This window comes from Balaenoptera musculus, chromosome 1 (genome assembly GCF_009873245.2).
Source record: "Balaenoptera musculus isolate JJ_BM4_2016_0621 chromosome 1, mBalMus1.pri.v3, whole genome shotgun sequence".
Lineage (NCBI taxonomy): Eukaryota > Metazoa > Chordata > Mammalia > Artiodactyla > Balaenopteridae > Balaenoptera > Balaenoptera musculus.
Window position 1 is genome coordinate 73,018,958 of NC_045785.1, and position 144,179 is coordinate 73,163,136.

Below are 144,179 nucleotides of genomic sequence, written 5' to 3' on the forward strand. Positions count from 1 at the left end.
TCTCTAGCAGGCGGGTCCTTCCTTCTCTGTGGTCTGTTTCACCAGGCATGGAACATTCCTCTATTTGATGGTCTATTTCCCCAACTGGGCTAGAGACATCTCTAAGACAAGGATTTTGATCTCCTTGTATTAGCATCCTCAGCACATAGTACAGCTTCTGGAACAAAGTGAACAGTATAAGGACTTTAGAGAATAAGTCAATGATGGTAAGAACAAACTCCAAGCAAAATAAGGAATGCCACCTTCCTTAACTCTGAGAGTTTTAAACATGTGAAAACGCCTCAGATACATAAAAGCCCACCCAATTATTGATAAACAAGTGCATATTGTGTGCCAACATAAACTAAGCATAAAATATGCGGTGTTAGATACAGCCAAGGTTATGTGGTGCGTGCTTCTTGTGACTTTATTAAAAGGCTTTCCATAGAATAAAATAATCCTGTCTCCTCATTTTAAATATATTTCCCAGTAGATTTCAAGTTCCCTGAAATTCCTATTAAATAATTCCATTTATCCTAGTAATATAATATGTGTCAAACATCACAACATCTATGAGAGATTAATAAGTTTGTCAACACTCGAAGTGAAAAGACTGATGAAACAAATCTCTGGAAAGAGATTTTGATGTCAAATGAAGATTTCAAGGTAAATTGATACAGAGAAACTTCAGAATAGGCATGTTGCCCTATGAAATGCTTTACAGGCGCTGCCTCTTACACACAGTGTGGTCTAGATTCATCTCATGAATGGTCCTGGCCCCTCAGCACCTCAATTCTGACTTGGGCTCCTGTACTATCTCCTCACATCACAAGGTCTGTCTTGCTCCCAATTCTCTAGGCTTTTAAATATACTCTTCGTTTCCATTTTTGCTTATACTTCTGACAGTTGGGTTTTGAGTCATATCTTCTTTACAGCAGTTCTAATTTTGTTCAGACTAGTTTTCCTCAGGCTACTTTAGGTAAATCCCTTGATTGGGACCCTCTGCCCTCAGGATTTATCTTTTGCTCATTTGGAACCTGGAAACTTATGAAATGTGACGTATGGTGTCATCATAGTGCCCGCAGCTCTGAGCCCATTGCTGGCATGTTGAGGGCACTCAACAAATACATGCTAAATATGTAAATTGCATATTCATTTCTTACATAAGTACTGTCACACTGAGCCAGAAACAATGAGAAAATCAATGGAATGAGGTTTTAAGCCAGGATAAAAAACACCAAAAAAAGAAAAAGCTAGAATGAAGTATAGGTGCAAATCACTGGTGAAGTGTGGAGCAAGAAAGGAAAAAGGAACAACAGTAAAGATAAGAAGCAGATTTGGGGGAAAGCTAATGAAAATTAAATCTCAGGGCTCCTCATGTGCATAGGCTCTCCCAAGGCCTGTACCTAATTTTACGTTTATAATTTTATATTCTATTTCTTAAAGAGGGCACTAAACATTATGTAACCTTAAAGTCCCACAAAAGTGAGACCTGCCCCAGTGAAGGAAAATTATAGTGATAATTATTGATGCTGTCACTCAGCAAACTGTTATTGAGAGTTAGGTCCTTTGCTAGTCACTGGAGACTCACTGTCAAATATGACCCAATGTCTAGCAAGTATGTTATTAACAATTTTATTTGTATCTCAAATTTGCATATTACTTTCACGTATACAGATTATATATACCTCATCAATTGATCCTCACTACAAGTCAGTAAGTGGACCTTCCCAACAATATAAGTGAGAGATATTAGTTCCATTGCACAGATGAAAAATTTGAAGCAGAGAGAGGCAAAAATCATTGTGACAGGCAGAACGATTTCCTCCCTTGACATCAGGTTCTAAGCCCCAAAACCTGTGAATATTACCTTATATGGCAAAAGGGATTCTGCAGATGTGATAAAGGTTACAGATTCTGAACTGGGAAAATTCTTCTGGATTTTCCAGGTGAGTCCAATCTAGTCCTTTGAGCCCTTTAAAAGTGGAGAATCTTAAAAGTAGAGGGTTAGAGAGATGAAACAGAAGAGGAAACAGGAGAAATTAGAAGCATAGGAGGAATTAAACCCACAGTTGTTGGTATTAAAGATGGGTAAAAAGGGACAACAACTCAAGGAATGCAAGTAGTCTCTAAATGTGGGGGGTCACTCTCAGCTAACAGCCAGCAACAAAATGGGATCTCTGTCCTACAACCATAAGGAACTGAATTCTGCCAACAACTCAAAAGAGCATGGAATTGGATCCTCCCCAAGAGCCTCCTGAAAGGAATGCAGCCTTGTTAACACCTTGATATTAGCCCAGTAAGACCAGTAAGAAGCCAGACTTCTGACATACAGAACTATAAAATAATAAATTTCTGTTGTTTTAAGCTGCTAAGTTTGTGGAAACTTATTACACCAGTAGTAGAAAACTAATACAATTATATCTAGACCTAAGACCATTATACTGAGCAGAGGTAAGACTAGAACTCTGAGCTCTTGACTATTAGTCCACCTTGGATGAAGGGGTGACTCAAAAGAGATAAGAAATCTAAAGCAAAGGAAGCCCCCAAACATGGAGGTTTTGATAAATCAAAGCTAGACAAGCAATTCAGAATAAAAGTTGAAGAAAAATCAGTGACTAAATGACTAAAGCAACAGAGAACCAGCAACTAGAGTCAAAGCCTGTGCCAGACAAGTACACCCTTCTACCTGTGTTTCCTCCTGTAGCAAAAAACACAGGCAGACAGCCTAGAACATAACCAGCAGATAGCAAACATTAAAAGCAATGTTCAGTGGAGCTTTATAGCATTGTTTTATTAAAAAATGAATAAAAATTAATAATTTAATGGTCTAACTTCAGAAGGAAGTTAGAGGAAAAAAGAATAAAATAAACCCCAATAAAGTAGAATTAAAGATATAATAAACAGAGGAGCAAAATTATTAAACTAAAACAGAAAACAAAGATAATATAGAGAGAATCAACAAAAACCAAAACTGGTTGTTTGAAAAAAAAAAAAAAAATGAACTACAAAAGCAGATATACAGGTTGCAAATAAGTTTATGAAAAGATAATCTACATCATATGTCATCAGTGAAATGTAAATTAAAACAACAATGAGATGCCTCTACATACCTATTAGGATGGCCCAAATCTAGAACGCTGACAACATCAAATACTGAAGAGTATGTGGAGCAATAGGAACTCTCATACATTGCTGGTAGGAATGTAAATTGGTACAGCCATTTTGGAAGACAGTCTGGTGGTCTGAAGCCCGTGCTCCGCCAACAAGAGAGGCCGTGACAGTGAAAGGCCAGCACACCGCGATGAAGGGTGGCCCCCGCTCGCCGCAACTGGAGAAAGCCCTCGCACAGAAACGAAGACCCAACACAGCCAAAAATAAATAAATAAATAAATAAATTAATTAATTATTATTATTTTTTTTTTAAAAAAAGTCCTTTTGCATAAGGTATAACAGATGTAGACTGTGTCCAGGCTCTAGCCTATTATTTAGACATAAAGGTCACGCCACTTCCTCTAGGAAGATTCCCTTGCTTACACCCGTGACTAATGCCCCCATTCCTGACTAGGTGTCTGCTTTCTCTGCTGGCAAAAAAACCTAAATTGTTTCTTCTCATGTCACTTATGACACTGTATTATAATTGCCTGTGTAGTTACCTGTAACTCCCACCAGACAATCATTTCCATTAAGTAGAGACTATGTCTTGTTCATCATTGTATCCTCAGCATTTATTACCTAGCATATAATAGGAACTATGTAAATATTTGTTATATTATCGAAGTACCAGACCAAAAACCAGAGATAAGAATGAGCAAGACTTAGTTCCTACAGAAAAAGCGTATTGCAGAGTGTGGCCAAGGGAAGACATGAGAGTAGCAAAAATGTGTCAACAAATCCTTGCAGGGGCAAATCTGAATCTAAAGTTCCTTGCTGAGTGAAAGTCAACAGGAGGAAGACAAAAATGACAAAGCCAAGTGCAAGATGGGAACTTGGCAGTCTGAATCCATCCCCATAGGCCCAGTCACTTGGGCTAAGGGTTGTTTCAGAGGAATAGACACCCTTCTGCCCAGGTGAAAAGCACAGTTCTATGAGCCTGCCACCTACAAGAGACTGCATGATGGTTTTTTGATCTAAGACTTATTTGGTAGAGGATGCCCTTTCACTAGCTAGCATACACACTTTGAAATATGTATTTTTTTCTTAACCCTAATGTTCTGGGCACAAAGACATTTCATGATGAATTAGACCAATGAGTATAATAAATCCTGAGAAAGCAAGCAATAGCTTTTTTCACCGCCTTTCCTGCCACCTATCTGAGACAAGCATTGTATATAATTAGAGTATTTCTTTGTGTGAAAAGCTTCCCTTTATACATCATGTGTGAATCCAAATATTTTGAGCTATGCCCCAACATGAATACATAAATAGCATAATTAAAAAGGAATTTAATGTTCATGTAGCCAAGAATCATGGTACACACACTTATGTCATTAACAAAAAAGTGTATGTTCCAATCTTGGCCATAAGTAAAATAAACTAATTTCTCCTCATTTTCCCTGGGTGCCTCCCACAGTCTGTAAGAAACAGGCTTCATAGCCATAGACAGTGCCATATGCAAGGTTAATTTGCTTGGGGCTGTGGTGATATTTATGCAATGAAAAATGTTATTTGTATATCTGGGCAAGGTGGACTTGAATGAAGCAGCCCACAATAGGGTGTCTCTGAGTGACGTGGAGCTGTGCTTGGCTGACATGTAAGAATGTACATGAGCCCCTTCTCCTTAGAGTGGCAGATTCCAGGTCAAAGTTGAAGACTCCATGGACTTGTTTACATAGGATTACTGGATGCTGAGGTTTGACTCTTCTGGTTGTTGAAAATAACAGCTTGAATGATAATTTTTTTGTTTGTTTTTGCTTTCTATCCTTCTACTCTATTGATCTGTTTGACCCAAATGTATAGGTTATATGGATGTCTTATTAACCCGCTTATACCATTTTCAAAACAGCAAAGGACTTGAGCCTGTTTAGCCTAGGTTCAGATGTAAAATAAGAGGGAGTAAATTTACCAATTTACCATCTAATGCGAGACTTACCCCTCTCTCCTTGTGCAGACAAATGCGATGCTGATAGAAAAAGTGGCTTCAGGAGGAATTATTTGGCTCAAATGGAAGGGACATCTAAGCAGTCAGAAGACCTACAGCCTCTCCTGGCTCTGCTGTGGTAATGCCTCCTGCTGCTGGCCATAAAGTATAGTGGGTCTCTAAGAAAAGCAAGCCCCAGACACTTTTAAACTTTAAGTATCTGGATTAGAAAAGCTGTGATTTTGCATTTCTATTGGTGCCTTGTGCTACTATATGTTTGCACTACAAATATAAAAATAACGTCACAGAGCCTCTGTAAATTGAACTGCAAGGTGGCAGAGAGGTGGCTACTGGAACACAGGAAGAATAAATTATCTTAGTTTATTTATTAAAAATATGTACAGCCATGTGGAAAACTTACTTTTCTCTCCACCCCAGTGGGCCTTTTCATCTCAGGTTCACTTGCTACATGAGAGAGGCACTTTCAACTTCATTTTTTACAAAATTTAGCTACTTCCCTCACATATTACCATTTTGAACATTTTTTTGAAACAATAGATGGTGTTGGCTCCTAACAAGACAACAGCTTTTGGCTCCAAACTAGATATTTTTTCCCCCAATTTAAAGTTCTTCTTGTTACTGGTGACCTCCATTTCAAACATGCTCATTACCTTGACTATACTGAGGCATGTAGTACATCACAATACTGAGATTACCTTTCTTTGCTGTTAAAAAAAGGCTTACAGAAACCAAAAGGAGTCAGTGATTTCATATTTTAGAGACTTGGAGTACACAAGGTGGTCCTGTCCCAGTGCCAGAATAAAAGCCTTGTAAAGCATTTAAGAAGTTTATTCTTCCCAAGACATAAAAACATAACCCACCTTAGCTTTCATTTGAGTTATGCACACACAGTGAATGGAAGGTAAACCTCTCCCAAGTGAATAAATCTCTTTGAAAGGGGGATATTGGCTTGCCTAAATGCATACACTGTACATAAAAATATAAAACATATACTTGTGGAGTTTAAGGCAGGTGAGAGGAATTGAGGGGTGGCCAAGATTCTGAATAAGAGATGTACAACGTGTGAAGAACATATGGTAATGTGTGAAAATGTAAGCCTGTATATGGAAGACCTGATCTATGTGTTTATGATGTGCTCAAAAGGTCATTTATTTCTATTTCAATAGCTTTTTAATCCATATCAAGGGGCCCCTTGTGACAAGGTTTTGCAAAAGGGAAACTCAATCTCATGAGTGAGTTCTATACTGAGTAAAACCAATCGAAGTTCTTCATACTAGGTGGATATATTGAGGGCCACTAATGAATGTTGCTAATTCATTATTAGTATTACAAAACAATTATCAATATGTAAGATCAAGAAGTTCATCTTTCAAGATTCAGGCCCAGTTTATGCATTTGTTCCTATAGGTTAAGTTACAACTCATTTCAAACTATTAACCCACTGCCCACACACCCCATCCCATCTCTTCTGACCACATGAGGTTCTCATGTATATTATGTCAAACCTGAGTACGATCTTCTTAAAGAGAACCTCAGTTCATGCTTCCAAAAATCCATCAAGACAGGTTGTCTGCCATGTTGTGTGGCTGGAAACCTACTTGTTGCTATAATCTACACAGAGAGTGCAAGAGTGTTGTAGAGTGCTGAATCATTCATGCTAAACCTGTCCCAAGGAAAGAGGAGATGTGAAACTGAAGTAAGACCTAAAGAGAAGTGATTTGGACAAATCTAAAAGAGTCCTCCAAACAAGAACTCATCCAAGAAAATGCTACTTTTGTTCTCATAATCATAAAGGGATATTAATTCTACCTACTACAAAGAAGGCTTCCAGAAACATTCACAAAATGTATAGGAGAGTCAGGCTCTCTGAACATAAATTTTTACCGTAACAAAAGGCAAAATATTTATAACAATATTATAAATTCATTTACTGAAGTGAGACTTCCAGGGAATATACACAGTGAAAAGAGAAGCTCTGGGCAAGAACCCCAAGAAATATCAATGCAGCATCAAACCAGACAGAGAAAAAGTGTTCCACAAGGGAGAATGAGAAAAGATATCCACAGGAAAATCAGGAGAATGTATAGTTACAAAAGTCTAGGCAAGAGAACTCTTTAAGAAGACAGGTCAAACGACACTGAGAAGTCAAGGAACCTAGGGACAGGAAAGAGTCCACTGGACTTAGCAATTAGGAGGTCAAAGGAGGGAGACCTTGGGGAAAGCAAAGTCATGGCCACAAGGAAGGAAGTGAAGATGTGGAGACTGTGAGTAGAAAGTTTGGCTCTGGAGGGAAGTAAAGAGATGTAGATGAGAGATCGGAAGGTTTGATTATCTACCTGTTCACTTGTTGTTTTAAGGTGAAAGATTCCTTGAGCATGTTTTAATGTTGATGTTTTCCAATCAAGTAGCAATTGGAGAGTATTAATGTTAGAAAAGAATAAAAATAGGAAGAGGAGAGTTGAGTGTGTTCAATTTAGTTAGTTTGGTGGAAGAAAACTGAGACAGTTCCCATATATGACTTCTGTCTTCTGGGTACTGTTGAAGGCAAAGTCATTTCCCAAGAGTAGGGAAAGATGACAGGGTCAGAAGTCTGAGCAGAGTAGAAAAGTTCTGAAGTCACTGCTGAGAATGGGAAAGAGATGAATGGGAGAAACTTAGAAGGACTGTCACCAGGTGTGAACATCCACTGAGCCTGGACAGAAAGAGTTAATGTTTTCAAGTCTTCTAGTCTCATATTTGGCAGAGTGTGTGCCTGGTAAAGATGAGTTTTGTTGTCTCCTTTGTCATTGGAGATCCTTGGACAAAAGTTGTTATCATCAATAGCATTATACAAATTTTCAGACACAGTAGCCCAGCACAATTTTTTTAAATCTCTGTTGAATTACTCCCAATGTAAGTTTAGAGTATGCCAGATTGAAGAAGAAAATGGTTTGTACAAAATTATTTGGGGGAGATAAATGGAAGAGAGGGTCTTCTATATTTATAGAAAACAATCACTATCATTTCCCAGCATTCTTATGGAATGTTAACAAATAGTCTGTTTCTGTTTCAAGCTTGTGTGCCCTCAGCAGCCCTACTTCAGATTGTGTGTTTTCAGCCATCTGCCTCCTGTCTTTCTTCCATTACTACAGAAAAGGGCTTGAAAATTCCTGGGTGAGAAAATACTTACAAATCAAATTTGTTGGGGTAAACTTAATACAATTTGAGTATATCTAAAAACAATAATTGCATTTAACAGATGCTCTTTTTAAGGGCCAGTGTGTTAACTACTAAAACTGTGTAAGAGAACATGAAAGAAACATGCCTAAGTGAGCTTTAGGCAGCAATCAGCTTGTTTTAGGCTATGTCTTGAGAGCGTAAGCACAAGAATGTTTTCTCATTAACCATTATTTATGTTATCCTATTGCCTAGACTTATTGCAGTCTCTCTTGTTTACTTTTTTCTTTTAATCTCACCCCATCAGCATTGCCAAAGGCTGAGATGTTGTAGCAGAGGAGTTTGTAACAGCTATGAAGTATCTCTGTTAAGTTTAAGTGAAGTGACATGGTATAAAAACTGAAGAGGGGAGTTATGTTATTGGATCTTGTGTTTTGCCATTTAAGTGCCATGCAAAGTTTTGAGCCTGAACTAAGTATTTGATGAGGACTTCGATTTTTACTTAGAGTAAGGTAACAGCGCTACTTCTGATAGAGAATAGCACAGTAGGCAAGTGTGTTATCCAGGAAAGCAGTCAAGATGCATTACAATAGTCCAGGGAGGGAACAATGGTTGGATTGGGTTGGTAGTGGTGGAGGTGATGATAAATGGGAAGAGATGATAAAATTCTGTATTTTGAAGGTAGAGACAATGGAATTTTTTGATAGATTAAATGAGGGTATGAGAAAAAATTGAGATTCAAGGTTGAATGTGAAGTGATGAGCCTGAGAACCCAGAAATGGGGAGTTACAATTAACTTAATAGAAAACACAGTGAGAGAACCACTTGTGCAAGAGAGATCAGGAGTTCGGTTTAAGGTTTGTTTAGTTGCGATTGCTATTAGACAATCAAATGGAAAAAGTTGAGTTGGCAGCTAGAGAGATAAGTCTGAAGTTCAAGGGAGAAGTCCAGGTCCAGAATATAAATGTGAGAATTGTGAGGATATAAACAGTATTTAAAATCATGAGACCAGATGAGTTTACAATGAAATAAGTAAAACTAGAGAAGAGAAGAATTCTGGCAACTGTACCCTAGGGCATCCCAATCTTTAAATATTGGAATGATGAGAAGTAATTAACAAAGGGGATTGAAAACAAGTTAAAGGAATAGAAGGAAAACTAGAAGCTTGTGAGGAAACGGAAGCTGAGGGGAGAATGTTGATGTAGGAGTAGGGAATAAGCTGCTGCGAATGCTCCTGCTGCCAATAGGTCAAGTTAGGGGAAGGCAAGATTCACTAGTGGGTTAAGCCACAGGGAGGTCCTAGGTATTCTTGAAAAGAGCAGTTCCAGTGGACAGTAGGGATGAAAGTCTTATTGGATCAAATTCAAGAAAGGACAAAGGGAAATGAATTCAAGACAATGAGTATAGATAATTCTTTTAAGGAATTTCTGTGAAGAAAATAGAGAAATTGGATGATAGCTAGAGTGGAATGTGGTATCAAAAGATGATCTTTTAAGGATAGGAGATTTTTTTTAACCTTTTATTTTATATTGGAGTATAGTCAATTAACAATGTTGTGATAGTTTCAGGTGCACAGAAGGATAGGAGATTTTAAAGCATTTTTATATAATCATAGGAATAATTTTAGTAATGAGAAAAAAAAATCTATGATAAAAGCTGAATTACCCATCTTAGGGAGACTAGAGCCTTTGGCAGAGAGGAAATTCATGTGCCAATTGTTGAAGTGCAGGAATTATTTGAGTGTATTATGAACCCCATTTAACAAATTATTACTTTAGAATGGTAGAGTACCAGAATTTTTCTGAAAACCACATTCTCAGGAATATAAAGGCCACAGGATGTTGGCAAATAATTTGAATACACCTACTGATGATATGATTGATGGAAAGACACCAATGACGCAGTTAGAGGGTATAAAGTTTCAATAATAATAATAAGCACTTACTATGTGCCAGGAACTTTCTTAAGTGTTTTATGTATATTAATGCACTTAATCATCATCACAGCAACCTATGAAGATTGTTACTAATATCTCCATTTTATATGTAGTATCCCCAAGGAATAGAGAATTTCAATAACTTGCTAGTTAGTGTAGTATCTGGAAACCAAGCCTCACAGTCTGGATACAGTACAGAATAACCAGTAGCCTATACACAAAGCAAGAGACAAATAGTTGGACTTCTGATGGAAGTAAGGACTTTGCAGATCCCCATCCCCATGGGTGTCTACCTACCGATGGTGCCACGTTCACAGAAGAACATCCTCCAGTAGTGGGAAACATTTGGATTCATTTCAGCCTACTTTCTCCCAAAATTAGGTTTACTCATTTAATCTCACAACATATATATATCACTATTACCATCCCCACCAACAGCAACTTCCAGATATTTTTCTCCACTGTTTTTATTTCCTCCTCTTTGATTGAACACATATTAAGTCTTCTTCATTTAGTGGGAAGCAAAAGCCTTTTTCTTGACCTTGTCATATTCTGTTGCCAAACACTCTTCTTACTTCTATGGAAAAAAGTCTCAAAAAGAAAAAAGTCTCAAAGTTGTATGACCATACCTCAAACTCAGCTTTATTTTAACTCATTCTCTATTTAACCTCCTTCAATCTGTCCCCTCACCACTGTATTGAAAAAACATGCTTTCAAAATGTACTGGTGGCTTTTGAATCACCATCACCTTTTTGACTCTCATTCATTTCTTTGCAGCCTTTGGCATAATCAAGAAAGAGAGGAGACAAAAGCTACATGAGTTTCATGTATAACTGGTCAAAAAGAGAAAATCATAATCCAAACTTATCCTCTCTCCTCCAATATCTAGCACAGCACCTTGTATATAAAAAGCAAATATTTGATGAATGAGTGAATGAAGGAATGATATTACATATATGGCATGTGGCCCATTTTAGCTCCACTGAAGAGATTTTGGGTTTCTTTTGGTATTCCCAGAGTCCATCACAGAATGACTGCTTTCTAAAGCATCATATTTGGAATAATGACCTCCCATAATGTATAAATTGGTGAGAAATTTCAGGTGAATAGTATGCTTAATTTTCATAGCATAGACCTAAGAGGTTTAAGATCAGCTATAAATCATTAGTCTGAAATGATTAGTAGTTTTTTTTTATGCTGAGCCATCATTGGAGACTACTCACTTTGCATTTGCAAAAGAAAAAGTATTTTGTCTTTCATGTTTAGAAACTAACAACAGTTAGTGTATACACACACACACACGCACTAGTTTAAGGTAACAGCTAAATTTATTTTTTCTTATTTCTTTTTTCAAAATGAACTTTTAGAGCTAAGAATATGTCCAAGAGTTGAAAACGATATGAAATAGCAAAGAGCATCTGAATATTCCTCTAAAAGTTTAGTAATCTTACCTTATATTTCTGTTAATTCATTTCCTGGTAAAGAACATAGATGTGGGTGTATAATGCAGTTATTGGGTATTGGCATTGACTTTGCCATAAATTTTGTAAAACAAATCCTAAAGATGATACAGCACTATTTCTAAAGGAATAATGGATTATTTACCTTTACAGATTGAATAAAGAAAAATCCCTTTTAACAGCCACTGAAGAGCCTTTGGCTTTTTTTGTTTGTTTTTATTTTTAGTTTCATGCTTTTAACCGAGATCTCAAGAGCTGGATTTCTTTCTAAAACATCATATGGAACCCTTGCCTTGCTTCGTGTTGTCTGGGAGAGAGGGGTGGGTACTTCCAACCTCTTGTTTTTCATTATTTCTCCACTGACTCATCCAAACAGTCTCCTTTAAAGACAAAACAACAACAACAAAAACCAACTGAAGTCATGCAAGGAGGAAAAAGGGGAAAAAAAAAGTCTTCTATATTAATTAAAAAAAAAAACATATTCTGTCCAAGTGCTAAGCACTGGAATAATAAAATAAGCATAATTCTATTTCTGGTTTGTTGCTTTTCCTCTTCTTAACTTGAACAAATCATAAAGTTATTAAGGGGGATAATATTTTAAGGGGGATAAATTTGCTTCTTAAGATATAACCTAGAGATCATTTTGCATGAGAATGTTTACTGGACTACATCAAGAGATTTGTTGAAGTTCCTTTCAAAGTGGAGAAAAAATAATCTAGATTTATAACAGTAAATGGAAATAAACTTTTAAATGCAAGGAAAAGGGGACAGCATAATGTCTCCCAAGCCGTCACCCAATCAGCTAAGCATAAAGAAACTGGGAATTCAAACATTATGCTTTCAGAAAATAATGTTTAAATAAGCCGTATGAATATCCTCAAGGCACAAAAAAAATGTTATCTTTTTAACAGCATGCCCCTGGAGATTTACATCTTGACTTTCTGTAGAAATAGAAATGTATATTCCATCTTTTAAAAGTTTATGAAATTATTTCATCATCATTACTACAAATGCCTGAGATGTTTATTCACTTATTCATATAACAGTCATTTTTCTAGGGTGACTCTAAAAAAAATTCATTTGGCTATTGTTTGATTAACATGTTGAATAACTCAGCAACACTTCATTCCTTTTGGTGTGTAAAAATTTTCTTATCAAATAAAATCATCCATTCACCTATTTTCTACACGCAAGAGTCCCTGATGCCCTTTCAATGAACATCCTTGCAGAAATCTTACAACAATTATATAATAAATTCTTTATCAGATGATTCAACAGGAGAGAATTTACAAGCCAGTGTGCAGAATACACTCAATAACCAGTGAGGTAGCACAGCTCATAGACCATGGATTTCTTGCATACTAGAAGAACATTTACCACAGGAGTGATGTGGCTGAAGTTCTCTCATAGAGATCACCACATGGGGCTTATCCAGTCAAGGATTAATAATATTCAACCAACATGGGCTTGATGTTGGGCAACATTTCAAAATGGAGATCTATCAGTGAATGGAATAGTCTCCCAAGGGAACTAATGGGAGTATAATTGCCTTTCTCATTTAGAACTGAGCCAGACAAAGCCTTCCTGGAAAGAACCATGACATTATGCCAGGGTGATGGACTGCACAACTCATGAGGTCTCTTCTATCTCTAATTTTATGACATGAAAAATAAAGAAACACATTAAAATTCAGGCATTTTAGCACATATCCATCTATCACCCCAAAATAATTCATAGCTGAAAGAAAGGAACAAATAACAATTTCTAAAATCCATTACTAATCATAGGATAGCACTAGTCATCGGAAATACTCTTTCAAGAAGAGCCACCACCTGTAGTGACTATAGTTAATAATACTGTATTATATACTCGAAACTTGGTAAGAAAATAGACCTTAAGTATTCTTTTTTTTTTTTTTTTTTTTTTTTTATAAATTTATTTATTTATTTATTTATTTATTTATTTCCGTGTTGGGTCTTCGTTTCTGTGCAAGGGCTTTCTCTAGTTGCAGCGAGCGGGGGCCACTCTTCATCGCGGTGCGCGGGCCTCTCACTATCGCGGCCTCTCTTGCTGCGGAGCACAAGCTCCTAGACGCGCAGGCTCAGTAGTTGTGGCTCACAGGCCCAGTTGCTCCACGGCATGTGGGATCTTCCCAGACCAGGGCTCGAACCCGTGTCCCCTGCATTGGCAGGCAGATTCTCAACCACTGCGCCACCAGGGAAGCCCGACCTTAAGTATTCTTACCACACATACAAAAAGAGGTAACTATGTGAGATGATGGAATGTTAACTAGTTTGATTGTGGTGATCATTTTGTGATGTATAGGTATATCAAAACTTCAAGTTGTGTTGTGTACCTTAAATATATGTAATCTCTATTTGTCAATTATACCCTAATAAAGCTGAAAAAAAAATAAAAACAACCACCACCCAACTTTTGGCATATGTGGTTAGCATTTGGGGAAACTGTCAGACAGCAAATCCACAGCTGGTATATCCTATAAGATTCTATATCATAACGTAGTTAATGTTCTTTTAGAAGAAAAGAAACTTCAGCTTTTCACAAGGTCTCTGCTATTGTTGTTACTTCACCTTTTGTTATCCTAAAATATTTCATACAAAACATGACTCAGGGGCTTCCCTGGTGGTGCAGTGGTTGAGAATCTGCCTGCCAATGCAGGGAACACGGGTTCGAGCACTGGTCTGGGAAGATCCCGCATGCCGCGGAGCAACTAGGCCCGTGAGCCACAACTACTGAGCCTGCGCGTCTGGAGCCTGTGCTCCGCAACAAGAGAGGCCGCGATAGTGAGAGGCCCACGCACTGCGATGAAGAGTGGCCCCCGTTTGCCGCAACTAGAGAAAGCGCTCACACAGAAACGAAGACCCAACACAGCCAAAAATAAATAAATAATTAAAATAAAAAGAAAAACATGACTCAGATATTGTTGGATATAAAGTATGTTCAGTGGTTTTCTAAGTGTAGTCCAGCAACTCCTGAGAGTCCCAAGACGATTTCAGGGTGTCCCTGAGGTCAAAATTATTTTCATAAAGATACAAAGACATTATTTGCATTTTTTTACTCTCAGTCTCTAAGGATAGGTTACATGATATCCTCACAATAATCAGAAAAGCCTATTAAAATGCATATCTGTATGACGTCTGACTTTCTTCATATGCTTAACCGAAACAACAAATCGCAATAGATTGAATGCAGAGGCAGATATGAGAATCCATCTTTTTTCTATTAAACCAAACATTAAAGAGATTTGCAAAATTGCATAAAAACTTGGCTTACTTTTTTTTGCTTTGAAAAATATAGTTATTTTTCATTAAAATTATGTTATTATGTTAACATGTGATAGCATATTATTATTATTTGAGTAAATTAATAAATATGTTAAATAATTTCTACATTTTAATTTTTAACACAGTAAATATCAATCACTATAACATATTATATATTATTATATTTAAAGGCATTCTAGTATAGCACAGGGAACTCCACTTTGCTGTACAGTAGAAACTAATACAACATTGTAAAACAACTATACCTCAATAAATAAATAAACAAACAAACAAATAAATTAGCATATCTATCAAAAACAAAAAAGCATTCTAAAACCAGAAAGTTTAAGAACCACTGACCTAGAAGTTTCAAAAACTCTAGATTGATTCCATGTCCCTCAGTAGGTACTATACTATTTCTTCACTTTGCTTTTTTTAAGCAAAGTTTCTAGAATTCTGTCTATAATTGGTGGCTCCACCTCCTTGCTCCAAATCTTTCTTTAATTTACTCCAGTCAGGGTTTTTTCCCTCAAAATTTCCCAAACCACTCTTACAAGGCTGCCAATGACCTCCATTTTACCCGTTTAGAGGTCAATTCTCACTCCTAATTATAATCAGCCTGTCAGTACCATTTAAGAGCTGACCTCTCTTCTTTTTTACTTAACTTCCAATTCACCACACTCCCTTGGTTTTCCTTCTGCCCCAGAGGCCATTTTACTGATCCCAGACCTTTGCACGGCTTCTTAAAAATCATTCATATTCCAACTCATGTGTCTTTAAAGAGGTCTTCTCTGACCACCCTACCAAAAATATCACCTATTACTTTATCCCCTTATCCTGCTTTATTTTCTTCATAATTCTTATCACTATCTGAAAGTGCACATTTATCTATTTCCTTATTTATTGTCTTTCTAAATCAAAAGAGGACAGAGACTTTGGTTTCTTCATCACTTTTTCCTTAGGCCAGAACCAGAGCCTAATTCATAGCGGGCATGCCATAAATCACAATGATGACGATGATGATGATGATGATGATGATGGAACACATCTCCTTCAAAAAAATGTAAGCTTCTTCATGGCAAAACTGTGTCTTGCTCATATTTTTATAGGCGGCATTGAACACTATGCCTGGAATATAATATATATTAAATAAGAGATGAATAAAAGAAATAACAAATGTTAACATTGCAATGCTTAATGTTTACAAAATACTTTTAAATCCACTATCCTAGCTGAAAATCACAATAACTCCAAACAATAGATAAAGTTACAGATAAATGCTTTAAAAATTAAAAAAATAAATAAAAAATAAGCAAATCGAGCTGAAAATGTGTTTTTCTATTAATTATCTAGTCTTCTACATTCTGGAAAGAAAAGAATTTTTTATACCAATTGACTATACTTCTAGGATTACTGAATTGTAAAAAAGAAATGGAGAAAAGTGCCAAAATTGAGAAACAAATAATTTTAAACTTTGCTAAGTTTATATTCATCACTCAGAGGGCTCACATGGTCTAATTGAGAAAATTAATATTATTAAAATTATTAATTATCTTCCATGAGATGTGGATTGCTTAAAGTCTAATTGAGTCATGAAGGGCTTCATAGAATCTGTGCAAAAACAACCAGGCATTTTTCAAGTCTATGCAGAATCTGAAATATCTGAAAAGGCAGAATCTTAAAAATCAATTTAGTTTCTCTTACAGATAACCTCTCTTACCGATAGTTTTGCCAATGATGGAATCAAGGCGTCACCCCTGTTGGAGGGTGGTGGCATTTGGCTTTGCTTGTATCAAAGGAGGCATATGTGGATGATCTAGCAGATATAGGAGCCTTCCTGCCAACTACGCATCCAGGAAATCGTGACCTGGGATTGAGCCTGAGACAGCGTTACTACGCTAAGTGTATTGTTATGATTTTTGCATCTCTCTGCCTCTCTCTCTCTCTCTCTCTTTGTGACAACTTCCCAAAAACCCAGATTTAGTTCCAGCGTGTTCACTGTTTTGGAAATGGAGTTAAGATTAAATCTCTTGGGCCTGGCTTCATGCAACATGGAGAAACTTCTGGTTTGAGTTTTACTGTAGCATTTGTACTTTGAGCTAAGGAATCCTAAAGCATTTGGTACACTTAAATCAAACAACAGTAAATAATTGGAGTTCATTTTCCTGTTACTTAGATTCTTTAATAGGAAGCCTATGGTTTTTAAAGCAAAAGCATTAGTGTTCAAATTTAAGAGATGGTATGCATCTCCATAGTCTCAGAAATAAGATTTGGAAAGATTATGGAGATCATTCATGTGCTTTCCTTTATGTCTCGGGAGTGCCCAAGAAGAGAAACAGAAACAGGATATTATTCCCTTCCACAGTGTGGAATAGATTACATTTTTATGTAATATTTTTATAAATTTTAATTTGAAAATGACCCGTGAATCCAGCTTACTCCTTATAACAAGTTTTCAGAAGATACTTACAATTAGTAAGACACTGCTGCAAAACACCAAGCGGAATTGGGAAGACAGGAATCTCTGACTTCAAAGCTCTCCACTTCCCTTCCCCTAACCCTCAACTCCACCCAAAAGCATGTCTCTTTTTAACCTCTGAAATTTCATGCAAGCCTGCAGTCTGGCTCTGACTACAAGGCAGGAAACAGCCCATATGCAGCATCCAGAGAAGAAAGGCAAAAAGCAAAAAAAAAAAAAAAAAAAAAATCACAAAAGTTTTTCTTTTTTTTTTCAATCTGATACTTTACAAAGTTTATTTAGAGGAAGGGTTGGATAGTGTTTTTGTTTGTTTTGTTTTAAAACTGTCTGTTCCCAAGTGAACAATGAGCATTGAGTTGAGGTGAGGACACGCTGGCTTTCAGCCTGCAGGCTCTTCCTTGTTACACCCAAAGGGAGTTTTAGAAGGATTTGGAATTCTTCAGATCTTTAGTTTAGAGACCATGGGTGGAGCCCAGACACACAGCATTCAGCTGATGGTTGATAAATAAACGCTTGCCTAGTGACCTCAACTGGCCAGACTATTTCACAGGGGAGGAAACAATACCCCGTGAGATAAATGGGGGGAAAGAGGGATGTCTGGAAAAGCTTGCTGGAAACCAGAAATGCTGGCATGGAGCATATATCTCTGAAAGAGAGGAGGTTAGCCAACTTGGAAATCTGGGTCAAAGAAAGCATCCTTTAAGTCTACCCATAGTAAAGGGACAGAATTGAGAAGAATACTAAAATAGTTCTACTAAATTAATGAAGCACAGTCAAGCAAATAAAGTCAAACTATTGAGATTTTTACTTGGTAGTTAACAAAAATTTTCAGACTGATGAGTTTGATTTTATTTTCGTTTAGATTGTAAATGTTAGTTCTAATCTCTCCATAGTTAGGGGAAACATAATCCCTGTTTAGCTGCCTCCATTCCCATTTAAATCGGAGTAATTATTAATAATAGCACCCCCTTACGCTCTCAAAAGACAATTTGGATGATAAATTTTATATATATGTAGTCACTCTGTGACAAGACTTGCAAGGCTTCAGATTATTGCTAGTAATATATTATAGTGTGATAATTAGGGAGTAGTCACTGACAATCTTAGTAAGCTTAATTGTATCACAAACTTCTTAAAAGGACAACCAGAGTGAAGAATCCAACAGTGCTTTGGCAATTAGCCTTAGTTAAGTACAAATTCAAAACAAATTAACTCTGTCATGAGGCTGCCAAAACAAGTTAATAAGTTATCTTAAATGGCATAAATTGAAGTCTCATGTCCAGAACCAGGGAAGGTATTAGTATTTCTTTCTGTGCTTTCAGATTGCATCTCAAGAGTAGTAATTGTTTCTAAGCACACTTCTTGAGATGGATTAATAAACTGAAGCACCTTCAGAAAACAGCAACCAGGATAGATACATTTTGAAAGCTTTGACATACGTGGTATGGTTAAAAGAACTAACAAAATGTACCCGAAGGGAAAGAAGGTTGTCAGTTCCTGCTAGACATCCTCAAATATGTTAACATATATCATATGGAGGAACGAGTTGTCTTGTTCTGTAAATCTTTAGGTTGTATAGTAGGTTAAATTCAGCAGCAATAAAAATCTGTTCAGTGTGAGGGAAAACCTTCTAACTAACAAGATCTTCCCCAAACAGAATGAGATACCTTTGGAAATAATGAAAGTTGATCGAGGTATTCAAGGAAAAGCTAAATCATATATTCATAGGGATATAAGAGGGTAAATTAATGTACCACATGGAAGTTAGGACTAAAACATCCTAAACTCATTTAAACTTTATACACTATCATTCTAATGCAATAGTGGGTAGACAATTCAGGAAAATCCTCTACCACAGCATTAAACACCGTCACCCTGCCCATGTTTTGAAGGGTCTTTGAATCAGTCATACTGTCCTTTCTTTATAGTCAGTATGACAGTTTGGTGCATTTATTCTTTCCCCGTGTACCATGGTCTAGATCTGGGGACATCATTAGAAATGAGCTGATCTGGCCAGCCTCCAAGTATACTTCACCAAAATCTCTTGGACTATGCCTAGGAAGCTACAGGAAATACGTATTCTGGAATGATCTACAACCTGAATCTGTCACCCTACTAGCATTTACCACTCACTGGAAACCTTGGAAACATTCTTGTCATTTTTATCTTTGAAAGTTAGAAACAAATAACCCTCTCTCAAACACTATTATTATATTACTTGTTGGAAAATTGTATTAGGATACTTTAGAATGCATATGACAGAAAATGTAACCAAAAAAGGAAAATTATTGGCTCAAAAAACTAGAAAGTTGAGAAGATGGTGTTGGATTCAAACATGATTCAGGAAGTTGGCCATCATCAGAGCCCTGTTTCTTATTCCTCTCCTCTAGTTGTTTCATTCTGCTTGACTCCTTTCCCCAAATGGCTCTCTTTATGTAACAGCAAGATGGCCACCATATTCTTACAGCTCAAATTCACTGAAAAAAAGCGAGCATCGTTTTTTTTTTTTTTTACCAAAAGCTCAGAGAAGTCCCAGGGAGGATTCTGATTGACTGGCCCTGGGTCATGCACCCACCCCTGGAAACACAGGGATGAGGGCACCAGTCCCATTCTGCAGAAATATTATGGCAGGATGACTTCGCAACCATGTATCTACTACAAAGGGTAATAAACTAAACTAAAGAATAGAAGGAATCCACAATAATATTCTATTTTATTCTCCAACAAGATGGCTATTTCATGATAATACTTGATAGCAACCATCCCCAACTATGGTGACATGCTATAAATTTATAGTCTCTGCCAGAAACTATCACAATACATTAGGAAAATCCACACTCTGTGAATATAATCCACTAGGTTTCTATGGATTTGTATTATAGGAATGTGACTATACAGTATGTATAACTCATCACTGGATCATACTACCTATTACCCTAACATGGAAAGTTCCTGGTAGGAGGGTCTCTTCATCCTGCACAATTCTGGGCTCTCCTCCAAGTGGTATGTTAATGTGGTTGAATTTCTGATCTAGATTAAAACGTTTCTTCTATAAAAGACAACAAAAGGAGTCTATAGACAGTACAAATATTAACGTATGAATCACACATAATTGAAGTGAAAAGGACTTTTCTAACCCTTAAGGTTTGGGATTTAATTCCCTGGTAGAAAGCCAACAGGAGCTGAGTACAAAATTCTTTATTATAAAATCCTCAAAAACTAAGGTCAGATTCAATTCAAATGAAATTATCACTTCTTAGAAGTTCAGTAGATTTGATTTAATTCACTTTCTTGATTTCCACAAAACTGATTAATTTCCTTTTCAGTTGCTTTTCTGGTTCCCCATGCCTGCCACCTTTTTATAAATTCCTTTGATTGGTTCATTAAGTTAACAGCTAGTTCTTGCCCCGAACATCAGACTCTTAGGAGAACCCTGGTTACCTTTTCCCTCAACTACTTAATTGGAGACAAGGGAATTTTGAGCTACTCTGGTTTCAGGGACCTTTAAAAACCCCAAAGGAAAGAGATTTTAAAGGGCTTAACTATCTGCTATCAAAGAGAAGTTAGATACCTCTGTCCCTCATAAGAGGAATACCACAAATGTGTGTAAACTTCCACACATCCACTCCAGAGCAGAGTAGTTTGTCATTAACAAACTAGAGAACAGAAAGATGACTTTATTCTGCAGAGGAATAAGGAAATGGAGAGAAAAAGAGGGAAGGAAGGAAATTGTCAAAGTGAAGTAATGAATATTTTCAAGATAAATGCTCAAAAATGGAATATTTGGCAATATGATTATAGTCAGCAGAAATAATTAGCAGGAGAATTTATACTGTTATATGCTGTATAATCAGAAAGCCTTCCATCAGGTTTTCATGGAATACCTTACCATAATCACCTAAATAGAAAGTAATAAATTATCTCACCATACAACTTAATAAAAGCTATGTAACCCTTTGATATCACTAATGGATTTGCCAAATAATTATTCTTCCTAGATAATTGATCTTGTTGGAAAATTTTGGAGCTGCCTGGGGAAATGGTTTCCTGTGTATGTAGAATGTAATACTAATATCTTTTCCCTGCTGCCACCTGCAGTTCCCAAGGGATCAGGCTTCCAAAGAGAATTCTTTTATGCAGGTTGTGAATATTTTTTTTCTTTAATTTTTTTGGAAAGGGTCAAAGTCAAGAAGGGGTCTTTTTTCCCATTGACATTTCCTGTATTTAATTATTTGACACAGTTGACTCATGACTGTGTAATTATCTCTTGGAGTATTTAACATTAATGTAAAATGGTACTGTATTTCCAAGCCAAATGGAATTTTTAGGAGGCCATACAACCCTTCTTGGCTTTACTTTTTGTTTAATGGTCATGCTGTAGCAAACAGCACTGTGCAATATGAACAGTTAAACTATTCTCTTAATTATTGCATCTGTTTTACCATATCCTGCCCATCTAGTATGTTTTAACTGAAAGGCAGAAAAAATCTCTGGTTGATCATTGATGGTTTTAAATTGGCACATAATGATAATACTGAGTTCTGGAGGGAGTTCTTCCTGAATCTCAGCATATGTCTTTATGTTAAACAATTAAACCACATCTGGAAAGAGAAAGCAGATCAGTACATTCCTCAGTGGACTCTATGAGAAAACTGATTCAGTGGGCTGAATACTTGTTACCAAAAAAAAAGAGAGACAGAGAGAAAGATAACCTTGAATTAGAGAGAATTTGCTCAGTTTTTTAAAAAAGGAACAGGTGTTTGAAGGAAAATTCCCACAATGAAATAAATAGTTTTATATCGGCAAGGGCATTTAAGCAATAACGAGGAGATTTCATGCATTACATGCAAGGGCACCGGGAGAATTAGTAACAGAAGAATATAAAGATCTTATTTCAAGAAAGTATGTTATTATTAGGATTTGCGAAGTTTCTTGTACAAGGTAGCTGAACAAGGACTTACTTAGCATTTAAAAGAGAATTCAGAATATGTTTAGAAAGGGTTAATATGCTGTTCACATTGCCTGAGGCAAATCAAATTAAAAGTTATACTTGGGCACACATTTCCAGGTGAGATTTAAGAGGACTTTTCATGGACCCCTATCTCCTCCTTGGTAGACCAGGGCCGATGGTGCCAATCTCCCAGTCTCCCGTCTCTCACCTCGAATTCCTTCTCACACACTCTTCTCGGAAGCCAAAAGAGAAGTCTTCCCCAAACAGGCTTTTATCACATTACTTTTCTGCTGAAAAGCGATCAATGCCTTGTCATCTTTTGCCTTTAAGAAGAAATCCAAATTAACGTATCTGACAGTCAAATTCTTCATACTCTGTCTCTACACTATTTTCCTCAGCTTATTTTTCGACAGCTCTCCATAGGAATCCTCTATTCTAGCTTACCTGTTTACTCTTATTCCCCAAACATCTTTTGTACTTTTTGATTTTAGTGACAAAATTTCCCTTGCCTAGCACATCTTCTCTTAGCTCTTATCTAAAATCTCTTCTGATTTTGAGACCCAACTAAAGTGGCATCTCTCTAGCAAAAACGTTCCAACCTTTCCAGTTTAAAGTAATACTCCCCACTTCCTGGCCATCCCCAGAATACCCACATTGGTGCTATTTATTCACCACTTCTCGATTTCGGGGTCTATTTTTTATGTGCAGACAGCTTAAGTACACAAATTGACTGTAAACATCATGCATTCCGGAATCTTTTCTTGTATGTGGGAATACCCACTTTCCCAGAACTACTCCATATTCTTTCACATAATAGATGCATGTTTTAAGTAATTAGCAATTCCAAAAAACCCTGAAATTAAAGTCCAGTTCTGAGGTGAGCAATCAATGCAAGTTGTATCCTATGTTAGTTAGCTTGGACGGCCATAACAAAATACCACAGACTAGGTGACTTAAACAGAAATTTATTTTCTCACAGCTCTGGAAGCTGGAAGTCCAAGTGTTGGTTTCTTCTAAGGTCTCTCTCCTTGGCTTGCTGATGGCTGCCTCTTCCCTGTGTCCTCACATAATCTTTTCTTTATTCATGCACATCCCTGAAGTCTCTTTGTGTGTCACAATTTCCTTTTCTTATAAGGACACTAGTCAGATTGAATTAGGGTCTAAGGGCCTCATTTTAACTTAACTACCTCTTTAAAGACTCTACCTCCAGGGACTTCCCTAGTGGTGCAGTGGTTAAGAATCCACCTGCCGATGCAGGAGACATGGGGTTTGAGCCCTGGTCCAGGAAGATCCCACATGCCGCGGAGAAACTAAACCCATGTGCCACAACTACTGAGCCCATGTGCCACAACTACTGAGCCCATGTGCCACAACTACTGAGCCCATGCACGACAACTACTGAAGCCTGCATGCCTAGAACCTGTGCTCTGCAACAAGAGAAGCCACCGCAATGAGAAGCCCGTGGACCGCAATGAAGAGTAGCCCCCGCTCGCCGCAACTAGAGAAAGCCCGCACGCAGCAACAAAGACCCAAAGCAGCCAAAAATAAATAAATAAATAAATAAGACTCTACCTCCAAATACAGTCACTTTCTGAGACACAGAGGTTTAGAGCTTCAACCTATGAATTTGGGAGGACACAATTCAGCCTAAAATATACATATATATTTTACACATATATATATGCTATACAACACTCTTTATTTTTTATTCTATTATGTCTCCTGCTACATTTCCAAATAGTTGCACTTGTCAGAAATTACAACTAGAAAGATTAAATTTAATGAGTTCCAGCACAAAATTAAAAACCTTAGACTTTGAGTTTTAAATCTAAATTTCTAGGGTTTTCATTCTCTCCCCCTTTCTCCTCACTGGATTTATTTCCATGTTTGCTCACACATTCATTACCATCATGCTTTTTCCTTCAATTTCAGAACATCAAATCTTACTTTCAGAAAAGAACCAATGAAAATTAGAATGTAAATAATCAATGTCAACTAAGAGTCCTTCAGATACAATCAACAGCAATCCAAACTAAACTTTCTTCAATATCAGGAGAATTTTTGGATTCACATAATTTAAAAATAAAAAAGATAGTGGAACATTAGGTTTGGATCAATCCAGGAGTTCATAGAGCACTAGGACCTGGTTTCTCTCTTTCCTCCTGCAGCTTGCTTCCTCTGAGTTCATTTCATTCTCTGATATATCTCATCTTGTACTAAAAAAACATACTCCATTGAATTTGCGGGGAGATCCCAATGGATACGAAATGAAAGTGCTTGGCTCAGGGTCCGGCCCATAATGAACGCTCAATGCAACAAGCTACCTAATGGTAGCCTGATTCATTGTGACTTGTTGCTTGTGTCATTTGTCCTGGTGTGAAAGAGGTTGGATGGTTGGGCCATCTCGCCACCAGATGAAAAACGGTTCTAGTACCTCAGCATATGTCTTTTCAAGTTCAATTTTCTTTCCTCATAGCAGTTTCCAAGAGTTTTTCTTACTAGGAGAGCTCAGGATGTGTCCAAAGACAGGACTTGCATCACATGTGCCACCCCTGGAGATGAGTATCGAGCAGCCCCCCACACCCACTGATGCACACAAATTAAACATGGGAAAAGGAGTAATTCTCCAAAAGGAAATTAGAGTTTTGTTTATAAAAGGAGGGGGGATAGAAACAGGCAATCAAATTTAGCAAAATCTCACAGCAACATATAACTTCAATCTACCACCACTTTTGATAGTGGGGATATGATAGTAGCAGAGAAACAAGGACTCATTAAACCATGAAGGCAATGAACATTTTAAAATTAAGTCCCTCCATTGTAGCCCTAAAGTTATACCACATAGTAGTCAGCCCTGTTTGACTGCCCCTGATTTGGCCCACTTATAGGAACAAATTTACTCTCTGGTGCCCCAGTTTTCTCAATATGTCTCTAAAAGCCAGAGTCAGGATTAGGTCTGGAATTTAAGTTATTGAGGATTGCCTAATAAAAGGACAAGGCAATTTGGAAATGGAAAGCCACATTCAAACTCTTATTAATAATAATTGTGTGTCTGCTGAGCACATGTAGAGACAGATAATTAGATTCACATAAAGAGTGCTCTGTAATTGGATCCAGATGTGAAGAAGTCTACAGACATCCACTAAAGGGAAACTGTACAAAATAACCAAGAAACAAATGGAATTGCAATGCGGAAGTTTATGAAGAACGTTCGGCTAAATGACTACAAAGGCTTTCAGGCGGCTTTTAGTCACACACTTGAATAAATTTATTGTTGCACTGAGCATTATTATACAGCAGCATTGTCAAAAACCATCAAAAACCAATGGTGTTCCTTGCAGATAGAATACAATATAGGACGCAGAGTCCTCAGGAAGGGCATTATAAAGATTTTAACTCTTCTAGAGATGCCACTCTTTTTATTCATCAGCTGTATTTAATATTAATTCCACATATTAGAAACTAAATGCCATCATTTTTGGATCTCCAGTTTATGCCTGTGCTAAGTGGGGAGACTCTATAAACACTGCTAAAAAGCTAACTTGTCTCCACTTAATAGAGGAAATCTAACTAGATGTTTGTCCCACTAGGGTCCAAAAGGGGGTATTCAATCCACAAGTAACCATAACCAGGTGTTAGAAGGAGACAACAGTCAGCATCAAAACCACCCACATATGATATTAGGATCAATAAATGCAAATACATACACTCCTTCCATTTGAGGTAAAAAGGAATTATGTAGGTCTTGTGGAACACTTAAAATCTGAAATCTATCGTCTCCATAGGCAGTTAATAGCCATTTTGTGTGTAGGAGAAAGAACACGCCAAACAGAGAAAACAGTATACTCAAAGTCCCCGAGCCAGGAAAGATTTTGTATGAGGAAGTGGGAATAAGCAAGGATGGTTGGATTATAAAGAGAAATGGGAGAGTGATGGACTGGGGACCAGACAGAGCCATAATTATAAAATTATGGATATGATTTTCTGGCTTGCTTAGTGAAATATAGTATAATTTTCTAGGATAGAAATGACTGGGAAAGAGAGAAAGCATAGATTTTATAGTTAAAGGGATTTAGGACATGTCAGGTTTGAGATGTCTGTGAACCACCCAACTAAAATGTTGAGTAGGATATGAAAGTCTAGAGATCAGAAGAAAAGTCCAGGCTAAAAACATATATTTAAGAATCACCATTATAAAGATGGCATTTAAATGCAGAGAAATTGATGCCATCTCTTGAGAGAGTGCATAAACAGAGAAGACGGTTCAAGGTGAGGTAGAAATCACAAAGGCTGTGAGATGGAGTGGCCTGTGGGGTGGAAGAAAGGGCAGAAGACTGTGACAACAGAAGCCAAAAGAAGAAGTAAAAAAAAAAGTTGGGGGAGATGGGAAAATGCTATCTTTATGATGATAAAGATGAAACCAAAGAATTGTACCCTGGATTTAGCAACATGGGAGTCACTGACCAGAGCCATTATGATGGAGCAATAAGTCCACCACAGGGAGTCAATGAAGAAAGTGGATATGAAGGACTGAGAAGAGTGATACTCTGACACACAAGCTCTGTGACGGCAGGGACTTTATATTTGGTGATTTGGGGTTCTCCAATGTCTAAAATATTACCTGGCATAGATAAAATAGGGGCTGAATAAACAATTGTTCACTGTTGAAAGAAAAGTAAGTTATAAATTTAAATGTAAAATGTTCCATTCAGTTGTGAAATTTTTCTAGGAAGGCTAAACTTCTCATATATTGGCTTTGAGGCAGCTGATGGATGAGTTCATCCAGTGTTAGACTTTTTAGGAGAAGAATGAGAGGAAGAAGATGGGAAGTGCATAGAGAGCATTTTCTGTGAGCAATCATAGTGAAGGGATATGGAAACTGTGCAGAGCAAGGAGGAGACTGATGAGTAGAAAAAAATGATGGGTGACTACAGATTGAACATCTCAATTTTGCCAAAGAATAGTGTCATTAGGAGAAGTTAAAATGTCATGGGGAAAATAAAAAGTTTATCAGAGGCTGGGGTGTTTGAAATCAACATTTCAAAAGTGAAATACTTTCAACGTGGCCCTGGGTAGCTGGGGTGAGACGACGTGTGAGCAGATCAAAGGACAGAGATTATTAGGTAGATTATCTATATGGATGCTCAAGTCACCAAGAATAATCACAGGATCTGGAGAAGAGAAAAATATTTTGAGCCAGAAACTAAGACTTTTGATAACTGAAGTGAATGGGGGTCAATAGATAAAAGCAATGAGTCTGGGAAGAATATGGTATAACTAAATGATATGCACCGCAGTGGAGCAATGTGTGTGTGTGTGTGTGTGTGTGTGTGTGTGTGAGAGAGAGAGAGAGAGAAAGACAGAGAGACAGAGCGAGACAGAGATAGAGAGACAGAGACAGAGACAGGCCATAGTGGTCTGAAAATTGTGATGGGGAGTAAGTTAAACACTATTCTCACTTCCTGTCCCAGAGATATTTGAGCCTGAGCAATAAAGCCTTGCCACCAGGAGGCTACAGGAAAGTAGGGGCCTCAAGAGCAAGCAAGACTTCAGTTATAGCAAAGTGACAAAGCAAGGTTGTTCAAAGAAAATTTGGAGGATAGAGAAGAATTGAACAAGAAGCAAAGGTCCAAGAAAGCAGATTAGTAGGGTTTGGAAAGGAGGAGAGAACAAGGTGGTTGGATCAAAGCAGGACAGGGGTGTGATTCTACTAATGACGGGTGACCAGGGAAGACAGACACACAGCAGTGACTGAGAAATAAGGATGAACGGCAATATCCCAATCATCTCTGAAGGGAAGTGTGAGTTGTGGTTCCATTTGTTTTTTTCTGCCTTTAATACAGGTCAAATGCCCCATGAGAACTGTCAGGGACTTCCAAGGCAGCTGGGTACAATGATGTGGCATTGCAGGGCAACAGTTTTCCTTTGGAGTAAAGTTTTGGTAACACTTCATGAAGTTGTGCTTTATGGTTTCTGTAAGTAAGGAATCCAGGAGGGGTTTCGTTGGGTGGTTCTGGTTCAGAGCATCTTCTGAGACGGCAAACAAGCTTCCAGTCAGGGCTGCTGTCATGTGACATCTAGACTGGAGGATGACCTGCTTCCAAGTTCATGTGTGGTTGATGGGAGGTATCAGTTCCTTGGTGGTTATTGGCCAGATGCTCAGTTCCTAATCATGTGGGCCTCTCTATAGCCTGCCTGAATGTCCTCCCGAACATCTCCATGGCAGATGGTATCCCCCAGAGAGTGATCCAAGAGACAAAATAGAGACAGAAATCATAGTCTTTTATTACCTAATGTCAGAAGTGACACACCATCACTTCTGCTCTATTCTATTGGTCACACAGACCAACCCTGGTACAATGTGGGAGGGAATTATCCAAAAGCATGTGTACCTGGATGCAGGGAGTATTAGGGGTTTGGGGGGAAGCTGGCTACCCCTAAAATCATAGTTCACTCTCTGTCCCTCACTCATTCACATCCTTTCCACATGCAAAATATAGTCGGTTACTCCCAAAGCCCCCAAAAGTCTTATCCCATTACAACATCAGGTCAAAGTCCAGAATTTCTTTATCTAAATCAGATACAGGGAATGATGAGGCTTGACAGCTTTGGTTCCTTAGTACAGCTCCTCAAGTATATTTCCCCTTATCTATAATTGTTTTTTTAAATTTTAAAACAAAATTTTTCTTTTAAAACAAAAAAAGCTATTATACTATTATATAATGGTGGGACTGGAATAAGGTAACCACTATATTCAAAATGGGGAAAATAAGAAACACACAGGAGTCACTGATCCATAACAGTCCTGAATCAGAAGCAAGTCTTAGACATTCCTCCACCAGGACTCAGTACTACATCTTCCCAGGAATGATTCTCCATGGTCCTTGGTTCAGCAAGATGGCTTCCTTCTGTTTCCTAGGTACAATGGAGCTCGCAGCCTAGTACAACACACACACACACACACACACACACACAAAAACCTCCTGATGAGATTCCCTCTACTCCTTAGCCACCTCTCCTCAGTTTCCGTCCCTTCTTCCCCACTGACATGTTACTTGAGGTGGTTACCTTGTTGCACAGGAAGAAAAATGAAATGGATGGAGAGAGATTTAGAACTTTGTTTTAATTTCTGAGCTCATAAAATGTTTGCAAAAATCTTGTCTTTGGGTGAGATTTATCCTGGGACATGGCCTGACTCCCATGATATGGAGAATGCCATAAAGACAAGAAAATCTCCTAAGAGTCACAACCAGTATTCCCTGTCCTAACTTAGCATAACCCAAGAGCTACAACTACAAGGTAGGAGAATGAGTTCATTTGTTAGCTATAAGAAAGAAAAAAACAAATGCCAAATCGGACAGCCTGAGATGAAGCAGTTAGATGACAATTATATAGATTCAACTCCACTGACTCGCATGGGCATTCTTTAGATACTGCTTACTCAACAGCCCATTTTCACACTTCCAGGACACATGAGAATCCACTGTAAAAACAAAACCAAAAAACAAAAAATGTAATAAAAAGCTACAGAAATTATTTCGCATCACCCTAGAATAGTTACTACCTCCAGAGCCTTAGGCAAAATTACGAGGTCTGGCTTTGGTTCTCCAACACTTCAGAGACCTTTCGTACTCAAATCACTGTGATCCTCTTCCTAACTCTTAGCTCTTCTTTATACCTCAAGAAAATGTTTTCCATTTATATCTGCAGGTGTCCAAACTCTCCTCCCAGTTTTCATTATTTCATCCCACCCACTGATCTCTCTCAGTTTTCGCTGTTTGTCCCTTTCAGTGGATTTTTTGTTTGTGTTTGTTTAATGCTAAATTTAATAAACTCATTTATCTAATTAATATAATATTGAAGCTCATCCTTCTTTGACTTTTAAACAAGTTACAAATTTATTAATAATTTATCTTGATTTTAACTTCTATTATATATGTGGTTAATTCTTTCGAATATTGCAAACACTTGAAATAACAAATAAAATATATACAAATATAACAATTACATAGCCACTTAATTAAAGTCAACATCATGGGTCTATTTCATTATTATTTCTTTACTTTTATTTTTATACCTATCTAGAATAATCACTATATTTATTTTGATTTACTTCCAGGGTTGTAGACCCCAAAATTAAAAGAATACCATCTTTGACCAGTTGATTAAGGTACTTTGGTTACTGATGAATTGATTGTTGGGCAGGGCTGGATTTAGACTGCTATTTCTAAAGCAAATTAAACTTAGACTACTGGTAATCAAATTAAATTGTTTTGATAAGTAAATTTTATTTGTTACATCAATAAGACTTTTAAAGTCCTTACCCTTCACATAGACTTTAGTTACTCCACCTAAAATATTACATTTTCAAGTCTTGTTTGGTGAACATTCATAACCTATTTATTTTGTTTAAATAAAATACCTCTTTAGACCTGTCATTATGAAATACTGACTTGATCTGTTAGAACTATTTTTAAAAATATGTTTGCCTTATTAGTATTTACTTGAAATGATCAGAGCCACATAGAAGGTTTATCTACAAGAAATGAGAGATTGAATCCACAAAGTTACATCTTCTCTTGAAGACATTTGATTAATGTATTTTCTGTCAACATACTATTGAGCCTCCTTCCCCTCCTCTATATTTTTTTCTTTTCAAATTAATTTTTAAAATTTATTTACAGTAAATTTTATTCCTTTTGGTTCCTAAAGTTATATTACCCCAAAACTACCACAAATTGCCACTTTGTAACTAACCCCTCCTCCTACTCCCGTCTCTGAAAATCACTGATCTGTTTTCTGATCCAGGATGTCACATAAATGGATTCATGCAGTACATAGCTTTTGAGTTCTGACTTTTTTTAATGAAATGTAATACATTAAAGATCCATGTATTAGTAATGTGTTCCTTTTTATTGATCACAGAATTCCAACCTACGGATGTACACAGCTTGTGTGTCCATTCACCAGTTGAAAAACATTTGGGTGGTTTCCATTTTTTGACAATTATGAATAAAGCCTTTATAATTTTATATAGGTTTTTGTGGGAATTTAAATTTCTGTTTCACTTGGGTAAATACCTAGGGTTGGGCTTGATGGGTCGTATATCAAGTATATGTTTAACTTAAAAAAAAAATTGCTATGCCCTTTGTCAAAGTGGCTGTACTATCCTGCATTCTCACCAACAATGTTTGAGAGTTCTAGTTGCTCCAGCACTTTTCATTTTCAGTGTTTTATTAGTAGTAGTAGCAGTAGTAGTATTTTAACCATTCTAGTAGGTATGTAGTGCTAGGTCATTATCATTTAATTTGCATTTCCTTAATGACTAAGGATATTTAGTATCTTTTCATGTGAGCCCATTGATTTTATGCTCCAGTAGCACAGAGTTTGCATGTTAATGCTAACCATTGAATCCTCAGCCCTTAGTGTTCAGCATATATTGATTTTCAGTAAGGGCTTGTTAAACAAAAGAATATGTTCAAAAGTTAGAGAACCCAGTCTTTATTTCAGGTCTTGCTAGTTAAGCCTCCATTAAAGTTGGAGAAAATAAAAAGACAGGAAATAAAAAGAATGCCTAAAGTATGTGCATAGTTTCCTTGCTTCAAGGTAGAGTCAGGACAAGAATGGAAGCTTGGAGGCAGTCCATGGTCACTGTTGCCACACCAGAATACACCAGTCTGAGCTGGAGATAGGCTGAAAGACTCAGCATCCCAAGCAAGAAGGTACACATGACAACAAATCTCGTTTTAGCAACAGCAATATAACTCTCTCAAAGACCAATCAAGTACAAAGCCCTCCTCCTCCTCCATTTCCTCCTTCTTCTCTTTCTCATCATCATCACATTTATTGAGCAATTACAGTGTGCCAGCACTGTTCCCTAAGTACTTTGCATAGAGTATGTCATGAAGTCCTCACAACTCTAAGAACACGTGCTATTATTATTCTAATTGTGCAAATAATGAATTAATTCTTACAGCCTGCCCAAGGTCAGAACTGACGTTCACAACTTGTTTCACACCTAAGCCTCAAAGTCTGCTCTGTCAAACACCGAACCCCTGCTACTTAACTCTATACAGCCACCTGCTCAGTGAGATTTCTTTGCTGGTCTCGTCTAACACATTTCATTCTACTGTAATCTATTTCTGGTTTGCCTGTTTCCTTGGACATGAAGACCTAAGGCTAGCCTACTGCATAGATCAATCAGGTAATACAATTTCAGGGACACTGGGAAGGCCCAGATGTCCTAAATTCTCTCTGACACAAAGATTGATACATATTTCATTCTTTAACTTAAGATTTGGGATTGCATTGTTGCCAAAGAAAGGTAACATCTTAGTTGCTTATAAAGTTAGTATGGGTGAAAAAAAACCTGAAAGTTTTGATGGTAGTAGGGGAAAAAGAAACATGAGAACAGTGGGTAATAGAGAAGATAAAGATATAGGAGAAAAGGTACAGAATAGAAAGATGAGAGTCTCCAAAGATATAGTGTTTGATATGTATTTAGTGAATAAATAATAAAAGATATCCTTGAGCCACTTCTCAAGTTCAGCCCACTGGGAACTCTGGCTTCTTTTTTGCTCAACATTCTTCCTTGCAGAGTGACAGGCTAAGGAGCCTCCCTGCCATCAGCACTGTCCTTCAACTTAATCAACTGGGAAACATTGATGAATGGTGACTCTTATCCAGTATGAAAGCTAAGGAAATAATTGCCAGGTGATCCCCTACTTGCATCAACTCTGATTTCACTAAGTTGAACATCACACTGCTCAAAGAGATCATCAAATGATTTCTGAGTAGCTTGAGGTACAATAAAGTGCAACACATTTTTCCTCCGGCACTTTCTGCTTAGTTTTTGTGATCAAACATGCCAAAGTAAAACTCATTTGTGGACCTTATTAAAACAGAGAGATGAAGATGGCTGGATCCAATTCCTCGCCCACCACAGTTCTAAGGGTTTGAGGCTCTTGAGGGTCAAGCCCAGATACCAGGAGGCAAGGACATATAGTCTATAATGTGGAGACTGTGATAACAGTGGGTCATGGATGTGATCAGGAATAAGAGCAGGAAAGCTTGGGAATGGATTAGAGACAAAGTAGGAGCACCCACATCTCCTACTCCTAATTCCTTCTACACTAAAATTTAAAACCTACTCATCTAGACTCTTTTTCATGCAGGTTATTATGTCCACTTCTTGTATTTACAGGAACAAATAGTATAACCAGGAAGTGGTAATGCAATTAAGCAAGAGTAGGAACTGAAGGGTGAAGGTTGGAGAAGAAAATGAGTTTTGCATATGTATGATATGAATTTCTGGTAGAGTAGTCACATGAAGATGTCCACTGGAGACATAGTCTAGAAATTTTTAAAATGTGCTTGGGGCTGGACATAGAGATTTGAGAGTTATCAGCATATAGATTGTAATCAAAATCACTCTGGTATAGCTCTGACTCAGGGACCAGTCATCCTTGCTGAATTTGCCAGACATTGGACTTGATTATGCTCCAATTCCTGTATCTGGATCCCTGCCCTATTCATGGTTCCTCAGCATTTCTTTGGGTCCCTTACCTCATTATTCTAAGACTGTGATAGCCTCCCATGTTCCTTCTACCCCTTCCCAAATGCCCCCTAACGCAGCCCTATGTAAGATCAAAATTGATCCTCAATCCTGTGCCTAGTATCTCTGTCCATTACTACAGTCTGGGCCTTGCCTGCTGTTCCAGAGGAGAGTTTCACTGGTTGCCACACCTCATGCATAGGTCACATTGTCCATCTGGGCATCATTGCCATAGACACTTGTGAGACCATCTTGAAGACCCATCCCTATAGCTGTCTGACCTCTAATTCTACATTTGCCAAGCTGCCATATAAGGAACACATTGATTATCTTATGAAGACTTATCCCACAGTATCTCACCCATCTATGACCATCCTATAACCAAATAATGTGGTAATACAGTCTCAGCCCCTCTGATCCATCTCCTCCAGTTTTTAAAAAAATTTTTTCTGCCTCTCTAAATGACACACCTTAGCATCCACACAAATGCATCGATTCTCATTGCCTTTTCTGCAAATCTGCCTCCCCCCGTCCTCTGTAACTGTAAAGCTGCTTCTTTTCCTTGGGGCTTCTGATAAACCTCCTTAGTTCTTTTGTGTATGGCTACAACTTTAGGTTGGAATTCTCAGGAAACAGACTCTCAGCTGGAGATAGGCAGGCCGGAGTTTTATTGGGAGCACACTATAGAACAGCACTTGTAAGGAAATGAGGGGCATAGGATTGGCTGAGCAGAGGGAGAAGCTGAACTGAGTTGCTTTTGCACCAGGGGCATCAGCTAACCATGCAGGAACCCTGAAGAGGGATGGCACATCCAAGTTATCTTGAATTGGAGCCAAAGGACCAAGACTTTAAGACCTTTCCATTAACAAGTCATTGGACAGAGGCTACTTCCAGAAATGGGGAAACACCTTGGGCAAAGCAGTTCCTTTCACCTAAGAGCCAGTGCAGGGAGAGGAACTCTCTATCGCCAGAAAGAGGTACTGGCACCTGGGGAATGTGTGCTCAGTCCCGGAGAGGGATCTGGATGCATGACCCCATCCATCACATCTGTCACTGATCTGATGAATCCATCCCCATTCCTCATTTGTTTGAAACAAGTCCAGACTAACTTCATGCTAAAAGTAAAAACCTTCCCTGCCTCTCCTTCCTCCTCAAGTACTGCCCTACTCCAATGTGCAGATGTTACCAGCTGTATGCGGTGGACCTCATGACCATTGTGTGCAAAACAAGACCTACAGTACCAAGTGAATTCCATGTATATAAAATCAATAAACTATTAAACTGTTATGGCAACTTTATTCTAAACCATTCTAGTCCACTGGGAACTCCAGGTGCTATTAACATACAGGCTATCACAGATACGTTGAATCCATTACATACATTTTTCTTACATGGTTAATATACCTTATTAAAAAGAAAAAAAACTTTAGGGAACTTGAAACTCTACTTGCTAAATACCTGTGCATTAAAATTTTTAACTAACTTTTAAGATATGGCATGCATATATATATATATATATATATGTGTGTGTGTGTGTGTGTGTGTGTGTATATATATATATATATATATACATATATAAATGGAATATCACTCAGCTATTAAAAAGAATGAAATAACACCATTTGCAGCAACATGGATAGACCTAGATATTATCAAACTAAGTGAAGTAAGGCAGACAGAGAAAGACAAATACCATATGATATCACTTATATGTGGAATCTAAAATATGACACAAATGAACAGATGTATGAAACAAAACAGACTCACAGATATAGAGAACAGACTTGTAGTTGCCAAGGGGGAGGGGGTTAGAGGAGAGATGAATTGGGAGTTTGGGATTAGCAGATGCAAACTATTATATATAGGATGGATAAACAACAAGGTCCTTCTGTATAGCACAGGTAACTATATTCAATATCCTGTGATAAACCATAATAGAAAAGAATATGAAAAAGAATATATATATGTATAACTCAGTCACTTTACTGTAGAGTAGAAGTTAATACAACATTGTAAATCAACCATACTTCAATAAAATTTTTAAAAATTTAACTTTTCAATATGAAAAAATGGTTATGTTCTCTATGAAACAGCTACTTATCCAACTTTTTGAATAAGAAACAGTGTTCCTTAAATACACACTATGGTTACCAGGAAAAAATGTACTAGATTTATCATCAAGAAACCTAGATTTGAGATCAAACTAAGCATACTTAGTAGTTGTGTGATCTTGTATAAAGTAAAACCCATTTTGAACCTAAATTTTTCTCATCTGTAAAATGGTAGTCATAATAATAATGAAATCTACCTCATAAAGTTAGCCAAATAATTGAATAGCATTAACAATAACAAAAACTAATATTGATTAATTACTTCTTGCTAATCATTCTTCTAATTACATTACATGTATTTTTATATTTTAAGCCTCAGTATAACTCTAAGAAGTATGTACTGTTTTTCTTTGTACTTTAAGGAATAATTGAATTGAAAATGGAAAAGATTAAATAGCTTCCCCAAGCCCACACAGCTAGTAACCATCAGGTCTGTCCAACTCCAGAGACCATGATTTAATTCTCTTCTACATTTCCTCAGTAAAATATACCTGAAAGTATTTTAAAGCTGGTAAAGCCTCATTTTAGATGCTCCTTTGTGTTGTCCTTTGTCTTTGTTGAGTTTCTTTTGTCCTGGGGCTTGTCTCTGTGGTGAGAAGGTAGCTAGTGTAAGTTCTATGTGGTCCATCACCTTGTCTGGACAGTTCATCTGGTGCTTTAGCCTGGTAAGAGGCAAGAGGCAGTGACAGCATTCACTGGCACCGAAAGGACATGAAAGTTGAACTCACACTTCCTGGCAATATCTGATGGCAAAGTCATTCCCAAAGCCCAATGAATCAACTGCAAACATAGCAATTCTTGCAAGACTGAGGACACATTGCATATTTTAAGTGATACTTCCCACTGATATATTCCTACATTGTTGAACATCCAATGATATTAACATCTTACCCTTTTTTGTAAATTCAGACAAGCACCACTCTCTAAATATACTTTATTATTCCAGTGATGTAATGGGTAAGCTCAGCCTAGTTCCTTTTTTAATTACTCTATTTCACCATGCCAAAAAAAAAAAAATCTGTTTCAAAATATATCAGAACTCAGTCCAAAATATAAGCTATTCACCTGTAAAAATAGGGTTGGGGGATTTTAGAAAAATGCAATTACATTTTTTTAAGACACAAAAATACTTTAATTGCTCACTTTATTTTTCCAAGGTCTCTGAAAACTCAAAAGAGGGGCTAAACAGATTCTAGACTTTAAAAAAGAAATTAACTTCCCAGATTAATATACTGTTTGCCAAGTTTCAGTTTAGAGTGAATTTTTACAACCAAGTTATAAAACTCCTGAAAAGACCGTGGGGACTAAGAATGGAAAAGCTCAGAGAACTCCAATATATCTGATGATAACTTAAGAGCCAAAAACACATGGTGAGATTGCTATCCCAAATGGTAAAAAAGGGGCAGAGTCAGTTCATATGGTAAAATAAATGATATATTTTATGGCCTTCATATATTTTGAAAGGCATGCCATAGTGTATTCTGTGAAACTTTATTTGGATCTGTGGGAGACTGAATGACTCATTGGCTGGTAATGGGATACTGAGCTCTCTGCTTTGGGGCCACTGATACAAATCTTCCCTGGGAAGAGAGTGATATAAAATTGTTACAACAGATCAACTTACGTTTAATCCCCACTCACCACCCACCCCTGCACTCTGCACTCTCCATGCCTTCCCCAGGCCTCCAATCTTGAAGCTGAAAGATCTCATTTATAATTGAAAGATATATACATGTTTAATAAAGTAAAAATTGATTATTCTCATTCATTTTATCTCTAAGTCAGTCAATAAATAATTTGTGGAAACTTTAACAAAGACATCAAGAAACTAGTATTACATAGCACAACTTATTAGCAAATGTTCAATGGACCTCCTTGGTGCTTAAAAAAATCAGCACAAAATACAAGAAAGTATCTATCTAATGAAAATGTATGCAAAGAACTGAGAATTTAAGAAGTAGAGGAACAGGAAACACATTCATTGGGCACTTCCTATGGCTTGAGCATCACTTATACTTCCATTTTTACAACATTTAATTCTCGTGATCCTCTGAGATAGATATGTTTTATTTACATGTTGACAGATCAGGAAACTGAAGCTTAAAGAAATTAAGTTGCTCAAAATGACACAGCTTGGAAGAGATAGGACTTAGACTCAAACACAGATCTCTATGATGCCAAAGCCTGTCTCTCGTTTTAGCCTTCAGCCTCTGGGAGTATGCTCAAGACATAAAACTCACTGTCCTCTGTCCCCAGCAAATTAAAACAACTGTGTTGCCAATGAATCTCCACTATTTAGTTTTCCAAACACAAGTAACCTATTCTTCTGGGGCATCTCTCCACCAAAAATCTTTAGCAACCTGATTCTAAATCTTCCATCGGAGCACACCTCATAATGACAAAAATGTATATCTCCATTCCATTAACAGAAATGCTTCACCTAGTGGCAAATCTAGCCTGTGACACTCAGAGCAGATCATTTTTAACATACCCTCCTCTCTAAGACAAAATTATTTTCAGAGATAATTAAGAAATGAAACAAATAATAATAATGAACAGAAAAGAATTGCAGGCAAAGTTTTCTTTTATTGAAAATCATATATATATATAAATTATGTAGGTAACTGTTCCTAATTACTAAGTAGATTCTAATAAAACTGAAACATCTACAAAAAGTACAATTTAGCACTAATGTAACATTGTATTTTTTATTTGTTCTTTAGTTTTAAAATGATATAAAAAGACATTAAGTTGAATTTTAAAGCTATTATTCAATTGCAGTAAAATATTTCACATACGAACAATTTGCACTTCCAGTGAAGAACTTTGTAGTTCACGTTTTATATTTCAAACACCGATTTAAAATCCAAATGGTCACATAGGATGATAGAATTGAAGTAACTCAAGTTCTAGTTCTCCTTTTTTACAAACGCTTTATGACCATTTATTTCAAATCTACTGCTTAAAACACAGGAACATGTAGTGCCCTAGGAGTTTAAGACACAAATAGTCCCTGAACAGTCGAATCCTTAACTAACTTCTCAAAACAAGCGCTTATAGCTGAGTCCATATGTGTTGGGGAACCAGCTGTATCACTGGGAGTTCTTCAAATTAACTTCCACATAGAAAACAGTGTTTATTACAGGCCACACAACAAAGATGTGTTAATTTGAAGCTTACATATATATTATTCAAATTCATCATTGTAATTGTTTAGAACTTAAGCCAACAAACATTTTTTTGAGAGAGAAGTATTTTGTTAATGACTATCTAGAATTCCCAGCATGTGGTTATAATAAAAACCAACCTACTTTCAGTGAGTCTTATTACTGTTAAATTTCCTCCTGTTCTGCACCCAGGTCAGATCAATCACTGCCACTCGCTGAGGTTCGACACTGACTTACCAAAGATGTCTGCAATGGGATAATATCTCCTGTAAGGCATGGGTTATTTAACTCTTCCACCACGAAGTACAATTAAACTCTGTGGGAATCTTTCTTCATGGGGGAAATATCATTTTTTCTGACACTATGTGGCACTTCCCTCAAGTGCCCATTTGAAACTACATGCCCTCAATCACCACCCCCAATAACAAAAGATGGAAACACTTGGCTGCTTTGGGGTTTTTGGTCATCTTAGTGCTATGTCCAAATTGCAACCGAGAGAATATGGCTACTTAACAGCATGAATAGGGTAATCAATATCAGATGACCGGCTTAATTATGTGACATAAGAACAGCTCAAGCAATTGTCCATCCAGAAAAGGCTGATAGAAGTCCAAGTCTTTGTATTAATATTAACATTTCACTTTAAATAAAGTTTATACTTTAATGTGGACCTATTTGTCAGCTATTCTGCAGGAAATCATGTCCAGCATAATTAAAAATAGATTGGGGGGGATATACAAAGTCTGTCATTTAAATCAACAAATAAACAAAGATGAATTCCATAATCTGTAAAACATAGTTGATCACAAAGATCAACCCTGAAGATGGCTAGAAGGTGGAAAGACACGACAGAGATGGTATAGAAAATTATAAAGTGGAAACCAATGATTAGGAAACAGGAGATGGAAAATTAGCAAAAGTCAGTGAAAAACAAAACCCAACTAAATTTGTCCAAAAAATGCATTTTTTACAATTAGCTTTAAAACTCTACACATGAATTGACTTTTGTCCCAGTACATAAGAAAAGCACAACTTTGTGCCTAAACTTGTGTATGAAATAATCCTATATAATACACTACCTGCAAAACACACACACACAAGAGCAGCAACAGTAAAAACCACAACATGAGTTAAAAAGTACTTGAGTCCGTCAAAACTTCTCTGCAATATAATCTGGTGATATTTGTGACAATAATTTGATTGTAAATTAAGCTAAGTATTAGGAGTTTTGTTTTGGGTTTTTTTAAACATCTTTATTGGAGTATAATTGCTTTACAATGGTGTTTTAGTTTCTGCTGTATAACAAAGTGAATCAGCTATACATATACATATAACTCCAAACTCCTCCCTCTTGCATCTCCCTCCCATCCTCCCTATCTCACCCCTCTAGGTGGTCACAAAGCACTGAGCTGATCTCCCTGTGCTATGCAGCTCCTTCCCACTAGCTATCTATTTTACATTTGGTAGTATATATATGTACTTGCCACTCTCTCACTTCATCCCAGCTTACCCTTCCCCCTTCCTGTGTCTTCAAGTCCATTCTCTAGGTCTGTGTCTTTATACCTGTCCTGCCTCTAGGTTCTTCAGAACAATTTTTTATTATTTTTTTTAGATTCCATATATATGTGTTAGCAAAGGGTATTTGTTTTTCTCTTTCTGACTTACTTCACTCCGTATGACAGTCTCTAGGTACATCCACCTCACTACAAATAACTCAATTTCGTTTTTTTTATGGCTGAGTAATATTCCATTGTATATATGTGCCACATCTTCTTTATCCATTCATCTGTCAGTGGACACTTAGGTTGCTTCCATGTCCTGGCTATTGTAAATAGAGCTGCAATGAACACTGTGGTACATGATTCTTTTTGAATTATGGTTTTCTCAGGGTATATGCCCAGTAGTGGGATTGCTGGGTCATATGGTAGTTCTATTTTTAGTTTTCTAAGGAACCTCCATACTGTTCTCCATAGTGGCTGTATCAATTTACATTCCCACCAACAGTGCAAGAGGATTCCCTTTTCTCCACACCCTCTCCAGCATTTATTGTTTCTAGATTTTTTGATGATGGCCATTCTGACTGGTGTGAGATGATATCTCATTGTAGTTTTGATTTGCATTTCTCTAATGATTAGTGATGTTGAGCATCCTTTCATGTGTTTACTGGCAATCTGTATATCTTCTTTGGAGAAATGTCTATTTAGGTCTTCTGCCCATTTTTGGATTGGGTTGTTTGTTTTTTTGATATTGAGCTGCATGAGCTGCTTGTAAATTTTAGAGATTAATCCTTTGTCAGTTGCTTCATTTGCAAATATTTTCTCCCATTCAGAGGGCTGTCTTTTCGTCTTGTTTATTGTTTCCTTTGATGTGCAAAAGATTTTAAGTTTCATTAGGTCCCATTTGTTTATTTTTGGTTTTATTTCCATTTCTCTAGGAGGTAGGTCAAAAAGGATCTTGCTGTGATGTATGTCATAGAGTGTTCTGCCTATGTTTCCCTCTGAAAGTTTTATAGTGTCTGGCCTTACATTTAGGTCTTTAATACATTTTGAGTTTATTTTTGTGTATGGTGTTAGAGAGTGTTCTAATTTCATTCTTTTACATGTAGCTGTCCAGTTTTCCCAGCACCACTTATTGAAGAGGCTGTCTTTTCTCCATTGTATATTCTTGCCTCCTTTATGAAAAATAAGGTGACTATATGTGCATGGGTTTATCTCTGGGCTTTCTATCCTGTTTCATTGATCTATATTTCTGTTTTTGTGCCAATACTATACTGTCTTGATTACTGTAGCTTTGTAGTATAGTCTGAAGTCTGGGAGCCTGATTCCTCCAGCTCCGTTTTTCTTTCTCAAGATTGCTTTGGCTATTCAGGGTATTTTGTGTTTCCATACAAACTGGGAAATTTTTTGTTCTAGTTGTCGGGACTTTTTGAACCATTCTTAGCTAAATCCCTTAATGATTCTTTATTCTGGACCTGGATTCTTTATTTAGTTTTCATACACTGCAATGTTATAAGAATAAATGCCTCTCCATAAACGCTTCTCTGAATGTTGCCTTCATCTTCACCTTCTTACACTAACTGAAATCTGAATCCCTGGAGGACATTGCTACCTTTGCGGCACTTTTAAGGGTGGCCCTTTTTCCTCTTCCACGCCACTCCCCATTAAGCCTGAAAATGGCATATATACTTAGTGCTCTTCATTTCTTTTCGCAGTCGTTATTTCCTCCACATCCCTAAAAGTGCCCTGCTCCTTTGAAGCACTTGGACTCTATTCCCCTGCCATGTTGCAGTCATCTACCATCCTTCTGGACCCAGTCTTGTGGTCACTCTTTCTCCTTCAGTGAATATTTGATTACCAGTTTACTGCCCATTTCTCTACCACTGCTCTTGTCATCTTTCTCTGAAAACCACTAACTCAATGGAAACTCACTTCCTGGAAATTCACTTCCTTGATGTCCTTACCTCCAATCATCTTGTCTCTTACTTATATTAGGTCCCTCACCCCATTTTCACAACACCAATAACTACATCACCTCAAAAATATCAACTATATGGTCATGAAATTATTTGACCCCCCCCCAAAGGAGCTTAAAAAATTGACCAAATCAATTGTCATTGTATTATCCTGTCATATCCTTACTTCCTTCTTTATACAACTTGCATCCCATTCTATGGACCATCCTTATAACTACTCCTGTGTATATATCTGGGCTCCCCTACCTGTCTTTTATTCTGCTATAATTACTTAGCAAAACCATATTCCTGGTTAAATAGGACTCTCCATCCACTCTCTGCTTTTATCCAGGCATCTGAATATGCAGACTGATACCACTAAATTTGTGTCCACACACCTCAAAACGTCAGCACTGCTTAACAATCCAACTGCAGTACCCTAACCATTTTACTTTCCTACTCTCTGAGACAACTACTTTACACCCTGTCTTTTATCATCAAAATACTGACATCCTCTATCCCCCTTACTGTTCTCAGCTGTTGATCTTTTTTCCAGTTCAAGAAGCAACCAGAAGAAAATCTCCTTCTCCCACAACTAAATCTTTTGACTTACCTGCATCTACACTCATACACTCTTTTTTCCTTCATGTCCCATGGCTCAGTTATTGCCCATACTCCTTTCAAACCCCATGTTTATACTGGATTTTATTCCCACCTGCCAACTCAAGGACTTTGTTCCTATAGTTTTTACTTCTTTCCCCTGTATCAGTTTCCCCCTACTTTCCAAATCATTTTTATCAACATAGAATTATGCATGTCTTCCCATTAAAAAATAAACAAGAACTGCTGTCTTAATCAGACATCTCCTGTAGCTACTGTTCCGTATCTCTGATTCACTTTAAAGAAAATCCCTTAAAATGTGACTGTACTAGCTCCTATTTTACTAGTCTCCTATTTTCTCTTGAATAAACACCAGTCGGGATTTTTATCCCCATTCTTCTGTTGTCTTATATTGGTCACTAAAGACCCCATGCTGTTAATTCAATGGTCTGTACACCACTGTAAACTTACCTGACCTCTCAGGAGAATTTGGCACAGGTGAGCACTCTTTTTTTCATGAAAACCTTTTTTTTACTAGACCTCTTTACACCCCACTTTTGGATTTTCTCTTGCCTCACTGGACTCTCCTTTCAGTCTCCATTGCTGAACCCTCCTCCTCTTCATGACTTCCAAATGTTAGAGTGCTCCAGGAATCAGACTTCTGTCCTCTTTTCTTCTCTATCTACACTAATTTTCTAAATAATCCTCTCTAGTCATATGTTTTTCAGTATCACCTAATAGTATCTACTTTATATCTCTAGCTCAAACTCTCCACTGAGCATTCAACTTGAGTACATAACTGTGTATGTGACATTTTCACTTGAATATCAAATAATCATCTCAAACACAGTATCTATATATGCTCTGCTCCCCCAACAGATTTCTCATCTCAGTAACTGGTATATTGTTAAGCTGTACAATTAGTTGTACAGTTGTTCTTGGAGCCTCATTGATAAACCATCAGCAAAGTCAGTCTGTTGAACATCAGATGTATCTCAAGTCCAACCACTTCTCAACATCTTCATGACAATCACCTTATTTTGAACAACCATTATTCCTGCAGTGAATGCCACTGCAGTGACATTCTACCTGGTCTGGACTTCTGATACCTATAGCTCATTCTCCATACAAAAGTCAGAGCTGTCCTTTAAAAATATGTCAGATGACATAACTTCCCCATTTAAAACTCTTCAATGGCTTTTCACCACACTGAGAAGAAAATCCAAAGTTCTTACCATGATCTGCAGTGTCCTACATGGCCTACCTCTGGCTAACATTTTAGTATCAGTCCTATAACTGACCTCCTACTCATTTAACTTCAACTCCATGGCATCCTTGCACTTTCTCAAATAGGCTGAGACTATGTCTGCCTTAGGCCTTTGCCTTTGCTATTCCATCTACTTGGAATGTTCTTTCACTTGATCTTTGCATGGCTTGCCTCTGTGTCCAATTTAAGTCTCTGCCCAAATGTCACCTCATCAGTCAGATTTTTACTAATTATTCCATTTGAAATAGCACACCTTTATCCTGTTTTTCTCTTCTTACAGCACTTATCACCAATGCTATTTTAGTGTTCATTAAGTATTGTGATACTGGGATAATCCTATGAAGATGGACATTTGAATCTAGAGCTCATGTGAGAGCTTATCCAATTACTCTTATCCAATTGGCTACAACCTAACAAGACAGGCTGTAAGAGACGAAGAACTAGAATTAAACCCAAAACCCTAAAACTGGAAGAGGGAAATGTGGGGTATAGACCCAGGTGCTAATGCTAAAGGGTCCAATGCTGCAGTGACAATGGGGCATTGTGGTAGACAGGCAGCATTTGGGTAGCAAAGAGGTTATCAAGCAAGCATTCCAAAATGTCTAAACACCAAGGAATAACCAAAGTTGCTATGTATCTCCAATGATTAGATTGCTGTCTTAACTCTCGTTAACTGCCTTGGGTCTACTTATGTGTTTTATTTCCTATTTTCAATACTACTCCTACTTTTTGGCTAGGATTTGATATTTGTCTTTGGGCTTCACCCACCCAAAGCCACAAGAGGACTTACATTAATAGATACATTTTCTATGAATCACCACGTAAAGCCAAGTTAAGGAGTTATGAATTTTCCACTATCTTTCCAATTTTCTCTACCATCAGATTGGCATGGCCTTAAAAATATCTTCATATCCTCATTTCAAAAGTCATTTTATTGTCAATTTTTTATGTTTCCATCTTCTCCATTAATTTATAAACTCAACATTAATAATCTCCCAAAGCTTGCCACAGTGGCTGGCTTATTCATCTGACTTCTTTTTTTTTAATTGAGTACTATTCCGGATATCTTGACTATGTGATTACCAACTCTTACACGGCATCCAGGTAGGTCTTTAGGGGAAAAAAATATACATGTGATTAATGTTAGGTTTTGCCAACTGCATGAGAGAGATTTCAGTCAGATTTCACCATACCAATTATTTTAATAGAGAGATTTTGATGCAAAAATTGTTCGTCAGGTATCAGAGAACTGAAAAGGCAAACCAGAACACCAAGGTATCACAGAGATGTGAATTACAGGCAGGAACTAGAACTCCCAGGACTGGAAAACAAAGGGAAGAGATTGAAATTATTAAAACTTAGAAGCTTAGATGAAAGGGCAAAACAGAGCTGGGAGTCAGTACTCTGAGGAGAGACACTGATGCTAGGAGATGAGGCTTGTTCTGTGAATATTGGAAAAACTGCAAATCAGAGTCATGAGGCTACTGACTGCTGCCAACCTCAAGAAACCGGGCTCATCTTGACAAGAAGAGGAACCAACAGAAAGGAGCAAGTCCCTTCTCTTTACTCCAGCCTTCCAGTTTCCATCTAGGAATTCATTATATTTATGTAATTATTTGTTTATTATTTGTCCTCCTTTTAAGACTTTGAGTTGCATTACTCTTTGGCCCACCATTAAATCTTTAAGTCTGGCACACAGTAAGAATGAATTTACAAATAAACGAATAAGACCCATTCATTTAACCAACCTTCCTGGGAATTGGAGAATTGGTTGGACAGTAAGAAAAGACTTCACTGGAGAAGGTAAAAGTTTTAGGATAAACATCTCAGTGATTTTTCCAATGAAGCATTCATAGTTATGGGCAGTAAATATTGCAATAATTTTATTATGGTAGATGGATAGACTTCTTTTTAACCTAAAAGCAAGTTGTTTCCATATTTTGTTTGAAGTCCTCTGGTGAGCACAAAACTAAACTTTTTAAAAATTAGAATTCCATGAGACCAAAGCATATGGCTGTGTGCACAATATACTTTGAGTACTCTCCTTCTAAGATTTATAAATTCCGTGAGTGAATTTGTTTTAGGGTAATCTTCCCCCATTGTTGATGACAGTCCAGGAGAGCACAGGTTAGACCTTCTGGCTTATTTCTAACACCCCCATGTTAAAATGTCATCAGAGCCTTATAACTCTGCCTCTCAAAGGAACTCTTTACTTTTTAACTCCTTATGGCACCTTCACATCTATATCTTAATTGCTAACATTCTGAAATCAGATGGGATCCAAAGAGAACAGCATTTCTTCCCTTCTTTCACTGAACATGATTTCATAGGAAAGGATATGTTGGTCCCAAAGACAGGACAAGGACAGAATCAAAGGATGCCAGTTAGTGAATCATTTCCACGGGAAGAAGTAGCCTAACATATGTGCACATTGTGTCTTATTATCTATCACCTTCTCCCTTTAAGCCTAATTACACAAAAGAAAAAGGAAATGTTTGAGGGCAAGTAACACAATGCAACTGGAAAAAGTCTTATTCAGAGATCATCTAAATATATAACCCAGGAGGATATTGATAAAATTCAAAATAATGGAAGGAAAAGCTGATTTAAAACTACATGACGCACTTTTAAAAAACATAGTTGGTCAGATTTCCAAATGACCCACACTACTTCTACTTCTCTGTTTTTCCCAAAGGCCAGTTTCCTTGAAAAAATGAATTCCACGTGATAAGTTTTAAAAAAAGAGACCTGTGATATGTACAGAAGCATTAAACATAATTTGAAATTTAAATTGTGTTCCAAAGAAATTGTAGCGCATTAGATTGTGTTCAACATTTACTGCTGTTATTTAGTCTATTTACATATAGCAATAAAAGACAGTTAAACCATTAAATTACATGACTTTCTCAAAATTGCTCTTCAATTATGATAAAATTAAGCTTTTGTGTCCTATGTATAAACATGGATAAGTGGCCAGTACACTGCAGATACCATTGTACTATAACCAAGTTTAATGTTCAATAGTTTCCTCAGGGCTTTAGTCATTTACCGATATTGGCTAATAAATTTGTGTGTTGGTGTGCATGTCTGTAAGCTGTGTTGAAATTATCTTTAAAAAAGAGAGCAACCATATAACTCCTTGAAAAATGCAAGGCATAGAATAGCACTTAACAGCTGTGCAAAATACAAATCAGTTTTGAGAAAATCAAAATTTGAAATTAACCACAAGGAAAATGTAGAAGGGAATTCTCAGAAAATAGTACTGGTTTCCTCCAGATAAGGGTTTTTTTGTTTCTTTTTGTTTTTATATTACAGAATTTATAACTTGTGAAAGACCTTAATTCTCAGTGATTTGTAAAGAATTTTTAGACCATTTTTAAACCTCAGAAAACCTGGAATCCTTGTTCCAGGATGATATTGTATGATGAGAAGACAGAATTTTATGCAATTGCTCCAAGAAGACTTCTTGGCTGATACCTCTGTCTGCTTATGCTGTATGGATCCACTAGGATAAACAGTAGCATTTCCACTCCACTCAGGCTATAATCTCATTGGAAGTAAGAAACTTCTCTTAACTCCAAATGTCTTTCTTGATCAATTTTAAAACCCAGAAAGAAAATAAGGATCAATAAAAATAAAATCAAATTGTAACTTGTAAAAGTTACTAAGTTGGGTAAATACAAGAGAAAACCCGCAACGCGAATCATGCAAAATTTGTAAAGTTACTTCTCTCACTGTTTTGATTTAGCTAGTTTTCTTGCACATCTACACAGCACACAGTAGAGTGTTGGCAACATTCCGGTGAAATTGCAAAGAGGATATAGCCAATTGGGAGAACTCAGGCCAAAAAGAGTGCCTTGTGTTCAGTTAGGAATCCTGAGGTAATCCTGGCTAAAGCAAGTTTGTGGCTTAGATTCGACAAAAAGATGATGGACTGGGGTCTGTGATTATTACCAGTGAGACAAAAGTGCATTTTAATTTATGGCTCTCATCTGTGGAATTTGAACCAAGGGCTCTGGCCCACGTGGAGACGTGCATCTGGTCCATCCAACAAAGGCCTGTTCATTCCTCCCATGGAGAGGCTGGCAAAGGGGAGAGAAGTCCCTCCACCAAGGATTTGGACACTGCCATCAACACCTGTTTCCAGTTGAAACGTGCTGAACCAATTTCTGTTTGCAGAACTAATTGAGAAAGTAAAGAAGTTCTCCAGCAGATTAAGAAACAGAGCCTGTCTGTCCTGCCTGAAGGGAAGTTGGGTACTGTACCTTATGAAAGTGCCATTTAAAGGGAGGAACAGTCATCTGCCACGGTGGCAGCCAGACGCTTGCAGTCAAAATTCCATCGTGCCCCAACTTGCAGTCTGTCCCCTGACCAGAAGGGGGATGAGATCTTGCTGATGGGATGGCCACCCTAGAGGTACTGTCCAGTATGGCACAAGGAAGCCAAGCTATGGCAAAATAAAGGAAACAGTGCCAATCTTAATGGGAGAGTAGAGCTGCTTCTAACAGATGGTGAAATAAAGGCACAGACTTTTAACAAAAGTGGTGACAAAAATGTCCAGATGGGCAGTTTGATCTCTGATCTCATCAGGCAGCTCTCCATTCTCTTCTGGCTTTAGATACCAGATAAAGATCTTCGTTTCTCCCTCCTCCTTGTCTGATTTGGGGAAAGATTTCCCCACTGTTGGCCCTCCATTATTTTGACTGGCAATCCAAATTGTGTCTACATGAAAAATCAATTCTACTATAGTCTTTGGATTAACTAACGACAGCCCTTTTATCCAGCTAATGACAGTTGCTGTACTAATGATGATAAAAACCATCAGAGTAAGAGGTAATCTAGATTGTAGTTTTGAACCAACTAAGTTTTAATGCTTTCTAGTAGATGGAATAACTAAATTTATCTTGTAGTTTGAGAGAGAGTACACCAAATGCAGTGGCTCCCAACTTCACTGCAGATTGGATTCACAGGAGATCTTTGAAAAATAACTGATGCCTGGCTCCACACTTGAACATTCAGATTTAATTGATGTGGGCTGTGATCTGGACATTGGGATTTGTAAAAACTCCCTAAGCAATTTTAATATGCTGCTAAGTGTGGGAAGAACCATCGTAGTGACTAAGCAATGAACTCTACAGCTTCCCAGGTTCAAAACTCAGCTTCTCCATTTGTTAAGTGTGTGACTTTGGAAAGACTACATCACTAACTAAGAGCAATGACCTCAGTTATTATGAGGTTTTAATACAAAAACAAAGAAAAGTGCCTAGTACATAGTAAGTGCTCGGGGCGAAGTGAGAGTATCAGTGACATATATACACTACCAAATGTAAAATAGATAGCTAGTGGGAAGCAACAGCATAGCACAGGGAGATCAGCTCAGTGCTTTGTGATGACAGAGAAGGGTGGGATAGAGAGGGTGGGAGAGAGGCTCAAGAGGGAGGGGATAGGGGATATATGTATGCATATGGCTGATTCACTTTGTTGTACAACAGAAACTAACACAGTATTGTGAAGCAATTATACTCCAATAAAGATCTATTAAAAAAAAAAAGAATCACTTATGAAAAGCATATTTAAGTCCCAGCCCAAGTAAAAGAAGCCTGTTTATGTGATTTCCTTATGAATTTCTTAGACTAATTTCATTCGTTCAAAATGTGTTTACTAAACAATTTGCATTTATTTTCTATGTCTGCCATAACAATTACCACAAGTTTAGTGACTTTGGACAACACAATTTTATTATCTTAGAGTTTTATAGGTCAGAAGTCCAAAGCAGATCTCACTGGGCTAAAACCAAGGTGTTGGCAGGGCTATGTTTCTTTCTGGAGGCTCTAGGGGAGAATCTGTTTCCTTGCTTTTTTCAGCTTGTAGCGAGGCCTCTCACACTCCTTGGCTCCTGAACCCCCTCCTCCATCTTCAGAGCCAGCAATGTTGCATCTCTCTGACCCTTTTTCTATAGTCACATCTCCTGCCAACTAACCCCATCTGGAAATGGTTTTCTGATTTTAAAGACTTGTGATTAGATTGGGTCCACCTGGATAATATAGGCTAACCTCCCCGTCAAGGTCTGTAGCCTCAATCACATCTCTTAAGTTCTTTTTGCCATGTGAGCTAACAGATTCATAGGTTCCAGGAATTAGGGTGTGGATATCTTTGGGGAACTATCATTCTTACTACCACAGAATTACTGTGGCCTTGTATCATGTTCTTTTTAAGTGTTCTCTTCGATGAATAAAATTCCTTCTTCACTCCTTAAAATCTAGAGTAAAATTCTTGCTTTTCAAAGTACACTTCTTTTCAAGTCTTATAGGAATTATTATAAAATTTTAACCAATTATGTCCACCCATATCACCCAATAATTGATGACTATAGTAAGCAGTTAACTAAATCAATCCCAGGAAGAGATAATAGTGATTCTGTGCTAACTTTTTAAAATTTTCTATTGTTTCATTTTAGGATTTAGATATAAATCTTTTACCCAATTTCCCTCAGAACTTTAGTAGGTTTTAAAAAAGTTGTTAGAGCCCCTTCCCTTTCTAATAGCACTTTACCTCTGCAGATTCCAAACTCCACAACAAAGCCCCACCAAAACTTACTTGAGCAAAAATAAGTAATGAGATCCCACCAGAGCTGATCATGTTTCCTGACACTATTCACACTTCTCTGGATAATCTATCATTTCTCTGCAGTACCAATTGACCCTGAAAATCCTGGGCAAGTTCCCAGAAATCCGTGAGCTGGCCTCACACATTTTGTATCAGGGAGTGAGTGTTATGACCTGGAACGGTTTGTCTAAGCGAATGTTCTCCTTCCAGCCAAAGCCTCACCTTGAAAATACACACACTGAGATTTCAACTTGGCACTGATGCCTGCCCATGTGGCTCAGAAAGACTAGCTTGACCACACCATCAAGTTCAAGGGAGCCATGTACTTACATCCACAGCCTTTCTTTATCTAATGCAGCTGTGACTCATCAGAATGGCTCACACTGTCCTTTCTCCCCCCCAGCCCCCTTGCTTCTCTCCTCTTCCATATGCAAAGTGATTGATAACCATCCATCTTTCCCCCCACTCCTGAAGGTGAAGACTGGGGAGTCTTCAGGGCCCATATAGTCTTATCATGGTGGAGGGATTACTGGTAGATAAGGTGAGGCAGGGCCAGATGATGGAAGGCTCTGGATGCTGGGCTGAGGGATTTGGGCTTGATTCATTAAATGATAGGGAGGCATCATGGACTCCTGGTTAGACGAGTGACATAGAGATAGTGGTATTTTTGAAAGAACAATCTGACAGTGCCATGTGTGAGGACTTAGAAGCAGGGAGAAAATAGAAGAGAAGCCAGTTAGGAGACTATCACACAAACCAAGTCCAAGTTGATAAGAGCCTGCGATAGTATGATGAGATGCATGAAGCAGGAGCCAGGATAAATCCAAGAGACTTCAAGAAGGGAGAATCTATTGGGCTTAGTGATTAATTTTATACGGGTGATCAATTTGAGAGAGACTTCCAAGATGGCTCTAAAATGTCAAGCTAAGGTTGTAGAAAAATGATGGTGCTGCTGACACAGGTAAGGGGACTGGGAAGGAAATTTGGTTTGGAAGTGTGGATTAAATTAACAGTCATAATGTGCTTATGTTACTCCTTGATTAAAATCCATCAATACCTTCTCATTGCAGTTGGTTTAAATTCCGAGAGCTTAACGTCACCCACAAGACTCTACTTAAGTCTCTATAATTTTCTCTCTCACACTTCTTCTGATAGTAAATATCTTTCAGTACTTTGCAGGGATCAAATTAGAGTGGGACACATGTCTGGCCAAACATAGAACTCCAATATTGTGATTATTCCAAGGAATGTGGAGGATCATATATGGATGCCAGTCAAAAAAAAAAAAAAAAGTGGGAGAAGCCTCTCCCATTTTCTTCGGTATAGGAGCAATAACGAAGATATAGCCTTATGATTCTAGTAACCAACTTACCACCAAATGGAGGAAGTCTCTCTGAGAAGGAGGCCAAGCAGTGACAAGAAGAACTATAAATGGAGAGAGAGACAGGAACCTAAGGCCTCATATAAACCCCGGATCCAGCCAAGATACACTGTGTCACATCTTAGACTTCCCAGTTATATGTAGTAATCAATTTCCTTTTTTAGCTTAGGCTTAGACTTCTGTCACTTTAAGTCCAGAGTCCTGACTATTCTATCACCCCAAGGCTGCTCATCTGCATGAAATGCTTTTCTCTATCCTCTTTGTGGGACTAACTCCACTGGTCTTCAGAACTTGGTTTAAATATGTTCTCAGAGAGCCATGTCCTGAAGCACCAATCCAAATTTAGTCCCTCTTTACTGTTCTCTCAAATTATCTTATTTTTCTTTATAGTTTTTATTATCATTTGTAGTGACATATTTACATGTGTTAATTTGTTGAAGATCTGTCTTCTCAGTGTTACCCAACACATTGCCCTCTGCACCCTCTGTAAGTCCCACTAGATGATAATAATAGAACTTTTTAAGACATAAATTCAATTTAAAGAAAATGCAAAAAACATTGACAGCTAGAAAGCAGATGAGTAACAATTGACCTAGCAAACCCAAGAAAACTGAATCTGAAGGCTGGGAAAGGCTGAGATGCAGCCTTACCTACACCAGAGAAGTACTAAAAGATTCGGAAATTCTTGGCATCAGCTTCCTGTGAATGTAGGAGGTAGACCTAAAACCAAATCCATTTAAGAATCAGGTCATCAGAAATCCTCCCTCACCCAGTGCATGGTGTTTCTCCCTCACCCAACAGAAGACTGGGGGGTTCTCTGAGTAGAAATGAAAGTTCTCTGGGCTAGAAGATACCAGGCACAGTGGAGAGCCGGCTGCAGGACTAAAGCCAGGTGATTAAGTGCAAGTTTTCAAATTAAATGTTCAAATAGGCTTCCATCTGGAAAGAGAGATTATACTCTAAGGGCAAAAAAGTCAATCCTTCTTTGTGGAATCTGATCAGCCCAGGATAAAGACCTACAGATATTTTCCTCAGGACTTGTCTAACTTAATGGCCCAGCTTAAATGGGCCATTGGTGGCACCTTGGAAAAGTGCCACCCTCAGGCATAGGCTTTCCAATCTGATTCTCAGTATCTCCATCTTAAATAAAAGTCAACATCCAAGGATCACCAGACCTTTAAAGAAAGCCTCCAAAATAAAAGATAGATGTCAAACGATACGGAAATTTTAAAAACTTGAAGAGAGCAGACAATACAGAGATAGGAAAACTTTAAAAATAATAATTATTAAAATCCTCAAATAAAAAGAGACAGAACATTCATGAAAGAAAAGCAAGGACTTTAGTGGGGAAAAAAGAACATTGGGAGACCAAAAAAAAAAAAAAAGAATTAAAAATAAAATAGTCAAATAAAAAACTCAGTAGATGGATTGGGATAAAATGTGACCAATTTTAGAGAGTTGGGCAAAAGGACAAAAAGATGAAAAGTAGGAGAGGAAAGGTATAAAACTTAGAGGACCATTCCACATCCACAGAACAGGACTTCCAATAAGAAACAGAGAAAATGGAGAAGAAATCATCAGAGAAATAATTCAAAAGAATTTCCACAACTGAAAAATCTATCAAGTGCTCAGAATGATAGTTGGACACAGATCCAGGTGAAAGCACATCATGATGAAATTCCTTAACACCGGGGATTATAGAAATGTTCTAAAAGTTTCCAGAGAAGAAGAACTGGATATAAACAAAGTATCAAAATTTTAACAGCATAGAACTCTTCAACAGCAGCAAGGGAGCTAAAGACAATAAACTCATGTCTTCGAAATTCTGAGAGCACACGGTTCCAACCCAGAACTCTATAGCTAGTCATAAGTGTGAAGATAGAATAGAGACATTTTTAGAGATGCAGAATCTCAAAAAAAAAAAAAATTACTTTCATCTTTTCTCAAGAAGATATATTCTTCTAAAATGAGATGAACCAAGTAAGAGGGGGACAAAGAAGATCTAGAAAGCAGGTGATGATAAAACAAAAAAGTAACGGGACTCCTCAGGACGAGAGTGAAGAGAGAGATGAATACTGTCTTGGTCGGAAGATCACCCAGCAGGAACTAGAGCAGATGCAAAGACTCTGGGAAGGACTTCATAAAAATGGGGTTAGTGTCTCACCAAATATATTTGAATATAATTGAAAAGAGATTTCCAGGGGAAAGATTAGGGATAAATTAGCCATAAGTACATGGAAAACTACACAAATAAAAATGGCAATTATTATTATGGTTGTTGTTAATAATCTCAGAAAAAATTAAATGTTGCACAAGGAAAGATATAAAAACAAAAATTTCTAATGCTTCTTTAGTGTTTATACGACATGCATTGTTCTAACTCTTTTTATATTTATTAACTTATTAACTATTAATCATCACAACGACCCAGTGTTGTTGTAGGTACTGTGATTACCTCATTCTACAGTTGAAGAAATTGAGACACAGATGTTAAGGAGCTTACTCAAGTTCACCCTAATGGTAAATACTGTCGTTGGGATTTGAATCCAGGCAGCTGGACTCTAGATGCTGTTCTCTTAAATTATGTTGCCTCTCAAAATAACCATAGGACATTATGTTTCTCCATGGTAAGTAGCATTTTCATAGTCAAATATAAAGAGTGATTATTCATTTATCCCAAATTATAAGATGACCACTTTGGAAGACTAAGAAAAGTATATAGGTATGATGTGGTATAGTGGGAAAGGCTCAATCTTCAGCATCTATGTTGGAAATCAAGAGAGAAAACCTTTAAAAAATAGAAAGAAATAGAAAAATAAGCATCATTTTTAGAGATTTAGAGATAAGTGTCCCCGCCCCCAGCAGTTAAAAGAATTGAATGTGGTTTCCACAAGCAGGAAATGGCAGAGTATGGGGGATTTCCTTCAGGGAACTAATTCTGTCAAGCCTTGTAAAAGTAGTTTACTCTTTAAACTACATGCTTGTACAACTTTAATATTTTTAAAGCCACTGTTAAGGGTTTAAGTATCACTAAATTTTATCTAAAGCTGTGAGTATGGGTGACCTCTCAGCATGAGCAGAGAGGAAAGGTCGCAAGGACAGAATGCTTAAAGGCTTACATAGCCCACATCAGGAAGCCAGAGGAACGATTGGGAGCAGACACAAGGAAACACTAAAGGGAAGAGTCAAAGGCCTCAGAGGAGTCCAATGACCTAGAAAGCAAAGGCAGAGAGACCATTGGGAAGGAGGGAGCCATCTACAGAAACAAAAAGAGGGGACAGACAGTGAGAAGAGCAACTCAGCCAAAACCGTATTTCACTTGGAAAAATGGCTAGGAAGCAAAGAGGTTGGGGGGGATTATGGGAGAACCTGTTGATAAGGCATCAGAGGAGTGAGTCCGGACCATAGTTATCAGTGTAGCAGTGAATCCTAAAGAAGTCATTTCCTCTGGCATAAGAGCTCCCTACCTCAAGAGCTGCCCAGCTGATTTGATGATTTTCCCTAAAGTATGCTGCCAGCCGAGCAGACACCTCTTCAGAAACTGGGAAGGAACGACAGGAAACCATTACTGGCAAGGAGCTTGTTGACATGAGGAAAATGACATGGTTATTTTCTGGTGGCAGCGGTGTGCCATTTTAGCAATGCCAAAGCAAAGAAATCATAAGATCTGAAAAAGAATATTTCCATGCTTGCCATATAAATTCTAGCCAGATGTTGCCCCGAGGATTGTGAGCTCCTTTGGCTTTGATGACAAGTACAGAAGAGCAAAGGCTTCCTTCCCACTCTTGATGACTCCCTGACTGTTGGTTACATGAATCAGGAGATAAGCTTTGGGGCAGGATCACAGCTAGCCCAGCGTTAGACCTGAAGGTAAGTGAGAGGTCACCATTTAATTTCAAGAAAAGCACCAAGTACACGCTGAAGAAGAGAGAAGCCACCTGGCAGTATTAAAGTGGCGCCTCCGGAATGTGACTGTATTCCTGGGACAGGCAGGTAAGAGCATGCTCAGCACTCCAGCAGAGTAGGCGAGTGGCAAGGGGAGATGAAAGCACCCCGATCACCTCCTCCCACACCTACAGGAGGTTTCCTGTTCTTTTCAGCTACCAATCATGTGACCTGTCAGTTACTGGCAGGGGGTTTCTGCAGATTATGCCACTCTGAAATAGTCATGTGTCAGAGTGGTGTTTTCTTCAAGTGGAGGATGTCAGGATAGTGTACGTTGGCTTCTAGTTGTCCATTGATAAGTAAGATTCAATTACTCATTGAAGCTCCAGGTTCCTTCCTTTTACTGAGGCACAGTTCCAGAGAATGATAGTTCTTTAAGTATATATATATTCTACATGCAGATAAGAGATTATCAAGGTTCATATAAAATTAGCATTGTTCCTGAGAACTACACTCAAGTGAAAAATATTTTGGATGAAACATGTATCCATTCTTTCTGTATTTTCATACCTCTCAGAGGGAAAGCCAACACACACACACACACACACACACACACACACACACACAGGACACTTACACGGGATTGAGGCTAGCATAAAATCCACACATTGTTATTCAGTTCAATTCTCACCATCCTACACCCTCAGTACCTAGAAAGGGATAGTAAATAAGCAGAAGGAGGGAAAGGGTAGGTGTGGGGATGTGGTCAGACTCCCAGTGATATCCTGGAGGAAGGGTCAAGGACCACTTGCCTGCTCACCTCCCACACCCCAGCCCTCCCTCCATACTGCTCCAGAGCAAAGAAACTAGGGGCCTGCCTATCTGCTCTAGCACATCCTAGACTGTAGATGACTCCAAGGGAACAGCATGCCATGATTCAAAAAGAGATGCTAGGCTAGGGAGTGGAAAACCCTGGGCCTCTGCTCACCGATATCCCACCTTACCTGCACCTCTGAAAAAAAAGAGCTATCGGTAAACAAGAGAATATCTGTCCTGTGGAAGACTATGTCTGAGTGATGCCAACTCCAGGCTTGAGCTCACTCTTGATGAGGCAGGAAAGACGCTGTGCTGTAAGTGTAAGAGGCACAGCGGAGGATTGAAGCACATGGGCAGGGGGCCAGCCTGTTTAGTCCAAATCCCAAGTGTCCGTTTACCAGCTATGTGACTTTAGGCAAGTTATTTAACCTCTCTGTCCCTCTGTTTCCTCAACTCTAAAATGGAGTGAATGATAATATTTATTTCATAGGGTTATTTTGTCAGAATTAAATAAGTTAATTCATTTAACATAAGTTCCATAAATGTTAACTATCATTTTTTGTGTTAATAAGGTCCCTGGACTCCAAACAGCCTTTCCCATCAACTTGTTATGTACCTGCAATTCTACCTTTGGAAAATTAATCTTTGGATAGATAATTTAGGGTTGAGAAGAGTCTCTAGTCTTATTAAAAGGCAAAATCTTCCTATAATGCCAAAAAAAATCACCTCTAAATCTCATATTTATCAGAGAGTTGTTCTAATTTCTTCCATGGTCACACCCAAGAGCAAGGTCCCATTAAAAAACCTCCCTATGGGACTTCCCTGGTGGCACAGTGGTTGGGAATCCGCCTGCCAATGCAGGGGACATGGGTTCGAGCCCTGGTCCGGGGGGATCCCACATGCTGCAGAGCAACTAAGCCCACGCACCACGACTACTGAGCTTGCACTCTAGAGCCCGTGAGCTACAACTACTGAGCCTGCGTGCCTAGAGCCCGTGCTCTGCAACAAAAACAAGCCACAGAATTGAGAAACCTGCACAACGCAGGGAAGAGTGGCCCCCGCTTACCGCAACTAGAGAAAGCCCATGTGCAGCAATGAAGACCCAACACAGCCATAAATAAATAAATAAATAAATTTATAAATAAATAAGACACTGGGATGTAATGTACAGCACAGGGAATATAGCCAATATTTAAAAAAAAAAAAACCTCCCTATGTTTTCTGCCTTTACCTTTATACTGCCTCCATCCACGGCTTGTTTTAACGGACTCCTGATATTCCCTGGTGACACGAGTTTCCTTCAGTCTCCCCAATCTACCTTACTACATTCAGGGTCAGGAGAAGCTGGCATTTTCTACAACTTGACTGGCACTTCTACAGTTTTTCTCATAACACTTGTCCAGTCTGTCTTAATTACTCTGATTCAGTTTCCCCCAGTACCTGCTGTGTATCTGTCTGCAAGAATTCCTCTGACATCTCAAATCCACCACATCTAAAGCGTAGTTTCTCACACTGCACCCCTCCCACACAGAACACCTTCTCCCACGGCAGTTCTTCACCCCTGCCAAAGATATTCACATATCACAGATTAGCCACTTAGAATTAACTTTGGCTGATTCTTCTAATCTTGCTTGAATACATTCAGTCACTAAAGTGTTTGGGTTCTACGTCTAAAATACATCTCTCACTCCCTGCCCGTGCCCTGTATCATCAGCCCTAATATTTTCCACTTGGGCTTTTGCAATAAGCTCCTAACTGGTTTCCCCACATCCTATCTATTTCCCTTCCCATCTAATGAGCACACTGCCTCAGGCTCCGAGCAAACACTTTCTTATTCAAAATAATGTAGTGACTCCTCAAAGTCTGGTGAAATAAACTCAGTACTTCAGCTCTAAACTCCCTTTCCAGTCCCAAATCCTACTCTCTTCTACATCTGTCCAACATTCTGGTTAAACTGAGTTACTCTGGGATACCATTACCCCCCATATAAGCCATTCTTACTCCATGTCTTCCCCTGTGCTCCATGTATCTGAGATGACCTTTTATCCTAACTCCACTGTCTGGTCCCATAGACGGTGTTGGTGCAAATCCTTTGCCTTTTTTAAGCTCTGGAGGCTTGAACAAGATACTTAATCTCCCTGGACTCAGAAGCAACTCTGGAAATTGTAAAATGCACTATTGTAAGGTGCTGTTGGGAGATTTCAGAGAAATACTATAATATAAAGAAGTTACCGCTCATCAAATGGCACCTATATTTAAGGCTTAGCTCAAATGGAATCCCCTAGAGGAACTTGCCCTGACTCCCCCCAATAAAATAGTCCTTCTTTCCTTCTTTACTCCCTCCCTCCCTTCCTTCCTTCCCCCTTTCCTTCCTTCCTCCCTTCTTTCCTTCCTTCCCTCCTCCCTTCCTTTCTTCCCTCCTTCCTTCCTTCCTTCCTTCTTTCTTTTCCTCCTTTCAGGTCACAAGCATACATGGAGCAAATAAAATGCTCCATGTCAGATGCCAGGCTGATCTTGAGCACATACACAAGCGAGATGTGGTTGTGACCCTACAGCCTAGTGGGGAAAATGGCATGTATAGAAATGGGGGTACATATGAGTGTCAAACACACACAGAGGTGGGAGGCTATAACTGCCCGATCAGCCCAGGAAGAGCTAGATAGTGATGGAAAATTGAGAACTGAGTTGGAAGTAATGAGAAGCAGCTTCCCAGGCCACTGTGTGGGAAGGGGTTTCCTGAGCAGAGGACTACCAAGTACAATGGCTGAGAGGCACTGGGGAACAAGGTTCCTCTAGGGCAAGGGTTCTTACAGCAATGAAGTGTGAAAAACACTGAAGAAAAATCATTTCAGGTACCCTTACAAATTCAGAACCCCACTCCAAAATCACTAAATGAAAATACCTGTGGTTAGGACCTAAGAAAATAAACTCCAGACAAGTGCCAAGGATGATTCTTCTATGTATTGTGTTGTGAGAATGATGATCCTTTTGGGTCACAGAGACCCACCGTAAGGCTTCAGACAGAGAAACTGGACAAAAACAGATGAGGTAATAAAGGCAATGGATGTGTAACAGTTCATTCTTCTTGCATTTTGGAGTTTCAGAATTTATTTAAAGTAAATTAGAACACTAAGTAGCCATTAAAAATAATGTTGTGGAGTATTTTTTATATTGAACTAGGTTCATGCAAGAAAAGAAAAAATGTATATTCAGGTTGTAAAACTATATATATAGAGAGATAGACCTAGATAAATAGATATAATCTCATTTTTGTAAGAAAAGTAAGTTTTTGTGTATATGTGCAGAGAAAAATGTCTTGAAGAATAAACTTCAAAATGTTAGTGATGGTTATCACTAGTCAGTGGGAGTTTGTGTAATTTTGGAGGAGATTTTCTGATTTCCCTAAATGAATATGTATATTTATTTGTTTATTTTATTTATTTATTTTTGGCTGCATTGGGTCTTCGTCGCTGCGCGTGGGCTTTCTCTCTAGTTGCAGCGAGCGGGGGCTATTCTTTGTTGTGGTACACAGGCTTCTCATTGTGGTGGCTTCTTCTGTTGCGGAGCACGGGCTCTAGGCTCACAGGCTTCAGTAGTTGTAGCACTCGGGCTCAGTAGTTGTGGCACACGGGCCTAGTTGCTCTGCAGCATGAGGGATCTTCCCAGACCAGGGCTTGAACCCGTGTCCCCTGAATTGACAGGTGGATTCTTAACCACTGCACCACCAGGGAAGCCCTGAATATGTATTTTATGTTTAATTTTTTAAAGGCAATATAAGTTCCTTTTCTTTAAGGTAAATAGCCAGAACCAAACTGGAATTCTAACTGAGTGACCTAAAGCCATGAGAACAAGGAAGGTGTGACCCCAGGATGGGTGGTGCTGACACAGCACAGACTCTTCACAAGGTGTTGGACCTCGGTCTGGCCTGGGCTCACTTCTAGCAGCAGGGCCTGCAGGGAGAGAGAGCCTGATGCAAGGCCTGTCCAGCCTTGTTCAAAGACCATGCTGTGAGGATCTGGAACACAGAGGAGAGGAAATAAAGCCAAGGCTGGCAGCCCTCACCGGAAGTCTAGCACTGGCCAGATGGTTCTAGGTATTTTCACCATGAACTTCTTTGCCTTAAACGTCTTTGCCGTAAGCATTTTTGCCGCAAACATGTTTGCCACATAACTAATTGGCTGTAAGGCAATTTTGTCATAAAAGATAAAATAACAAAAAATTAAAGAGGGACATGAAAAAGGACATAATGAAACATGAGAAATGAATGACAAAATTTAAAGGGTTTTATTGTGAAATACAAAATATTTGAATACATTTAAAATGTGTGGAGATCCCATATTGCATAAATAACTGATTTTACTTTGTGAGTTGTACTTAAATACTTGTCTCCCAAGTCTTTTGTTCATAGTGTTTTATACTTTTTTTCTGCTTATTGAGTCCTCTCCTTGTTCATGTTTTCCTTTTTCACTATAATTTCTTCCTTCATTAAGAGAGGTATCAGTTTCCAAATACTAGGATGCATATTTGTAACTGAGCTTTGTATTGCATTGTGAAAGTCTCTACACTGTTCTTTATTCGCGATAGACAGACGTTCCAATGTTCTATGGAAAATGTGGGTGCAACTCTGCAGCTTCCAGGCCCTCAGCCTCAGCTTCTTTCTCCTCCAATGTAGTGGGTTTCAAAATAAGAAACCAACTCTTGGGACATATTGTTGTCATCTATCATGACTTTTGTGTGTCAGACTAAACAGTCAACTAGTCATTTCATCTTTTATGGCAAAATTGCTTTACAGCCAATTACCTGTGCTGCGAAAATGTTTGTGGCAAAGATGTCTACAGCAGAGATGCTTATAACGAAAATACCAGACATGGGGCCAGATCCAGAGCATGCCCTCTGACCACCAGAATTTTGGCTGGATGCAGTCATCCTCCCCTCATAGTGTGGAAGGTTCTAGAAATCAAAGCTGAGTGAGTCAGGTCTCCCCATAATCCAGGTGAAGACTCAGGGACCAGTGTTATGGAAAAGATTTTTAATGTATTAAACTACACTCAAAGGAGCCCAAATCAGTCCCCAAACCTGAGATCCTTCAAATTTTTGTATCCTATTTGTGAAACAATGACATGTTATCTGATAACTGTAAAATTATATTTTTCTATGTCTTGTTTCTAAAGTTTACATAATTGAAGGAGTTGTCTCGGACCTAGTGTTTGGAATCTGTGCTGCATATTCTACACCCCAGACTACACTATCATCCTGTGCCATGCAGTTGTTTAGTAAACGTCATTATGAATAAATAATGATATATGGGATACTACTATTTTATGTAAAATTACATGTATAATGCAGCTGATACTGGGCATGGAAAAACTTTTCACTAGTCCTGTATCATAGCCTGTAAACCATGAACATTGAATTAACCCAATAAAAGTGACAATTCTGACCCTGGGCTATACCTATTACTCTAAGGGTACAGCTTTCAAGCCAACTCAAATTGTTCTCAGTGTGGTACTTTACTGAAATACTTATCATCTGGAAACCATATGTAGTGTATATTCTTAATAAATAATAACACATTTTATTTTGGTTTACTGAAAATTAACAGAGCATTTGGAAAATTGCTGTTATTGTGGGAGCCTGTTTCACATTTGCCTTGGCAGTACAATAGCTATCTAAGTGGAAAACAGGAGAGCCAGTGGCTGTTAAGGGTGGGTTTTTTCCCTCTGCTGTTGGTATTCAGAGAAGACAGGCAGCTGGTAACATTAATGACATGCCATATACTCAGAAGAGATGAAAGAAGTCCAGCAAAGTTGTAATGGGCTTAACCATATGAAATTGTCATTCTGAGTTGATTTGTTTTGCATTGACACGATAAATCCACTTCTTTGCAACTATATTCCAATCTGTAGTCCAAATGGTCTGCAAAGCTTCAAGGCCCTTTAAAGATTGTCTAAGACAGCTTTGTGAACAAGCTGAGTAGGAAGGCAAAAAGCAATGAGTCTAGGGGCTATTCCTATGACAAATCGCTGAGTTGTTGTGTACCATTCTCTGATCGTCCCAATCCCTCTCCACCCCAAGTTTCAGAAGCATCCGCTATAAGGCTTTCCGGCCTCCTAACACAACAATTAAAGGATCAGCCCCAAGATAACTAGCTTTAGTTGGAGAAAATACTCATGAGCAATTAGAGAGAGTATGATAACAATGGGATTCCAGGAAGGGAGAGCTGGGACTAAGAAGATCAACAAAAGCAGCATTTTTTCAATGGTCTCATTTGGCACTTTTTCTTCTTTCCCTTGCCAGTCCTATAAGGCAATAACTGTAGGTAAGCAAGGGCCATGCTGCAAGCAATCAATTATTTTGAGACAGGCTGGGACCTGGGACCCTTTGCTGCAGTGCTGCAGTGCTTGCACCTGGACAAACTTCTCCTTGAGCAACAAAATAAAAGAAACTATAAAGGAGTAAAAATAACTGCATGCATGCTCAGTTGGGGCAAATTATGGACAAGAAGATACAAAAAGACCAAAAAAACCCAACTGCCACTTCTGAAGAGCTGGGAGCAAAAGCAGGGTACTGCGCGTGCCCCCTGCGCTCACCATCAGCAAAGGGGTGGGCAAAACACCTAAGCCACCCCTGTCCACCCCTCTGGCCCAATCCCTGGACACACTCCCCACCTTCAACCTATATAAGAAGCCAGCTAGTCCCAGCCCCTCACCCCGCCAGCTCCACCCCCCAACCTCAGGAGCAAGCAAGGGAAGATGTTACTTGCTTTCGCTCCCTCCTGAGACTACAGGGGCCCCAGTAAAGCCTTGCCTGAATTTCTTGACTGGCCTCTTATCAATTTCTATTGACTGGGGAAGGCCAAGAACCCTGGTCGGTATCGGTTTTACAGTCCCTTAGCCCTGCTTCAGCATTGCCAGCCCTCCCAACCCCTGCTCACTTGCTGCTTTGAAATGCTACAAACTGGATACTTTCATGGTAAGAGAGAAATATTTCCAAATAATTTTCTCTATTTCTGTTGGCCTTTGTTTTCCATTTTAATGTAAAATATACATTCTAGTTCATTTGTTCCTATCAACTCTGTGGGTGTTTGGGTGGGAGTTCGAACTGGTACACTCAGAAGCCACGTGATTTTTCTTATCTAACGATGCATTTTATATTTCCCAGATATAAAAGAATTTGCTTTTTCTTCCTTAATCCCCCCTTTTCCACATGGTTGATTCTCGAACAGTAATGGTTCTACCATCTATTCAGACACCCAAGTTGGAAACCAAAGGGATCTTTACCTTCTTTCTCCTGTTCCCCCTCTCCACCACCCCACAATCATGCCTCCAAACCAACCCTCAAATGTGTTACCCACTATGATGTACCTGGCCCTTATCATTTTTTTCCTGCGTTATCATACCCTTGTAACCAATCTGTCTGCCTTTAGTCTCTCCCCCTTCAAATCACCCTATGGTACCACAAAAAAAAAACATTTGAAAGTTCAAAAAAAATTACATCTCCAGGTCTGCCTAAGATCAGTGAATAGATTCCCATTTTTGCAGGATTGGATCCACATTTGCAAAGTAGCCGAGCAAGATGGTTAAACAAGGGCTCCAGAGCCAAGCTGTCTGGGTTCCAATCCCAGCTGTGCCAATTACTAACTGGCTGACTTGAGATACACCTCAGTTTCTCCCTCTATAAAATGGGATAAAGACAGTACCTATCTCACAGTGTTGTGAGGACTAAGTGAGTTAATACTAGTCAGTGGCATAGAATAGTGACACATAGTAAGGATTATACACCTTTGTTACAGAAGTAAAATAATGCCCCACATAGGCATTGAAGCCCTTCTCTGCTCACTTTTCTATTTTTCCACCTCACCGTCCATCCCTCCTGACTACACTCTTCACACCCTTCACCCATCGGGCCACATGCCACAGATTTGTGCACATGCTCTTTCTTCCACTTCAAATATCCTTCTCACCTTCTCATCTGTTTCTTCATTTGGGAAAATTCTACTCAACCACTATTTTATCACTCATAAATTTATAATAGTGTGTATCCCATTGTTATATAATTTAGTGTCCTCAAGAAGCTTAAGAGTTTAAAATCTGTGAGTTTCAAGGACTCCCTTTGCATTCACATCTGATAACTCCATATCTAGAATAGGGCATAACAGATATTTACTAAATACTCAATGAATGATTGCTGTTGGAAAGAAGGAAGGAAGGCAGGGAGGCAGAGAAAGAAAATAAGAGTTCTTAACAATTTTCTCTGTAGCAGACAAGGTGCTAAATAGTTTATATGGATAATTCAGTCCTAACAACAGCCTTATGAAAGGATACTATTATATTATTATCCCCATTCTACAGACAAGGAAAAAGAAAAAACCTGAGGCACAGAGGTTAAGTGTTCCAACATCAACCTGATCCTGAAATCTGTCCAAATAAACTTTTCACGAGTCTGCCTCTCACTGGTCCCAAACATGACTCTCTGTCTCCCTCCCCCAAACTGTCAGCCAACACAGACCCAAGGAGAAGTCCCTTATGGTCACTTGGGTGGCAGGGAGACAGGGTGGGAAGATCACAGGCTGCCAAGCATGAGCGTGAATCCCAACTCTAAGGCCCACTAAGACTTCCCTTGAGCAAATCCCTTAACATTTCTGATGTTCAGTCTCCCTAACTACAAAATAGGCATAACAGTGCCCACCTCCCACCTTCTAAAGTTATTGTGAGGACAAAGGAGATAAAATATGTAAAGCTACAGCTTCAGTGCTTTGCACACTGTAGGGCATCAATATGCAGCCCCTGTAATAAAGATTAGCTAGCCCTACTAGCTTCTTGGCTGGGGAAAAAAGTTAGCTATAATTTCCATCCTTGGTGGTTTTAACAACAAGACAATATTCTTTTGTAATATACCAGTTCAAACCTTGCTTCAAAGAAAATGTTTTATGAGTGTTTGAAACAAAGACATTAAGGAATGTTGGGGGGAAGACGGGAATCTCCTGAAAGTATAAGGAGCAATGAAAATATAATCCACCATTAAGGTATGAGTGAAATTCTGTCATTCATATTGCACAAATGAAACAAGGCTCCTACCAGAATCAAAGCACCAACAACCCAGAGTTCTGGAGTTTCAGCTCAGGAATTGAGAAAAAGGCAACTTGAATAAACTCAACAATTTTTTTGTACACATAGGTGTAGAAAACCAAAAGGAAACCTTGAAACCCAATAGAAAGGTTGGAAGAATTTCATGTTAATCTTAATTTAATTTTAAATACCTAATCAATTTGTAACTGAAGAAGCCAAGAACTCAGGAAAAATGAAACTTGGTAAAATTTAACCTTTGTTTGACAGGCTTTCATCTCGTCTATTTTTCTTGTGGTCTTTTGACATTTTTGCTGTACATGATCAAAGACAAGCCCAAGTCTTTCACCCCTGAAATTTAGGAGCAGTTACCAGAAGCACCTTAATTTATGGCTGTAAAGACCAAGTACATTTTTCACATGGCATAATTAAAATTAGGTTAGTGAGAGAAAGGAATGAGAGACTGGAGAGGTTGTCTAAATATTACACTGATAAATGACAAATCCACCTTGAAACAATTCTTCTGCCATTTCTCTTTTTATTTAGCCATGCTCTCCATTTTTGCATTTAAAGAATACTCAGTTCCAAGATACCAGGTTTTCCAGCCATCCCCCTGTGTTAATGTGCCAAATGTTGCAGATGGAGTTAAAAATGATCCACTGTAATTTACTATTCTCTGCAGTCAAAAGGCAAACTTGTCTCCTGCCTGTACGGTAGCCCTCTAGAACATGCTCTGCACTTATTCTCTGGGCAGAGTTCCCACTGATAACCAGGGACGGCCCACTTGTGGAATGCGTGTACAGAAATCTCCATGCTACAGGTCAGAGAGCAGAATACAATCCAAGCCCAGCTGGGCATTCCAGAGGGAGAAAAAGAAATAAGAGAACATAATATAAACAATTGGGGGAAATGCTATGACTCTGAAAGTTCGGGGTTTTCAAATCTCACAGGAATTGTATAAAATATTCTCTGATGTGCTATGTAGTAGATGAAGCAAGGCAGAGTAGCAACTAAGGGAATAGGGTCCACAAAAAAAAAGAAAAAGAAAAAGAAGTCAAGGAAATTACAGAAAAGTCCAATTCAGTTCCAGAAAGTCACTCTTGTGAAACTCATAGGGCATTAAGAAGAATGTTTTGTGTGCTTTTGGATTGGCTTAGCTACATGAAAGGAATGAGGAACTAATTGCATAAACTCTACCAAGTGTCTGGCAGCCCGATGTGTTTTTTCTTCCCCCCTTGTCCTTCCCACACTCAACCCTGCCTATAGCCACAATTCTAAACCCCAGCCTTTTCTCAACGTCCTTTGAGCTCCTTTCTAGAGTGGAGAATGACATTCATGCTGAGTGTGACAACTTGGCAAAAACATCCAGGATTCACCATAATTAGTCGTCTTCCCATCAACACTTTTGGTCATTGGTGAAATTTGTTCTAAGGTGTGGGCCTGAATCCCTGTCAAAGGAGTGTAATTGCTAACACCTATGGGATGGATGTACACGCAACGAACCAGACTCTAGCAGATCACTTATCAGTTCCAACCATTTCTCAGCTGACAAGTAAAGAAAGACATTTCTAAGTGAATGATTCAGTTATACATGTCTCTCAACACATTGCATTTTGCATAGTCTATTTTGGTACGGTTGATGTGACATCTGATGGTCTTAAAACCACAAACATATGAAGTACCTTCCTTTGAAATAACGTAGGTACTTTCTTCCTAGCAGGCTGCAGAAAGTACAATTATAAAACATGCCTAAGGGACAGATGTTTCTACGCATATACAAATGATTATTTTTCCACAAAAATCACTTCTTTCATGTACTCCATCCAGCCTTGGGAACCAGTGCTTTAGGCTATAATAATCACTGGAGTCTGAGGGCCTTATTCTTCCTGACTTGCTTACCCACCACTAGAGTTCTTCCATAATACTCTAATTTAATTTCTTTTTCTTGTTTACAGTCCTTCCTGAGTTCTTCAAATCAAGTACACTTTTCTGAACATGGCCTCAGGAGTCTGTGTGAGATGACCTATGCCTATCTCTCTCCATCGCCAGCTAAGCTCTGCCATGCTGGCCTCATTCCAGGATCTCAAACTAGCCATGGTCTCTCCTGCCATTATGTCCTCACACAGACAGTTGTCACTGTCTAGACCAACCTCCCCAATTCCAACCTCCACCATCTTTGACTTTACAATTTCCTGATTTCTAAAATAAGTCATAGGGCTTCCCTGGTGGCGCAGTGGTTAAGAATCCGCCTACCAATGCAGGGAACATGGGTTTGATCCCTGGTCCAGGAAGATCCCACATGCCACAGAGCAACTAAGCCCATATGCCACAGCTACTGAGCCTGCGCTCTAGAGCCCACAAGCCACAACTACTGAGCCCACGCACCGCAACTACTGAAGCCCACACGCCTAGAGCCCGTGCTCCACAACAAGAGAAGCCACCACGATGAGAAGCCTGCGCACCGCAGCGAAGAGTAGCCCCTGCTCGCCGCAACTAGAGAAAGCTCGTGTGCAGCAACGAAGACCCAATGCAGCCAAAAATAAATAAATAAAGTAAATAAGTTGTTTTTTCAAAGTTTTTTTTGTATGTTTACATACTTTACATTCCCATATGAATTTTATAAACAGCTAGTTAGTTTCTACAAAAAGCTGTTAGAATGTTTATTGAGATTGCCTGAAATCTATAGGCATCTTAACAATTTGGGGAGAATTGACATCTTAACAATATTGAGTCATGATATAATATCTGAGATAAAGTAGGCAATATATATGTATATATGCATATATTTAATTATAAATATTAGAAATGCATCATAAGTCATATGCCTTTGACGAATTCTCCACAGGTAACTCTATTTCTACTCTCATAGCATTCATTATAGTTAACCTTCTTCCACAAGAAAGAAATCCCTTGAGGACAGGATCTATGCAAGTTGTGTTCAGTGTTGTACTCTTAACACTTAACTCAGTGCCTGGCACATAATAAATAGGTCCTGTGTTAGTCTGCTTGGGCTGCTGTAACAAAATACCACAGGTTGGGTGACTTAAACAATAGAAATGTGTTTCTCACAGTTCTGGAGTCTAAAAGTCCAAGATCAAGGTGCTATCAGAGTTGCTTTCTGGTGAGGCCTCGCTTCCTGGCTTGCAGACAGCTTGCCGTTCTCCTGTCCTCACATGGTCTGTCCTCTGTGCATGATTGCTGTGAGAGAGAAACCTCTCTGGTGTCTCTTCCTCTTCTTATAAGGACACCTGCCCTAAGGGGTTAATGGTTCCATTCTTATGACTTCATTTAACTTTACCTCCCTAAAGGCTCAGTCTCCAAATACAGTCATACTGGGGGTAAAAGCTTCAACATACGAATTTTGCAAGGGACATAATTCAGTCTATAACAAGCCCTCAATACATATTTGTTGAGTGAAGGGTTAATGAATGAATGGTTTCTCATTCCAAGTTCTTTTCTTACTGAAGAGATTGTTGGCTCACGAAGGCATGAACCATGTCTTTCTTTTCCCCAGCACTCATCATGGTATCTGTCACAATGCACACATTCAGTATATATTTGCTGGATTGAGTTTACATTCAACCTTCAAGGTAAAGGTGACCTGTGAGAATAGAGGCGTGTGAGTGTGCCTACGTTTGTGTGTGTGTGTGTGTTTATTAAAAACAAAATGTAACTTAATGACTTTCTGTAATCATACAGGAGGCTAGTTTTAAACTTCTAGGCAGAAAGCTCACAAGTAATCTCCAGCTCAAAAATCAATTAAAGAACGGAAGCAAATGAGCAACTTGCAAACTCAGTGCTGCTGAATCCCTTTCCTCCTTATGATGACAGCGCTTTCTCTGTGAAGTAATTTTCTTTTGATAAAAGGAGACCAGGTTCCCTGACCTCAGAAATAAATGAATTAGTGATTTCTCTGCCTGAGAGTTGACAAACAGCCCTTACATCTTGCTCACCCGATTTCCAGCCATGAAACAAATAGACTCTGGAAATAATCTTTTTTTAAAGAGATTGGGGAACCACAGAATTGCTGTAAAGTCAGACCTCTGGAGAATTCTTCATTTTGTTTTTCTTCATGAAGACATCAGCACCCTGTTGTGCATACAAACCTCATACCCATGGCCTCAAACACATGAGTCTCTCGGCCAGCAGCGCCAGGCTCGGCCGCAGAGTGAGCTCCTCACCTCCAGGGGCCCTTCCACCATGGCACTCCCACCCTGGCCTGCTCCTCTGTTATCTGCAGCTGTCATCAACAGTCATGGTGTTTTCCAGGTCTATGAGAATTCTGCTCAAATTTACTGCCTCTGACTCAAGCCTAGTAGGTAGTGAGGCATTATGAGAAGGTATTTCCTTTTACCTAGTCTGAATGCACTTATTTTTACATTCAGAAAGTGAGTGACAGATGAACCCATGTGATTCTATCAAATCAACCGAATCCAAAAATTCCATTACGTTCTGTTCTCTCACCACCCCACCCCTTCCTTGAATAGGTTCTTTAAATTAAATTAGGTCTCATGGACGGCATTAAGCAAAACTAGTGTGGTTGGTATCAGGCTCAGAATTTTTGGATTCTTTCTGGTGTGTACCTGTGTGGTTTTGCCTTGCTTAGCTTGTTACTTATTTTTCTCCAAAAAATATGCATCAAAGAATCATAATTAGCATACATTTGTAAAGTATCTAACTGAATGAAAGGAATACATGAATAATAATATAAATTGTAATAGCAATAAAAATAACACTTATTAAAGCATTAAAAAGTTATGCCATGTGACCATTTTTATACAGTAATTTCTAAGACAGAGTGTTTATGAAAGACATGTGGTATCTGAGATCCACATAATCTGTGTGACTCTTGTTGACAAGAATAGCAAGGGCCTAGTTTAGCTTTTGAACTCTATGCACATTTATAGAAGGAGCTTCATTCCACATACCCCACACCCCTGAAATATTAACCTTATCAGGAAACCAAAGACCTCGTATCAGAAGCCTATTATACTGTACTTCACCTCTCTGGCCTTACCTACGATTTCCACTATAGCTGTGGTAGAGTTTTATGAGGATTTCTATGTTAATGTGTCACCTGAAGTGTGTGCTGGGTGCCTTTAGTTTTCTGCCCTGGGAATCTCCAATTCTAAGTATTTTACAGTGTCACTTTGTAGAACACTGGTGTAGCCCAGGTGTCTGCTTGCCTTACACCCCTGTGCCACCACATAATATGGGACACTTAACATCCCCAACATTGGTAAGCCTCCATCAATGGGAAATGGAAACCAGTGAAGAAATACATTCCCTATAAATTCTCAGGTGGACAATTTCAAGGGGTTTCCTATCTGCAACTCAGAAGGATCTAGCAGGATCAAACTCTACGTGCCCAAAGACATGACCAACTGCCTTTATTTGGCTTTTCCTCCTTCCCTGTTTCACTTCCCCTTGTGCCTCACTCCTGCTCCCAGGTCAGTATCTTTGTTTTTCCATTTATTAGGCATGTGGCCTTTGTCAAGCTATTTAACTTCCTTGTACTTCAGTTTCCTTATCTATAAGATGGGGATAATACTAGCCCTACAACATGGAGTTTAATGAATTAATACCTATAAAGTATTTATAGTGCCAGCTATAATAATAAGTGCTCAAGAAATATTATCTAAAAGTAAAGGACATTCAAGTGAAAGCAAGGGACTGTGGGAAACCATAGCATGTGGAAACCTGTAGGTAGCTCACCATGGGCAGAGCTTAAAATCTAAATGTGGGAGCAGGTGTGGTTGGAAATGCAGCCAGGGGCTCAATCAGGAACAGATCATAGGTGGTCTTGCAGACCATGCTAAGGAATTCACTCCCTCTCTTGAAGGCAATGCAAAAACACTGAAATTTTTTAAACAAAAAAGTGGCACGATCAGATTTCTGGTCTCAGAAGATCATTCTGGAATGTGTGAGGTGAAATATATTATGGTAAATAAAATAAGCTAAATTATATCCCTACACACTAGACACTTGAGTAAGGATGTAAAGTTCAGTCCATTCCTATCAGCTCTGCTTCTCCTGCAGTCAGTGGACTACCTCTAAAGGAGAAGGCTGATGGAGGTTTTTGGGTTTTTTTTTTCACTCTATTGTCTATTATCAAATGATGAAATGGTGGTCTTGGGATGTGTATTGATTTCCTACTGGTGCTGTAAGAAATTGTCACAATGTTAGTGGCTTAAGAACACACAGATTTATAGTTTGGGAGGTCAGAAGTCTGAAATGGGTTCCACTGGGCTAAAATCAAGATGTTGGCAGGTTCCTTCTGGAGGCTCTGGGGGAGAATCCATTCCTCCTCTTTTCCAGCTTCTGTAGGCTGGAAAATCTTCAAATCTCTCTCTGAGTCTGACACCCATTCTTCTACCCCCACTCTGTCACTTATAAGGACCTTTGTAGTTTGTTTAGGCCCACCCGGATAACCCGGGATAATCTCCCACCTCAAGATCTTTAATGTACTATATACACAATGTCCCTTTTGCCATGTAAGTTAGCAATATTCCCTGGTTCCGGGAATGAGGATGTGGACATCTTGGGAGATGAGAGGGCATCATTCTTCCTACCACTGGGCATGAATGGTAGACCATGTTTTCAGTGTGTTCTTTCAAGTGCCTCTGTAGTACATATTTGTCACAGGTCAAATCCACCCAAGCAAACTTCCCTGTGCTTAAGGCTTGTGCAAAGGAGAGCAGGAGCCCCTGAGTCAGCTCAGTCTGTGAAGACAGAGGACTGGTCAGGGTGGGAAAGAAAGGGTGGGGGAGACATAAACTTACATCATTATTCCTAAATCCCACTCCTCTAAGATTGTTGCTGTTGTTACATTGCCCACAAAGCACCTGCAACTTCCCTTTCCATTTCGCAGACGGAAAATATACTTCTGAGAGAACTCAAAGAGCTTAAAGAGCTTGGGTATGTTACAAATGGGGCCACTGAGGTCACAGCTCTTCAAGGTTAAGCAGGAAAATTAATCCAGTGCATCAGTGGCCCCATTTGTAACATACCCAGAGCACATCCGCTCCTATCAGGGCTTAGTTCTTAAGTGTTTGAATTTATCCAGACCCTGTAGTGATGAATTCAGAATACAGTCCCACATCAGGAAAATATACAAGTTTCACTTTAATTAAAATGAGCTTATTGTAACCACCATAATTTTCTTCCTGCTATTTATGAGTCATTTAATAAAAACTTCCTAGACTCTCAGTAGTCTTCGCCTTGCTCCAGGCCCCTCACTCCCCCAGTTCATCATTTCATGACTGGGAAAGATCTTGAAACAGATCATTATAGTTGAAATATCTGGGGGGTTAAAAAAAACCCACTTTTGCATATTTGTATTTTTGCCAGAATGTATATAAAATATGTGTTTCCTGAGACATTAGATGCAAACAGATTGTCTCCTCACTTTATTTCGTTATGCTAATTTTTTTCTCCCGCTCTCATTTCTAGCACAGAACGTGACGTTTTCCTGACTATTATAAGCTAAGAGAGCTCCTGAATCTCTGTGCCCCTTCTTGTGGCATCCACAAATCCATTTTCATACACTGGGCACGCCCCTGCACCCGCGGCCACTTCTTTGTTATCTGAGTAGAAGTTTTGCTGTGCAGCACAAGTCTCAGTGTGAATTCCCCCCCGAGGGGCAGCCAGCATTCAGAAGAATGACAGCGGCCGTGGAAGGTGCCATTCTGGACATTTGGAGAGAAAGAATGTCAACGTTACATCAGTTAGGCACTTTTTTCCATCCTGCAGAGAATCAAGAGATAGAGCAAATCAGCCAGCTTCTGAGAGTGTGTTGTTCTTCTGACAAGGCCATTCAAAGGTTGACTTTTTTTTTGCCTTTCACTTTGTTATAATGTTTGTCCAACTGGAAGGTGAACTCTAAGAACTCAGCCGAGTTGAAACAAATAAAATGGCTTTTGTGGTCTTCTCCTGGTTCTCGTGGGGAGCTGGGACATTTACCAGGTGATCAAATGTACCGGGTGCCAGGGAAAGGATATGCTTGAGACTAAAAGGATTCTGTTGACAAAAGAGAAAAACATGTCAACCAATGTTTCTTTATAAAGAGAAGAGATAATTGATGTCTTCCCCACATCCCTTAGGGACCATAGAGAAACAGGACAAAAAAATGGCATGATGATAGGAGAAAAAAAGAAAGACTACTTGAGTTTGCTGGAGGTCAGGGTCTGAGCATTATTCTTCCTGTAACCCTGAGTGTCTAGAATGTTGCCAATGATCAGTAAATGTTAGTTTAATGGGATTGAACTGAATTGTATTGAATTATAGAAGTTGGAATGACAGGCAGTTCTACATGGCAATGACATTGTTAAGTTAGAATTTGTCTGAGGTTAGTCTTATGTATCTGGTTATTGATGTTGAACTCTAATGTTCAACTCCACCAGTGTTGAATTCCATGAGTTCATTGATCTTGAGAACCACAGATCCCAGCCACAGCAACCAGAAATCACCAGGTCCAAGAAAAGAGAACGACTAGGACAACCACCACCATAATATGCCTGATACCTCTCTTGCCTGCACCCTGATGCTTCACCTCCTACCAGTCTTCATGGTACTTTCAAACAAATATGTTTTAAATGCTTCAAACTCTTAAAAATTCAGAGAGATAGAGAGTAATACTTAAACACACGTACACACCACCACCATCATCACCACCACCACCACTGCTGCCACCACTCTGTGCAAAAGTAGAAGAGCCAGAACTAAATTCTGTTTTCTTACAGGATCCAAGTTTTATGATGTGCCATTTCGACTGTATGACATTTCCCAGGCACAAGCTTTCCTTGGGTCAAATGAACTTGGGCAAATAAAATCAGATAGATCAACCACTTTTGATCTCCTCTATTTTTTTAATCAGAATATCAAGTAACGGCAAATTCCTCAGGAAGATGACCAAAGATTTACTGAGTGCTAACTGTGTGGGAGTGCCATTCTTTGCACTACTGAGAAGTTATTAAAGAACCTGAGGAGAAATTCTCCTCCCTGCAGTACCCCTGGGTAGATAGAGGACTGGACTTGGAGTTAGAGCATCTGGGTTGTCCGATAGATAACTTTAAATTAATATAATTTATTTGAAATTAATCCTTGCTCAACTAAACTTACGTATAAAATTTGTGAAAAAGATCGAATTACACAAGAAATAACACAATTGTAAATACATTGTAAACTGTGAAGTAAATGTGAATGTCTATGTTTATTATTTTTTAAACTCAAGTAGGGAGACAATCCAAATGCACCAGACTGAACATTTGAAGAGCAGGGATTGTGTCACATCCCCTGGTGTGTCTCCAGTGTGTAACACACTTTATTTCACATAGTAGCCACTTATAAGTATTTGATGAGAAAAATTGATGAATGAATGTTTTGATGAATGAATGGTACGAGGATAGTTACAAATATATTGGCAAGTGAAGAATAATAGTACAAAAGGTGAATATGTGTCAAGAGTCATGAAGGCAAGATCTTGAAGATGGTTCCTCAAGGGGCAGAAAAGGAACAAGAAGTGGAAATGAGAAGGTGATTGCAGGACGAGGGAAGAAAGGGAAGTGCAGATGGGAAAAGAGAGCAAAAAGAGTTTGGAAGGAATAAAATGTCGCTGGAGAGGGGAGATGGACAGGCTTACCTGGAGCGAAGGGGCAGATTCCAGAGTAATGAAAGATGAAGTTTTCAAAACTGTGGAAATAGGAGAAGGATAGTGGGGGATAGTTGATAGAGATCTGTAAATGCCCAAGTGAAGTGTCCTCCATCATTTGTTGGGCTGGATGTCCAGGGAGATCAACAGTGAATAATAAAATATTTTGTGGATCTCATGGTCTAACAGAGACAACTGCTCAAGTGACTTACCAGCCAGGAGGAGGTGGATACAAATTTTACGGGGGGGGGGGGGGGGCAAGCGATGCTGAGTTAGTGACTCTGGGTGGGCTTTCATAAAGGAGGTGGCTTCTCAGCAAGAGTATGAAGCATAATGTCACAGGTAGTGGTTGACAGAGGGAGTGTGGATAATGTGGAGTCAGGGAAGGCATGGTGAGTTTGGCTGAAAAATATAAGGCTTTTGAGGAAGACAATTGTACAACTTAACTTCTACGTCATTCACCGAATTCCTACAAATTTGGTCCACATTGGACTCTTTCTCTAGGTGCTCACATCACACAATAGTACAGTCAGTCGGTGCTGTCTACTCTCTGTGCCTGCTGGTTTCCATTTGTTTTAGTCTTATCTGCTGCAAGCAGACAGGGATTTTTTAAGAGCCCTTACCTTGCACCTTCAAAGGCACGTCTGCCACAAAACCTGTGCTTGTTAAGCAAACGGGAAGCACCCACACCCATAACTCCCCAGCATCCCGTACAGCGAGCCTCTCACTCCCATCTGTTTGCAATGATGTCCCTGGACCTCTGCTCTCATTCTGAACCTGCTGTCACTTGGCTCCATCCCTGTCTGGTGCTACCCCTTAACTCTGTCTCACCACTCCATCTTTTTTCTTCCCCCTTGGATTTCACACTTACATGTGGACCCACTAGCTCCTGACTTTTGGCTTCTGCCCCAGGACTTTGGTTTAGATCCCCCACATACTACCCTGGTTTATGGCTGTCCTGGGTGGTGATCCACTCCCACCCATGGATGGGAGGGCCAGCCTCACATGGCCCATCCCCTAGCCCTGACCTACCAAACATCTAATCCCAGAGAAAGAATAAATCAATCAGTATCTCATAGAGCCCAGGCCATGGAATAACATCTTAATAAATATTTTAAATAATAAATGAATTAATTTTTTAAAGTTTGATATTTCTTTTCTTCTGGCAGCTAAGTTTCTATAGACTGGGGATCTAATGCATAACTACCAGCAGTCTTGAGCATAGACATCACATGCCCCCGTACTGAGACCCATCTCGAAATTTAAAGAACAACTCCTTTGACCTCTGCAGAGGTGCTTACTTTGAGGGGCCCATGCACCAAGGGCAGACTATAGACACGTGATGCATCTTAAGCATAGGGAATGGTGAGAACTCTGTGTAACTTCCTGTAAGTTAGACAAGTACTTACAATGAAAGGTTTGTGTGTCCAGAAAGCCCAGGGGTATTCGAAAAGACAGTTCAGCTTCCTGTCTGGGAAGAAAATGACAGCTCTCCTCACTAGGATTAAGCTTCAGATATTCAAGAGGTTAAAAAAAAAATTTGAACAATGCATTGGACCCACTGCAGAAAACTTGGTGTCTCTTGAGCATTACCCTTGCGAAATCAGATGCCTAATGTATTGACAGTGCACAGAGATATTAGGCATCATTTCAGGAAAGAACAATGTCTTTCTCACTCCAAGAACCACCAAAGAGGCTGAACCTACACCCTCTCATGGATGGATGACAGGATGGGCAATCCACTCACCTTCCCCAAACAAGAGTATTTCCTAAAGATTTTTCAAACGGGTCCCTTTCTTTCGAGCTCTGCCACCTCTACTGGAGTCTCAGCCATCCTCACACCTCATTTAGAGAACTGCAACCACTTTCCAAACTGTTTTCCCTGCCCTTGAACTCACTCTCCTCAAATGTGTTCTCCTCACACCCCAGAAAGTGAACTGAAACGTAAATCTATTTCCTCCTCTGCTAAAAATCTTTCCACGGTTCCCTGTTGTCACCTCCAGAGCCATGTCTCCCAACCCATCCTCACCCCAATTTCTGCCTTCTCCTTTTCACTCTAGTGATATTGAATTATTTGTAATTCCAACTACCCCATGATATATGAAACCACTGTTTTTTTCTGCCTGCTACACTTTTCCATTCTTTCCTTACTTGGAGACCATTTTTTTTCTCAAGATATAGTGTAGATATCAGATCCTCCAGAAAAAGCCCATTGGTCTTCAGCAGGCTTGGTTAGACACCCTGTCTCTCTGTGCCTCCCTGGAACCCTCACTGTCTGAGCACCCCCCCTGATTCCTTGCTTGTTTTCACCACTTCATGGGTAATTTCTATGCCATACTCTGCTTTTAATCCCTGAATAGAACCTCATGAGTGTAAGCAGCCCTGAATAAGATCCTCTAAAAGGATCTTGGAATGGATCCTTTTAGAGGATCCATTGGAAATCCATCATTTCCAAGGTATTAGGCATGATTATAGTCCCTGAATAAACATTTCTTGACTAAATAAATGTGAGTACATTTACCACACATTTTCAGGCAATGAATACAAAGACACAAAGCATAAGCAAATGTTGGGGATTAGGTAAAATGGTGTTAATGGCTAATACAAACAGGAATATAAGGACAACTTGGATTCTAAAATAAAACAAACCAAGAGAAAAACTGTCACAATACTTTGAAAGTGAGGAATTGATGTTTTCAAGAGCTAAAGAAGGACAATTTAAAACTTTTTGGAAAAATAGTATAATCTTTGGGTTTCTGAGAGATGTCTTCTATAAACCTCCAGAATATTGGTTTTTATTATTGACTGGTAAAGGGCACACTGACCCGGGGGAATGACTTAATGACAGATAGTCTCCAAGAAGTCACAAAAGTATCACTTGTCCATGAAAATGAGAGTTTGAAAGAGGAAAAAGAAGCTGTAGTTATAAATTATGTAGTCTTTTTGGTGCTTTTGATATATGTCTCACAAAAGTCTAAAGTAAAGTAAGAAAAGAACACAGAAGCTTTTTGATTAAATAACAAAGCTGGATTAGTATTTAAGGGACAGTGTATTTATGAGTGTGAATACCTAAAAGAGAGAGAAATGACTAGAAGAAAAATTTAAGGTTCAGCATTAACAAAGATTTAGTTCCATTTGTTCTGTAAAGTCAGTGGCAAGAAATGTGCAATAAGGTAAATTAGACCAGCCTCTTCCTTCCCTTATTTAAGCCACTCCTGACTTGTAAATTGTCACTTATGAGACCTGCGTTAATTATTCCAATAGACCCACTTACTTAGAATCATCCCTTTATGAGAGGGAATAGCACCACAATGCATTGAAAGGGGAATGAATAGATATGTAATTTACAGTTTAGAAGGGGCTTTGTAGTCAGAAGAAACCAGTTTAGTGAAACAGATAATAGACAAGGCAGATACAAGAGAGTGCCGGGAATGTTCAGGGCTTGGGTGAGGATGAACGTGAGAGGAGCTGGGCAGGTGGCACTCACTCTACGACTGTCTACCCTGCAGCACTCCTGACAGTGCCCGCAAAGCACAGGCAAAAGTGCAGGCCAATGGAAGCAAAAATCCATTTTCCAGGATACATCTTCCCTTCAAATTATACTTGGTCTGACGGAAGAAAACTTCCAGACCCCAACCAGTTTGTCAGCTCAGAAGCATTCATGAAAGGTCAAAGATTGCTCCATGATGACAGAGCTGGCTTTAGTCCCTGGTAGCATTGCCAATGAAAAGAGGTAAGGCAAGGCAAGGAGTCCTATTTAGTAAGAGAGTCCATTATTTCTACTCTTGTTCAAAGTTGCTACAAAGAATTTATAAACTTGTACTTATCACTGTTTTTAATTCCGAAGATTCCTTTTCTAACTCAATAACTTGGGAACAGAGTTACATATCCTGCAGTCATTGTGGAGCTTTAACATCCTGTTTAGTTCTGTCCAAGAGTGAACACAAAAGAAAACAGGGAAGAGAGCCTGAGGCATGGGGCCCACCGGCAGAGCTCTAGAACTTAGAGCAAGTTTGTAGATCATCACTAAGGTCATTTAACAGCATGCATCTTTACTTACAACCTCGGATATTTCATCAGCAAAATCAGTGCTAATTACTGTCACATTATTCCTCCCCACGCTGAAATTCTGTCAGTGTGTAAGAAGCTCCCCAAAAAAGAAAGTAAACAAAATGAATTAAGATATTTTTTACACTTTCTGGGTGTGAACAAACTCAGTATATCATCAGCATGGAATCAAATAATTGCCTGGGAATACAATTTGGGTGTCATTTATATGAGTTTCAGACAAATTCATCATCAAAAGCATCCCTGAAGTGGAAAATCTGGTAGCAGTTTCCAACATTTGCTGTGATGATGCTCAACTTGATCAGCCAAGATAAGTTCCTTGGGTACACATACCAGGCTTCACTGGGAACTGCAGGAAAACAAAGTGGTTCCAAGATTGAGTGGCTTCATAGAAGAAATGTATTAGGCAAATCCCAAAGCCAAGCAACATGACTGAAAAGATGAACCTATGCCTTCATTTCAGGAACATGTATGTATCAGGCATCTATGGGGTATCATGTACAAAGTGTTCCGAGACCATAGACGAAGAGAGAATAGCTATTTGAGAGGGAGTCCAGGAAAACTTCACAGGGGAAATAATCTTTAGAATGAGCCTTGAAGGATGAATGGATGTTTGATAGGCAGACAAGCAAGGCAAGACATTCCAGGTAATCAACATCATACAAATGCAAAGAAACAAGGAAAAGCAAGATAAATTTTGGAAACACAAAAAGTTTAATATAGCTGGACAGAGGCAACAGTGTAGAAAGAATCGTGTGATGTGATCAGATAGTAATTGTATGCAATTGGGCAATTCATATCCCTGAACCATACTTTTCAAGAACAATGGTAACATGATACTTACTTTACAGGGTTGCTGTGAGGATTAAAAGAAGAAGAAAAAAAAACAGGAAACTACAGTATATGAAAGTGGACAGTGCAGAGTAGGCCTTCAATTAGGTTATTTTGTTATTATTAGTACAAATAACTGACATGATTTCAAAGCAAAATGAAACTTTACTGTTGTCAATAATATAGCTACAGTATAATCTTGTCTTTCATTATTAATCATGTAAAGGATGCTGTGTTGCCTGACTCAGATCTTCCCTTCAGAATTGAGGCCTTCATTACCCTGGCTGCTAGGTGTGTTGGCTGTCGATGGTTAACTTCTGCATCCCAATCCAAGAATTACTCTGTGCCAAAGGGAGAGAGTCCAAGTTTATACTCTTTCTCCAAGAGCAGCCTGTATCCGACGACTGGCTGATGGGAAGGTACAAAGTTCCCACCATCATGCCTCAATTTGGAACAACTCTGTAGGACCACCCTCCAAATCCAGGGCTCCCCAGGGGATGGGCTAAGGCTTTGTTGCAACTGTATCTCAGCTCAACGTCTCCCTCTACCCATTCCTACTCCCCGCACTTTCCATTTGGTGCTGTGCCTGACACTGCTCCTCAATAAACCTCTTGGATACAAATCTCCATCTCAATGTCTGTTTCCAAGAAACCCAACCTAAGAGTCATACGCTGTTAATTCACTGCAACACTAAGAACCTCAATGGAGTTCAGATCTATGAGACTGATTCATTCATAATAACACCTTAAAACTTATTGACTAGGGCCTAAGGCACAACTGCCTTGCCCTGGGCTGAATTCCACCCTTGAGTAGAGTTGTCGGTGGCCTCCCTGTACTCTTAGTAGTATTTCTTCTAAAGAGCTGACATAGAGTGCAAAGACTCCAAGCCCTAAAGACTCAAACAAGAAACAACATTTGACCATTCCATGCCCTCGAAATCTACTATATGCCATAAAACAAAGGCAGAAAAAAACAAATTTCATAACACAAAAAACTATGTATTCTCTATCCCTTCAGCACTGTGAGGAAAGTTTGCTAGTCCTCAATCATTTCTGGGTTAGCATAAACGCACACCCCGAGATGGCTTAACACAGCAGTAAACCTAAATCAAAGCACTAAAGTCAATTGCATGGAGTGTTCTTTTATGGGGATTGGGAGGCCACAATAGGAATATTTGGTCCTCTAGACAAAATGTATTAGAAACAGGAAATGAAAAAGCCTAGAGAAGCATCTATTCCCTTCCAGGTGAGAGGCAAGAGAAGTCTTGAGCAAGATAGCTGCCAGGAATCCAGGCTGGCATCTTCAGAGCCCTTATTCTCAGTCTATCAGATGGTCAAGTCTTCTCTTTGCTCAGTAGGGCTGAAGGCTATTCTGAAGGCAGCCTGCTTTGCCCCAGCCCACCTGCTAAACAAAACCAGAAATCCTGCTTGAATCTCACACACCCAAAGCAGATTTGTATTGATAAAATAGCCAAAGCTGTACTTGGCAATGTTTCTTGATTCTGTAAACAGAGACAAATTCACAGGAATGAGAATAACTCTCTCACACTTTACCATACTTTACACTTTGTTGAGAAGTCAGCCGAGAACTTCACACTTCATTGGAAATCCATTAAAACAATTAGCAGGTCATTAGCACGGACTTTTAAGCGCTAGCTTTCAAACTCCCGCTAACTAAAGAAAACTGATAGACCGTCAGCTCCCCAGCAAGCACAGTCCTAGGGAGCTTTAGTAGACATCCAAAGCAGACAAAGCCACATTAAAAAGAAAACTGTATTCTCTGAAAAAAAAGAAGTATATCATGCACAAATCACTTGCATAAAAACAGTATATGTTACACAATACAGCCTCATGCATTACTATCTCATCAATTGTATTGAGCTGATTGTAATAAGTGGTTGGTAAATGTTGGATGATTCGTTCCCAAGTCAATCACAAATGTCCTTTGAGGGCCTTCCAAGGCTTTAAGTATTATTTGTGAGTCAGTGACTCCCACATTTATCTCCAGCCCAGACCTTGAACTCTAGACTTGTATTTTCTACTGCCCATTTGGTATCTCACTTGGATGTCTAATAAACTCTTAAATATAACATGTCCAAGACTCAACTCTTGATTGTCTCCCCAAAGCCGATCTACCCACAGGCATCTCCATCACAGTTAAAGGCAATTCCATTCCTCTAATAGCTTAAGCTAAAGTTTTGGCTTTTTAAATTTTTTTTCATTTTTTTTTTATTGAGGTGTAAGCGACATATGATAAACTGCACAAATTTAAAGTGCACAATTTGATACGTTTGGACATATATATATACACATATGAAACCATTATCACAATCAAGATAGTGAACATAGCCATCATCTACAAATATTTCCTCTAGTCCTTTTGTAATGCCTCCTTCCTCACCCTCACCACTTTCTCCCGCTCCTCTTGATAGGTAACCAGCCATCTGCTTTCCGTCATTATAGTGCTTTCTGTCACTGAAGATTGCATTTTCTTTTATGTATTGTATATAAATACCATCGTACAATACATACTCTTTCTTCTCTGGCTTCTCTAAATCAGCACAATTAATTTGAAATTCTTCCATGTCTTTACATGTATCACTAATTCATAATATTTTTGCTGAGTAATATTTGATAGTATGAATATACATAAATTAGTCCCTTCACTATTAATGGACATTTGGGTTGTTTCCTGTTTTTGCCTGGAAAAAATAAAGCTGCTATAAATTTCTACAGGCTATTAGGTAGGTGTATGTATAAATTCCTAAGAGACTGCCAAACTGTTTTACAAAGTAATTATGCCTTTTTACATTCCCACCAGGAATATATGAGAGTTTCAGTAGCTCCACATTCTCCACAACACTTGGTATAATCTTTTTTTTTTTAATTTTTATGTATTTATTTATTTTTGGCTGCATTGGGTCTTTGTTGCTGCACGCGGGCTTTCTCTAGTTGCGGCGAGCAGCGGCTACTCTTCCTTGCGGCGTGCGGGCTACTCTTCCTTGTGGCGTGCGGGCTTCTCATTGCGGTGGCTTCTCTTGTTGCAGAGCATGGGCTCTAGGTACGCAGCCTTCAGTAGTGTGGCATGCGGGGTCAGTAGTTGTGGCGTACGGGCTTAGTTGCTCCGCGGCATGTGGGATCTTCCCGGACCAAGGCTCAAACCCGTGTCCCCCGCATTGGCAGGTGGATTCTTAACCACTGTGCCATCAGGGAAGTCCAGTATAACCATTTTCTAATTTTGGTCATTCTAATGAGTGTGTAGTGGTGTCTCATTGTGGATTTAATTTACATTTCCCTGATGAACAATAATGTTGAACATCTTTTCATATGCTTATTTGCCATTCATATGCCTTTTGCTAGTGGAGTGTCTATTCAAATATTTTGCCCATTGTTTAATTCAGTTGTTTGATTTTTTCATTATTGAATTTTGAGATTTCTTTACATATTCTGGATATAAGCCTTTCATCAGATATATGATTTGCAAACATTTTCTTCCAGTATGTGGCTTGCTTTTCCATTTTCTTAATAATGTCCTTCAAAGAGCAGAAGTTTTAGTATTAATGAAGTCCATTTTATCAATTTGTTCTTTTATGAATCATGCCTTTGGTGTTTTATCTAGGAACTCTGCCTAATCTAAGGTTCCAGAGATTTTTCTCCTGTTTGACATTTAGGTTTACATGTAGGTTTACATTTAGGTTTTACATTTAGGTCCATGACCCATTACCCATTTTGATTTAATATCTGTATATAGTACAAGGTTTTCAAGATATGGATCAAAGTTTGTTTTTTGTTTTGCTTTTTTTGTGTGGCAGATCTGTGGCAACAGATCCAATTGTTCCCACAGCATTTGCTGAACAAAGTTTTCTCCAAAATTAAATTGAATTAATTTTGTATCTGTGTCAAAAATCAGTTGTACATATATAAGCAAGTCTATCTGGACTCTCCAGACTCTCCAGATCTGTTTCTTTATGTGTATGCTAATACCATACTGTCTTGATTGTTGCAGCTTTATAATAAATTTTGAGATCAATTAGTGTTAGTCTTCCAACTTTGTTCTTGTTTTGGCTGTTCTAGATCCTTTGTATTTCCATGTGAATTTTAAAAATCAGCTTGTTAATTTTTATAAAACAGGCTTACTGAAATTTTTATTTGAATTGCATTTAATTTATAGATCAAATCTTTGACAACAAACATCTTAACAATATTGAGTCTTCCAACATATAGCTCCATTTACTTAGGTCTTTAAAAATTTCTCTCAGCAATGGTTTACAGTTTTCAGTGTACAGGTTTTGTATATTTTTGTCTGGTTTATCCCTAAAGGTTTCATGTTTTTGATGCTATTATAAATGGTACTTTAAAAATTAATTTCTGACTGTTTGTTGCTACTGTATAAAAGCAAAATTAATTTTGTATATTGAGCTCATATCATGAAACCTTGATAAATTTGGTTTTCAATTCAAATAAGTTTTTTGTAGATTTCATACAATATTCTACATAGATGATTATGCTGTCTTCTAAGTCAGTTTTCCTTCATCTTTCAATATGGCTGTCTTTTGTTTCTCATCCTTTCTTTAAATCACTGGCTAGAACCTCTGGCACAATATTAAATGGAAGTAGTGATTGCAACCATCCTTGCCTTATTCTTGATCTTAAAGGAAGACATTCAGTCTTTCACCATTTAGTATGATATAACCTATAAGTTTTTGGTAAATTCCCCTTAATCCGGTTATGGAATCATTTTCATTCTTAGTTTGTTGAGAGTTTTAACCAGGAATTGATATTAGATTTTTGTCAAATACTTTTCTACACCTATTTATATGATTGTACAACTTTTCTCTTTTAGTTTGTTGATAAAATGAATTGCATTCATCCATTTTCTATTGATTTTCTATTGCTAAATCACTGTTGCATGTCTCAGATAAATCATACTTAGTCATGATGTCCTTTACATGCTTTTGGACTCAATTTGCTAAAATCTTGTTCAGAATTTTAGTATCTATGTTCATGAGGGATATTGGTCTGTAGTTTTCCTCTTTGTAATGTCTTTGTCTGGTTTAGTATCAGGATAATGCTGGCTTCATAGAATGAATTGAGAAGTAATCTCTTCCATTTTCTGAAAGAGTTTGAGTAGAATTGCTATTATTTCTTCCGTAAAAAATTCGTAAAATTTACTAGAAGCCATATCTCTTTGGACTTTCTTTAAGAAACACCTTTAGTTTCAGTGAATGTTTTTCTGTTTTATATTTCTTTAGCTTCTGCTCTGATAATTTTCTTTTTTCTGCTTAATTTGGGTTTAATTTTTTTTTTCTTTTTCTAGTTCTTTAGGTAGGAGTTGAGATAATTGATTTGAGATCATTCTTATTTTCCAATGGAGTTATTTAGTGCTAACAGTTTCTCTCTCCAACTAGTCTTTTAGTCGCACCCCACAGATTCTGAAATGTTGGATTTTCATTTTTATTTAGTTCACATATTTTCTAATTTCTCTTTTGATTTCTTCTCTTTTTGACCATGAGGAGTTCTGTTTGTTGGTGTAAACTTTTAGTTATGTAAGAAGAATAAATTCTAGAGATATGCTATACAACTTGTGCCTATAGTTAACAATACCATAGTGTACACTTAGCAATTTAATAGGGTAGATCTTGTGCTAGTGTTCTTACCACAATACAATTAATTAATTGAAAAGAAATATGTGTATGAGTTCTAAAAATAAGAAACATTTTAAATTAAACATGGAAATTACATTTACAACACAAAATTATGCATAGAAATACTACAGAAAGAAAAAAGGTCAAAATATTCTGATATCAGGGCTTCCCTGGTGGCGCAGTGGTTGGGAGTCTGCCTGCTAATGCGGGGGACACGGGTTCGAGCCCTGGTCTGGGAAGATCCCACGTGCCGCGGAGCGGCTGGGCCCGTGAGCCACAACTACTGAGCCTGCGCGTCTGGAGCCTGTGCCCCGCAACGGGGGGGGGCCGCGGTAGTGGGAGGCCCGCGCACCGCGATGAAGAGCGGTCCCCGCACCGCGACGAAGAGTGGCCCCCGCTTGCCGCAACTGGAGAAAGCCCTCGCACGAACCGAAGACCCAGCACAGTCAAAAATAATAAATAAATGAATAAAAATTTAAAAAGTAGCTATAAAATTAAAAAAAAAAAAAAAATATTCTGATATCAGTATTTACATGTTAAGAATATTTGTACTATATCAGTGATGAAATGATGGGTGACATTCCTTCTGCTTTTTCTCTTTTTTAAATTTTCTTGAAATTTATGAACTGCTTATAGAATAAAAATCATATGGCATGTTATATGATATATTTGAAAAAAATTATAATTTAGCTCTTGTTAAATTTACTATAATTAAAATAGTGCCTTTCTTTAGAAAAAATCAATTATCTTTTTTTTTAACATCTTTGTTGGAGTATAATTGCTTTACAATGGTGTGCTAGTTTCTTCTTCATAACAAAGTGAATCAGCTATACATATACATATATCCCCATATCTCCTCCCTCTTGTGTCTCCCTCCCACCCTCCTTATCCCACCCCTCTAGGTGGTCACAAAGCACTGAGCTGATCTCCCTGTGCTATGCAGCTGCTTCCCATTACCCATCTATTTTACATTTAGTAGTGTATATATGTCAATGCTACTCTCTCACTTCGTCCCAGCTTACCCTTCCCCCTCCCCGTGTCCTCAAGTCCATTCTCTACGTCTGCATCTTTATTCCTGTCCTACTCTTAGGTTCTTCAGAACCATTTTTTTTTTTTTTTTAGATTCTGTATATATGTGTTAGCATATGGTATTTGTTTTTCTCTTTCTGATTTACTTCACTCTGTATGACAGACTCTAGGTCCATCCACCTCACTTCAGATAACTCAATTTCATTTCTTTTTATGGCTGAGTAATATTCCATTGTATATATGTGCCACATCTTCTTTATCCATTCATCTGACGATGGACACTTAGGTTGCTTCCATGTCCTGTCTATTGTAAATAGAGCTGCAATGAACATTGTGGTAGATGACTCTTTTTGAATTATGGTTATCTCAGGGTATATGCCCAGCAGTGAGATTGCTGGGTCATATGGTAGTTCTATTTTTAGTTTTTTAAGGAACATCCATACTGTTCTTCATAGTGGCTGTATCAATTTACATTCCCACCAACAGTGCAAGAGGATTCCCTTTTCTCCACACCCTCTCCAGCATTTATTGTTTGTAGATTTTTTGATGTTGGACATTCTGACTGGTGTGAGGTGACATCTCTTTGTAGTTTTGATTTGCATATCTCTAATGATTAGTGATGTTGAGCATTCTTTCATGTATTTTTTGGCAATCTGTATATCTTCTTTGGAGAAATGTCTATTTAGGTCTTCTGCACATTTTTGGATTGGGTTTTTTGTTTTTTTGATATTGAGCTGCATGAGCTGCTTGTAAATTTTGGAGATTAATCCTTTGTCAGTTGCTTCACTTGCAAATAAATCTTCCCATTCTGAGGGCTGTCTGTCTTTTCATCTTGTTTTTGTTTCTTTTGCTGTGCAAAAGCTTTTAAGTTTCATTAGGTCCCATTTGTTTATTTTTGTTTTTATTTCCATTTCTCCAGGAGGTGGGTAAAAAAGGATCTTGCTGTGGTTTATGTCATAGTGTGTTCTGCCTATGTTTTCCTCTAAGAGTTTTATAGTGTCCAGTCTTACATTTAGGTCTTTAATCCATTTTGAGTTTATTTTTGTGTATGGTGTTAGGGAGTGTTCTAATTTCATTCTTTTCCATGTAGCTGTCCAGTTTTCCCAGCACCACTTATTGAAGAGGCTGTCTTTTCTCCATTGTATAGTCTTGCCTCCTTTGTCAAAGATAAGGTGACCATATGTGTGTGGGTTTATCTCTGGGCTTTCTATCCTGTTCCATTGATCTATATTTCTGTTTTTGTGCCAGTACCATACTGTCTTGATTACTGTAGCTTTGTAGTATAGTCTGAAGTCTGGGAGACTGATTCCTCCAGCTTCAATTTAGAAAAAATCAATTATCTTTTAAAGAAACTTAGATAATGAAGAAAATATTATATATTTACCCATGTAGTTACCATTTCAGATACACTTTATTTTTTGTGTCAATCTGTATTTCCAACTAGTGTCATTCTTCCTTCTGCTTAAAGAGTTCCTTAACATTTCTTTGAAGGCTAATTATTCCCTACTTCTTAGGCAAGACTCTTGGGTTTTACCCAATGACCCAACAATTATGAAGTTTTACAGATTGGCTACTCTTAGCCTTTTGTGAATACTGGGTCCTGCTGCCTCTAATCCCTTTGGAAGCTTCTTCTCACAGCCTCAGGTAATTTTTTTCACCTGTATGTTCTGATCGATACTCTCATGAGTAATCAAAGGGCATCCTCTGCAGGTCTCCAGGACTCTCTCTCTGTGAAGTTCTCTTCTCTGCATTACTCCCTCCTCAAAGCTCTAGCCACCTTCTAGTCTCCCCAGAATCTCAGCTCCATCTTAACTGAATAAGTTTCCTGGGATCCTCCTGGGTTCTCCCTCCCTGCATCACAGCCTGGGAAGTAAGGCATGCGTTCTGGCAATAATGGAGCTCACTTCATTTATTTCATTTCTGTCAGGGATCACTGTCCTTCATTGCCTGATATATCCAGTATCTTAAAAACTATTGTTTCAAATACTTTACATTTTTTCCTTAATTATTTCACACGTGAATGTAAATCTGGTCTGTTATTCTGGTCTGTTATTCTGTCTTGTTTGGAAGTGGAAGTCCACAAACCAAAATATTAGCATAATATTTTTCTTTCACTCCTACATCCAATCTATCAGAATTGTCTATTGAGTTTACCATTAAAATGTATCTAGAATATAACCATTGTTCACCATCTCTATGGCTATCAAATCATGACTGATCCAAACCACCATGATCTCTCATAAAGATTATTTCAATAGTCTTGTAACTGACCCTCCTTCCTCCACCTTCGATCTATTTTTCTGCCATTTTAATATAGCAGGTAGGGTGATCCTGTTAAAATGCAAGCCAGATCATGTCACTACAGTGCTCAAATCCTACAGTGCCTTTCTATTTTTAACAAACCTAAACTGTTTAAAATAACCGACAAGGTTCTAAGTGATATACCCCAATTAGAATTCTGCTCCTACTATTCTCTCCTTAATTCTCTCCATTTCGTTCACCTTGACTCTGCTATTCCTAGAATGTGCCAAGTGTATATGTACCACTGGCCTTTGCATTCGCTGTTCCCTCTGCCCAGAAGTCTTTCCTGTATAGGCATATAAAGGAATTCAATGTAACAAACTCTGTACTAAGTACTCAAGATATAATACATTTATTTATCCATTTATTCACTTATTAAACACATATTATTTATTACAGTTGTGAATTAAATGCACCTAGTAACTTCCCTCATAAAGTCTATAGACCTGATAGTAAGAGAGACAGTTGACCATTTATTCATCAGTTAATTCAACAAATATTTGTTGAACATCTTATATATGCCAAGCATTTGTACTGGATTATGGGAGAACAATAATGAAGAAACCATTTTAAATATCTGCCCTTATAGAGCTTCCATTCCAGTGGAGGAAGAGAGGGAATAAATAAATAAACAAGTACATATATACCATATGGAGATAAATGCTTTTGGAGGAAAAAATAAAGCATGGTAGGAGAATGGATAGTGCCAGAGGGAGGATCAGGGTAGGTCTGACTCTTTTTCACAGGGTCATTGGGAAACAATTCCCTGGTACATATTTAGCAGTGATCTGAAGAAAGCACAGGAGGAAGCCCTGTGGCTAAGTAAGCAAAGTGTGCTCGGGGCAGAGGGAATAGCAAGTGCTAATGCCTCAAGGCGGAGTAGCTTTGAGTATTTAAGGAAGAGCAAGAGGCCAGTATGACCAATGCCTCCTGTGAAAGATGGGAAATAATTCACCGGTGAGGTGATTTTCTAGTGGAGTCCATCAGAAGGTTGAGAAATGAGGTATTATGGAGGGAAGGAGCCATCTGTCAAATGCTCAGAACTGTGCCAGAGGCTGCAATTCAGTATGAGTGGAGCTTAAATTGTGAGAACTCCAGCTAGAGATAAGTTTGGCAAGTTTAACACCATCAAGGTCATTATAAAATGTTTGTTTGTATTATATATTCTGGGATATAGGAAGATAATAACAAGTTTTAGTCAGGACATTATGATGCACATATCTGAATGAACAAATATTACAAAACAGTGACATGAGATTACAGAATGTGGGCCAGGTGGATCAGATCTAAGTACTACTCGGGTCTCTGAATAGTCCTAGGGAGTTACTGGGACCCATAGAAGAGAGACAAGAGAGTATGTGGACAGCCCTACAGGGAATCATGGAAAAAGAAGATATTTAAGCAGTATTTTTTAGGAAGTTTTCTGTTTTGTTTTGTTTTTTGTTTTGTTTTGTTGTAATATAAAATGTAATATTCTTCAGTGTTTCTAACTGATCTTCAGTAAAATAGCCAGATTATTTTTTAATGCATCTGGAGTTGGATTTGTGGTTTGTCCTGTGATGTCAAAGTTTGCTGAGATAGGAACTGAGGCGAGAACAAGAGGCTTAAAAATCCAGTTACATTCAGGAACAATTATTCAATAGTAGTGCTAGAACCCCAGGCATTGGTTGATCTCCGTATGTATTGGGTAGGTGGGCACTTGTTATTGGAAAATTGCTCTGTTGTGCTATTATTACATGTCTCAAATACTCTGGATTTTTGTACCCCTTTTTAGACTGGACCATGGGAACTCTTCACAGGGTTCCAAAGAATAAGAATATAGTGTCCTACTCACTCATTTAAAAAGAATTTTGAATGCCTACTCTGAGCCTCCCAGTGTTCTCCATGACCCCTCCTAAAGCTTATCTTCTCAAGGGGAGAGGCAGACAGTAAACAAAAGAAGTATGTAAACAAATGATAACTTATTGTCAGTCTCATGAAAAACTTAAGTCAGGCAAAGGAGATACAGGCAGTTATGGGAGGAATGCAATTTTAAATAGAGTAGCAACAAAAGACCTCATTAAGAGAGTGACTTTTGAGTAAAGAGCTGAAAGAGGTGAGAGAGAGAGCCTTACAAAGGAAAAGACTTTTGATGGACAGCAAGGAGACCAAAGTGACCAGGTAGAAACTGGTAGGAGATGGAAGGGAGAACAGGGTAGGTGTAGGAACCGGCTCACGTAAGACCTTTGAAACCGTGGTAAGATTTGGCTTTTACTGTGAGTGGTATGGAAAGCCCTTGGATGGTTTTGAGCAAAAGAGTAACCTTATGTTTTGATAAAACAGATCTGGGTTAGAAAGAGCCTGAGGGGAATCAGAATTAGAATCAGGGAGCCCAGACAGGAAGTGATAGTAAGAGGTTCCAGTGGCTCAGACCAGAACGATAGCAGTGGGGTGGTGAGAAGTGGTCTAATTCTGGATTTAATCTGCAGGTTGAGCTAACAATATTTGCTGATGAATTTGATGCTGGTGATTTGCATGTTCAATGCAGAGTTTCACCTTGAGAGACATTAAAATCCACCTTGCATATGAACTGCATGGCTGTGCTTAACAGGAAGAGCTCTGAGCAAATTCTAACTTAGAAACACACCTTTCCAGAAAAAATGAAAAACTTAAATCACTCTTTTAAACATGTGGTTAAATATTCTTTTCTAATAGCTAAAGAGATAGGGAGCCTGAGGTTTAACAACAATCCTTACAGGCTTCCTTTAAAAGGATTCAAATTTAATCTCAGTAATAAAGTATCACTTCACCTAAAGCATAATATGGTCATTGAAATGCTGAAGAAAATGTTTTTAGTTTGGAGGTGGGGGTGATTAAGGAAAAAAGATATCAAGATGTGGCTTACCCACTACACACTCCTTCCTTCATTCTTTTTAAGGACACCAGGCAAAGCTCCGATTTTAAAGAATCCTTGCTTCTTCTGGAGAAAGTGTCCCTTGGCTCCTCATACCAGCCTTGACATAAAATCAAGTCCATGTGTGGGAGGTCCACATTCCACACAGCAGCCCTCCCTGGGTCCCGGAGATGAAGGAGCAGCGCAGCCCTTTGACTGGTGCTTCAGTTCACTCTGAATTTCTTTCAACTGCTCCATTCGTAGGCAGTTTGGAAACCAAATATGCCTCAGCTAGGAGTGGGGAGTGAGATTCCTGCCTTTTTCCTTCCTGAACACTCACCTTATCTTTGTCTCCGTTTTGAGAAAATCAAATATCATTTGGTTTCCAAAAATATTTATCTTGGAGCATTGGGAGAATTCCTTGGTGGTGAGAAAGCACTATTTCAAAGAAGGCAGGGAATAAATCTGATGATACTGACGTCCCAGGCAATTGCATGACTCCAGTTGCCAAAGGCAGACCCAGACCTTCCGTGGCCTCCTTGTTTAGTTGGGGGTCCTTCAGGAAAAGATCTTATTTGGCAGTATTCCAAGAGGAAGCCGATTAAAGTCCAGTGGGAGCTACAATGCCCTAATTTCAATTACCAATGAAATCAACACTCAATGGCCATGCCAGAAGGGCTGAAGAAGTGGCAAATTAATATTCATTCCCATCAAATATATAAAGATGCCCTCACTCTTGAAAGAACATTTGAAACCTGGTGATCAATAGACAAATATGAGAGTCCAGACTTTTAGGTTAACTCCCCTACCCCTACCCCTACCCGATGCTTGTGGCCACCCAGAGAAAAAGTAATTCTCAGGAAGCTGAGACTGGAAAGCCTCCAGCTCCTTGGCTGAAGATAGCAAATGGGATTTCTCAGACCTGGAAATGCATTGGCATATTTTTTTCTCTTTTCTTCTCCTTTGTCTGTTCATATTGCATTGAGCATTGCTCCTGAATTTGCTGTTATGAGAAAGTTATTGTTCTTCCCACCTACCACAGATTTTGGAAGCAAAATCTACAGGCCACCTGTAACTCTTAACTCTAGTTGCTATGACCTGAACCTGAGCAATGTGAATTGTAAGTACTGGAGCTCCAAGTGTTTAGTTATGGTTAATTTATAACTAAACATACTAGTATTTAGTGGAACAAAAAAGGTCATTAGTGTCTTACTAGGAAGCAATTAAATTAACAGCTCAAAGCCATTCATCAAATCACAAAACAGATACTAAACTTTTCTGTAGGAAATAAGATTCTGTAATGAAGGAAAAGAACTAAATTCAAAACACAGCAAAATACACCCACCTCCCCCAGCTGCTCTCAGAACAAAAACTCCACCTCTTTCATCTGCAGCCAGAGTCCCAGAGCTCTTTACGTTTCAGAGAGAGGCCCAGAAAAGCACTGAAGATGTCAACCAGGACAACTTCCCAGGCTGACTCTTTCCCCTACCGCCCACCAACAGCATTTCCTCAACTGTGTGCTCTTCTTGGGCAGTCAATGAGGAGTATGATTATTATCCTATAATAAAACAAGATGTTCAAATTGTGTGCTGTGAAATGTAATACTGATTAAGTGATATACGCTCCCTAAAAATAACCTTTAAGCTTAGATTATATTTGATAGACATTTTAAAAACATGTATTGAGTATATGCTGTATACTTGGAATGAAATGGGACTAAATACTAAGATTAATAAACCATGGTCCTGACCTTGAGGAATATGCCCTAAGGAATGCAATAGAAGCACATCAACAGAAAGACCATGGGTGCTAGAGGCAGAAAAACAGAATTCTGGTCCTGTCGTTGTCATTGACTAGTCAATTGACTTCGGGAAATTAGCTTAACTGCCTAAGCTTCAGTAGCATCATATGTTAAATGGAAATAATACTTAGTTCATGGAGTTGCTGTAAAGATCAAATGGGAAAATGATGAATCAGCAAGAATTAGAGGGCACATTCAGATTAGGATAATTTGAGAAGAGATGAACAAAGGTACCCTTTTAAAAAGTGTGAGCTTGGTATTAGAAGACCACAATGCAGTACTCCATGGCTGGTTTAGCGGGTGATGGCCAAGGAGTTGAGGGCAGTTGACAGAATGCTGAAGTATAGAGGGCAGTGTAGAGAGGGCAGCCTGACAGAAGTTAGGACTCCTGGTGGACTTCACAGCGAGCTCACATGGTTCTTTCCTTCCTTTCCCCAATTCTCTGCCAGGGCTCCGCCATTGGCTTAACTCAAGGTTGTCAACTGAGTTGGCACATACGGCTCATTCTCCAAATACACAGAGAAGGGTGGAGGCTGGAGAAAGAATCTTCTAGAAGGGCCAACATATAATATCCAGCCCAAATGATCTGTAAAATCTAGGTTACATAATAGTATGAATGATCCTAATACTATTGAGTTCTTTCTCTATATGGACTGTGCTAAATGCAGTGTATGCACTTCATCTTTTAATTCTGTAAGAAAGGTACAATCATTATCTTCAGACTCTATATGAAGAATCTGAGGCAAAGCAATGGTAAATAACTTTAAAAAGCTAAGTGAAGTAGGAATTCACACCCAAATCTGACTCTAGAGTTCACACCTGCTATGATGTACCATCTCCCACACAATGGATAAGTACTGATTAATTGATGCAGTTAAGGTTTTCCACAGCATTTAATCTTTACTCTTAACTTCAAAAAGCCTCTAGTTTCGGGCTTCCCTGGTGGCGCAGTGAAAAGCCTCTAGTTTCTCTTGCAATACAATCCAAGTTCCTCACCTTCAGGTCTGGGCAGCCCCACATTCTCCTGGATAAGCACTTAAGGAGGCCATTAACTCAAATCACTCATATATGAGTGCTCTTTTGAAAAGCAGTATGAGAAGATAAGACTGAAGTTATTGTTATAGGCATACTACCACATCAAGACTGTCACATTCCCCACTCTGCTATTAACTCAATATGACTGTGGACAAAGCTGCTCCTTCCCTCAGCTTGTTTCCTCACCAGTAAATTGGCAAAGCCAAGGAAAAAGGGGAAGTTCAGTGAGGTGATCTTAAGGTTCCCCACTCTAAGATTCTGTACATTTATTACGTTTTACAAGGTATTAAATACTCATGAAATATCTATATTCTTTTAATGATTTGTTGTAATGGGCTTCCTCTGTTGATGTGTTCAGAATAGAGTTTAGCATTGATGAGATTATGGCTGATTTTTTTCTGATTCATCCCTTTACCAATATCCATGATACATCATCAGAAATAAAGCAGAAACCTTATATGTAACCCAAAGATGATAAGAAATATGTGGAATGAGAATAAAGAGTTAATTTTTATTAAGTATTGTACTGTGTGCTCTACAGGTTTTATGCAATTTTATAAAGCAATGATTATTAAGAGTTAGGACATAGCACCAATTGATTTTTACTAACTGGCTGATGTTGAGAGACAATTCTCCATAGATCTCTAGCATTTCTTTAGGTTTTGTGAGAGAGGTATCTTTCAAGTATGTTGTACAACACAGAATGACAGAGATAGTGACTCTTCTGGATCAGAGGTTAGGTTTGCTTACTGCTTATTATAAAAGATTCAAATCCTTAAGCTTAGGGCTCCTCAGCTGTGACACAGAGCCGCAGTGTGAACATAGAGCAACCACCTGGGCAAGCTCTGCATCACTCCCATGAGGCTGGTAAGTAGGGGAAGGGGACAAGGAGAAATGGGGCAAATATGATGTTCATGAAGATTGCTGTGCCATGAGAATACAGTTCTTTGTTTTTGACTCAGGAGTCTTATGTCTCTGCCAGCATCCATGAAACTATGGAAGGATAACTTGCTAGCTTACCAGTAGGGTAAAACCTCAGACCCACCCCCAAGATTCTTGACAGCCATGTGACCTTGAACTATTCATTTTTTCTCTCTGAGCTTCCTTTTTACCTATAAGATGGCCTCTCTTATTCTATGCCCCCTGGTTCTTTGTTTTTAAATATTTAGAAATATTTCAAGCGGACATTTTTAAAATTTCAAAGTGTCTATGCATAAGCACTAAATTAAAAGCAAACAAACAGAATGTGTTTGTAACTAAAGTGTGACAAGGGGGTTCAATAGGAATAGCAAATATGTACTTGGCATCCACTCTGTACCAGGCAGTGCTCTGGGGGTGGGGGAAGGCAACAAACAAGCTAACAATTAACAAATGAACATGAATATAAACTGAGGTAGTGATAAATATCAAGAAGAAAAAATAAACAGAGGCAAGATTAGAGTGGCAGGGGTTGCTACTTTTGATAGGATGGTCAAGAAAGGACTCTCTGAAGAGAAAGAATTTGAGCAGAGATCTGAATGAAGTAAGGGCAGTCCATGTGGCCATCTGACATAAGCTTATTCCAGGCCAGGGGAGGGGAGTGAGTGACAACATCTGACATGGGGACAAGCTCAGTGTTGATGTATTATCATCATCTGGAGGGTCCTTGATTCTCCTGAAACTCCCAAATATGACCTTCTACTACACACAAATATCCTGAACCTCCTAATATTTTGGGGTGTTTTTCCTCTGTGCCTGCAATAAAATCCAGAGAAGAGATAGGTATTAAACTCCCTGTAATTCCTTGATTACCACACCATGCTTAATTTTTGACAATTCCATCTGTGGCAGAAATTTAATTATTAGCCTTGATCTTCCTTCTTTTCTTGACGATTAAGCCAAATGATAATTCTCTACAAAACAATAGAAAGTGAAAAACTGAAAGAAAAGGTCTTGCTTTGAGCTTATTATTTGTACCTTGGAAACTGATTTTTGTCCCAACTTCCAGAAGCCTAAGTGAGAATGTGATTTTTACTGTTCAGTCATTTTGGCAGACTTAAGGATGTAGGTTTGGAAAGCCTGGAATATATATGAAAGTCATTGATCTAAATTTATTTACTCTTGGAGAGAATAATAACAGCAGTTTTTAATGTAATAGAAAAATCTTTAGTACACTGAAAGAGCCAACCAAGCCATTTGGAAATAAATATTTTACCTATATAAAATATTTTTGATTGATTGGGGACAAATGCTTAAACTTTGTGCCAATCAATGACCTTCAAAAAAAACATATGGGCTAAAGAGTGAAGGAAGCAAAATCCTGGTAAAGCATATAAAAAATAGAAAAAATCTCTGGAGACATTTGGTGAACGCCATATGTGGTTGGATTCAACCTTCCATGTGCAATGTTAGGGTTCTCGATAATATAATAAATTATATTTTGTCAGTATTTAAATCAAAATAGCAAACATAATGATACATGTAGCTAAGATATACCTTTTGGAGGGTAGATCAGAAGCCATGCTAAGAAAGCTCAGCGTTTGTCATTAAAAAATGCCTGTGTACTTAAGGAAACACATCAAACTTGAATAGACACTTCTCCAAAGAAGACATTCAAATGGCCAACAGGTGTAGGGAAAGATGCTCAATGTCACTAATCACGCAAAACAAATCCACAATGAGATACCATCTCACACCTGTTAGGATGGCTACTATCAAAAAACAAAAGATAAAAGATGTTGGCAAGGATGTGGAAAATTAGAATGCTTGCACAGTGCTGGTAGGAATGAAAAACGGTGCAGCCACTATGAAAAACAGGACAGAGATTCCTCAAAAAATTAAAAATAGAACTATCGTATATTCCAGCAATCCTATTTCTAGGTTGTATCCAAAATAATTGAAATCAGGTTAGGATAAAGAGGTCTGCACTCCCATGTTACTGAAGCATAATTCATAATAGCCAGAATGTAGAAACAACCTAAATTTCCATCAACAGATGGATGGATAAAGATAATGTGGTATATACATACAATGGGATATTACTCAGCCTTAAAAAGAAGGAAATCCACCATTTCAACATGCATGGACCTAGAGGGCATTATGCTGAGTGAAATAAGCCAGTCACAGAAAGACAAATACTACATGATTCCACTTACAGGAAGTATCTGAAATAGTCAGACTCATAGAAGCAGAGAATAGAACGGTAGTTACTTAAGGCGGGACGCGGAAAGGGGGATTGCTGTTCAGACTACAAAGTTTCAGTTACGCTAGATGAATAAGCCTATCTGCCTTAGAATGTAATACCTATAGTTAACAACACTGTAATGTGTACATAAAAGTTTACTGAGAGGGTAAATGTCATGTTAAGAATTCTTACCAAAATAAAGAAGAAACAAAGAACATAGCCTTTGTCACCAACCCTGTAACCAAAAATAAACTCAAGCAAACTATATTAAAATACAATGGAAAGAAAAAAATTTTTTTTAAATAAAGAAACACATCATTCTGTTGAATGGCTGGTTTGAAATGACCTGACCATCAACACTACTCAGATTTTTTTCCTATTAAATTGTGGGTATTAAAACTCCTTGGCTTCAGCTTTCTGCAGGGAGCAAGAGCACAAACTCTTGTCAAGCACCAGTTACAGCTTCTTAGTAATTCTGAGAAGAAACCTTGACAAGCACAGATGTTCCAAACTCTGCTGAGAACTTGGCCACTGGAATGTCACCTACGAACGTGGTCATTGATCCCAGCCCCGCAGCTTTGGAACAATTGCTGACAGCATCCAAGATATTCTTTTTTGCCACTCCCTAAACTTCTCAAGAGCTCAGTCCATATTTCTCAGTATAAGAAGCCAATCTGTCTAACGATATTAAAAGCCCGATATTCAAGTCTCAGTATTAGATGCTGTGGTTTCCATCTATGTTTCTGTTGATTTATAAGCAAAGTAGAGAAGCAATAGAATGTAGTGATTAAGAAAGACTGGAGACAGAGAGCTTAAATCCTGCCTTACTTGGCAAGTTGTTGTTTAGCTTCTGTTCGCCTTAATTTCCTCATCTAAAAAGCAGGGTTAATAACTGAAACAACATGAAGGGTTGTTTTGAGAATTAAATGAGTTAATATATGTAAAGGCTTAGTTTAATGCCTTGTAGGTGGAAAGCCTTCTGTGACTGCTATTCCTATTTGTGGTAGGCTGAAAAATGTCCCTCAAAGATATCAGGCTTTAATCCCTGGAACCTTGAATATTACTTTACATGTACATGATATGATTAAGAAGTTAAGAATCTTGAGATGCAGAGATCCTCTTGGATTATCCAGATGGGCCCTAAATACAATCTCAGGTATCCTTAAAGAGAAGGGCAAAGGGAAATTTCAAGTCGACATAAGAGGAGACAGATAGAAGGGGAGAAGGCCATGTGACCATGGAGGCCCAGACTGGCATGCTGCAGCCAGGACTCAAGGAATGCCAGCAGCCACCAGAAGCGGGGCAGGGCATGGAACAGATTCTCCCCCAGAGCCTGCAGAGGGAGCGTGACCTGCAACATCCTGATATGGGCCCCGTGATACTGATTTCAGATTTCTGGCTTCCAGAACTGCGAGAGAATACATTTTTGTTGTTTTAAACCACCAAGTCTGTAGTAATTTGTTAAAGCAGCCATAAAAAAAAACCAATACACCATCATAAATTTGATAGATTAAATTATTGGCCCAACTTTTCACCTCTCCCTGTATCCATGATCTTTGCATGTGACTTGGCAGTTTTTCCCACCAGGGGTAGAATATACTTCCCCACACCACTGATGCAATTGTTTTTGCCAATAAAATGTAGGTAGAGATAGTATGTCATCTCCAAGCCTAGGCTTTCAGAGACATCCTGTGTTTCCACTTTCCTCCCTTGCTTGTCTTCTATGAGATGGTCATTTCTCAGAGAGTCAAGTAGCAGAAATATGTAGGAACACAGAAGAGATACAAAGTAAACTCAGGACCTACAGCCAAAGTTAAGCAAGTTTAGACACACATGAGTGAAAATAAGTGATTTTGCAATTATTTGATATATAGAAATAACTGACTGCTGCAAGTATTAATGTGATATTGATGTGATATATTAAAGGTACAAGTTAAGGGGTTTTTGCTAATATCTGCCATTCCCCTAGACAGCTTAGTGGGTTAGGGTGGGATTATATCACTCAACTAAAAATTTTACCCATAACTAAGCCATCCATCTCACAAAAACAAAATGGGATAAATAAGGGTAAATTCATTGCTACTACTTGGCGAGTGGCACAAATAGTTTAACAATTACCAACTCCGTTGATTAAAGCCAGTCCTAGACACAATTGTGAAAGAGGCATTGTGTGTTTTCTTGGTACTCCATTCATCTTCATTCCAGCTCCATTAAAACCAAACTTTCACTGTGTTCCTTCCTAGGTGAAAAGCACAATGAAATTTCATAAGAAAGAAAAATGACAACTTTAAGTTTTCTGGCCTGAAAGATAATAGCATAGTACTTATGATGGTTAATTTTATGTGTCAACTTAACCAGGCTGTAGTACCCAGTTATTTAATCAAACACTAATTTCAGTGTTTCTGTAATGTAAATTTTGTAAATTTTGTATTTTGTAAATGTGTTTAACATCTACAATCCCTTGACTTTAAGTTAAGGGGATCACCATTGATGATATGTGTGGGCCTCACTCCATCAGTTGAAGGCCTTAAGAACTAAAACTGAGGTTGCCCAGAGGAGAAGAAATTCTGCTTCAAGACTGTACCATCAGCGCCTGCCAGCTTTCCAGCCTGCCAGCCTGACCTACACATTTCAGACTCGCCAGCCCCCAGAACCACATGAGCCAAATCCTTAAAAGAAATCTCATAGACACACCCATGTGCATGTGTGTGTGTATCTTGTGTATATATATCTGTGTACAGATATATGTACACAGATATACACAGATGTATATATCTTGATATCCTCATTTGATATATCACGAATACCTTCTTGATTCTGTTTCTCTGGATAACCCTAATATAATCTGTGGCAATGGACAGAGAGCTGCTCTGAAGAAGGAAGAAGACAATTTCCAGTTTTGAGCCAATGCAAGAAGGTCATACCCCTCCAGGTCTCTACCACTGGCTCCCACCGCTCAGCACTCCTAAGTCTCACAAGTTCCCTTCTGCTCCTTTCCCCACTCTCAGTACTTAACTTCCCTATGTTTTTGTCCTTTAGACCTAATTTTATGTTAGTCAACAGCCACCTCACCACTGAGGTTTCACTCACTGAAACACCACAACAGGTGAGCGTTAATGCTCGGAACCAAGGCCCTCTATTGCTGTGGTCATAAATTATTTGGGGCCATAGAACTTTTGGGAATCTGATGAAGGCAGGAGATACTATCCCAGAAAAATGCATATTCTGACACATTTACAACATTATTTCTAAAGAGGAAGTGGCTCACCCAGGTCTATTGAAACAGTGCCTGGTTCCACATTTTCTACATAATACACCATCTATATTTGTTAGAATCTATAATTGTCAGGAATCATGTTAATTGTACATACACTCTCGGAGTCAGAATGGATCTTAAGTTTCCCCTGTCCATCTTCCCATATCACTCTCCCCCCTCTTCCAGAATAGCATTAATCAGTGTTTATCCAGCATCTCCTTGAATGACAAGTGACAAGAAACTCACTATCTTAACACAGGCCCTTCTGAGCCCAGGTCAATTATAATTTTAAATTCCAAGAGGCCTTGGTATAACTTCCATCCTTTTTCTAGTTCCACCCAGTGGTATTCAACAGAGCAAGCTAAATCACTCTTTTCATATGGACATCATTGCAATATTTACCTTGCCAAACCCTCCTATCACCCCATCACTTAAGTCTTCTCTTCTCCAGGTTCCAGATCTCCAATTTATTTAAGTTATTATCTATTTATTTCATACACATATTTCTTCTTCTCAATAACATTGTTTTCTCCTTGAAGAATGGCCCAAATTTTGGTCATGTCCCTCATAACAAATGTCCAGCCTGGGTGAGAGAATAAACTTTTATTACTTACATGCTCATTAATTAAGGCACTATGACAAGTCAGAAAAAGGTTGCTAAGGAGAAAATGTTGGGGTTAGGGTAGTGGGGGCAAAGTAGAGCTTAGTGTCATGTTTAAACCCTATGCAGATATTTGGTGTTTTCTCAGCCTGCATGAAGGCAAGCCACAGGACATGGTAGACAGTTATTTGAGCATACTAAAAATCATCTTAGAACTTCACTTGCTATTCAAATGACTCAAACTAAAGTCACACTTCTCTGAAAAATAAGTTACCATATTTCTTTTGTCCTCAGACTTGCAGATATTTATCTTATTTGACCAGAATTATGACAGGTCAGCAAGGCAAAAGCATCTTGAAAGCTATCCTTCTGTAATCTTCAACCAAGGCAGAGCAAAACACTCCCATAATTACATAATATATGAAGTTCTTTCAGAGACTACACAATAATCCCCCAATCTCTGAAAGATGATGTTCTATTTTATTTTTGAAAGATTTTTCCAGAATATAGGCTCAAATCCCTTTCAAGGGAATTTAGAAATGCAGATAAATATACTTCTGCTAAGAATTGCTTTTTCAAATTAAACTCCAAATATTTTCAGACTCATGAACATTGGTATATAATGAAGCCTATACTGACTGCAGCCTAACTAAACTGCATCCTCAATTCACTAGAATACTTCTGAATTCCTCTTCTATTAGAAAGGAGCAACAGGAGAATGGTAAAATAAACTCTGATATTTCCATATGATAGAATTGTGTAGCCATTAATTATGATGTGTATGGATTCTGGTTCAAAATGGTACCAAGCTCTCTTAGTCTTATCTAAAATATCCAAAAAGATTCAGGAAAAGAGGAAAGATGGTCAAAAACCCAAGCACTCTAAATTAGTAATTCCATTGCCAAAATCTAGAATGAATTTACTAACTGTGAAAAAAAAGAGAGAACTAGATTAAAAATAACAATCATGGACTACTTATGTTTTGATGCTGGTTAGCTTGCCTACCTGAGAGTAAGTAAAAATATCCTGCACCTCCATTCCCATATACACACACAAGCACACTCACACTTTTGATTGAGTAAGTAATTGAAAGAAGCACGTTTGCTGGCAATGATGGCACGTTTACTTTTAGAGAAGTTGAGTTTCATATGCTCAGTTGAAGTGTCCAGGAGCCAAATGCATATATAATCAGATCCTCTCAGTCTAGAGGTGAACTTGAGATTTTTTTGGCATATGAATGGTAATTGAAATAATGATGAATTTACCCAGAGATAGCAGGAAGGTTACAAGAACCTAGAGCAGAAACAAGAAGCAGAGGAAGAAAGGCTCACAAAAGAGTGACAAAGCATGGCCAGAGAGGCAGAAGAAGAGCCAGGTACTAGAAGTCAGAGGGGGAGATGTTCAAAGAAAGAAAAAAACCTTCAGCAAGTCAAATGCTCTGAGAGGTCAAGGAAGATGCGTACTACAAGTATCCACTGGATTTACTGATAAGAAGAGGTTTTAGACAGACATACTCAGTGGGTTTATGGGGACTGAAGCCATATAATAAGGGCTTAAAAAGTGAGTGGGAGGTGTGAATAAGGACAATTCTTTCCAGAATTTACAATGAATCATGCAATGAATAATCCTTATTCATCAATCTCTTTCACAGCTTAAAATGTCTTTAGAAAAAATCCTCAGAATTTCTAGGTCAAAGGATAGACATATTTTAAAAACTTCTGATAGAGAATGCCGAATTGTCCTCCCTGCTGTTAACTTCTAAAAGAATTTTCAAGTTTATCCTGCAATTATTGATTTAACCCAGTCTCTTCCAGTTGTTACATTTATAGCAAAACCTCACCTCTGTACAACGTCCAGAGGGGATGACACTCAGGCATTGCAAGAACATAAATCACTAAAGAACGTTGAGATACTTCATTCATTCCTTCAGCAAATATTTATTGAGAGCCTAATAGGTTCCAGAGGGTGAGAAGATATTTTGGTAAACACAAAGAACTGGTGCTTGTAGCAGATAAGACAAATATTTATCCCACAACTACACATCTAACCGTATTACAATTGTGATGTTATCAAGAAAAATGCTGTGACAGAGGAGCATAATCTTGCCTAGGGGTTAGGAAACAGTCGGCAAAAATGAAGGCTGTGTAGAAGTTGGCCAGGGTGCTGGATCATCTGTAGTAAATTCACTCTAACCATCCTGTCTTCTACTATAGTCCCGCTGCAGGTTAGAAGAAATGAGAAGGACATTTCCCAGAATCCTCTTTGCTTGATCCTGTTTAGTGTCTGACAGTGAACAGAAAGCAGAAAAGAAGAGCAGGAGCGGAAGGTATCATTCTCAAGTAGCAATTGCAAAGATGCATAATCAGACAGCAGAGAGGAGGTTGGCAGTGGATTTGAGGTGATCTCCTGCCAATCATTTGCATCGGTGCTATAGGCAGCTGCAAGGGTTAGTGACAACTTTCTAGAGGTTAGGTCTCCAGGCTGAGCTTGGTGAGACTGAGACCCAGCCCTCCCATGGTTGTGTGAGCCCCCAATACCCTGCAGGGGAGGAAATGTGTGCCAGGAAGAAAGAAGATCATATTAGAATGTCCTAAAGTGGGAAGAGACACTTGGCATTTTTGGATGAACACTGTGAATGGAGCACAGGAAGAGGGAGGGGTGGGAGAGGAAACTGGGCAGTGGAGTCAGATTATTCAGAAGATGATGGAAGCCCTTAGGGCTTTATCGAGCAGGTAGGGTAGTCACTTGAACAAACACAACTTCAAAAGATTTGTGAAAACCTTTTAACAATTTAAGATAGCTTTTCTTTAACCAGAAAATTGTATCAACCAGAAAATCCCATTATCCAAACATTGGGTTTGTAATGGATTCTTTACTACAGAATTCATAGTTGTTCTTTTTAACCACATAATACTTTTGAGATTTTGAAGATCACATGAAGGGGTCCTAAAAACATTTAAGAACTCCTTAGGGAAGAGATATGGGAACATATGTATATGTATAACTGATTCACTTTGTTAAAAGCAGAAACTAACACACCATTGTAAAGCAATTATACTCCAATAAAGATGTTAAAAAATAGAACTCCTTAAAGATACTTTACTACCTGCTTTAGTTCCTGTTTGGGCTTCCTCTCTCTAATCCAACCATTAACAAATATTTATTGAGAAGCTTCTTTGTGCAAAACATGAGTTAAACACTGTGGGATTATATCTGATAGAGGATGAGGGAAAAAATCATTAAATAGTTGAAAACCAACATAACAGTGTTCAGTTCATAAACTTTAGTTTAAAGAATGCTTCTTTCAATAATTGTATGTCCATTAAATTTGTATGAACAAGGTGAGCAAGTGTAGAGTGATTTCACATGCTAGGTCCCCAGCCTGGAGTGTTCTGCTCCCCCTTTGTTTGTAGAACTCCCAAGCTTCCTTCAAGATGTTGATACAACACAACTGTTGTCACTCCTGGAATCTTCCCTGACTTGCCCAGGCTGTTGTATCTCCCTCCTCTATACTCACAAAGCCATTTGTACTTACCTCTACTGCAGTACTCAGCATACTTTCTTACAATTATATGTGTACCCTATACATTTCTATCCAATAGGAGCAGAGTAATATTCCTCATTTTGTCTTCAGTGCCTATGGTTGCCTAACAGACACTTAATAAATGTTTTCATTAATGAATTAATTTGGTGAGAAAATTCCAGACTCACTTGGCAAGAATCTACTCCCTTACAAACATAATCTGTCTTTCAGGGGCACTACAGACTTTCCTTCCCAGAAAGACTTAACTGATTTTTTTTTTTTTTTTTCCTCTTGAGGATTTTGGCATTTTCTGTTTTAGTCAGATCTCCTGAATTATTTTGTTGTCTTCATGGGAGCTCAGTCCTTTTGCTTATTGACTGCCATCTTGTATTTCTGGCCCATGATTGACAGAGCAACTGGAATCTATGAGCAGAAAATCAATAATGCAAGGCCTTCAGACAGGCCACCGTTGCTCTTGAAGAAACTGGTTTCCTGGTCTCAGTGGCAGTCACTGATCAGAAAATGTAAAACTAGCAAGTCACGAATAGAAACAATGTAAAGTCAGCGGCACTGTTTCTTTGCCTGAGAGGGTTTTTATATTGGTTTCCTGTGTTTAAATTCTGTAATGTTTCTCAAAGCCTGGAGGGGGAAGAAGAAACTGGTGGATGGAAAAGAAAGGGAGAGGGAAGGGGCAAACTGAGTGAAAACTGTGAAGTGTGCAGATTTGTATTCATCTGTTTTCTCATTGCCACGCTAACCTTCACCAGTCCTTAAGCTTTAGGGATCCTAAATGTAAATTTGTTCTTTAACATAACATTTTCCTTGTTCGAGTGTAAGTGACACTCCAGTAGACATGAAAGATTTCAGGCTTATTACTTGCAAGTTAGCATTTTACTGCTAATGTAGCCTTCCACCATTTACCTCCTAGTTTTATGGTTGTCTAATTATAGCCCGCAGGCCTAGGGTGGTCCTTTGCTACTTCAACTGGAATGTAGCTTCCAGTGAATTCTCCCCATTAGGACCTCCCACTGAGTTATTGATTATTAAGGTAATGCACTTTTAGTGTTGTATCTTTAACATGGAAATGTAGAAATGAATGGCTTGCTGTTGGAGGATTACAAAAAGAAGAAAGAAGGAAGAAACTTCCCTAATGCAGAGTCCTCTGTGCTATTTAGGTTACTGTTAATTTCAAACATTGTCAGAAAAACACAGTTTACCTGTCAAGTGATTATATGAATGGCATTTTATTACCATATATTTTAATTTCTAAAGGAAGACAACTTGACATAGAAAAGCTGGCAATTTCTGTCTAAGAAAGAAAGAAGGAGAGGAAGGGAGAGGGAGAGAGGGAGGAGGGAGGGAGGGAGCAGGAGAGGATAGAGGGAGGGAGGGAGGAAGGGAGAGGAAGGAAGTAAGGGAGGGAGGGAGGAAGGAAACCTGCTTAAATTGAACAGACTATTTTTTAAGTAAAAAAATACATACAAAGATGGCCCCTATCTGGGCAGAAAACAGATGGCAACCTTTATATCAATGAAACATTCTGAATATGGACATCTTATCTAGGCAGTAGGAAACAAAAGAGAAAGGGAGCTGAAGCCTCTTCATTATTTAAATAGAAAAAATATGACTCTGGGTTATAACAGAACAATCCTTTATGAGGACCTCCCTGGGAACCTCCACACACTGTGAATACCGGCAAATGGCACACAGGAAATGGCGTTTGTGAGATAAATTGTCTGTAGGTGAGCCTTCGGTGATAGAGGTTCCTCTTTCCTCTGACCGCAGAAGACACTTTCATTTGTAGAGCTGCTCTTCTGGGCTGATGCCCACCATTAAAGCTACCGGAGCAGCACAGAAGGAAGGACTGCTGGGTGAGTAATAAAGAAAAGAAGATGAATTGGGCGGGTGCCCCTCGAATCCGAGCTTCATTGCCTGGACCAGCACCTTATTTTAGGTGAATGCAGGAATCAGAAGATGATAAATTCACTTGACTCTTAGAGAGGAAACTGAATCATCGATCACTTTTTTTAACTGCAAAATCTATTGAAAATAGACCCAACTGTCAGTCTCAGAAGTGTTCATGATTAGTTTTTGAGAATTCAGGAGTTCTGCTGTCTTCGCATGCCTGCAAAAGATAAAATGCTGTTTGCTTGCGAGTTACATAATGTATTATCTGAAAGCATGCTGAAAATACAAAATGCTATCCAAATATCAGTAGTAGCACTTCATTGTCATATTTTCTTTCTTGATGAAAGTAGTGCCAGTTTGCAAATTTAAGTGCAAAAGCCAAATCTAAACCTCAGGGGCTGGCTGCCTTTCATGTAATGATTTGGGTAGAGGCACTTGAATCCTACATGGTCCAAAAAGGGCCAATTATCATTCAATGACTATCATAAGCACTGATATTATTCATCAGCCAGATTCATCTGTAGATCTTAAAAACTTTTGCCAAATAAGTACCATTATCCAGGCCCCTCTGGATGAGGTCTCAGGAGGAGATCTCAAGACACAAAGAGACTCAGCTTCAGATGTAGAATAAGTTGAGGGTCAGGGGTGTGCATCAAACAAAGCCACTGACCTACCAACTAGAATCTGCTTTGTCTCAGAAGCTTGGTACCCAAGAGACCCTTGAAAGCAAATAAAGTGTTAACAGCCATTAATTAACTTAAGGGTGGGTCCTAGTTTAATAGGAAGGTGCTGACTTTTTTATTAGCAGAAGGAATGTTTTTAATTGGATTTGTTAATAACACCCTCTGAGCCATATATACACTGGAACAGTTCTTAGACTATAAATTTAAACTTCCGAACTTTTGAGTTGCCAGAGAGGAAGGACAATAATACTGTTTTCCTTCAAGTGCAAGGCTAGGCTGAAATAAAAGGGAATCCTGGAGACACAAGCATTGGAGAAGGTAGGAGTTTAGCAGGGACCTACGGTTGGGGATAATTTGCTTGGAGGCCAAGTGAAGTCACAGCCAGCACCCTCCCATCCCCCCACACAAGGGTCAGACTCACACTTGATGAGTTGCAAATGTTGTATAAAGCTTTTTTCTTTTTTCTTTTAGGATGAGTTTCCTGTCAAAAAAAAAAAAAAAAAAAAATCCCCACAAACTTTTAGCTCTCTTAAGCAAACTCTGTCTGCATGCTGTAATTAAGTTTCATTTTTTTTGCATTGACTCTGCCGGATGGAGGGTGTCATAAATCATATGAACAAATGTTCAAGCTAAAATCCTCTCTGTGAGCACCATAATTTCAGTGAATTCATTCTCAGTTCATCTCTTGGAGACATGATCTCATAGCATCTGTTCTGGACAAAGATAGCCACCCTCATTACCTGGGAAAGCAGCAGTGAGTTAATCCCAGGTTACTCAGGATGGGCCTTTTCCTCATTCATTCATTCACTCAAATATTTAGTGTTTCCACTTTTGCAAAAGAAATATGTATGTTTGTGCGTGTATATGTGTGTATGCCGTAAGAGAATTTTTTTTTTTTTAAAGCAACAATGTGGGTCAGTTATTACTGGTTTGCTGAGAAATCACCCCTTTGTTCATTATCTGGACGCTACCTAGTCAGTGATACGTAAACAGATTGCTCTGCCCTTTCTCTGGGCTGCATTTACCACCAGCAGTCCAGGAAGGAGTTTGGGCTATGGCTCAAGAGGGGTTCTTTCTTGCAATCTCCTTGTCATTGCTGGGCAGAATTTCATGGGGGCAAGAGCAAGGTATGTGTCCTCCTGTGAAAGGAGATTTGTTTGATGATTTTGTTGTACCCTATTTTGATCAGTTTGTATCTTGAGCACTATCTTAAGATGAAAAATAGACTGTACTTTGTTGCAGCTTGAGCTGTCGAGAGCGTCAGGTGCTGTTTAGTCTTAGACAATGTGGTTTAAACATAACTGCAGAGTGACATCTTAGCAACAGAGTTGCTTCTACCCACCACTTGACAAGGCTCACTTGGTGCCGTTGGTTAGCACTCTGTTCTTGTTGTTCATATTCTTTTTTTTTTTTTGGAGTAAAATTGCTTTACAATGTTGTGTTAGTATCTGCTGTACAATGAAGTGAATCAGCTATATGTATACCTATATACCCTCCCTCTTGGACCTCCCTCCCAACCCCCAATCCCACCCCTCTAGGTCGTCACAGAGCACTGAGCTGAGCTCCCTGTGCTATACAGCAGGTTCCCACTAGCTATCTGTTTTACACACGGTAGTGTATTTATGTCAAACCTAATCTCCCTCAACATAACAAAGGCCATATATGACAAACCCACAGCAAACATCCTACTCAATGGTGAAAAACTGAAAGCATTTCCACTAAGATGAGGAACAAGACAAGGATATCCACTCTCGCCACTCTTATTCATATTCTTAATTAATGTGAACTGAAACACCTGAACACACTGTGGTTGACCACAAGCCCCACCACTCCCTAGTACCTATCTCTTCACTCTTGTAGGTGATGAGCTTTCAGCACCTATTAACCTAGACAGAGGCAAATCTCTTCAGGTTAGAATACAGGGCTGTGACAGCAAAATTTTACAAAGTGCAAAATTGGTATGTAGACCAAATCTTCAGCTGAGAGGACTAGTTAGATTGAAATACTGAATCAGGATCATCAGAAACTTTGAGAGACCAGAATGTTGGGATTACTAACAAGATGGATTTTTAACATGGGATAAATGTGAAGTCCTTCACTTACGCTCAATAGACCAGCTGCATAAATACAGGATGAAGGAGAAATGGTTTCAAAATAATCATGCCTGTGTTTAGGCTTTTTCGTTGATAGCAGGCTCAACAGAAGTCAATCATAGAAGATGTGACTGCAAAAAAAGTTTCTTAAGAATTGTGGTGACAACTCTAGAAATGTGGGATCCAGATCAAGGGAAGGATGTGCTGCACAGTTTATACTTCAGAAAGACATTAAGCAACTGGATGTCATTTGAGAAGTAAGTTGAATGGGGGGAATTTAAAGCCATTTCCTGTAAGTAACAGCTGAAGAAACATGAAATGCTACCCTAATGAGGAAGGGACTTGAAGAATCTGACTGCTTTTTTCTCAGATATTTCAAAGGCTCCCATTTAGAAGAACTATCCTATTCTATACTGACCAAGAAAAAGAATCATAGTCTATAGAATCCTTGCAGAAGTTTATACCTAGTTTTTCATTTGTACTTATTTAACTAACAAATCAGTATGGAAATCCATGATCATTTGTTTCATCTAAAGACAGTCTTTTCACTGCTCAATTCAAGAAATATGAGAACTTTATTATCTTGCTTTCTGCTGGCAGGGCAGGAATAAAGAGTGGGGCATTACTGATCCAAAGTACCACATGGGTAGGGATGCTGTGAGAGAAAGCTGCAGAGGCAGGTAGGAGTCCAAATGCAGACAGGCTGAAATGCAACACTCTCAGGTTGAATATTATTTTGCAGGTAATGCAAACAACTAAGGAGAAACAGGAGACATATCACAATAGCCCAGAAGCAGAGAGGACTTATTAAATCATACAGATGGAGGATATCAGCTTAGGACACCCAAGAACTGATGTGGGTGGCATTTCTAAGCCAAATCAACCAGGAATTCAGTCTAGGTATTTCTCAGTTTCCAACAAATCTACTATTAGTTGGACACATGACTAGGAACTAGAGAAGCAGTCCACGATGTGGTCTGGCTAGGTCTCCACAGCCCCCAAATTTATTTAATTTAGTTAATTATTTATTGAGCATGGATTGAAATATCTGCTTGCAACTTGTTATTTGGGTATCATGTAACCATAAAATGAGCCATGGGGATGGAACTGACACTCTTTCCAAAACTCCGGCTTTCCCTTGACCTTGGGCATGCATTTAAAATATGTTTACTTAGCATATTTCCTCCCTCTATTGAGGTGAGAAGAGTTCACATGTCTACCGCTAGTTCCTCAGCACCAGTATGAAACGCCATAGGTAAGAGAGGGGCTGAGTTATGGCAGCCTTTTGCTCTTCTATGCCTTCCAGACTTGACGAATGAGGAGCGCCTTCTTATCCATCTATGTTTTTCAATAATCAGTGCTCTGCTTCTTATGCTGGGCTTCACCCTGAAGCTGCTCTGGGTGGTGCTGGTGGTGAAAATTTAAGACATATTTATAACAGATACTTACCCAGCATAGGTTATTATGACTACAATTGCTGCTATTTTTATGATTCCTGATCCTGTGGTAATCCAGGGGGCACTTAATGACTCCCTTGGTAAAAACTGTTTACCCACAAACACTTTCATGAAGGCTGAGGAGCAATTAAGATAATGGTCCTGGTGTAGGTAAAGGTAAATGACCTCGTAAAGGCCTCGGCTGAAATGGTACCCTGGTGACCTGAGAATGTTAGTAAGCAGCAGTTTGCCCACATTGAGTATTTTATTCACCATATTTCAAGGCCTCTATCATTATTGTTGTTTGCTTACCATCCTTTACAGTGTGACAGGGGGATGCTGGGTTTGGGTTGAGATCGTGTGTGGGCATGCATGTGTGCCCAGAAGATCTGAACTGCTGGCTAGAAGCCCGCACATCTTGAACTGCAAGTTCACTTCTGTGGGTGCCAGTCATCTCCTTCATTCTCAGGGATTAGTGGCATTAATCTTGGCTTAACCACACTCAACTCCTGTAATCACTCATCCACTGATTTGTTTCAGCCAATGTCATAAATCCATCTAAATCCTTTACCGATGGAGAGAGAGAGCAAACCCTGAAAAGAATTAGTCACTTGACTAGTCTGCTGGTGCTATCATAAAACGCTACTTAATTATTACTAACACCACAACATTTAATGGATCTCTATTATGGGACTGCTAATCCTTTACTCTCTGTGTGTGGTGGGCTCTTTGAAGAGAACATGGCATCATCTAAGATGCCCAAGGCTGTTATCATTCCTTTCGAACAAACTGGCCACTGCCACACAAGGTCCTGCCTGTAAGGCCTTAGGGTTTCAGGTTGCTGAGCACAGCCAGAGCCAAGTCCGAGCCAGGATTTACTTACTGAAGTGCACAGTCAGTCTTGATCCTTTAAAGGGCTGAATGGGCCATTCCTATAGCCCTACCCCAATCAAGAAAGAGGGAGAATGAGAAGATTGAAGGTCTACCATGTTGTTCACATAAATATTCCTATAAATGTCAAAGGGCCAAGATGTATTAAAAGAATTTTAAACAATAGAACATGGGCTCACCAGAAATTAATAACTAAATAAACCATAGTCTATGTGATGGTACAACCCACTGAGCCTGAAACATAAGAAAGTTTTGAATACCACCTCTGCTACTTCTAGGTGAAAGACTATGAGTTATAGATTTCATCACTCCACACAGGGGAGTGCTTAGCCTGGCAGGGGGATGGTGGGTGGGAAGGGACTCCGGGTTGAGCTCATCTGGTCAGAGGGAAGACAGCAATTCTGTCCATAGGTTCTAGCAGGTGTAACCACAATGGCATGGACCATAGTGTGTGTGTCCATGTGCACATGTGTATGCACACGTGCATTTCATCAGTCTTCCCAGAGCAAAGGGCTGTGTGTGTCGAAGGGCTGGCTGAGTATAGTCCTGGCTCTTACGAAAGTCATGGTGATGGCTGGCTGTGTGGGCTGGAGCATATGTGTCTGAGCAGCCCACCCGCTCTCCCAGTTTTTCATGGAAACCACTGCCACTCTTAAAATGCAAACATAGCACGTGCTCTCCCATCAGACTCCAACACTGTAACAAATAGTTCCATCTTCCTTCTGACCTAGGACTTGAAGGCTTCCACTAATTTAGGAAACAATCTGGCGACCAAAGGGAATTTTCTCCGGGACTTCCCCCCAGCAACATTTTTGCCATGCCGTAATTCTCCAAAGAGCCAACAAGTTTAAATAAGAAAAGCATGCATTTTCAATTAAGATTCAGATTATGTTTAATGCCCTTTAGGCATCAAAATAGGAATAGCTAACCAAAACCACGTCAAAATCAGAAGAAAGAAGAAAGAAACAACACAAATTCCAGCAGCCCTTGTGTCTGGTCCAGATGGCGTACTCTGAGTCTGAATATGTATTAACAGATCGACAGGGTTGTTTTTTGTGTTTTGTCTCATATTTAATACTCCATACAGGTGGCTTGATTTGTCTGTCCACAAAGGGAACAAGGGGCTTTGTCAGGAAAGGACTCAGCCTTCAATGCATTGCCCATCCCACCTGCCTGGCAGCTTCTTGAACTAGAGACCAGCATGTCAGGTTCAGGGAAATCTGAGATTTGCAGGGGCCATGGCACAAGGGATACAGCACTCCTGTTCCCTCCCGTAGCCCTTAATACTGCTAGCTGGATTGGGCACTCCCAGCACAGGGAGACCCAACTGGTTTTTCCTATTTTCTATGATACTGTTGTTTGCTTAATCCTCCCCTTGGAGTAGCTAATCCTCACTTAACCACTAGTTAAGGACATCACTCCCACCTGGAAGGCAGAGGCAAGCAAAGCACAGAGCACTGGATACAGTTCAAGGCAGCCAGAAACTGATCTAGGAAGACTACCTTTAGAGCAGAAAAAAGTCCACATACAGAAAAGGATGGCCGAATAAACTAACATCTATATTATTTATATACACATTTATGTGTATATATTTTCTGCGGCAAACTTAGAAAGCAGGAAGATATTTTTTACTTTGGAAGTCAAGAAGCAAAAAATGCACAGCAGGGCAGCCTGGCCAGGATGAATGGTGCCATTGTGGAAAGTCTTAGCGAAGGCGTTTCCTGAATGGCTCACTTCACAGGACCAGGGACACTCAGGTAACAGCTGATGCCCTGACATCAAGCGCTGGAGCCGGAACATGGCAGGAAGCAGATGGTGTCATATTTCCTGGGTCTCACTGTCCCGTTGAGTTCAGCGCCTGCCAAGTACAAAATGAAACGTCTCTCCTTTCACAGAGCACCGCGCACACGGCGGGCTGAGGTGGTGCCAGCTGCCGTGGCCCCAGCCAGTTCAGGAGGAAGCAGAAGACTCCCAGGCCCAGGTGCTTTCCCACTGAAGACGGGGAGGGCACCGGGCAGAGCTGGCAGCAGGAGGTCACTCTCTCTTTTCATCCATCTAACAGACGGAGCAGAGTGGTTTGCAAGTCAGATGCTGAGAGAAGCAGTGGAAATTCAGTCACAGCAAAAAAGGGAAAGAGCCAGGAGAACTCTGGAGTGGCCAGATGGACAGTCGGGTCACAGGTCATCAAATCAGTCACACAGCACCACATAAAGCAGCAGGCTGGCACTAACAGGGAAGACCCACCTGGTAGGCTGGCAGACAGGCATGCAGGGTACAGCATAGCCACCTATGAAGAGGCTGAGAGGAGAGAGGCAAGGAAACAGGCCTCCCCTCCAAACCTTATTGTCCTGGCCTGCATTAGCATCCCTCCTCTGGGTTAAGTAAATGTCTGCAAAAAGAAAATATGTAGCCCTACTGAGTTACCTCGTGACCATTTCCTGAGCAGCAGTTCTCTGCATATTATGTGTGCCTTTGCTCATCAGCACGCTACACACAGATAGTCAGCCATTCCCAGCCGTGAGCAAGGTCCTGGGGCCCTATTTAAGACTCACACATGTTGATGGGTGTAGAAAAAGGGAAAGGAATAAAGCTTGCAGAGCTGCAGACAGCAAAGTGAAAAGGAAGCCTAAGGGTGAAGAGGACAAAAAAGACCCTTAAAGGGAGGTCAGGGGGACTCCGGGAGAAACCTCCCCAGCGGGGGTAGGGGGCAACATGGCAGAGAGGAAAACGTCTGAAGTTCAGTCAGATCAGGTTTGCAGCTTGACCAGGTTTGTGGTCTTGGGTCTTGAGACTCCACTTTTCTAGACCTGGATGTTCCCACTTGTAAAATGAGAAGAAGGGTCTCCACTGTGAGGAGATGTGAGTATGACCTGGACTCACGGTGGGGAGATGCCCAGGTAATGACAGCAATTATTTATTGAAATTTAGCTTAAAGCGAACCCTAAGCTGCAGAACCAGAACTAGGCAGTTTAGGACACTTGATGTTGCAAATACCAGAAGGTCAATTGAAATGGTTTAAGCAGAACAGAGAGTATGGATTGACTCATTTACTAGGGCGTCTAGGGACACAGACAACTTTAGGTACAGAGTCTCACTGATATCACCAGGGCTGTCCCCCTTTCTTCTTTTCTCGGTTCTGCTTCTCTTTAGGTATCTGTCCCCAAACTATTGCCTTCCTTCATATGACCAAGGAAAATGGTGACAAGAAGCCATGATTTTCACTGTCCTGAGCACCTGCTGTGGGGACCATTTCTAGCCAGTGCAGACATCTTCTCCCTGCAGACCGCCTTGCTGCTCTAGCCCCAGGGACTGGTCTGGGCACGTGGTCTTTCTCTGCCCATCCCCTTGTTGACTTTCTCTTTAAGTCATGCTCTGGATGGCAGCAAACTGCTGATTCTAAAGTTCTGCCCCAAACTTGTACCTTGTAGTACAAGCCCAGACACCTTGCCTGACTCGTGTCAGCCCTACCCTGGACTATGCTTCAGACTATACCACTGATCATTGGTCCCCCCAGACATGGCTCCACGGCTTCCTATTCCAGAGCACAGCATCTCTGTTCTGCTAGTTCTCTGCCTCTCTCTCTACATACTGCTCCCTTCCTTCTCTTGCCCAGGTTCCCAGATTCTGGGAACCTAGAATCTGTCCTCACTCTTCCTCTTCTCTGTCCCATACTTCCTTTACTAAATCCTCAGGAGGGGATCCTTTCTTTTCCCACAGCATCGCCATCCCATCAGTAGATACCTATAGCCTCATGGGCAAATGTCTACTGCCTTGAGAACTTTAGCATCCAAGACATCTGGGGTTCACCCTCCCTGGTGAGAGCATGAGACCGCCATGTTACTTGTATGCAAAAGACCATCCATTCATGATTTTTAAAAAATTAGAGGGAACAGCCCCACTATTTAGAAGTCCTCCTGTTCTATGAGCCCCCAGGAAAATTAAGGAGATACCAAAGAAATATTTAGACCCATAGAGAAAAAGCAGAGCTGCCAGCAAGCACTGGATAACTTGTTCAAACTCTAGTTTGCTCTCTCCCCCCACCCATTATGCTTGCGCAAGGCAGGCCAGAAGCATAAGAGAAATTAATGTTTAACAAGTTGAATAACTGATTGCCTACTAATGAGTCCCCCCTTAGGCTCTTACTGAAGTGGGTGTCATCTGTAAATGCAGTATTTTGTGGAGGCTTGAAGGCCTCTAATGACACGTCATAAATATTCTTTGAAAAATTGAAAGACACGGCAGCACTGATCTTTTTTTGGCTTCTTGAGGACTCATCAGTCTCTACGTTCCCAAGACTTACAGGGTCATCCTGAATAATAGCTAGACCCCAAACTTCAGACCGTCTGCAGAGTCTACATTCTGTTCAGGAAGGGAACACCCACTTCAGCTTTAGTCCCAGATGCACACCACCTGTGAGCACAAGTACAGGAAGAATTCACCGTACATGATGTAACAGAAAGGACCCCAGATTGTAAGAGAGAACACAGTCTTATTAAGTCTTAGTTTCTATTCAGCCAGCAATAAAGTTCAGAATACATGGGCAAATCACACATCCTCCCTCATGCACAGATTTCCCATCAACATAATTAGGCGGTTGGAACAAATCATGGCCTTGATTGGCTAATTTTGTAGTTGTGGAAACAGACAAGTGTACCAGCATGAGAGTACAATAGAAGTTTACACAGTGTGCTGGGTCAGTCCAAAATGTAGACTAAAATGACAATAAGCTACAGGGACAAAAGACCCTGTCGTCATTATGTCTAGTCTCAATACGCACAACCTGGCACATAGCATATGCTTGTAAATAAAAATTGGATGGATGGATGGATGGATGTGTGGATGAATGTGTAGATGGACATGTAGATGGATACATGGATAGATGCGTGAATGGAGAATTTGAGAGGCAGGTGGTGGGATAGATGGATATATGTGTATACAAGGGTAGGAAGATGAAGGCTGGGTGAATAGATGTGAATGACTACAGAAAAATATTCAGATAATTGATTACTATTAAATAATATGGTAGCCAGAGAGAAACTGAGGATAAGGCCTGCATTGTCTCAAGGATCATGTCTAACCCACATAGGACTTTGAGGCACTTCTGAAGCTCCTGCTGAAGCCAATAGGAGTGAATTGTGTGCATCAATAGTAAAATTTTGCCCATAGTAAATTGACTGGTATGACAGACCTTACAATGAAAGGTTTCATGTAAACATTTCCATGTTACATTCAGTCTAGGGACAGGTTCATATTTATTCTTCTGCCTTAAGGCCATGGTCTTCTCTAAAATTTGGGGGTTTCTTTATTTTCTTTATTTTCTTTTTTTATCGAAATGCAGTTGATTTCTCTCTAAAATTTTTGAAAGCATGAGATGAGTACATTCAAAGTCACCCTATCAAATACAATGTGATTTTGAGTGGAGTTCACTTAAATAGCCTCTCTTTATACAATTCATTTTAAAACAATTCATTTTAAAACAATTTATCAAGCAGGCCCTGAAAAGAGCACCGGGCTTTAAGTCAATGTCCCCAGCCCACACCTCTTTCGTTTATTCACTCATGTATTAATTTTTTCAACAAATAAGAATTAAGCCCCTATTGTGTTCTGGGCACCGCATTAGAAAATGTTTCAGGGAGGGGAAAATACAATGGCAGGCACAACACATTCACCCTGCACCCATGGCCCTTCCTCCGCTCTTAGTTCACAGTGCACTTTATCCCCCCATCTTTGCTTTCCCTGGCTTTTCCTAGAGAGATGGAGAGGAGAGAGAAATGTGACTACCCACCTCAATTCTCTTTCCTTGCTTCTGAGAGGCATTTTGTCACCTGTGCCTTTGAAAGACACTAACGCACGCACACAGATAGACTTTTTCCAGATCTGTTCCAGTCCCCATTACCTTTCCTCCCCTACCACAGTTAGGAGAGTGCTTGTGCCTTAATTATGTAGCCCCCTGGCAGACACTAGCTCAGCACCATGCTGAGCCAGTTAATGGTCCTGGGCATTGCTACCCTCCCACTTCTTGCCCAGTGACTTTTCTTCCAGGTGAACCGAGCGGATTGGCTCTTAATGCGCAGTTTCCCTGAAATCTCACATCACTGTGGGTCCCTATAGTGTCACACCATAATGACGGCAGTAACTAGCTCGAAACACAAGTTTCATGGATCCTGAGCCTACTGATGAGGCAGGCTATATGATCCTTTGGAACTTACCAGAGACTTTGCTGTAGCAAAAATAGAGCAGAAGTTAAGAATATCTTAATATCCAAAAGCTCAGAGGATTTCTTCTAAAGCTGTGCTGTTTACCCGCTTAATAGCGTTGGCAATTCAAAATCAATGTAATACAAGCATTCACTACAAACATACCAAATGCCCAACAGGATATAAGTCTGGTCTGTGACACCTTCACTAATAAGGGATGACAGTGAACAAGCAATAAAACAGGCTTCAGGACTTTTAGACACTCTCGCCCCTAATGTGCATGGCATTCCCTGCTCGGAGAGGGTGCTGCATTATTAGCATGGGAGAACCACAGGACAATAAAGATCCTTCCAAGGCATTCTTCCAGATGAGTAACTTAGAATAACACTGCTCAGCTGAGAATTAAAATGAGGAGTTGGCAAGGTCTTCCAGGGATGTTTCGCCCAGGATTTTAATCACCAATAACCGCTAGCTAGATTAGCTTTAGGAATAGGGGCAAGTAGTCCTCCTCGGTGTGGAGTCCAAAATATCTACTCATTTGCTTGTTACCCTCACTGACTTTCCTTCTCTCTTTGAATTAGCAAGAATACACCTTCAAAACCTGACACATTAGATCTCCGGGCATTTACAGTGGCCATTCCCTCAGCCCGGAAGGCTTTTTCCTCCAAAAATCCCATGGCTAGCCTCTTCAAATCTCTTCTCCTGGAGGTTTTCTCTGTGTACTTCCTATAAGAATAGCTTCTGTCACCCTTACCCTGTTGTACTTGTCTTTATACTCTTAGTGAGTAGTTTATTATGTCTCCCCAACTAGGAGGTATGTTTCAATAAGGCAGGTACATTTTCTATATTGTTCAGCACTATTTCCAGAGACCAGACAGTGGCTGGTACACAGGGGTGTTCAATAACTATTGTTAAATGAATGAATAGCCTTTTTATCATGAATTAGCCCATTCCCTTTGCTCTGCCAAAGACCACCAAAGTAAATGTCAGGAGAAGACGAATATAAGATCAACTCTGCCATTAACTAGCTTCGTGATTCTGGCAAAGTGGGTAAAACTTTCTTGGTCTCAGTTTTCTTCTCTGTAAAATAAAAGTCAGTGAGAGGGGAGAACCCTGCCTTTTCCACCCATCAGGTTTCTACGAGAAGCGATCTTTCCTCGAATGCTCCCGATCTCCTGCAGCACCCCTCTCGGTGGTGGTGTGCCTTGGTGATGGGTGAGGTAGGCAGAAAAACCAGGCATGGCCAGCTCAGCCCCTTCCCCTCACTGTGTTTAGGAACTGGCCAACCTGTGGAAAGTACATCTTATCTACTCTGGGCCGCGCAGTAACCTTCATAATTAGATACGTGCCCCGCTTGTGGGAGAGGGAGGGTTGCGGCAGTCCTGTGTTGCCTGGGTCTGAAGGCCGAGTCAGTTTAATTCTGGGCTCAGCGTTAGTATACCTATTGTGACTCCTGTCTATACCGCACTCTCCAACCCATCCTTTATCAGAAATAAAATGGTACTCTGATCTCCATCTGCCTATCCGTTTGTTGATTTCAACTGGTTCAGAACTCTAGTGGGGAAAAGAGGGTATTATATACTGACCCATTTACAAAATATATATAAATATATATTTATAAATAAATAAATGTATGTGGACATGGACGTTATGTTTTCTCTATGGAATATGTATATTAATAAAGTATGGGTATATGCTTCTCACTGTGGGCATATTATGAGTGCTCTCTTTTTCCAAGAAATATAAAGTGTATAAAGTATATATTCACAAAATATATACATATAGAAGTATGTATATGAGTACATATGTTTGTATTACAAACACACACATAGAGAGAGAGAGAAAGGAGGAAGATATAAAGTGTATGTGTGTGCACATTCCTCTCCATATAAATAGGGAAGGAAGGTTATAAAATTTGGGAGTACATTTTTAGAAAAATAGGGATTAACCTAAAAGAGGAAGGACTGATTAGCATGGGTGGTCATCCAAAATAACTGGATAATAAGAGCATGTTGTAAGAAATGGGTCAGTTAAAATGTCAAGAAAACGCTATGTGCAAACTCTGCTCCTACTTCCACCACCACCCCAGGTGACTCTACTCACTACGGCAAGATGATTCAGAAGCACAGTGAGGAGAGTAGAGAACTAAGGTCGGTAACAAGAGAGCTGTGATGAGGGGTACGTGGGGGCAATCCCCGAGAGGGTCTAGAGGTGGGAAAGAGAAGGCCAGAAGGCAGAGGGGTTGTATCCGGTACCTCGGATAAAAGCCAGACCCTCCCTCCCCTGCATTTGGTGTCATGTCCATCTTGACCTGCTTACAAAAGGTCCAAGGAAGAATTCTCAAAGAGAAAAAAATGAAATAAATATTTCTTTCATTCCGAGTTGCACATTTTTCCATACTTCTTTAACATTTCTGAAGTTGGGCTGCATCTTAGAAATGATGGTGCATCCTAATTTCATTGGCAGCATTTTTTCTGTCTCAGTGGTATGGAAAGTAATGGTGCATTGTATAATTGATGGAGTCTTTGATTTGGGGAATACAGTGGTTCTTGCTCAGTTTTCAGTAATGAATTATAGGGAAAGGAGCCAGAAATGTGGTTTGGAGTAAGATGTGCCTTGCTCAGCAAAGATAATTTGAAATGTGCTTTGGTATGCCACCATCAAATATAAGTATGAACAATCTTACTCCATTGCAATCTGGGAATATGTACTAAGGGTCCATAAAGTTTGGATTCTTCCTTGCAGGAGTTCCATTTTACAAAATATATCTTTAATGAAAAATGAGAAACCCATACAAAGTTTGTGTATAAAGAGGTATTTTAGATTTTATTTATACTAAATCAAAAATACCACAAAATATTTAAAAATAAGAATTGAATAAATTATGGGGCATACACACCATGGAATATTATATAGCCATTAAAAGTGAAATGTTAGCTAATACTTATTGATGTGGAAAATACTAATAAAATAATGTTAAGTACAAAACAGGATATTCAACTGCATTTTGGATATCTTTCTAATTTTGTAAAATATTCTACATGCATCAAAAAACCAACTTATCAACTGCAGCAAAGTGCTGACAACTATTATCTCTCTTGCTGGTGGATATTCAGCTGATTTTACTTCTATATACCTCCTTTCATTTCCCCACTTCTTCACAATGAGTATGAATTACATTTTGGCTAGAAACAGCTCTTCTCTCTTCCAAAGGCAGTTTGTTTTCTCCTCTCACTTCCTCTTTCTCCTGATCAGTCAGACCTAATCTGTTTTTGGCCACAAACTAGCACCTCCTGAAAGTTAGAGCCATCCTCTCAGAACAGAGATCCAAGGGCCATAAAAATGCCCTTTATCCTAGATGACAAATCATGTCACTCAAAGAAAGGCTCTCAGATTTCCTGGGCATCCAAGTCCAGAAATAAATTGCTGACTACTCACTTTTTGGGGCTCTATATCCTGAGGAGACCCTGTGCTTTATAGGGAAATGGCCCCTGGATTTCTTGTAACAGAAAATAATCACCAATGCTGGAAGTGGGGCTTATAAAACTCTCATTTATTACCTCTACACTCAATCTTGGCCCATTCCTGGGCCAAGAGGAAATTTCATGGTTCCATATAACCCTGTGAAGAAAACAGACCAGGTGCTCTTTTTTTTCTTATTTGTATTTGTTTATTTTATTTTATATTTTTGGGGGGTAAATTGTATTTCCCATTAGAGATGGGTAACTGAGGCTCAGAGATGCCTAGTGACTTGCCCAAGGTCACACAGCTAGAAAGCAGCAGAGTGCTTTTAGGCTCTGAAGCCCACGCCTTTACAGTCATGCACACACCGTGGAAAATGCCCTTTTCATGGCCCAGTTCACCATCCTGATGGAGCCCAGTGCCTCCTTTGCAACTGGCCCTCTTTCCACGGCTCTCTGGATGGAAGGCAGGGAGAGGAGGGCAGAGTGCAAAGAAGAGAGAATATGGCATGTGCTACACAGTTGTGCCTAAGGGAGGCTCACAAAGGTTCGTAACGGCATCTCAGAAGCCAAAAGTTCCTGTCAGTGGAAAGGGAGACCAAGAGGGTCTAAATTAAAACAAATAATAGGTAATGAGAAATTGGCAAAGACTTCAAGCAAAATAAGTAGATAATATAGGGTTCTTTAAGCTCATCTATGGAAACTAAGTATATAGAAAAAAGAATACTTTTCTCAATACAGCTGTGCAAGTGAAACTAGAGAAGCAAAACAGTGTTGTAATGGGGGATCTGTCCACAGCCAAGCCGATTTCACTCGTATCTCATGCTTCTGAAAAGCTGTTTTAGAAAATTAAGGCAGAGTATGATTGTTAATTCCTGTGTAGTCAAAAGTTTCAGCCATTATCCAGCTCTGCCTCTTTCATAAATGGTTTGCAAATACCTCTTTTATTCCTTCTCCTGCCCTGTAATTGCCAACAATAGGACTGAACTCAGAACAGGTAAATCAGGATCCCGAGGGGGAGGGCCCAAGCATCTGTGTTTCTTAAAAGCCCCTGAGGTGATTCTAATGTGCTGCCAGGGTAGCAGAAAACTGACCGAGATTATCCATTACTGAGGAATAAGCAGGGGAAGAATCAAACACTTAACATAAAAAAAGGTAAACATTATTTTACTATTCACACACAGGTTTAGTCTTGATCAAAGGAAGAAATAAAAACTAGAATTTGAATGCCAAATTATACACTACGTTTCCATACCTCTTCCCACTTACAGTTCCACATAATCCACATAACCCTGTGATGAAAACAGAGTAGGTATTCTTTCTTTTTTCTTATTTTTATTTTTTTTATGGAGTTTTTTGGTAAATTGTATTTTCCATTTAGAGATGGGTAACTGAGGCTCAGAGATGCCTAGTGACTTGCCCAAGGTCACACAGCTAAAAAGCAGCAGAGTGCTTTTAGGATCTGAAGCCCATGCCTTTACAGTCATGTGCATGCCTTGAAGAATGCCTTTTTCATGGCCCAGTTCACCATCCTGATGAAGTCCAGTGCCTCCTCTGTTACTGGCCCTCTTTCCACGACTCTCTCTGTAATCAAGGCTAGTAGTTGACATTTTTTTTAGCCTTTGCTGGCATATCTCAATACAAATGAGCAATGATATGTGGAGAAAGTGAAAATCGATGCCACAGATTAAGAAACTGTCCTCTAATTTGCCTGCTTGACATTCAGCTTTAAAAGATGCATGAGAGGAAAATCTGTATCTGGCTTGATTGCTTTGGAAGAAAATCCCTTTAAATGTGGACATTTCCTTGAAACTGTCAAGATGATAATGGCAATATTTACTACATTTTTACTCTGCTAAGCATGCAAATTCTCTTAATCTTCACAATAACTCTACATGAGATATAGGTACTGTTCTTATACCTGTTGTACAGGTAAGAAAATAATGGCACAGAGCGGTTAGGTATTTTACCCTAAGTCATATTAGTTCCTAATATTTGTCACTGTCTCAAGGAGAGTGCTAACTAGCTATGCCACCTTCATCTCTTTCCCAAAAGTATCTTATAAACGAGTGCTTATCAAACCTCTCCAAACTCCCACCAAAAGGAAAACTCCATTCCTATCAGAATACTAGAGCATTTTTTCCATAACTTTGGAAATTGGTGAAAGTTTACCAGTTGTACTGGTTGAGAACCTTCTCTGATCTCACTCAAGACTTTGGTGATCCTCACACTTGTGAAAGCCCTGTTATTACACTGTGGCCCCATTTCCGAGCCATCAATTCTCATACTGTAATTGTTGGCATATCTCTCCCAATTACTGTAAACTTCTTGAGGGAGGGTCGTGCCTTTTCATCTTTTCACTCCAATGCCTCTCATTGTGCCCATACAAAGACAGGGAAGAATTAAACTCCAGAACAAAAGATGGATATAGAACCTAGATAATGCACTAAGTTTAAGTTTTGAAACTAATTCTATAATAAAATTCCATTAATGACAAGACAGTCTAATACAGGAAAAATATACCCATTAAATAAATTTGAGTTGGAGAACTTGATAATTCATTAGGGGCAACTGACAAACAGGAAAATAATTAAGGATTATTTTTTAAATTCTGCTAATAATTTCAACTTTTTGGTAATTATCTAGAGAGGAAATAAAGAAAATCATGGACTTCTCAAGTAATCAACTCTTTAAGTATTTTTTTCAATGTAATTCAAATTTAGTCTCTTATTCCCCAGCTTGTGCTTTGGAAAAATAAAGAGCAAACAGTATAGGAATGTATAAAAATGTTAATCACTCTTTAAATTAAGAGCCAAGGACCTTTATAGTCAATAAACTAAATAAAATAATATGCATATGGGAGAGGAAGGAGGAAAGAAAAAAAGCTAGGAAAGTGAAAAGAAAAAAAAAATTGAGGAAAAACTAGAAAATAGGAAAAGAAAAAGCGGTGCAGAGGGGTTACGTAGAACTCAGCTCCAGAGCAAGGGATGGTACAAATGAGAGAAAGTTCCACATTTCCTAACCCCCTTAATCATCCCCACTCTCAGCAGCCCCCTCCATAGAATTCAAAATTCAGAGCCATACAAAATTTCATCTACTATCTCGTTTGATAGATGAGCATTTTCCCTCTCATTATATAAGAATATATCCTATTCTTTCCAGTTTTCTGAGCTCTTCAACCGCTGACCCCAGGAATTTGAAACTTATTTGTAACTCTCTCTCTCCCTTTCTCTCTCTCTCTCTCTCTCTCTCTCTCTCTCTGTCGTCTATCTCCCCTTTTATCTCTATCTCTCTCTCTCATTCTCTGTCAGGAGGACATCTTTATAGGAGATCATTTTCCTGTAAAACAGGAACCTGAGTTGTACAGTAAGAGTTTTTTTTTTTTTTAATAGCTATATAACTCTCTTTTCTTTTAAGAAAGAAAATATGACAGAAGTCTATGTATTTTAAAAAAATCTTTTCACCTTCAGATAAAATTTAGTCAAAGACTAGATCTGGTCTCTTGGATAGAGGTCTACACTTCTGAAGTAAATGAAAGGAACAAGAACGTGAACCTCTGTGTGCTGCAGTGAGTTTGGTTAGAAAGCCAAGACCAGCTACATAATTTGTGGGGCTGGACACAAAATGAAAATGCAAGGCCCCTTGTTCAAAAATTAATAAGACTTTCAAGTTGGTAACAGCAGGAGCATTCAGCTAAGCATGGGGCCCTTCTTAGGACTATATCCTGTACAACTATACAGGTGATAAGCTCATGAAGAAGCTCTGTAGAGAGCTTTATCCAGTGAGAGCAGCTGGCAGTCACGGTGGGAAAAATGCAGGAGTAGCCAGTGTGGTCTGGTGATGAGTGACTGTCTCAAGGTGTAGACAAGTCAAAAGCTGCTGGTGGTGACTGAGTTTGTTATTAGAGATGGAAGAGTGTAGACAAGAAAGATGAAGAGAAGAAAGAAGATTAACAATGTGACTTTACACCCTGTCAGCCAGCAATCAGCCAGGAGTCATACCCAGAGACCACAGAGCATCAATTCTTATTTAGAAGCATCTCTTTCTTTTAATCAAAACTGATGATGGCCACAGTTGCTGAACTATTCTCAGCAACAAGAACTTTCCTAAATATTAGTAAGTATGCCACATGAATGAGAGTATGAAAGAGCCTTAGAGATTAGAAGACAAAATAAAATATCATGGATAGTAAAAGATTTCTTTGGCTTTCAACTAAGCATAATTCTCTTCTAATTTAGCCTACCTATTGGAAAGGAGCAAAGGAAACAATATGCCTTATATATCTGCCTATCTTCCCTTAGAGGGCCATTGTGAGGATCACTTACAATAAGACCTGTACTAGGATCTAATAAACTGCAACCTCCACTGCAACTATAGGCTGCCGTTCAGGAGAGAAAGTTCTGGAGCCAGAATGCAAAGATTAGCATATACACCAACTCCATAACTTACTATCTATGACCTCGAAGCAATGACCTTGGATCCCCTCTGAGCCTCAGTTTCCTCACCTATAAAATAGAATAACACCTTTCTATTTAACTCCAAGTAGGATAATGTGTATTGAGATTCCATTGAACTGTAAAGTATTGCACAAATTTAAGGCATTATCATAAAAAGAACTTGGCCCTGTCAAGGTCACCTCTGAAGCTAAAGAATTAAAGCTCAGAGCCATAAAATTCCAATCTCTCAGAGATTAACAACAGAAGATGAAGTTGTATTTCAACCCTATGTAAGGAAAGACCTATGCCCATAATTAGAGGTAAATGACAACAAAAATAAAGCATTTCCTTGAGTGCTTTTGTTTATCTCCCTGTGTTTGATCCAGATGGTCATCTACACTTTATCTGCAGGAGTACACGCAAAAGGTAAAGGAAAGCTTACGTGGGAAAGGCAGCCAACCCGTGTTTTCTCTCATGGTGCCTCACACAGGCAAGACCTTGTCAAACACAATAAGCATATTTTTTTTTCCTGCTCCCTGGGACATAAGCTGAGCTGCAATCTCCAGAAGTCTTTTTAGATTCAATATTTATCCTTAAGGTAATTTTAAGACCTCTCTCCACTTCTCCACCTTCTCACCACCCACATCCTCTTCAACGTATCTCTTATCAACCCTCTCTCTGTCCCTGTACTCAGCCTTTATCAATGAACAACAGCTATGATGTAGGCTGAGAACAAAACAGACTGCTGTGTTAGGGGCTGGAAATTTAATGGGAAGAATGAATAAGCTGCAAATACATAGAAGTAATATGACAAGGTATGTATGGAACTAATTCCTGTTTTCCAAGAAGGGCCCACAATAAAGGAAGGTTAGGGTGATCTGTTTATCTCTGCTTTCAGTCTTAGATAAGAAAGCAGAGAATTATTAACAGTCACCCAGTTCATGGGGTAAGAAACCAAGCCAAAATTTGGTGACAATGTCCTTGCTATAAATCCATGTGTACATTTTGTCCAAAGTGGCATCTGGATGTGTATCTCCCTTAAGGACATGGTCATATTTGTGGATTTGAATCTTGACTATCACCCTTTAAAGAAATAAGACTAATAGTCACTGACAGGATGCTGATACTAGCAAAAAGATCATTTCAGGTGTAAGTTCTAGACCATTTAAGAAACAAAATGATACCTGTTACCACATCTGTGCCTGTTGCCTTTAGAATTCCAGGTGCAGTTTCTGTGCTGGTCTTACACAGAGAGGGTGGAGCTGAAATTTCAGAGCTGCTGAAGAGGAAGTCCTGAAATTCCTTTAACAATGAACAAGCCTGTCATTTGACAGCTGCCAGAGAAAATGTATGCTTACATTTGAAAATCTGTTATCAGTAAGAGAGACCTGGATTGGCAGCAATCAAATCTCTGCTTAGTACTGCTTCCTCGGCAATGGCACCCACAGTCAATCACTGCACCCTCTCACTCCAGCACCTTCTACACAGGCCTATCACTGTGCGTTCACTCCACATTGTAATTGTTTATTTACACGACTCGATCTCAGTTATAGGCTCTTCACGGACAAGGGCTGGGTCTTGTTCATTATTGTCTCTCCAGTGCCATGCTTGATACCTAACAGATCTAAAAAAGGTTAAGGGAAAGAAGGCCGTGGTGTCCAGGAGACCTCATTAAGGGAAGTGTAGATACCAAATTATAGGTCACTTGTGGCCCCTCTCTCAATTAGGGAAACTTGGAGTGTCGTGTTCAGTCTTGGATACCATATTTTAGAGCATGGGGAAATTAGAATTTGTTCACTGCTGGTGATCAAGATGGGCGGTGGAGAGGGCAAATGCTTGGCAGAATCTGGAAACCATGTCAAATGAAGAACAAATGAAAGACCTGGGAATGATTAACTTGACTAAAAGAAGGCAAAGGGAAGACATGGTTACTCTCCTCAGGTATTTGAAAAGCTGTCAAGTGGAACAGGTAGTTCAATTCAGTCTGTATTACTCCTAGAGGGCAAATTAAGGTCAATGATGAAAAAGTAGAGAAGCAGATTTTACCCACCAAAAAAAATTAGAACTCGTCAGCAATGGCAGGAAAAGTGTGAACTTTCTGACATCGAAGTAACAAAAGCAAGATGGCATGATCAGACTGCTAGGATCTCTTCCAAAGTAGAGTTTCTAATTCTCTACATAGTAAATGGAAATACCCTTGGAATCCTGGATATGGAATCACACTAGGGAATAACTGATGTTAGCTGCTTTCCTAGGCACTGGCTTCCATAGTTGGAAGAACACAGGAGACAGAACAGAGTTCCTGAAGATGGAGGCAGAAGGGAGGCAAGAAAGTCTTCAAGAGGCAAGAGAAGACTGGTAGTTCTGAAGACAAATTTTCATAGTATCATTTTGACTACTGCCTCTCCTAGTCACAGAAAGCAGCTAACTGGAATGAGGAAGGTAACTAAAAAAAATATATATTTGGAATCTGGGGGAGAGGCACATCTTTTTGAAAGTTAATTCTCAAAAGAGCTGTAATCACGCATCTGTTTTCTTGTTTGGTTTACAATTGAATGGGAACAGTGGATTCCGTGAAATTGAATAACACTTCACATTGATAAGCATTTCTGAAACAATATGGTAGCAATTTGAGGAACACATTATACTCTCAAGCTGCATAAAGAAAGAGCAAAGAATATACTCTTTAATGCTTAATTTTAATAGTGATCTTACTTGTTACAAATACAGCATTTCACAATGAAAACCTAAATGCGTTTCAGTCCAGTAATATGAAAAGACACAGCTTGTAAAAATGAGAATTGAGTTGAACTATGTTCTTGTGTTTTATTTTCCATTTATCGTGTGAATTGCTTCTAAATAAGATTATCTTACTTCATTAATTTGCATAATTACTGAACTATAGCATGGGATTACAAATGACAAACTCCTGATAATATCATTTCAGATTTACTGTGCCATTATTTTCAAAATGACAAAAATTGATACACAATTAAGTTAAAAGTAAAAGTATATAAACTATTTATGTTGCCTTTGAGTCTTCAAAATATACAGAGGTTATTTGGGGCAGAACAATGAATTTTTGTATTCAGATGCCGAACAGCTTGAAAACCCAAGGACAAATGGTAAGTACTGTAACAGTTTAGAGTTACAGTAAGTCTGGTTTTGAGGAGCCAGGTCGAGTATTGCTTTGTATTGTTTTTCTTTTTATAATTGAATCAAGACCCTTGAATAAAGATGAGAAAAGTCTTCAATCAAGATCTAAAAATATCTGTTCAGATGTATTTCGAGTTTTCTAATAGTACCCTAGCAAATTAGCTTGACAGGGTCTGGTCCCAGTCAGAAAAGCCTGATGCCTTGTTTGAGTTCAGACCTTCAGCAAATGCAAACATTTCACTCAGCCCAATCTCCAAAATGTGGGTGAGATAGAAAATGTGGATACGAATAAAAAGCTGCAAGTGATTAGTTAGCTATCAGACATCGTTCCAAGAGCCAAGAAGTAAAAGCTCCTCTTTGGAATGGAGGCTGCTGAAAGCCGACAAGCCTCCCGCCCCTGATCAACAGGGCCCCAACCGATTAAGTGTCTTTCCTAACATCACAGAGATGACAGCAGAACAATAGCAAAGACAAAAAAAGAGACCTCTTCTTCCTGCCTCCTCTTATTAGTCATTTTAAACTGAAAGCTTAGTAACAGCAGTCCTGCCTAAAATATGGCTTGTTTTCCAAAGAGGACACCCTTGCAGCTGAAAGTGGCACATTACCATTCTGCCGTCCTTTCCTCTCAGTCGTGATTTGAGTAAATCTGTGACTTTCATGAGAAAGGAGCATGATGACTGAGGGATAAAACAGAAAATACAGAGGTTTATATTTTATGCAGGATCTCGGTGGAACCATTTTTTTTTCTAGTAATGAACCAGCTGACATTGATTCTGTGAAGAAGGAAGATCTCAGTGTTGTTTCACACAGCCTGGCCCCAGGTCCGCAACCAGATGAAAAGTCTTATTTGTCTGTTTTGGGGTCAAAACACGTTCCCTCCAGCTGCTGGGAATCTTATCGCCTGGGTAAAATCACAGGGCCTACTTCACAGGAGCTATGAATATGGGCTGTAAGTGAGTTGTGAGGCACAAGGCCAACAGCTGGATGGAGACGGCAAGTTCTGGGCCAACTGAAACTCTCTGCTTTCAAGTTTTGCATGTTGTGCACACACACATAAACACATACACACACACACACACACACACACACACATACGTGTGCACGCACAGACACAACCGGCTTGGGAATGTTAAACAGCTCCAGATTTTTTATTTATTTATTTATTTTTTTAACATCTTTATTTCAGTATAATTGCTTTACAATGGTGTGTTAATTTCTGTTTTATAACAAAGTGAATCAGTTATACATATACATATGTTCTCATATCTCTTCCCTCTTGCGTCTCCCTCCCTCCCACCCTCCCTATCCCACCCCTCTAGGTGGTCACAAAGCACAGAGCTGATCTCCCTGTGCTATGCGGCTCCTTCCCACTAGCTATCTATTTTACATTTGATAGCGTATATATGTCCATGCCACTCTCTCACCCTGTCACATCTTACCACTCCCCCTCCCCATATCCTCAAGTCCATTCTCTAGTAGGTCTGTGTCTTTATTCCCGTCTTGCCACTAGGTTCTTCATGACCTTTTTTTTTTTTTTTTTTTCCTTAGATTCCGTATATATGTGTTAGCATACTGTATTTGTTTTTCTCTTTCTGACTTACTTCACTCTGTATGACAGACTCTAACTCCATCCACCTCATTACAAATACCTCCATTTCATTTCATTTTATGGCTGAGTAATATTCCATTGTATATATGTGCCACATCTTCTTTATCCATTCATCCGATGATGGACACTTAGGTTGCTTCCATGTCCTGGCTATTGTAAATAGAGCTGCAATGAACATTTTGGTACATGACTCTTTTTGAATTATGGTTTTCTCAGGGTATATGCCCAGTAGTGGGATTGCTGGGTCGTATGGTAGTTCTATTTTTCGTTTTTTAAGGAACCTCCATACTGTTCTCCATAGTGGCTGTATCAATTTACATTCCCACCAACAGTGCAAGAGTGTTCCCTTTTCTCCACACCCTCTCCAGCATTTATTGTTTCTAGATTTTTTGATGATGGCCATTCTGATCGGTGTGAGATGATATCCCATTGTAGTTTTGATTTGCATTTCTCTAATGATTAATGATGTTGAGCATTCTTTCATGTGTCTGTTGGCAGTCTGTATATCTTCTTTGGAGAAATGTCTATTTAGGTCTTCTGCCCAGTTTTGGATTGGGTTGTTTGTTTTTCTGTTATTGAGCTGCATGAGCTGCTTGTAAATCTTGGAGACTAATCCTTTGTCAGTTGCTTCATTTGCAAATATTTTCTCCGATTCTGAGGGTTGTCTTTTGGTCTTGTTTATGGTTTCCTTTGCTGTGCAAAAGCTTTTAAGTTTCATTAGGTCCTATTTGTTTATTTGTGTTTTTATTTCCATTTCTCTAGGAGCTGGGTCAAAAAGGATCTTGCTGTGATTTATGTCATAGAGTGTTCTGCCTATGTTTTCCTCTAAGAGTTTGATAGTGTCTGGCCTTACATTTAGGTCTTTAAGTGTCTAGTGTGGCCTAGAGGTCTGGCAGAACTAGGCAGGCCTGCCTCTTCCCACCATGGCCTGGGGGCATCCCACCTCCTGAAAACTGCTGGCGTTCCACAGAGATGAAGGGCTTGGGAAAGCATTCCCAGCTCCTCAGCCAGGTGACTCGGAAAGAAAGAGAAAAAATGAAGCAACTTGGGCCATCCTAGCCTCTGAGTCATTACCTCGTCAAATCCCCACTTTTTCAGAAAAGAAAACTGCAGCCTAAAGCACACAGTGAATCAAAGACAGAACCAGGGTCAGGACCTACATTTCCAAACAAGGACCAGATAAAGGTCTTCAGAGATTCTAGTAACCTCTAAAAAGATTATGGTAACAGCCCCATATGTCATTCAATATAAAAATATTAAGCAAAGTATAATGAGGTGCTCTGATGTTCTGATTTTTCCCAGGATGATTCATTTTAAATGCCTTTTTAGAAATATTTCCTATCAAATGCTTTCAGAAATATTTTCTCCTATCATTAGATTTCCTCTGCCTTCCGGTGCTCTGAGCCTACGCTTATCCTGCCTATTGGGAATTCAGCTCTGCTCTGACCCCAGGCCTGTGCACTCCCTCGCCACAGTAATCCCCCTCATCCACCACCTGGGCCACCTGGGCTGGCAGGGCCCCTCCTCCAACCTGCACCCATGGGGGTTCCCAGCGTCTACTTGAAAGATCTAGTGAGGACAACACATTATCTCCTAGAATAGTTTGTTCCATTTCTGGACAATGGCTCTGATTATTAGAAAGTTCTTTCTTGTGCTAATTTGGAATTTGTCTTGCTACAGTCTCCATCTAGGAATATTAAACCTTGAGATTGATGTACAGAACTTTACATTCATCTTAAGGAATGTTGTTTATTATTAAAACCACAAAGATAGTTGTAGATCTTATTTCCCATATTGACCATCTCTCCCAACTTTGATTCAGCCCCCAATATAACCATCTCTACATTATCATGTTAATTATCACTAACAAAAGGTAGGTAAAGATAAAACAGGGAAACATCTCAGTGCATGTCACTTTAAATATATCTTTAGGTAAAGACTGACCTATTAATCACCAGCCCTTGAGTAAAGTTTTCCATAAGTCATGAAGATGTCTATTATATACCTATTTAGAGGCTGTTCAGGTGTGACTGTGCCACAAGAACTGAAATCTCTTCAAGGTTAAAGTCAGTTACCTTTGTCCAGTGCCTGGCCCATAGAATAGGTTCCATAAATGACTGTGAACCAGTGAATATTCTGGCGGGGGAGTGGGGAGATCCTGTGCTGGTTACTAGTGATCACTGTTTCTTTATCTCTAAGGACATGAAATCGAATACCTCAACAATCTAGCCTAAAAGCTGCCTGTAACACTCAGTAATACAGAGTTTGGGACCATTTACCTTTTCCTTCTTTAAAAATGACAGCCCTATTTCCCTCCATTCGCTTCTTCTTATTGTATGTGGTGTCTTAACGTTGCAAAGATTTTCTAAAGTTCACAAGATGTAACTTACCAACCCAAACTCACTCGGAACAGTGGGTTCTGCTCGCTTCAGCAAACATGTTTAAAGCCTATTCTGTGTTAGGGTCTCTACTGACACTAGGAGTATAAAAACCAGTACAACAGAGTCCTTGTTTCCAAGAAGCCTGTAGTCCGTGGAGGAGAGGCAGATGCTTTCTATACAATGTATAAGGGATATCAGGAGAGGGCAGTGGAGGCACAGGGGAGGGGCACGTAGCCTGGGCTGGGGTGACAGCCAAATACTCTTAGAGGCAATAGTATGTGGGCCTAAGCAGAGGGATGAACAGAAGTTCACTACACAAAAGTACAATGCAAGGTTACCTTAAAAGAGGGTGGCTAATCTAAAGCTATAACTCCCCCCGTTTCTAACCATTCAAAAAAGTAAGTGGTAAGGGTAATATTACAGGGATAACTACTTTGATTTTCTCTACTTAAAAAAAATGTAAATTATTTCCAAATGTCAGTGCTATAATTATTATTAGTAACAATTTACTTGCAATATACCTTTCAACCGTGTCACAGCTCCAAGGCCAAGAAGAATTGACATAGAATATATTTGGCCTAGCATGGGCAGCTTTGAACAGGCACTCTATCAACAGAGAGAGAATTCTGTGTGTTTTAAAAGCAATAAGATGTAAACAAGATAGGGCAACTTGCTCCCCCATTTCTGCTGTTTTGTCAATAGATATTGAACTACTGTCTGTGTAAAGAACCACTGTGTTTAGCTCAAGGATAGAAGGGAAAATGATGGGGGAAACTCCATCGAGTAGTTCACTGTTAGAGAACCAAAAAGCATATAGTAAAAATAGGAAGTAGAATAAACCCAAAGTCATATTAATCTGACTTGAATTCATTCATGTGTGTACACAGGAGGAAGGGCTGGTGGGATTTGGGAAGAGATTTTGACACTAGATGAAGGCAGGTGAGAGCCACCTGGGGTTAAAGGCCAAGGATTTTAGAGGAGCATAGTTTTGAAGCAGTGTTATGGAGTGACGGAAAGACATACATTTAAAGAGGGAAGCAGATGGCATTTGGAGCAGTGCCATTCTTGATCAAGGGTGAAAAGGTGAAAATGAGAATCAGGAAGCAGCAGTCTGGGAGAAAGATAACTAAATGGAGGGTAAAGTGACCTGAGCCTAAGTCCAGTTCTCTTAGTAACCAGCCTTCTGACTCAGCCAATCTCAGCCTCCTTTATCTGAAAATAAGGGAGTAAATGAGATGGTCTTTTCCAAAAAACTATAATTTTGTAATTTGCTTTTAGGGAAGTAAGAAGCAAGTTAACTTGACAAGCCAGAGTGTTATGTTGAGTTATAATGAAAATTAGATTGGAAAGATGGGCTGAGCCATGGGCAGTAGGTGAAGGCATTTGTATCAGATTTAAGGATCAACAGGGAGACACTGTGGGTCCTTGAGCAAAAGTGATAAGATTAAAGTATCTGTGGAACCCAATCAAAGGAGATCGCCCAAGAGGACTTTCAAAATAACCATAGTCACTCCTAGACTTTTTTTAAGAGACTCACAAAAGTTACATTTGCATCTACCCAAATGAGGGTGGTGGTAATTAAAATAGCAATTAAATGATTTCTCCTATACTTGTTAAAAGATTGGAAGTGTTAGCTGCCTGCAGAGTACAATAGAAGGGTTAGAGACACAAAATTATTAACAGATGAAATAGATGAATCCTTTGTATTATTTAGGGCAATTTTTAATCTAGGGTACTTAAAAGTAGCTGGTTGCCATATATTTCTTAACTTGTCAGCATTGTTCTTCTTACAGTTCACAAGCCAAATTTTAGCCTTGTTTTTAAAAGTCTATGTGTCTATAGCCCTATCAATAAATAAATGAATTTGCTTATTCTGTTCCATTGTCTCATCTTCAATCTTGCATCTTACCACAGTCCATTACCTCCTTGAGATCATCAGAACCACTGTAGATACCCCATTTTCCTAATCAATCATGGGCCAGTTTGTTTAGGAGTCTGAAAGCCCACTGCAGTGTGAAGAGCCCTTTGGAAGCTTACCTAATGCCCTGAATAGAAGCAGAAAGGGCCAGGTGATGCCCCGAGTCTAATAACATCTTTTCCTGAAGAGGCTGGAACTCCCTGGAAATGCAGAGCAGACTAGGCTGCCCTTAGACAGTCATCTGAGGCTCTCATGCAAAGTCCAATAGTCTTCTTTAAGATTCTTTGGAAGCAAAGACAGCACACAGACTCCTGAAATTCATTTGTGGTATCTTTACAGCTAGGATAAAAAAACATTTACCATGTTCCTTCAATGAGCCAAGTTCTTTCACATTATTATTATTTTTTTATTGAGACATAATTGACATATAACATTATATTAGTTTCAGGTGTACAATATGATTCAGTTTTTGTATATATTGCAAAACAATCCCTATAATTAAAGTCTAGTTAACATCCATCACAGCACATAGTTAGAAATTTTTTTTTAAGATTTACTCTTTTAGTAACTTTCATATATACAATTCAGTATGATTAACTATAGTCACCATTCTGTATATTATATTCCCATGACTGATTTATTTTATAACTGGAAGTCTGTACACTTTGACCATCTTCACCCATTTCACCCTCTTGCAAACCCGATCCTCTGGCAACCACCAATCTATGCTCTGTACCTGAGTTCATTTTGTTGTTGCTGTTGTTTGTTTGCTTTTAGGTTCCATATATGTGAATTTATATGGCATTTGTCTTTCTTTGTCTTACTTGTTTCCGTTAGCGTAATACCCTCAAGGTCCATCCACATTGTTGCAAATGGCAAGATTTCCTTCTTTTCTATGGCTGAATAATACTGGATTGTCCCACTACTGGGCATATACCCTGAGAAAACCATAATTCAAAAAGAGTCATGTACCAAAATTTTCATTGCAGCTCTATTTACAATAGCCAGGACATGGAAGCAACCTAAGTGTCCATCATCGGATGAATGGATAAAGAAGATGTGGCACATATATACAATGGAATATTACTCAGCCATAAAAAGAAACGAAATGGAGTTATCTGTAGTGAGGTGGATGGAGTTAGAGTCTGTCATACAGAGTGAAGTAAGTCAGAAAGAGAAAAACAAATACAGTATGCTAACACATATATACGGAATCTAAGGGAAAAAAAAAAAGGTCATGAAGAACCTAGTGGCAAGACAGGAATAAAGACACAGACCTACTAGAGAATGGACTTGAGGATATGGGGAGGGGGAAGGGTAAGATGTGACAAAGAGAGAGAGTGGCATGGACATATATACACTACCAAACATAAAATAGATAGCTAGTGGGAAACAACCGCATAGCACAGGGAGATCAGCTCTGTGCTTTGTGACCACCTAGAGGGGTGGGATAGGGAGGGCAGGAGGGAGGGAGACGCAAGAGGGAAGAGATATGGGAACATATGTATATGTATAACTGATTCACTTTGTTATAAAGCAGAAACTAACACACCATTGTAAAGCAACTGTACTCCAATAAAAATGTTAAAAAAAAAATACTGGATTGTATCCTTTTCTTTATCCATTCATCCATTGATGGACACTCGGGTTGCTTCCATGTTCATGATATTATCTTAATTGTAACATTAAACCTCATTTCATACCCCATTTTACCTATGATGAAGATCAAGATATGCTTCCCAAGATTTGAGACAAATACCTGAGCTATAATATTAAATCAAGGATATGGGATGAGGAGATTAAAGAGGTCTAAAGAAGGACTTAAAGAATGCAGTTGAGCAAGGTTTGCTCTAGTAGACAAGATGTTTGTAAGATTTCTTTCAACAGAAATCTTCTCCAGCCTCTCAAATCTCATATTCAAACTGTTTATTAAAAGAAAATATACATTGCTCTAGTTCCAGGGTGCCTGTGTGTTTTCCCCATGAATATAGAGCTCAGATTAGTGTTATTTGCGGATTAAAAGTAGCTTCAAAGCTGCTCAGATCTAGTGGGATTTTTCTGGACCAGAGATCGAAACTGACAACAGTTATTTGTGAAATCAATATGGCTACTCAGATTTGTCTCCAGCCTAAACTGCATTGATAACTTGGAGAACAAGGAGGAAGTGGTGGTTATTGTCAAAGGAAGTGAGGAGAATGAAGGACAAGTTTCATCATCCATAATTTCTCTCCAAAAAAGCGGGTCAGATTTTTTTTTCACGTCCCTGAGCCCCAAATCAGTCCCTCAGATGAGCCATTTGAAAAGCCAGAGCTGGAGCTAACATTCTTCTCAAGATAATATCCTGAATAACTGAAAATGTTCTGTCTACCCAATACATTCACTTTGCGCCTATCCAAAAACTTGGTTTTGGAATAAGAATGGGTGGGTTTATCTTTCTTCTTTCCTCCATGAAGTTTTTCTGGGGAAGTCATACTTCTGGCCTCTACAGTTTTTGTTTGTTTGTCTGTGTATTTTTTGTTTTTGTTTGTTTTAGAGAGCAATGTGTTTTAGAAGAATGTCCCTTTAAAAACCATCCTTTAGTTAAAACTTAGAACCATGACCAGAGGAAGAACAGCCTTCTGGAATGCAAAACAGGTTGGTTCCCATGGAGTGTTAGGGATGAGAGCTTGACTGGAAAAGCTTCAAGAGAAAACAGGAGATGAGGAAGTTTTCCCATAAAAGGGAAGAGGAAAAGCAGGTCAGAACCGAGAAGGGGGAGAGACTAGTTTCTAGGATCAGAGATCTATACAGATGGGGATTACAGAGCGATTGAGAGGTTGTTTGGGTTTCAAGCTGTGGCATTTCAGTCTCAAACCTATCCTATTCTATACTCTGCTTTTTTAATTTGGGAACTAAGACTTCAAAATCTATATCTTTCCATTTCTGATGGCTCTTTGTTGTGTTCTGCCATTAGCGGACTCTAGATGGAGTCTGGAAGACTGGAGGAGGGGAAAAGGCCCAGACGCCTTCCTGGTTCCTGCTGTTCCCATCTGTACCGGCCCAGCAATGCTTCTCACCCTAGCAGTAGTTGGTCCCAAGAGCAGCAATTAGTTCTACTGTGTTTTTTTTCTCCACTCCTAAAACCACCCGCTTACCAATATCAGAACCATACAGGTGGCCTTCCCTCCTCTATGGCCTGAGTCCCTGTTTTCAGGGCACCAGCTGACAGTTGCCTCTTCTGAAGTCTGGAAGGGCCCCTCCTTCAAGCTTCTAAGCTCTAAAATCCCAGCCACTTCCTTTTGTTCCCCAGCCCAAGGGCCTGTAGCTGCTTCCTGCAGTTTTAGGTTTCCTCACTATTCCTTTTACTCTTTTCCATCTTTCCATAATATTTAACAGCTTCCATAAAGTACCTTGTCTTGTCGAAATAACTTGGCAGTTCACATTTTTTTGACTGAACCCTGACACAGCGTCTGAGTGAGGATTTCAAGTCAAGATTGACAGAGGTCAAAGCCCACACCCTGCTCGTTATGCCATGCTTCCTTTCCTGGAGAAATGTCCACATTTTAATCTTTTAAAAAATGTCTTAACAAAAACATAAGTAATGGCTTACTCTGCATAAAATGAAAGAGCCTTTCTGATACACCTACTAACAAGATTCCAACCCCTTTTCTTCCCTCTGTGTTTCACCAACCTCTTCATTCCCACACTCCACCTTTCCTCATGTCCCAGTCTTCTATAATATTATAATGTCATCGCCTCCTAGTGCTTGCTTTCCCAGATCACACTTCTCTTTCTCTTCCCATTGTTCTTTGTAATTCAGGTTCCTGACTCTATACCCTATGTTCTATGATTGACCTGAGGATAGAGACGGTTCCAACCACTTTTGGAAACACATGCCCTGTTCTGAAATTCACATTCTTGCAAAGAGCACTGAATTGAGTGTTGGAAGCTTATAATCAAGTCTCTACTTAGCAGTAAACTCAATCACATGTAGAATTAATGTAGAATTAATACAATCTCTCTGGCCTCAGTTTCCTCTGCTGCAGAGTGAGGAGGTCATAACAGATGATCTCTCAGACCCTTCCAGCATCAGCATGTTGCCAGGCCAAAACCCTTAGGTATATGAGGCCTCCAGAACTTGCCCTGTGTTTTAGCTTTCTTCTTGATCCTGGGCTTTGCAGCTAATGGACTGTTACTAAATTTCCTAGAATTATACAAAATTATGTTGAATTGGTAACAGTGCTTTGGTTTACCCTAAAGCCAGCCCTTAGAAACCTTCCAATCTACTCTCTCCCATTCCCACCTTGGCTCCTTCCTGAAAAGTCTTTAAATTGTATCTTTAGCTCACTGAACTCTAATTACTTTCCTCCTTTTCTTCATCGTTGCTTAACCTTCTTTATCTTTGGTTTCTCTTTTTAACTCATCCAATGCCGTCCTTTAGAGAACCACTTTTTTTCTTCCTTGATTTCTTACGTACGCACATTACACAGGTTTCCTCGAAGTCCTAGAGAATGTGGTTGTTAATTCACGTAATGCTACTGGCCTTCCTCTTGAGAAAGGCTGCCTAACAACGGCTTCTGTGAATGCATGTGAGGCAGCTGCAAAGTACCTGAACCAAAAGCCAGGGGAGTAAAATCAAATCCCAGCTTCTTCACTTATAAGATGGCTGCAAGGACTTGGAAAAAGGACTCGATGTCCTCAGCCTAGAGTGTTCTTATCTCGATACAGTAATATATACCTACCACAGTCATCTATTCAACCAACATTTGTGAAATAATGGTATACGAAAGGGTATTAGTTAAAACTGTTATCCCCTCCTCAATACAGTCCTTTGCACGTGCTCTTGTATGCCAATCTCTGGCTTCCAGGTCTTTGTAATAATGCTCCCTTCTATTCTACCCCGCCCCCGACTTTGTGTCATCTCTCCCTCCTCCCCTTCTTCCATAATTTTCCGTTCAATACTTATTCAATTCTCTTCCTTAAGAGTCAACTCAGTGTATCTCTGGAAATGTATCCCCTTTGTTTTCCCGCCCTCCAACAAGGCTAAGTAGTCCTTGTCTCATACTTTCACAGCCCTTTAGGGATGCCCATCCTTTCTGTCTGTGTGTCTGTTTCTTTACTCAGTAGTCTTCTTCACTCAACTCACTTCCTTGTGTACATAGACTGATTTATCTTTACACCCTCAAAATCTAGCATAGCACAGAGTAGGCCATCAATAAATGCTAACGGAAGAAAATAATATTTCTCCAGAGTGCACAATTTTAGCCTCAGTATTTTCTTTCCTTCTTCTTTAAAGATTCCTGTTTGGCACTCTGGACCCAAACTGCAGGACCATTGCAGGTACAAAAATCACATTCAGGCAGAAGAGAAACAGTGAGGAAGAATACGTATCACTGTATCTCATTAAGTAGAAAATATCCTAAGGGGAATATAGGAGAGAAAGGACTACATTATGAAGGCAGACAGGAGTCCCCAAAAGAATCTTTTGTTATTATTGTTATTATAATTAATGAAAAGGAATTTGGCAGGATCCACCAGTTTTAAAGGACAAGGGAATACCATGGGACGATGTTACTAGTTTAGCAGTGGATCGTCACCTCCATCTCCAACATAATGTTCAGCCAGCCAGTAAAAGTACATCAAATATACATAGGCACCATGGGGATCCGGAAACCAACTTGTGGTTAATTAATTCTGCAGAAAAATCTGGAAGCTGGATTAAAAGGGCAATAGATTAATCTTGAACTCGGGAGAGGAACAGTAGACCTTTCTTCTCCTCATTTCTATAGAAAACACAGCAGTCCCAAATTTCGGAATTTCAGTTATTCTTTGGTGATTAAAAACGACAGAGTTCTCGTGAGATTTTGACCCGGGAGGCAGCAGCGGCTCTGCTTCAGGTGCTGGATGCGCTCGGAGAAGGAGGGGGCCCGAGGACCGGAAAACAATCTCAAAACACAATGGCTTTATTCAGAAGAAATTTTTAACTATGTGCACACACAGAAGTACCAGGTTTTCTCACAATCACAGTGTGTAACTTGAGGCCTCCGTGCTGAGCGGGGTTATGGCTTTGCTGCAGGCTAGAAACAGAAAATCGGGTACCGGAGCGTGAGCTGATCCACACACATCACAGAACTCTGCCCTGTGGTCAGCAGACCTGTTGGCTGCCCTGGGAAGTTCTGCAGCATGGGAAAGCGATTCACATGCCAGGTGAAGGATGCCAAGTCTAGCCTAGTAAAACCAAGGTGTGCAAAATAGACCCAGTGAAAGGAAAGTGACATTAAAACCTACCTGAGGGTATGGACTGAAATGTGTGAATCTCAACAGTCCAGAAGTTATTTGACTTGAGGCAAGTCTCCTGGTCCCTCAGTGACCTCCTCTCACACCCCCCCAGGTTCCAGCCACCACAAACTTCTCACCATTCTTCTCTGGATACGCTTGACCCCTCCCGGATCCTATTTCCCTTGCCTGGTTTGTCTTTTCCTCCTTTCCTCTTCTAGCTCAAACATCAGTCTCTGCTGACTCCCTCAGGCTCCCATAGAATACTCAGCACAATTGCAGTGTTTACCATATTTATTGAAATTGTACATTTATGAGCAAGCCTCACCCACTAGGCACAGAGATCCTAGAACAGTGATGTGTTGTTTCATTTCTTCATCCTGGCATTTAGCACTATATCTGAAACATGGGCCCTCATTAAATGTTTGCTGAATAAATGAATTTCACTTAATTATGCCTCCGTTTCATCAAAAGCAAAATACAGAAGTGAGATTACCCTGTTTCCAGGGCTTCTCCCAGCCTTGATATGCAATGATTGTACGAAGCTGCCTCAAAAACCATGGAGACAAAGAACCTAGGGTTTATAGACCAAAACAGACACAAATGCTTACAAGCTGTTTAACTGATAAAAGCAGACTACTGTTTGCCGCTGAACCACACAATTCTGCTTCCTGTGACATTCCCATGAGGGAATTTTCCCTGGGAATTTCTGGCTTTGCTCAGGACCACATCTCTCTCACACACTATCCTGAATAAAGGACTCTCCTGCATCTGGCTGCCAGCCAGCAGTTAGCTCCTTAAAAAAGAGCAGAGACAAGCGGGTTGTGTCCTGTGAAATTTGGCTTGGTTAGCATGTGGCCGTGATATGCCGCAGATCCCTGTGCCATGTCAGCATCATGGTATCACAGTGGTGTGGGTGGGCAGTATGGTGGGAATCAAGGGAGCAGGAGGTCAAGGAAAGACTTTGGAGCCACATAGGTGAACAATATTTTGGACACACCACTTACTTACAGGGTAGCTTTGGTTAAACTGCTCAATCTCCCTAAACCTCCTTAGAACAATGGGCATAATGATACCACTCTCATCATGTTGTTTGTGAGGGGGGTTATGAAATAATGTAGGCCAACTTCTTAGTCCAGCACAGAGATTCTTAGCACATTGTGGGTACTCCATACATGGTATCTATATTTTGTCATATTATCTTCTGGCCCAATCCCCTTGTCTTAAGCATGGGAAATCTCGAGGAGCAGAAAGTCACAGAAACTTGCCCAAGCTCACACTACTCATTAATGGCACAGCTGGATCCAGATTTCCACACCAGGCTTTTTACTGGTCCTTAGGGTGCCAAGAAAGTCCTATACAGGCTAAGATTTCCATCAGCAGGATAGCACCAAGTGTCACTTTTTGTGCTGTGCTTTTGTGCACTCCGTCCAATGGTGCACAGAAAGGCAAGGAGATGGACCACGTGCCATTTGTCCTCTGGGCTCTCTTAAGGAAACAACACAGCTTAAAAGGATTTGCTCAGTATTTCTAGTCCCTTGTCTGCCACTGGACAGGCTTACGACGTATCTTAAGTTCTCTGAATTTCAACTTCCTTGACTGTGAAATGAAGACGACAATGCATGTCTGCTCTCACCACCCCCCAAAGATTTACTGAATGTTGTAGTGAGCTGATAATGTCACCAAAGATAACAGGTCCTGATTCCTAGAACCTATAAATATTACTTATTTGG